Source organism: Pistacia vera, unplaced genomic scaffold (genome assembly GCF_008641045.1).
Source record: "Pistacia vera cultivar Batoury unplaced genomic scaffold, PisVer_v2 Contig820, whole genome shotgun sequence".
Lineage (NCBI taxonomy): Eukaryota > Viridiplantae > Streptophyta > Magnoliopsida > Sapindales > Anacardiaceae > Pistacia > Pistacia vera.
In genome coordinates this window covers 1,067,787-1,208,767 of record NW_022196691.1, presented here as the reverse complement: position 1 = coordinate 1,208,767, position 140,981 = coordinate 1,067,787, and the positions used below count along the sequence as shown (strand labels likewise).

The following is a 140,981-nucleotide window of genomic DNA, read 5'->3' as shown; positions in this document are numbered from 1 at the left end:
TTGCAGATGCATTACAACAGATGCCTAGCTATGCAAAAATTCTCAAGGAAATTTTATCAAACAAAAAGAAGCTGGATAATGAGGAAACAGTGATGCTCACGGAGGAATGCAGTGGCATTTTACAAAAAAAGCTACCTCAGAAACTCAAAGATCTAGGGAGTTTCACCATCCCTTGTGTTATAGGGAATTTTGCATTCAATAGGGTTTTGTGCGATCTGGGCGCAAGCATAAACCTTATGCCTTTTTCTATTTTCAAGAAATTAGGAATTGGTGAAGTGAAGCCGACAACCATATGCTTACAACTTGCAAATAGATCCATAAAGCATTCGAGGGGCATTGTGGAGGACGTATTGGTTAAGGTGGACAAGTTTATCTTTCCTGCAGATTTCTTTGTGTCGAATATGGAAGAAGACAAGGAGATTCCTCTAATCCTGGGACGACCATTTCTAGCTACCGGAAGAGCCTTAATCAACGTAGAAGAAGGGAAGTTGATCATGAGAATGCAAGATGAAGAAGTAACATTTAATGTCCTTAAGTCGATAAAAGTCCCACCAAAGCGAGAGTCATGTTTAAAATCAACTTGGTGGATCAGTCAAAAATTGAAACTTCCCAACTAAACAATCCTAATTTGAAAATTAAGGGATGCATGATCAAACCGAATCAATTCAAGAATGAGGACCATAACATAAAAGGTTACACAACATTCTGAGATGAGCCACACTCGCGATTGTGTCTTCATAAGGAACAGATTTCTTAGCTCAAAAAGGGTGAAAGAAGGTCAAGAAAACGGATTGTGGTTGGTTAGAAGAGTCGAGCCACCAAAGTAATGACCAAGGGATGGAAATGGGTGGCTAAGCTCTCAACAAAGACCCTGTGTGAAATAGATCATCAACAACTAAAGCTCCAGCGCAAGAAAAATTTTCGGGATGTGATGTACTTGGATAATCCAGACTAATGTGAAAATTCGAGAGAGTCGAGCTTTCGACTGTAAACAAGCGCTCCTTGGGAGGCAACCCAAGTGTTTTAATTTATTTATCTTTGCTTATTGTTTTGTAGTTGTTTAGTTTTCTTTTGATTTTTACGAAGTGTAATTGGTGTGTTTTTTGGGTGTTTCAGGTGAAATTTCAAATAAAGGCGAAAAACAGAATTTTCCAATTTTCGCCATGGCGAAGCTTTTTCTTCGCTACGGCGAAGTACATTCAGAAAGCTTTGGAAGGTGAAAAGTCCCAGACCTTGCTGCGGTGAAGATTGTTCTTTGCAGGTTGCCATTCTCTCTGGATTTTTTCGCCGCGGTGACAAATTTGTCTTCGCCGTGGCGAAGGAAGTTAGGCGAATTTTACAAAGGACAATTTGCTGCGGCAAAAATCTTTCTTCGCTATGGCACTGTACTCTCGAAAATTTTTCGCTACTGCAAATAATTTTCTTTGTCACGGCATCGACTGGGTTTTGAAAACTATGTTTTTGAATTTAAGAACTTTGCCGTGGCAAAGTCTGCTTTGTATAAATACTCACCGCGACTCTTCATTTTTCGCGACACATTTCAAATACATTCGAGAGAAAAATTTTCCTGCTTCAATCCAGAGCTTTCCTAGTGATTTTCCAGCAAATTTTCTCACTCCTTAACCTCTCTAAACACCAAAACAACTCGTTCTCATAAAGATCTTTGCACAAAATTGAAGAAAATTGTGGGTTCAAGAATTTGGGGATTTTGCAATCTAGGTGGATTTTGGCTAAATTAGTGGTGAATGCTCCCTAGGTTTGGTAAGATTTCAAGTTCCCTAAGCTTTTAATTGCACAATTTCGAGTTTAGAGTTGTGGATCTGAAAATATTGATTGTTGATTGAGTTGTGGATTTTTAGTGCTCTTGTGCATTGATTTTCTTTGAGAAAGTGTTGATTGTGCATTGTGTGGTAATGAGGAGTGTGGGTTTTGAATTTTGGAGTGTTTTGTTGAAGTTGGAAGAATCAAAGTTTAGGGGTCCAAGTGCAAATTTTTGAAAGTGTTGTCATTTTTTGTAAGATTAATTGTGGTTGTTGTAGGACGCTTAGGGTTGAATTTTCGAGTTGAATTGTTGAGTTGATTGGTAGTTTTAGGAAAATACCGCTCAAGGTACCATTAGAGGGTAAAGGAAAAGGAAAGAAAGTGGACAATCGGTTTGTAAGTGAAAAGGCTCGGAAACGTTATGAAGAGGTAGCCCAAAGGATTTATCCCTAAGCGTGGATTGACTACAAACTAGGCTGATGAATGGAGTCGAGGGAGACGTTGGGAGGATTTTATGAGTGAACCTGCACATGCAGCTGTGGAGCCACTTGTGAGAGAGTTTTATGCCAACCTCCCTGAGTGTGATAAAGGGTTTGTTTTTGTGAGGGGTACTGATATGGCATTTGATGCGAAGGTCATCAATGATTTCTTTAACTTGCCTCACATTGACCGTGATGAGTATAAGGAGTTTAGGAAGACACAGAAAAGGGATGAGGTGATTCTTGGGGCCATAGCAAAACCGGATGCCTCTTGGGATATTTCGAAGAAGGGCAAGAGGAGCATTAAGGGGACTAATTTAACACCAGTGGCTCAGTTGTTGTAGTATTTTATTTATGCTAGGATAATGCCGGAGACGCACTACAGTACAGTGACATATGAGAAAGCATTATTGTTGTATTCTATTGCCACAGGAAAGAGAATGGATGTGGGCAACATTATCCTGACCAGTATCCAGAATGTAGTAAAACTAGGGCGAGGTAGTTTTTCGTTCCCACATCTCATTATAGAGTTATGCACTCGAGAAGGAATCAAGGTAACTGAAGATGAGCCACTTATCCATGCTGCCCCAATTCTTGACACAGCCTACTATCACAAGCATCTTGAACCTCTACCCAATCAAGGACCTAGATCAGGCAACAAGAGAAAGAGAACCACAACAGCTACCACCTCATCTGGTTCAACAGCCACAGTGAAGGAGATGCTGCAGAAGATGATGGGTAAGATGAAACGGATGAAGCGACATCAAGAGTGGCTAGCAGAGTAGACCAAGATGATTTACAATCTGCAACAGAGCTGTTGTGGGAAGCTCCAGATTGATACTTCAAAACACCAGTGGGAAGACTGGGATTCAAATGAATGGATGGGCTCTGACTCAGAAGAGGACGACGCCAAGGAAGAGGAGGAGGCCGAAGAGTGAGCACCTGTTTCTGTTTTTATTTTCTTTGTTTAGTTGTTTTTGTATTTCATTTCGAACATTGAACTAATTTGCTATTTTTTTTGTTTTGGATTGTTTAAATTTTGTTTTAAATTCCTAGTTAATGTAAAGGCGAGATTAGGATTGTAATATTTTCATTTTAGTCAGTGAATTTTTCTAACACAGTGGACACCACAGCTTTTCGATTGTTTTATAGATTTTCGTGATGAAAGAGCCAAGGACTAGGTGTGCACACTGTTGAGCAAAACTTCAACTTCACAGATTAATCAGGGAACTATCTCGTCCCTTCGTCGATTTTGTTTTTCTATTCCTAATTTATGCATAATGTGACATTGGGGACAATGTCATCTTTAGTTTGGGGGTAAGAAAAATTTGAGAAATTTTTCATTTTTGTTTAGTTAATTTTGTGTTTTTGTTGTGTTTGCCAATGATGAATTGCATAAGTCTATGATGAGACTAGGATTGTTGGGTTTTTATTGTTGAAAAATGTTAAGCATTGCTTCAAGTTTTTATTGATTGACTGAATTTAGCTTGAGGTTTGCTGAGTGGTTCAACCACCATTTTCACTATTTTGGCATGCTTAGATTCATTTTATGTGGTTATTGATAATGTTGGTGGACTCTAGAACCTAGTAGAGAAGTGCTTGAGGCGAAATTCTAGGAATAGACATTGTTGAGGAAATGATTTAGGCATTTTTCTGAACGTTTGAACCTTTGCAGCCAACCATGAATGAATTTTTCCCTAGTCACCCATTTTAGCCTTATGAGATTATCATTGCTTTAATTTTTTCCTTGCAAACAAAAAATTGTCCAATCCAATTACCCTAAACACTTTATCATACCCTTTAGGAGAATTTGGACCTAATGCAAACACAAAGAATTTGAAGAGTTGTGTGAATGAACTAAAAGAATAGTTTGGGGGTTATGAGAAGGGCAAGAAGAATAAGAGAGGTATTTAACCTCGATTAATTTGTGTTGTTTTTTTCCAAAAAACAAAAAAAAAAAAATTCTCGAGAACTGCATTACAATAGCAAAAATAAGAATTGTACATGTTGAGGGTTGTAAATTGGGGACATCTTGAGCTATGGTTGAGAAGGAAAGTGAAAGTTGATCTTAGTCTTAGTGTTTGCTTTAAGGAAACCAAGTTCTCTTGTTTGTTTATCTTTTCCTTTCCTTTGGAGCCCACTACCCAAGCCTAACATTACAAGCTTGCAAAGACCTTTTGATTCTTAGCGATGTCTAATCCTCATTAGTGGAGAGTAGTTCAATATTTAAGCTTATGGAGTCTGTCACCATTTGATAAACTTTGCATTTCTGCATAAAATAATCCAGGAAGTCGGAATGTGGATTGAAGTGGGGTCACCTACTCGGGGGACCGATAGAGAAAGATAGTTAATGTAGCTTATAACTTCTTGGAGTGTTGAACATTTTCTGATAATAATTCTTCAACAACCTTTGAGACTTATGTTAATTCTAGGCGATTCATCTATTGAGTTTGAGTCTAATTTTGGTTTATGCATGTTCAGTTTTCTTGTTTTGTATTTTTGGTTGTTTGTTGTTTTTCTTTGTTTGAGTTGTGTACCTGATGCTCGGGGATGAGCATGTCTTTAGTTTGGAGGTATTTGATAATCCAAGGATTATACTGTTTTTATTAGGCTTTTTGGTCGGATTTTAGATACTTCTTAGTTCATTTTTACCTGAATTGCTACTTAATTCTATACATTTTGTGTTTCAGGCCAAAATGGACGTTTTGAGCAAATAATGAGCGAATTGGAGTTTTTGGACCCAGAAGTAAGCAGATCCTATAATTTGGGAGAGTTCTGCAGTAGAGTGGAGCACTAGAAGCTTGTTTCCATGGGAGAGCATCAAAGATTGAAGATTCAAGCAAAGAAGCAAGTGGAGGGCGATTCTGTGAATTTAGAATTCTACCTAAAGGTTTGCCACGGCGAAGGGAGTCATGCACGAGAATGTCCATTTTTACTTCATCGCCGCGGCGAGATTCTTTCTTCACCGCGATGAAGTCTGCAAATTTCAGTTTTCTGTAAAATTCACAGTTTCATTTTAGGCAAAGTCCTAGGTTTTTCGGCGAGTTATAAAAGCAAAACTTTGTCATTTTGAGGGGGTTGGTCGTTTTTTAGTCTAGAGTAGCCCATTTTCATTCTTTGGTTGAGATTGGACGAGTTTTGATTAAGAAGGGAGAAGATTTGGGATTTAACTTGTGGATTCTTCACTTAAGGGAGATCTCTTGTCTTTTCTCATTTTGAATAAGTTGAACATTGGGTTATTCGTTTTTCTTGTTTGTAGTTTTGATTTAGTTATGAACTGTAACACCTACTGAAAAACTAGTACAATGCATGCAATTAACAATGAAAAATTGGGCCCAAAATATTTCTTTTCATTACAAACTCACATGTCTTTTATACACAAAGGTTACTGTTTACAAAAGTGCATTTTNCCCTTTTCGATAATTCATTTACCTATTAAATGAATCATCTGGACAATTCATATACATACTTTATTTTAAATGCATGACTGAATAAAGGAAGCAATTTACATATATGAATTGAAGAACTCTTTCTTCTATTATTTATGATATATATAGATACAAGACAAAATGCTCTGAAACCGACAACACGAATGGTTTCTAGGGCATACACTAATATACACTAACACAAAGTAAAACCAGTATGAGTGATATGTAAAAACTCACCACTTCCGACTTGAAGTTGACTAGTTCCATCATAATCCTAACTGGTACTCAATTGGGACAAATCAGAAGTTACATGATGCGTGGCCTCGGAGTCCATGTACCAGTAGGTCTTGTGGAGTGGATGAGGAAGCTATTATAAGTATCATATTAGGACCACCAGAGGTTAGATTTGAAGCTGGAAAGGATATGTTTATCATACATGAACTATCATTGCTCATGTGACCAGAAAAAGGTATAACTTGAGTAGCAAAATGTGCCTGTTTGAGATCACCAGAACTCTAGGAAAAATTCTAAGATGGTTGAGCTGAAAAACCAGAACTCTAAGATGAACATGAATGATTGATGCCTTTATAATTTTGAGTTGCAGCTGACAGATTAGGACCTTGATAGCCTTGACAGCTAGGCACATGAAAGCCATTAGATCTTGGATCATGACCTTGATAATTTGAACCAGGAGAACTACTATAATTCTGAGAACCACTGTAACTCTGAACTAGACAATTGAAACCTCCATATTGATTTTGATTACCAGTCATTGTAAAACCACCAGTGTAGTTAAAGTTGAAACGATGATAACATTGGATGGCTATATGTCCTGTTTTATTACAAACTTGACATATAGGTCTTCCTTGACCATTTCCTTAGCCATGACCTCTTCCAAATGTGTTATAGGATATAGGTCTATTAGCTCCAGAACTATAACCATACTGCTGAGTAAATGAGGGTTGTGATTGAGGGAAGGATTGTGGCAGAGGGAATTGATTAAAGTGACTAGGAAAAATCATATGACTGGGTTGAGATAGAGGTACAAAATAGGAATCATTCATCTTGTAATGACCAACTATATCAAGAGAGAGTCCAGTGACTTGAGTCATATTATAAGCATTTTTAGTAACAATGTTTGGTTCTATTGAGGTTTTAGCTTTAATTGTGGACATAGTGTGAGCTGAACTATTGTGAAAATCAACAAAATTGAACTTGTTTAGGCGTACTTCATACTTTTGGAGCAAGAATTGTGCTTCCTACAATGACACGGAATCATTTGGTGATTCAATGCATGATGTAAGATTAACAACAATGACATCATATTTTGTCCCCAATCCATCTAAAATATGCTGTAATAAATCATCCTCTGAGACAATTTGACCACTAGTAGAGAGACTTTCTGCAATTCTTTTCATTTTTCTCACATAGTCACTAATGCTAAGGTTCTGCTTAGTTGTGTTCTGAAGTAAGTTCTTTAAATGCAAAGCCCTAGCTTTTGAGTTAGCAATAAACTCTTTTTCAAAAGTAAACCAAATCTCACTTTGAAATTGTTCTAAACATCCCTTCCGAAATCGAAGCAAGAAGCCAGCTAACTAAGAATTTGTCAGTTCTTTTCCACAAAGAATAAGTTGGATTAATTTTCTTAATTATCAAACAATCACTAATTTGATCAGTGTTATTATCTTCGATTGTCTATTTTACAAGAAATTAGAGGAGATGGACATGGAATCAGACCCGTTAAGTGATCTTCCAGCTCATGAGCTCCTACAATGAATAACACTTGGGAACACCATAATCTATAGTTGTCTTTGGTGAGCTTTGGAGTGATGACCTGAAGATGTCAAAGGTGTGTTCCCAACTCAAAATAGTCCTTTAGATGTTAATTTTATGTTAAAAAGCATAAAATCTAGCAAAGGGCAAAATAGTCAATTCATTTGGAACGGTATGAATCAGTCATCCATAAAAGGGTATTAGGGGCAAAATAGTCATTTTTCCTATGGATAAGCATTGCAAAAGTCAAGGATGAGTAGGCTTAATTGCATTTAATGGCATTAATTAAGTAATAATTACGTTTAGTGCCAAATGACCAAAATGCCCTTATATGAAGAATTAAGGACTTATGAGTTATACAATTAAAATAATTGGGCCAATAGCATAATTTTGGAAAATTAATGAAATATTTTCATATAAACGAGGAAATTCATTCAAGCCAAGGGAGATATCATTTCTTCAACCTTTCTTCCATTTTCTCTCAAATCTTCCATGAAACAAGCTTTCTCTCTCTAAGTTTTAAAGGAGTATTGCATAATTTTTCAAGGAGAACAAGATAGGAGTCTTGAATCTTCAAATTGAAAGGTTTAAGGTAAGGATTAAAAACCCTAGTTTTGATGTGATTTGAAGATTTGAGGTAGATGTTGAGGTATAATGTTATATATGTAGGATTAAGGTGTAAAAGAAGATAAAGGCAAAGGATTTGTTAGGGGAATTCTTTAAAAAGGTAAGGAAGAACCTCCCATGACTTTAGGAATTATGCTCGGCATAGAATTAGTTGATGGCACATGTAGTTGAACTCATTAATGTTATTTATTGCCTTGAATTCATTATACATGAAGTTATTGCCATTTATGTTTTATGAGTTGTTATGTTTAATTGAAGAAAATGAAGTATTGTTGTTGATTGTGGCAAAACTTGTAGTATTGGAGGCCACATGGTGTTGAATGGTTGCTATTAGAAGCGTTGATGTGTTGTTTGCATTAACTTACAATGTTATAGCAATGATGGATGATAATGAGAGTGAGGTTTCACCCTTCCTTTAAGATGTTAAAGACTATTAAGGGGAGGTTTAATTGATCCATAAGTTGACATATTTGTTAATTGTCAATAGAAGTTGATATGGCATGGTTTAATATGAAAAATTTGGATTTGACAATTTTAAGGGTTATGTTAAACATGCTTTAGTATTTCAATCATAACTCGACTTATAAAATTGTAACGCCCCACTTGAGGTACGTAGTTATTGTTTCTTCTTTTGCTCTTATTTGAGTTGGTCTCTTGGTAATATTGTTTGGTTGACCTTTGATTGAGTGTTGTGTTGAATACTTGCCCTGAAATTGGTTGAAAATAGAAGAAGTTCACTGTGCCAAGCTTCGCCGGGGCGAAGAAGAATCTTCGCCGCGGCGAAGAGGTGTTGAAGCCATGGGGAAACGTTCTGGACAGTTTCGCCGCAGCGACAGAAGCTTCCTCGTCGCGGTGACAGTCCGACCAAAATGTTTGTTAAGTTTTAGATATTCTCTTCCCTAAGGGCAATTTGACCATTCTACCCCTAATTAGCAGGAAAAGTGGGGAGTAAAATGTAAGGATTTTTCATGGAGAATATGTTGCTATGGGGGTGTGGTTGTAATGAATTAAAGGATATAGATAGAATTCCCAAAGAAGAGTGAGGGCAAAATGGGAATGCTTGTGTATAAATTTCATTAAAAGGAATTAAGACATTGCAAACCCCTCATTCTTCTTCTCCAACACCACTTTCCTCTCTTGCTTCCTCTCAATTTCTCTTTCTTTTGATCAAGGAGTTTTAAAGGGCTTTTGAAGTGATTTGGGGTAGAAAATCAACCTAAGGCATCCTAAGGTAAGGATTCTTACTTTGGTTGTGAAGCTTTGTGAGTCTTTATATATATTTGAGTTTTGAGGGTTTTTGTTCTTTTGTTTAAGAATAGAGAAAAATTCAAGCAAACCAAGTGAAAGGAAGAGTTAGTGAAGTCTCTCCATAACAAGGTAAGTAAACCCCAACCCAAGTTGAGATTTGGGAATTTTCTTGATTAGGGTTTGGATAGCACTTATGTATGTGTGTTATATACATGTTATATGCCATGTTATTGAGGCTTAAATAGAGATTTCTAGTGCTTTGTGATTGTTTATACCTTTCAAATATAAGAAATGAGTTGTGGGTTGGAAAGGTAGTTTGAGATGGAATTGAAGGGGTATTGTGGAACCCTTTTGGAAGTGTCTTTCTTTGGCAGGTTTTGTGGCTATGTGAGGGGGTTTCTCCCCATTTTGGATGGTTAGAGAAAGATTTAGAATCATTGCTATAGTAGAGTTTTATGATGCACTTGAGTTGTTTGATGAAATGCCTAATAGAGGTTTGAGTATGAGTAATGAACCTTAATTCTTGCAACATTGCATGTTGGTATTTCATAAGTGCAATAATGGAGATGAACCATCCATATGCATTATTTATGCAATGAGAAGTGACCAAAGAAAGAGTAGGAAACTTTGTGTATGCACTTACCCCATGAGTAGAGAACTTGGTGGATGCAACTACTCTAAGGGTAGAGAGAATGAGAAGTGCTAGAGTAGAGTGAATGAGAAGAGTAGTAGAAATGGGTTGATGCTTTGTGATCATCACCCGACAGTTATGAGAATTGGGTTGATGCTTTGTGATTACCACCCGAATAGCTATTAGAAATGGGTTGATGCTTTGTGATCATCACCCAACAGTGATTAGAGGCGGGCTAATGCTTGGTGATCGTTACCCGAAAGTCATGAGGAACGGGTAGGTGCTAGGTGGTCTCCACTCGATAGTCACGAAAACCGAGTAGGTGCTTCGTGATCCCCACTCGGTAGTCACTAAGAACGGGTTGGTACTGTGTGAATTCCACCTGATAGTCATGGAGAGTGAGATGGTGCTGTGTGAACGCCATCCAGCCGTACCTCTAGTAAGATGAGGCCATGGCGTTTAGTAGAAACAGAAATAGTATAAGGAAAGAATTAAGAGTAATACATACGGGGACAGACAGATAGAGGGTTTTACTTACTGAGCATTATTTTGTGCTCACCCCGTTATTTTTCCTTTGTGGATGCAGGATCTAGGTGTTGATGCAGTCGGAGGGGCGTCGACAAGCGAGGAGCAATAGCTACACTGTTTCCCCTGTTTTGTCTTTTAAAATGAATTTTTGTAAACAATCCTCTTTGTGTATAAAAGACATATGACTTATAATGAAAAGAAAGTTTTTTGGGCCCAATTTTCTATTGTTATTATGCATGCATTGTATTAGCTTACAGCAGTTGTTACAACAACCATTGGTAAACCTTCTATCAGTCACATCTCCAACCCAATCTACATTTGCAAAGGCTTCCAAAGTAAAAGGTTTATCTTTGATGAAGAGTATGCCATGCTGTAAAGTCCCCTTTACATATCTCAATATTCTTTTACAAGTTCTTCAATGTACTATTGTAGGTTTTTGCTAAAATTGACTTAGTTTGTTGACTAAGAAAGCCAAATCTGGTTTGGACAATGTTAAATACTGTAATCCTCCAATAATACTTCTGTAAAAAGTAGGCTGGTCAAAGATTTCACCATATTCTTTTCCAAATTCTAGGCATGTAACCATAGGTGTCACACAGGGTTTAGACTCTTGCATGCCAACTTTCTTTAGCAGATCCTAAGCATACTTAGAATGAGTTAGTAATAGAGTCGAGGTATTCCTTGTCACTTCAAAACCAAGGAAGTATTGCACTCACCAAGAGTTTTTAGAGCAAACTTGTTATTTAGATCATTCACCACTTGAGCAATAAGCTGAGTATTATTACCGGTCACAAGAATATCATCTACATATACTAAGAGATACATCACTTGAGACTCTTTCTTGTAAAAGAATAGACTAACATTTGAGGTGGAATTAACAAAACCCCACTCAAGGAGAGCACATTTCGGTTTATCAAACCAAGCTCTGAGAGCTTGTTTAAGCCCATACAAAGCTTTGTAAAGTCTACAAACTTGTCTAACCTGAAAGAACTAGAAACAAAAAACCCTTCAAGAGGTAGCATGAATACTTGTCCTATCAAGACTTCGTTCAAGAATGCATTGTTGACATCAAGTTGTTGAATGGGCCAACTATGATAAACTACTAAGGACAACATGATTCTAATAGTAGCAGCCTTGATAACTAGTGAAAAGTGTCAAATTAGTCCAAGCCATGAGTTTGTTGGAAGTTTTGGCCACTAACCTGGCTTTGTACTTTTGCAAAGTGTCATCACAATTTAATTTGGTCTTAAAGACCCATTTACTACCAACCACATTCATTCCTTCTTCTTGGGGAACTAGTTCCCATATTTGATCTCTCAATAAGGCTTGATACCATTATCCATGGCTTGTTTCCACTCAGGAATTTGCAAAGCCTTAGTAACAAATTTAGGTTCTGGAAGAATGGTGGAACTTGACACTAAAGCTTGGTATCTAGAAGCAACAATAGCATTAGTTTTGGACCTAATAAGCATAGGATGATTGTTGAGTGTTAAAGGTGAAGAACAAGGTAATACCACTTCTAGTTGAATAACAAGAAAATCACCTTCTACAGGAGACACTATGACTAGAGCATCAACTTTTGTAGAGGAAAATATGGTTGGATCAAATAAAGAATAGGATGCATCAGAGGTAGGAGGTGTATTCTTAGAAGCAGAAGGAGTACCTTTTGAGAATATAGAAGCTGAAATAGGTGCTGAATTAAGCTGAATCTGAGTAAGCATTAACACAATTATCATCATCAATAGAAACTGGTAATGTAGAATCAACTATAGAGGTGCCCTGTGGAATAATCCAAGATTAGACAAGTCTATTCTCAGGAGATTCATTTGGAGCCATAGATAAGGCAGAATTAAAAGACTTAAAGCCAAACTTAAAGGGAAAGTTTGCTTTATTGAATTTCACTTGCTCAATAATATAGATTCTACTAGTGGATGAGAGACAAATATAGCCTTTATGAGAGAGGCTATAGCCAAGAAAGGCACATTTTTCTATCTGATATGCAAGATCATGCTTCTTGTTGTGAAAAACAAAGAGACAATTCGAAGAATTTGAGAGAGAAAGGAAGTAATTCTATTATTGAATTTTTTGGTTAAAAAATACAAGAAGAAGATTTCTTTGCTTTATATAGTAGCATAGGTAGTAAAGGTAAAGTAGTTCAGCTACTCAATTCAAGCAAATAACATAATTGAAAACGGCAACATTTAGCTTCTTAATCAAAACAACATCATTTTGAGTTTTTTTTCTTTTTTTTTTTTTTGGATAAGGTAAGTATGAATAAAAGACCAAAAATGTACAAATACGAGGGGCATACCCCAAGAGGATGACTGATAACTCTCAGTCAAAAACCTGTGGGAAAACGTTTTGAGTTTCTTGAGCTCAATTGCAATGAAGTCAACAATCTTTTATTCTTGACTCTCTGATCCACATTCCCTCTTAAGCTGAACTAGCTTCATTTCTTGTAACTTTGATCCATATTCCCCCTTAAGTTAAACAAGCTTCATTAGCTTCATTTCTTATCACTCAGATTCACATTCCCCCTTAAGCTTAACCAACCTTCATTAGCTTCATTTCTTGACATTCTGATCCACATTCCCCTTTAATCAAGGCTGAAGGATGTGAAACTTTTACTAAATTCCATGGGTAGATTATGGACTTTTGGAAAAGCATACTAAGTTAGTAGAGGAGCAAGATTCACTACAGTAGGGAATCAAGTTAAAAAAAAAAAAAAAAAACAGAGGGGCAGAACCAAGAGCAAATGCAGAGCCAAAGAGCTAATTCAGAGTGAAATTTTGAGCAGTATTGTTGATGCATGCCAAGTACTGAAACAGAAATCAATTTTTGTCCTACAGAACTAAATGCAACAACATGAAGTTTGATTTGGAAAAGCTGAAACAGAACTTAATGCTGAATAGTACTGAGTGCAACAACATTAAGCTTGGCTTTTAAGTTCTAAAACTAAGTGATGGAGATAGCCTTGGTGAGAATGTCGACAATTTGGAGCTGCAAAGGGACATACTGAACATTCAAGTTTTTAGCAATAACTTGATCTCTAACATAGTGAGTATCCAACTCAATATGCTTGGTTCTAGTATGAAAAATAGGGTTTGATGCCAATGCCCCTGCACTAAGATTGTCACACCAAATAATAGGAGAATTCTACATTTTAAAACCCAATTCAGAGAACATGCTTTGAAGCTAAGCCACTTTAGTTGTTATGTGTGCCAAGGCTTGATATTCAGCTTCTGTGGAAGAGAGAGCAACAACCTTTTGTTTTCGAAAGCTCTATTGTCCCAGATAAACACAATAACCACTTGTTGAATGTTTATCATCCAAGTTGTTGCCCCAATCAGCATCGGAATAACATTCAACACACAATGAGGCTGTTGGTTTGAAAAGAAGACCATGATCTTGTGTTCATTTGAGATATCTCAGTACCCTTTTACAAGCTTGCCACTGGAGCTCAGTTGGTGCTTGAAGAAACTAACTAAGCTTGTTAACAGTGAAGCTTATGTCAAGTCTTGTTAAAGTCAAGTATTGTAAGGCCCCTATGGTGCTCCAATAAAAAGTAGGATCCTGAAAAGTAGCACTATTAGTAGAAAAGAGCTTTGTTCCAATTGTGATAGGTGTGGGACAGGAGTGAGCCTTTGACATTTTAGTATTTGCAAGTAAATCTGCAATGTACTTAGTTTGCTTGAGATGAAGACCTTGAGTTGTTTCAGTAGCCTCAATACCAAGGAAATATCTTATTGTCCCAAAAGCTTTTAAAGAGAACTGCTCATTCAACTCTTGAATCAATTGATGGATACATTGAGTGTGGCTACCCATGATCAATATATAATTAATATAGATGAGAAAATAGATCAGTTTACCATCATGGAGCAGCGTAAACAAGCTAGTATTGGAGATAGAATTTTGAAATCCTTTACTTAGAAGTGCTTGTTTCAATTTATCAAACTAGACCCTTGGTGCTTGTTTGAGGCCATAGAGAGCTTTATTGAGCTTGCAAACAAAATGAAGAGCATGAGGATTGACAAAACCTTCTAGTTGCTTCATAAAAACAGTCTCATTAAGAGTGTTGTTGAGGAAGGCATTGTTGATGTTAATTTGTTGAATGTCTTGGCCATTGAAGATAGAGTAATGATAATCCTGATGGTAAATGGCTTGTGACATGTTTACAAGTCCTAAAACACTTGTAAACATGAGTGGACAAGGAATTGCAAGTCCTAAAACACTTGCTAATTCAGTTGAATTGAAGAATTTCACTCCAAGTCCTAAAACACTTGGATTGTGGAATGTGGAAAGCAATGGAGGATATTCGGCCCAAGCAAGTTCCAAGGAGGGAGAGAGTCCAAACATTTCAGCCCAAGCATAACAAAGGAAGCTCAAGGCCACCAAGAGAGAAGTCCAAGTGTTGGAAAAGTCCAATCCGGCTCTAGTATCATTCCAAAAGGGAAGATCCACATGATCCCTTATTGGATCCATTTGCATGATTCTCAAGGCCCAAATTCTTACATCCTAATTAGTAGACTTAATTAGGATCATTGATTAAGTTTTGATCTAATGGGAAGTAAGCTTATTTCAACTACTGGGGTGGTTAAAGACATAGATCCTAGAATTAGGGAATTATGACTCTTTTGCATTAAATAGGAATGGCCTTGCTTTTTGAATGAATGGCTTATAATATTTAGTTAAGTTTATTTCATTTTATTGTATTTGTCAATTACTTGTTTATCCTTGTATTTGCCTATATAAGGGCAACTATTCCATTATAACATTTAGCTTTTGAAATATATGAAATTGGTTTATCCATTTGAGAGAAATTTTGTGTTCTTGAGTATGAATTATTTATCCAAGTCTTGGCAAGGGATTTGGTGGTGAATTAATTCAAGTTGGTGAAGCAATCCTTCATGCTTGAAGTGCTATTACTTGTCTTGGTCCGAAAATTGCAAGTAAGTGTTTGAATTCTAATTTTTGTGTTGGTCGAATTTGCTTAGATTTGTGGTATGTTGTTGTGTTGTATTGGTTGGATATGGATCATTTGGCATCAGAGCATAGGTTGTGAAGTGGAGTAGAATTGTTTTGGGTTGAATTTGTGTAGTTTGGTCGGAAATTGAGTTGGAGTTGCCGGATTTGGAGTGTTTTTTGCTTGAGTTATTTTCCTCTCATTTGCATGTCATTGAACCTATTTTTTTTTTTTTTCTCTTTCTTCAAACACTATTACCCTAACCAACTCCCTTACATCTTGTTCCCTTCTAACCAAGTCCATTGCCACCTCACCCAATCCTAACCAATTCCCTCCAAATTCAACTAAACCCATTCCTTCCCAACCAAACCAACTTAACCCTTAACCAAACCCTAAACACACTTAATTAGCCTAATCCCTACTATTCATAAACACTATTCACTTTAACCAAAATCACCAAAACTTATACACTTGACCTTTTCCTCCCACTTTTCACTTTTCCCATATTCAAAAGATGTTACTGTTCACAGAACCAAAACTTACCCAAATTTCATGGCAAACAAAACCCCAACCTCGTCACCTTCACCTCCACCTCCACCTCCACCTCCACCCCCATGGGAGTTTGCTAACCTAAAGTTACAAGATGAAATTGACGAGATTAAGCAACAAATAAATACAATGATGGCCATGATGGTTAACATGTCTAAGGACATAGCCAACTTATCTCAACCCAAACCCGTCCATGTAGAAACCCCACACCAACCCCATTGAGAAAGGCAACCACACTACCACCAAAGAACCACCATAGAAACACCACCACGGGTGGAAGAGATAGACGATAGTAGTGCTTCCTCTAGTGAAACCGAGGCACCTAGGAAGAAGAAGAAACTTTGATGATGATAGGGGTATTAAGACAGACTTACCCGAATTCAATGGGAGTCTTGACCCAAATGACTTCATTGATTTGTTGCATGAGATTGAATCGGTATTTGAGTTTAAGAACTACAATGATGAGAAGAGGTGTAAAGTAGCTATAATGAAGTTCAAGGAGTATGCCTCCTTGTGGTGGGAAAATACAAAGTAGAAATGAGAAAGGAAGGGAAGACTAGGATTAGGTCATGGGAGAAGTTGAAGAGTGTTGAAGAAAAGGTTATTGCCGACAATTGTTAGTAAACGGTCCCGTATACGCAACGGAAACAAAAATATATAATATAACAGGATCGTTTACATGAGCCAAGATCAAGGGTATGATTTTAACAATTTATATTAAATAAAATCTGCATAAACATTCAACATGAGTTAAGAGAAACAAACGCACGTTGAAGGCTCCTCCAAATTTGTCGACGAACGTTTTGCTACCGATCCAAGTGTAGGATCGAACCTGCGTAGTCCACACGAAGACAATCTTAAAAGAACCAAAGAGGGATTTGCTAGATCCTCTTTGGCTTCAAGATTAAGAAGAAGACAAAATCAATTGAATTGATTTTAGGCAATGGTGTTACTGCCGTGGGAGAGGCAAAGATTGGGGCTGCTGTGTGTATATTGGTTTTACAAAGAAAAACTCACTCACTAAAAATCACACACATTTTTCCTTTTATATTTAAAAACAATTTGCCCTAATCCCATACGGAATAGGCTTGGGCTCCAACCCAAACGCCCCATGTTGCCAAACACTCCCAATTTGATTTATTTTAATTTCCATCATTATCTCAATTAAAATCAATTAATATATATATTTAAATATATATTAACATTTAACAATAATGATAATATATTTAAATATGTGCGAACACACATTTAAACGTAATTTCACTTATTTAATTTTTCTAACAAATTAAATAAAGGCTACGACCTCAGCAAATTTAATTGCACTGTGAAATTACCAAAATACCCTTTCGCCTTAAAAGACGAAAACGCCCTTCTTTCTTCTTGCATCTTAAATTGTCTTCTATGTGTGTGACCCTTAGGCTCCTCATCATATCGGTAGTGTATAGTATTGCGATTAACACCAATCAATCGTCTCACTAATACACAGACCAACAATCAGGGCATCTACTCTAGTATTGCGATTAATGAACATTATTACAAAGAGTCAATTCTACAATAATTGATTGGCTCTAGGGCATCTACTCTAACAACAATCACAAGCAAGACCTTTATCTTAAGCTCTATAATTTGAAGCAAGGAGATAAAAAAGTTGAAGAGTATATTTGGGATTTTAAAAGGTTGATGTTGATAAGTGATATTCCCGAAGGGAAAGAGCATACAATTGCAAGATTCATTGGTAGTTTGAGTAAGGACATTACATACAAGATTGAGTTGCAAAACTTACCATTCTTTTGAGGATGTTTGCAAGCTGTCCACAAAGATTGAGAAGCAATTAAAGAGCATGAAGTCCTTGGCCCCTAAGAAGCTCTTTAAGGTGAATAACTACCAAAGGGGTTCACCTTCCTACACCAAACCATATGTGGCACCTACGACTTATGAAAAGAACAAAGCTAATGAAGCACAAAAGGAGAAAATAGGTTTTATGAAGAATGATACTCCATGGCCAGATTTGAAGAACAAGAAGTGTTTCAAGTGTTAGGGTTATGGGCACTTCCAAGCCAATTGCCCAAACCGAAGGGTTAGGACCCTTAAAGAGATTAGTGAGATTGATGATGGATGTTAAAAGGATTCTAGTGAAGAAGAGGAAGCAGATGAGAGTGAGAACGAGGTTATTGAGAAAGCCAATAGTGGAGAGATGCTTATGCTCAAGAGGTTGCTGCATACTCAAGTAAACACCAAAGAGAACCAAAGGGAGAACTTGTTTCATACAAGGTGCACCATCAAGAGGAAAGTGTAATCAATGATCATAGATAGTGGGAGTTGTACCAATGTTGCCTCCACCATAGTTGTAGAAAATTGGGGTTGTCGATTGTAGATCATTCTCATCCATACAAGCTACAATGGTTAAGCAATGGAGACACCATTCAAATAGTCGAGCAAATAGTAGTACCATTCTCCATTGGCAAGAACTATTCAGATGAAATGCTTTGTGACATCATCCCCATGAATGTTTGTAATCTTTCACTTGAAAGACCATGATAATATGATCGAGAGGTGATCCATGATGGTGACAAGAACATCTACTCATTCAAGCTCAACAAGAAAACTATTACCATTGCACCATTAGCCCACACCTAGGCCATTGTTCAAGTCCCCACACAAACAACTTCCCAAACACCATCCAAAGAACCAACCCAAAAGACCTTTTTCCTAAATAGCACCTAATTAGAAAAAGCCTTCCAAAAACACAAACCTTTCATTGCACTCTTTATAGCCGAATCAAACCAAGAGAGAAAACAAGTTGAATTTCACCCGAAAATTCATCATCTCTTGGATGAATTTGCAGATGTTTTTCCTCAAGAGTTATCAAGGGGTTTGCCACCACTTAGAGGGATAGAGCACCACATTGATTTGGATCCCAGTGCCCCTCTTCCCAATAGGCTAGCATATTGGTGTAATCCCAAAGAGTCAAAAAAGCTTCAAAGGCAAGTTGAGGAGTTGATTTCCATGGGATTTGTGAGAGAAATCATGAGTCCTTGTTCGGTTCTAGCCTTGCTTGTGCCTAAGAAGGATGGTACTTACAGAATGTTTATTGATAATCAGGCCCATCAACCGAATAACTATCAAATATAGGTATCTCATACCTCGATTAGATGACATGTTAGATGAGTTTCATGGTGCGACCATCTTCTCAAAGATTGATCTAAGAAATGGTTACCATCATATTAGAATGAGAGAAGGAGATGAGTGGAAAACGACATTCAAGACCAAGGGAGGATTGTATGAATGGATGATGATGCCCTTCGGCCTTTCCAATGCACCATGCACCTTCATGAGGTTAATGAATGAGGTATTCAGGCCTTTTGTTGAAAAATTTGTGGTTGTGTATTTTGATGACATATTGATATATAGTACATGTGAGGATAGCCATGTAGAACACCTTAGCTTAGTGCTTGAATTGTTGAGGCAGAAAAAGTTGTATCCTAAGCTTGAAAAATGTGAATTATTTATAAAGCAATTGGTGTTCTTAGGTTATGTGGTTTTGGGAGAAGGCATTAAGGTAGATCAATCCAAGGTAGAATCCAATCATAGTTGGCCTAAACCTGGTTCAATTATGAAAGTTAGGAGTTTTCATGGTTTAGCCTCTTTCTACCAAAGATTTGTACCTAATTTTAGTTCCATCATGGCTCCCACAACCGAATGTTTGAAGAAGGGATCTTTTGAGTGGACTAAGGCAGCAAATGAAGCCTTTGACCTAATTAAGAAGAAGTTGTGTGAAGCTCCCGTCCTTGCCTTGCTGGATTTTAAACAAGTGTTTGACGTAAAGTGTGATGCAAGTGGTGTTGGCATTGGGGCAATTTTTGAATCAATCCAGAAGGACAATAGCATACTTTAGTGAGAAGCTTAGTGATTCAAAGAGAAAATATAACACATATGATAAAGAGTTCTATGTTATAGTGGGGGCACTTACCATTGGAGTCACTACCTCTGGCCAAGACAATTTGTTCTCCATTCAGACCACTAAGCTTTGAGGTTCATCAATGGGTAGACAAACTCAATACAAGACATGCTGAATGGGTTGAGTTCATCCAATCTTTCTCATTTGTGTTGAATGACAAGCAAGGAGCACACAATGTTGTAGCTGATGCATACTCTATAAGGTATGTCTTGCTTTCTTTACTTGATTCTAGAGTTTTAGGCTTTGAATTAATGAAGTTGTGTTATGAGGTAGATTTAGAGATGAAAACATGCATAATTGAATATGGGAAACCTAGTTTTGAAGATTATATTATGCATGATGGGTATTTGTTCAAGGGTAGAAAATTATGTGTCCCTAAGGGTAGTTTTAGAGAATTAATCATGAAGGAAGCACATAGTGGTGGGTTGGCAGGTCACTTTGGGGTTACTAAAACTTTAGGAACCATTAAAGAATATTTATACTGGCCTAAGATGTTAAAGGATGTTCAAGCTCTCATTAGGAGGTGTGGATCATGTTAAAGAGCTAAAAGCCAATTCAAGGCTGTCCCATACTTACCCTTACCCATAGCCGAGCACCCTTGGGAAGACCTTAGCATAGATTTTGTGGTTGCATTGCCTAGGATCCAAAGGGGAAAGGATGCTATCATGGTAGTGGTTAATAGGTTCTAAAAAATGGCCCATTTCATACCATGTCATACCGCACATGATGCCTCCAAAGTTGCCAAATTATTATTTAGAGAAGTGGTGAGATTTCATGGCATTCCGAGAACCATTGTCTCAGATAGGGATACAAAATTTTTTAGTCATTTTTGGAGAATTTTATGGGGTAAATTAGGGACAAAATTGATGTTTAGTACCTCACATCACCCTCAAATTGATGGCCAACCCGAAGTGGTGAATAAGGTTTTATGCAATGTCCTAAGGAGTTTGGTGAGTAAGCATTTAAAAGATTCAGATTTGCAATTCCTACATTAGGAGTCCTAGTTCTACTATAGGTCACATCCATTTGAGGTGTTATATGGAGTAAACCCAATTATACCTTTTGATCTCACTTCCCTACCCCTTGATTTTGAGCCAAGTGTGGATGCTAATGAGAAATTGAAGCAAATGAAGAAACTCCATGAAACCGTGAGAGCTCAAATTGAAAAATCAAATGAAAAGATCAAGAATAAGGTAAATAAGCATAGAAAGCCTAAGCTTTTCCAACCGAGGGATTTAATGTGGATTCACTTGAGAAGGGAGAGGTTTCCAAATAAAAGAAAGAGTAAATTAGCTCCTAGGGAAGATGGATCTTTTGAGGTTGTTGAGAGGGTAAATGATAATACTTATAAGGTGGAGTTGCCTAGTGAGTATGGGGGAGTCTCGGCCACCTTCAATATGGGGGATCTAAGCCCATACTTGGAGGATGATCTAGATTTGAGGGCAAATCCTTCTCAACTCAGGGAGGATGATATGTTTACAAGTCCTAAAACACTTGTAAACATGAGTGGACTAGGAATTGCAAGTCCTAAAACACTTGCTAATTTGGTTGAATTGAAGAATTTCACTCTAAGTCCTAAAACACTTGGATTGTGGAATGTGGAACGCAATGGAGGATATTCAGCCCAAGCCAGTTCCAAGGAGGGGGGAATCCAAACATTTCAGCCCAAGCCACTCCAAGCCCAAGCATAACAAGGGAAGCTCAAGCCCACTAAGAAAGAAGTCCAAGTGTTGAAAAAGTCCAATCCGGCCCAAGTTTCATTCCAAAGGGGAAGATCCACATGATCCCTTATTGGATCCATTTCCATGATTCTCAAGGCCCAAATTCTTACACCCTTATTAGTAGACTTAATTAGGATCTTTGATTAAGTTTTGATCTAATGGAAGTAAGCTTATTTCAACTAATGGGGTGGTTAAAGACATAGATCCTAGAATTAGGGAATTATGTCTCTTTTGCATTAAATAGGCATGGCCTTGCTTTTTGAATGATTGGCTTGTGATATTTAGTTAAGTTTATTTCATTTTATTATATTTGTCAATTACTTGTTTATCCTTGTATTTGCCTATATAAGGGCAACTTCCATTGTAACATTTAGCTTTTGAAATATATGAAATTGGTTTATCCATTTGAGAGAACTTTTGTGTCCTTGAGTATGAATTCTTTATCCAAGTCTTGGCAAGGGATTTGATGGTGAAGTAATTCAAGTTGGTAGAGCAGTCCTTTATGCTTCAAGTGCTATTACTTGTCTTGGTCCGAAAATTGCAAGTAACTGTTTGAATTCTAATTTTTGTGTTGGCCGAATTTGCTTGGATTTGTGGTATGTTGTTGTGTTGTATTGGTTAGATATGGATCAACTTGATTATAGGACTAAAAGTTTCAAAGTAGTCAAGTCTAGGGGTTTGTTGAAACCCTTTTGCCACAAGTCGAGATTTATACTTTTGAAGTGAACCATCAGCATTAAATTTGGTTCGAAAAACCCACTTATTACCAACAATGTTCATATCTGCAGTAGCTGGTACTAATGTCCAAGTATGGTTCTTTTCAAGGCAGCATATTCAGCTTGCATGGCTTCTCTCCGCTCAGCAAAGGCTAAAGCTTCTCAAACTGAATGTGGTTCAGAGTGTACAAATGTTTGGTTAGAAGAAAGTAGGGCAGTTTTTGGTTGAATGGTTACATTGTGTTTTTGAAGTGTTTTAGCTCGAGTCATCATTGGATGAGTGTTTGCAGAAGGTTGGGAAGTGTTTGGTTTATTAAAAAACTGTGATGAAGATAAGCCAACTTCAACATGGCAAGTTGGTGGAGAAGCATTATCAATAGGAGAGGAGGATATAGACACCTGTGGTGTTGTTAAGTCTATTTCAAGGGAGTAATTTATGCTGGGTAATTTGGAAAGGTTTGGACTATTAGAAGGATTAGCAGTTTGACTAAATGAGGAACATGATATTGATGGCATGGTAGATAAAGAGGACTATGAAGAAGAAGAGGAATGAGTAATAGATACAGTAGAGAAATTATGCTTGCCAACTATTGGAGTAGGACTGATTACTGGACAGGGTATTATAGGAGGAGCTTTGCCAAGAGGTGATTCAAACGAAGAGTGAGTATTATGTACAGGTGGTTGTAATTAGTGAGAAAAAGAAATAAAAGGGAATTTGACTTGGTTGGCTGGACTAGGGTTTGAAACGGGAATTGGTTGGGAAGAGGAGCCTTGAGAACTAAAACCACTTGCATAAGGAAACTCAGTTTCATTGAACCTCACATTTGGGGTAATGTAAACCTTACCATTAGAAGATAGACACTTATAGCCCTTATGGATCAAACTATAGCCTATGAACACACACTTGGAGGACTAAAAATTGAACTTGTGATGATTAAAGTCCCTTAAGTAGGGAAAACAAGCACATCCAAATATTTTTAATGAGGGATAAAGAGGAGATCTAGCAAACAACACTTGATAAGGAGAGATAAAATTCAGTACAGAGGATGGCATTCCATTAATTAGGAATACTGTTGTATCAAAAGCACACCACCAAAGATGCATAGGCTTAGAAGCATGAGCTAATAACGTTAGTCCTGTTTCAACAACATGTCTATGTTTTCTCTTACTTCTACCATTTTGTTGATGAACATAAGTACACAAGTGTCAAAATTGTATTCCAACATTAGTTAGATAGCAATGCCAGCTTTATATTCTCCTCCTTGGTCAGATTGTAAACATTTAAGTTTATAATTAATTTGTCTTTCAACCAAGTGATGAAATTTAATAAAAACATAAGCAACTTCAACTTTAGCTCTTAAAGGGAAAAGCCAAGTAAATCGACTAAAGGCATCTATATATGAATTAGACATAGTATCTAAAGCCTTCCAAAGACACTAAAGGTGTTGGGCCCCAAACATCACTGTGAATGAGTTCAAGGGGATTTGTAGCTTGGGAATGTGAAATGGGAAAGGTATTTTTGTGAAGTTTACCAAGTTAACAAGCATCACAAAAGGTTAAAGTTGATTTGAACTTAGACAGTGGGAAATTAGGTATTTGATCTAAAATTTTGTGAAGGACTTCAGCATGGGATGCCTTAATCATTTGTGCCAAGTCATAAGACCATGATCATTATTATGACTAACTTGAGACTCTAGAGTAGAGGAAGGTGTTATAGAGCTAGGATGTGCTCGGGTCAGACTTAAAATAGCTGAAACCGATAACCCTAAGGTTGCTGTATTAGGAATTGATGTAATACTATTGTTCATATTAGAGGTGCCAAATGTAGATGCATTATGATTATTATTATGCAGTGGAGGAAAAGTACCATGAGAACAAATAAAACAAATGCAATTTTTATTCAATGAATGACGAGTATAATCATTAGAGTCAACCTTAGTATTAACACTATTGAAACTATTAATAAGCATCAAAACAACTAGAGTTTGCATCAATATAATCTGAATTATCAACAACTGACTTATTTAAAGTAGTATCTAATAGTTGTGAGCTGATCTGTGGACATTTGGACTCAATTGTATGAACAAAACTTGTATCAATACAATCTGAATTATCAGCAACTGACCTATTTAAAGTAGTATGTACTAATTGTGAACTGGATTGTGGACATTTGGACTCAGTTGTAAGAACATAAGACTTGTGAACAGAGGAAAGAGGTAGCAGAGGAGAGACAGACGATGAGTGAACTGATGATGACTGAGATGGCAGAATAGAGGAAAGGTTCAATTGGTACAACCCAGCTTTAAGCTCTCCCTGTAGTAACACTATATTTGTAACTTTGTCCTTAACCAAGCAATAGTCAGAAGAAAACTCAACCATAACATTATTATCCTTATTAAACTTGGAAATACTAAGAAAATTTTTTGTAATTCTAAGGACACACAAAACATTCTTTAAGTAAAGGCATTAAGACTTAAGTGAACTATGTAAACATGTAAGGCCAACATGAGAAATATGGAGGAACTCACCACTGCCTACTCAAAGTTGCTCAGCTCCATCATAGTTGTGACTGATATTGAGTTGATTAAGGTCTGCAATAACATGGTCAGTTGCTCCTGAATCCATGTACCAAGCAGGGTCTTGTAATGTGGTTGGTGTGACAGTTATGGAGGCTCTATTGTTGGCAGATCCAGGGAATGGTTGATTAGCAACCAAATAAGCTTGATTGGAGCCATTTGGTTGTTGTCTAGGAACTTTAAATCCTGGTGCAAGGTTGTTACCATTCAATGGAGCAAGTAGTGCTAAGGAACAAAATTATTACCTGATGGTAAAATAGTTGGTATAGCAGCATAATGTTGTTGTTGCTGCTAGTGACCATTGCTAAAGTCATGCGGTTGATTAACTCCATAAGAAGAACTGTAATGATGAGGAGCTAAGTATTGAACTTGCTAAGGATGAGACCCTGACTGAGTGAATATAGCAGAGGGAGTAAAAGAAGTATTGGTTTGCTGAAATTGATTAGTAGAGTTGTGTAGCTTAAACTGATTAGCAAAACTATTTGGCTGGACATTTGGACCTCCAAAAGAGGGAGGAATGCAATTGTATGTTGAGTTGTAATGATGATAACACTGTACTGCAATGTGTCCAACCTTGTTGCATACTTGACATATTGGTTTTCCTTTATTATTTTTTCCTCTACCTCTACCTCTTTCAAAAGAGTTAAATACAGGTGAGTAATTAGGTGAAAAAAGAGCTCTATACTGACCAATATGAGCTAAGTAATGATACTTATTAGTATGTACCGAATATGAATTAGTAATTCCTGTATGAGGTACTAGATTTTGTGAGGGATAGTGTTACTGTAAGAGTGGGCTGTTTAAAGAGGTAGTTCTAGAGGGATAAGTGTGTGGTATATTGAGTGGAGATGGTGAATTGGGTGGAGGTGCTGAATTATATGAGGCATTAGGTAAACTCAATTGTTGTCCTGGATTACTGACAGAAGCAACATGAACTTAAATGTTTTTAAAGTCTACCAAATTAAATTTTTCAATCCTCATCTCATATTTTTGAAGAAGGTATTGTGCTTCTTGTAGAGTAACTAAATCAAATTTGGACACGATCCTAGATGTCAAATTAACAACTACAACGTTAAATTCTGCATCGAGACCATCAAGAATGAGTTGAAGTAAATCATCATTAGAAATTAACTAACCACTTGCTGACAAATTTTCAACTTTTCTTTCATCTTCTTAATGTATTCACTAACATTTAAATTTCCTTTTTGAGTATTTTGCAATAAACTTTTCAAATGAAGAGCTCTTGCCTTCGAATCATTCCGAAACTCACTTTCAAGGGTTAACCAAATAACAGTTGAAGATTGACATTTCGACACATTTTCAAACATGCATTCTGAAATGAAAGCTAGTAGCTAGGTAATTAGGAACTTATCATATCATTTCCATGCAACATAATCTGGATTTATTATTTCTTTAATTGAACAATCCTTTGAACTAACTTCTCCTTATTCAGTAACTACGTTGTTTTCAAAATTGATTAAAGAAGCAGAGCAAGGAATCGGACCTATTAGATAGTCTTCCAACTCATGAGCTCCAACAGCTAAAAGAACTTGAGATTTCCAAAAACTGTAGTTATCTCTATAACTGTCTCGAGTCAATTTGGGAGTAATGACTTGCAAACTTCACAGGAAAGCTGAGGCGAAATTGTTGCAGGAGCTATGGAGCATTTTCTCCATATTATTGTTGGATTGATTTAATCCAGAGATTTAGCCATTGACGTGAGTCTAGGGCTTTGATACCATGTGAAAAACAAAGAGAATTCAAAGAATTTGAGAGAGAAAGGAAGTAATTCAGTTATTGAATTTTTTGGTTAAAAAATACGAGAAGAAGAATCCTTTGCTTTATATAGTAGCAGAGGTAGTAAAGGTAAAGTAGTTCAGCTACTCAGCTCAAGCAGATAACATAACTGAAAACAGCAACATTGAACTTCTTAATCAAAATGACATCATTTTGAGTTTCTTGAGCTCAATTGCAAAGAAGTCAACAATCTTTTATTCTTGACACTCTGATCCACAATTGTAGGGTCGAAGATAAAGAAAACAACTACTGGCAAAAATCCTTAACTCATCAAGGTAAGTTCCTCATGAAGTAGTGTGTAATAAGGAGACACAAAATCAAGGACTGAAGTAAGTAATTTGTTAAGCAAGTAATGGTTGTTCTAAAGGCATTTCAGCATGTGCCAAAAGGGACAAGCCGGACAAGCCATAATATGTAATACACCAATGCTTTCTCTCTACTCTCTCATTCTGTTGATGTAAGTATGGACAAGGGTGCCTAAACATAATGCCATTTTGTTGTAAGTAACTAGAAAAAGTCCTAAACCCTCCCCCCCAATTTGTTTGTAAGCACTTTAATTTCTTATTCAGCTATTTTTCCACAAAGGAATGAAACTAAATAAAGGCAGCATAAGCTTCAGATTTCAGCTTTAAAGGGTTTATCCAAGTAAACCTACTAAAGTCATCTACAAAGATAATATAATATCTATAACACTGACTAGATAGAACAGGTTCTGAACTCCACAAATCAAAATGGACCAGTTCTAAAGGAGCCTATCCTCTAGAAGTGGAAACAAGAAAGTGAGATTGTTGTAGTTTCCCATATTAGTAGGCTTCACAAAAAAAAGTTTTATTTTTTCTTAAAGAATGCTTTACATTCAACTTGTCTAATACAGCATGAAGTGATTTCATGTTGTATTAGACAATCAAAATATATATATATATATAACTAATATTTATTCGAGCTTTATCAAGCTCGTGAGCCTCAGAGCTCGAAAGCTTGATGGAGCTCACGAATTGTTTGATGTTCGCAAGCCTCATTTAGTCATAGGTGAAAAAATCCCACCATAATCAACACCCTCAATTTGTAAGAATCCCTTTGCAACGAGCCGAGCCTTATATTTTGTAATTGTTCCATCTGCCTGCAACTTTCTTTTGAACACCCATTTGCATCCAATTGTCTTTCGATCCTTAGGCAATTGACATAGGACCCATGTATTATTTTTGCTCAATGACTGCATCTCCTCATTCATCGCAAGCTCCCACAAATTTGCATCTTCCATGGCTCTTGCTTTACATTCGTAGGTTCATCACCAGTCACATTCAAAGCATGCATTCCACTCTAGATTTGCAGCGGGACTCCTAAATGCATCTGCCTCACCCGTTATTGTTGAAGTGGTCAACAACTCCAACAAATAGAATTATCTGAGTTATACTTAATTCTGAAAACACTTTTGCAGCTAACTATATGCATGGAATCATTTGGAGGAACTAAAGTCCAAGTTTTATTCTTGATCAATGCTTCATATTCAGATTGCATTACTTGAAAGCACTTGGAATTTGACAGAGCTTCTTGAATTGTGGTAGGTTCAGTAGGTCGCAAAGATGTTGATTGCGATACAAGGTTTGAGGATTCAGTAGAAGATGATGGTGAAAGGACAGACACAATAGCGGCATAGGTTTTAAGTGGAATAGCTCATGTTTTGGTTCTAGTTTGCATGCGGTGAATATTAATAGAGGAAGAAAAAGGAGAGTGAGAATTAAGTTGTTTAAATTGTGTAAGATCAATGAACCATTGAACAGAAGAAGACTGATGAGACTGGCATTGTGGTAAATTTAAGAAAATGGCTTTAGTAGGAGAATGATAATATTGTGAATTAGAAGTGGAATCTGTGTAGAGAACCAGATGATGTTGGAATTGAGGTAAGTGAAGAAGAAGAGCGTTTCAAATTAGATTTAAGAACATGTTCAATTAAATCTTGTAAAGGTTCAATAGAACAAGAAGAAGAACGGTTTACATGAGTAGAAGACAGATCAAGACTATTAGCAGGAAAAAAAGATGAAAAAAGGGAGTTCAGATTCATTAAATATTACACTCTAGGTAATATAAGTTTTGCCTGAGGGGCTAAGACATAGGTAACCCTTATGCTGTAAACTATATTCTAGAAAAAGACACTTTTATGAATGAAACCAGCTTGTGCTTAATGTATGGCCTTAAAAAGGGAAAACAAGCACAATCAAATATCCTCAAGGTTTCTAAAGGGAACTTTCTTTTGAACATTACCTCAAATGGAGAAAAGTAATCAAGAAGTTTAGCAAGTAACCTATTTATGAGATAGGCCGCTGTTGAAAAGCATGCCACCAATAAGAAAGTGGCATAGCAGCCTGTGCAAAAAGAATTATTCCTACTTCAACTATGTTTCTATGCTTTTTCTCTACTGCTGCATTCTGTTGATGTATCTATGGACATAGATATATTATAAAAATTCCCTAATGCTCAAGATAGGAAATAAGACTTGAATAGTCTTTGCCATGATCATTCTGCAATACCTTGATATTACTAGGAAACTGTGTTTTAAGAAGTTGATGAAATTTCTCAAAAATAGTCTTAACTTCTTATAAGAAAATATCCATGTTATTAATATAAATAATAATAAAAGAACATAAATGTTCTTGATAAATTAATTTTTATTAATATCTCAATTTTAATTAATTAAAGTACATAATAATTATGTAATTGATTAATTTATGTGGATAATTACTTGTTCAACTAGTCCAGTCTCTAGGGAAAACGATTATTTAAGACAACTAGATAACATCAATTAGAGTTTAGAATGTAAAAACCAAATCAGAATTTTTACTTGATTAATATGATTTTAATTAGAAAAATATAAATTGAAATTCATTTGTAATTAATATATTCTTAAAAAAATGCATAAAGAACTTGAAAAGAATATAAACTATTATCAGCAATCGATATTCTAACTATTAAAAGTTGTTCTACAAAAGTAGTTTCAAATATAAAATCAACGAAATTAATATTGATTATTCTTTGAATTTAAAAACTTTTTTTATGTTTCGACACACTAAAAGTAAATCTTGACCCCATCCTTAGTTTTCAATTTTGATATGCTATTATTAATCAGATATATAAAACAAATTTAGGTCACCTTTCTTAGAAAAGAATAGGTTAATGCTGCTGAAAGTGTATCGGTCATGTTATATCCTTGCCAACTTTTGGCATAAGAGAATCCAGTGCCAACGGGTGCATCTAAAAATATTATGTTGGCAACCTGAATATATACAATAAGATCGATGATAAAAAGAGTTTTATTTGTCAATTTAATAAAAATATATATAGGTAGAAGCGAATTAATTAATCATCCACCTTTGTCCACGAATATGGATTCAACACAAATATTGGTAAGTCCTCCACGGAATTTTTGTAGTCAAAGGACAATGGACCTACAATGAAGAATTTTAAAATAAGTAAAGCCAAATTTCCAATTCCAATAAGGAAATCGCTTTCCAATATGTTTAAAGAGTCAACTACATAATAAATGAAGTTTAAAACGTATTTTGACGACTATAAGAAAAATTAAATACCAATTTCATAGACAAGGCCAGAAAAGCCAGAACAACCAGGGCCTCCGGTGAGCCAAAGCAAAATAGGGTCATCTTCAAGACTCCTTTCGGATTCAATGAAGTAATAGAATAACTGCTCGTTATCCAAATCGCCCACTCCAATATAACTTTCAATTCAAAACACGAGTAAGTTCTTTGCATATTCATCATATCAGATTAATAATGGAAAATATAAAGAAATTATAACTCACCCAGTTTCGAGTTTAAATGGAAGATTACCAGGAAAGCCTGGCAGTGTTTTAATGATTGAGTATGAGTCTGAAGCTACCAGGTCAGTGACAACCAGAAGAAGAAGAAGAAGAATTACATGCGATGTCATGTTTATCAGAAAGCTTATAGAATGGGTGAATTAAAGATATTACTTAAATCCCACTCATCTCTTATAATTCTCAATTAATTAAATTAAATTAAAATCAGTCTCATTCATACCAATCTCATTCAATCGTTTTCAATTTGTCACCGGATAAGAACTAGACAAAGAGCCAATTAATTGCGAAAGAGATATAATTTTGACAGTCTCGGGGCGGCGCCCCTCAGTAGATAGCTCTTACCATTCAAAACTACTCACTAGGCTTCGAATGGTAACCTTAGTTACACCTAACTTTCCAATATATAGAAAACCATTTTCCCAATTCAATAATTTGTACCCAGTACTACAACAAAATGGGAACATTATCCTCCCTTCAGTCCATGTCTTAATAATTGCGCTACTGTTAATACGGTATACACTGTACTACTTCACATTTATTACACATTTCATATTTACAATGTGGAACAATAAGATAATTAAACCCAACAATAAATAATCGAAAATAAGAGTGTTCTTCATCTAAATGTATACTTCTTTTATAATAGGCATTAGGATGTAAGATTAAGGAATTCCTCTTCGTGGAACAAATTAGAGTTAGGTAAGGACTCTTGTAATAATAGCCAAAGGGAGATATTCTTCGTAATGCATTTTGATAAAAGTTAAGACATATTATCTTATTAATACCGCATGTTATTCTCTTTTTTTTTTTTAACTTTGTTTTCCTAATTAATGTAGGATTCCACTGTTAAGAATCTACATTATGCTTAAAAAACGTGTAATGTTTATTCATCTATCCATCCACTTTTTTATTAATACGGAAAACAAAAGAAATGGATAATGCTCAAGTCCAAATAATTAATGCTTAAGTAGAACAAATTAATGAGCAAGTGTTATCCTAAAATTTATATTAAAAATTGATATATGATATATAATAATTAACAAGTAATAGATGAATTGATAAGAGATATCTGAGAGGGTCAAAGTGAGGGATTATAGAATATGAGGACTAGATTGATAATTAGAAAAATTAACAAGTAATAGATGAATTGATAAGAGATACCTGAGAGGGTCAAAGTGAGGGATTATAGAATATGAGGACTAGATTGATATTTAGAAAGTAACTTTTCATCAAGTTTGAAGCTCTCTCTTTTGCAACCGTGTAATTTATCTCTTTTATGCCATATATACAAAGATCTCATCTAATGCCTTTAGGCAATCAAGAGGACAAGAGACAAATAAAAAAAAAAGGTATAAATCAATGAATTGAATCATTTTGTAACACTTGTCAACAACGATTAATGGCAAGCCAAATTCGTGAAAGAGAAACAATTTGGGGACCTCGAGAATTTTGTTAACAACGATTGATGGCAGCCTTGGCGCCCTTCAGTAGATGGCTCTACCACTCAAAGCTAGCCATGCAGCTTTGACTTGTAAAAGTAAATTACATCTAACTTTCCAGTGTATATATCGAAAATCATATTCTCAAAGTCATGATCACTTTTAAAAATTGGTAAGAGAATCGAATTAGGATTCTCAATTCCCTAGTTTACTTATTGTAATTGAGTAAAGAATGAGAATCCTATAAATAATCAATTCCATAAAAACCATGGGTACTAAAAGATTCCTTCAAAATTGTTATGCCTAAAAAATCAAGGTTGATGTAAGCCTACATCAGCTAGCTCCAATCAGAGTTCAGGAAAGATTTGCGCCGTCCAGGAGCTGCCACGTCGCCCTAAGATAGAAAGAATACGGTTGTCACCAACTTGGCAGAACCAAGTTTTGTCTATGAGTGAATGGGAGCCACACACTTGTCCAAGCCCCAAGTAACTTGAGGATATATCCTAAGTTATCAGCCAATGGGAGGCAAGAAAGGACTTGCACAGCACACACCCACTTGCAAATTTGTAATTATTACCTTGAATTCCTCTACTATAAATAGAGGACTCTCCCTTTGATTTTTAGGATTCTGATTAAAAAAAAAAAAAAAAAACCCTCATTCTAATTGTAATCTATATTCTAAGAGTAAAGATAACCTACGAGAAAGATACTGACTTGATATTCTGTTTGAATAATTAGTCATTGTAGCTTTGTTCGCTATTCGCTATACGCGACCTCTTATAATCTCTCATATATAAGATAACAGTGGATACATGATTCGCTTAAAGCATCCAAACCACTTTAAAAATCGTCTTTCATTTGTTATTCAATCTTTGCATTAGATCATCTACAATCATTCACGTGTAACTTCTAAGAGCAGCTTAGCAGTTTGTACATGCGAGTCGTTGGTGTCAAAATCAAGCCTCAACAGTTTGGCACTAAAAGGAGGGCCTAATTTAGTATATACTTTTCATCAGGAATCTCTAATCAACCAGTTCTATCCACGAACAAATGGCTCATAGTCTTGAAGCCGAGCGAGCTAGCACCAGATACGAGGAGATCCCCTAGGCACATGATAATGCTTTTCTTGAAATACCTCCAATTTTGCAGAGTACCGTGGCAGATATTCCTTCGAGTTCACAGCTCGACTCAAATTACATGGAGAGGTTCAATAATACTCTCGAAATAGTCAGTCGAAGGCTAGATCGTTTGGATCATACCACCCAATTCTGATAAAGTAGTGTCGCTGTCGAAGACACCTATTGGTTGCGCTAAAGCGTGGAAGCTGGTGAAAGCCCATGTCGCGCGCATTATGGCGCATAAAGATAAGAGGAAGCAAGTGGCCGATAATGGGTCAAAGGGCTAAAAAGGACCAGCAAATACCAGTCATGAAGCAGGTAGAATACTTGTGGCTTTGCAACTTGGTGGTATGTCGCATCATGAGCCGCCTCACGCCACATCGCATGGGCACCCCTACAAGAGTGCAAGGTAAGGAGATTCCCATTATCGTTGGCATGATGGTTCTAATCATCACCGCGAGGGAAATGTACACCATCTGCTAGTCAGTTCTGACCATTGTGGAGGTCGAGATAGCTCCCCTCACCATTCCATGCCTTCACATGGCTCTAGCTAGTGTGTGTAAAGGTATACCGAAGGATCCGACCAAGGTGAGGAAGAGTCTGACTTGCGGACTTTCCTTAACCATAATCGTGATGGTCGAACTCACGTTGCAAAAAGTGGTCTCCAGGTAGCTCCACTTCCTCAGATTGAGGAGTTATAATGAGCTATGGATCAAATTAGAGCTCAGTAGAATGAGTGAAGGCAAGTCGCTGAGGCGTCTCCCTTTTCTCCAGCAGTATTGACTGCTCCTCTCTTGTCAAGATTTAGAATGCCTAACATGCGAGCATTCGACAAGAATTTTGATCCCCAGAATCATCTCTATGAGTTTAACAACCACATGGAGCTTCACTAAATTTCCAACTTGACTAAATGTCGCTGCTTAGCAGCGACTCTAACTGCCTATGCCAAGTGCTGGTTTAGATCACTCCTACTGGGATTTATTAATTTGTGGCCGTTGATGAGTTCGTTATTTTTTATATACTTCCAGGCTAACAGGAAGTTCTCAATGTCGTTGAGCTATCTAAGCAACATACGGCAAGAGAGGAATGAGTTCCTCCAGTCTTATATTGACATGTTCCACAAGGAGCTATATAAGGTGGCTAATACGCATGAACAGTCAATTCGGACTCTTATTATTATGAGAGTTCGCCTACAAACTGACTTGTGGAAGAAGCTACAGTCTGAGGATGATATTTCCCTCACCTATTTTTACAACCTTACTAAGAAGTATCTTAGGATTGAAAATTCAGTGGCCGCCTTGAATTGCCATGACCTTGGTACTTCGACTAGCGCTTCTAGTCGGAGGGAAGAAAACCAAGGGGGAAGGTAGTAGAAAGCCTTATCGCAAATGGGCTAATAATGATCACAGAAAGGGAAAGAAGCAAAAGTTTGAGCCCAAGAAATCTTATGCCCAGGTTCCTCGTCGCGATCGTGACAAGAACCAGTAGACTCTACTTAATGCATCGGTATCAACTATTCTAGATAAATCAGAAAAAGATAATCTGCTCGGAGAGCCAGTGCCCATGAATAATCCCCTTTTAGTAAGGAACAGCAATAAATATTGCCGTTATCATCAAGATAATGGGCACCATACCGATGAATATCGAGCTCTTAAGTAGGCGATTGAGGACCTCATTTAAAAGGGGCACTTTAAGTAGTATATTGATGGTCCAACTCCCCCTCGGGAGAAAGATCAAGGGGACCAAGGGAAGAAGCATCGTGGTCTCAAAGGCTTCCATCTTGTTGAAATGATATTTAGAAGGTCGCACCTTGCGAGGAATTCTCAAAGTGCTCAAGAGAAGTACGCTCGAGAAGCTCGTCATCACCCTATAAGTGTGATAAGCATGACGCCGCGGCCTACAAAGGTGCACAAAAAGGAAGAGATTACCTTATTAGAAAAAGACATGGTACAACTGCATCACCCCCATGAGGATGCACTTGTTATCACGCCTGAAATAGGTCGATGCAAAGTCCACAAGATATTGGTGGATACTGGTAGTGCCATGAATATCCTATTTCAGAGAGTATTCAAGGAAATGCAATTAGATAAGGCAGATCTGAAGCTTGCCTCTATCCCTCTCTACGGTTTTACAAGGGATCGTCTGATTCCAAAGGGAACAATTGCACTTCCTTTCACTTTGGGTGAGACCCACGAAGTAACTGTAATGACCAAGTTTTTGGTAGTAAACTATCTGTCTGCTTTTAATGGCATATTGGGACAACCTCCACTTCAGAACTTCAAAGCTGTCACTACCATCTATCATCTGAAGATAAAATTTCCCACACCGACAAGGTGTAGGGAAGTTAAAGGATCTTAAAGTGAATCTCGCGACTGCTATGTAAGAGCAATATTGATGACATGCAAAGGGAAAGGGAAAGGGAAAGGGAAGCTAATCGGCATTCCCGAGTAGGCTATGGCGATCGGCAAGATCAAACCACAGCCAGGTCTAGTGGAAGACAGTTTAAAGCCTTAGGTTCATAAGGAGTATTCCTATAGTGGGCCTGTTGAGACTCTATCTGAGGTACTAGTCGACCAGAGCGAGTTGACCCGTGTATTAAGAATTGGAAGTAATCTCAGCCCTCACCTCGTTGCAGATCTGACGAGCTTCCTCAAGCAAAATATTGATGTTTTCGCATGGACTCATGCTGATATGGTTGGGATCAACCTAAATGTAATATGTCATGCACTCAACATCGACAGTGAGATCAAGCCAGTTTGCTAGACAAGGGAAACCCTGGACCCAGAGCGTTATGATGCTCTTAAGGTTGAGGTGGATAAGCTTCGGTCAATCGGGTTCATTCAGGAGTCTCATTACCCGAGTTGGGTTGTCAATCTTGTTTGGTGAAGAAACCTAATGGCAAATGGTGAACTTGCATTGATTTCACCGACCTCAACAAAGCTTGTCCAAAGGATAGATTCCCTTTTGCCCAGAATTGATAAGCTTATTGATGCCACTTTCGGGCAAAAGTTGTTAGATTTTATGGATACCTACTCGGGGTATAATCAGATCTTGATGTACATGCCCGATGAGGAGCATACCTCATTCATTACAGATTGAGGACTGTACTATTATAAAGTTATGTCCTTTGGTCTAAAAACGGTGGGGCAACCTATCAGCATTTGGTTAACCGTATGTTTTTTGAGCAAATTAGGAAGTCAATGGAAGTCTATGTCGATGACATGCTAGTCAAGTTGCATGTCAATTCGGATCACATAGCCATCTCATAGAGATGTTCGGCATACATCGAAGATATAGAATGAAACTTAATCCTCTTAAGTGTTTATTCGGAGTATTCTTAGGGAATTTCCGAGGGTATATGGTTAATCATCAGGTACATGAAGTCAACCTCGAAAAAATCCAAGCTCTCTTAGATATTAAGAGTCCCACCAACCGAAAGTAGGCTCAAAGCTTAAATGGGAGGATAGTAGCTCTCAGTCACTTCATATCAAGAGCAACAGATTGTTGTATGCCGTTCTTTAATATACTTAGGGCCAACAAGAGGTTTGAATGAACTTCGGAATGTGAGCAAGCCTTCCAAAGTATAAAAGAGCATCTCAGAAAGCCACCTCTTCTATCCAAGTCACTTCCCAAGGAAATTTTATTCCTCTACTTGTCCGTCTCTCAGTATGCGGTCAGTGCAGCTCTCATCCAAGAAGAAGGCAGAGTTCAGCGGCCAGTATATTATACGAACAAGCGACTACTAGAAGCCGAGACACAGTATCCAGAGATGGAACAATTAGCTTTTGCCCTGCTGATTGCTTCTAGGGAGTTGTGACCTTATTTCCATGCTCACACCATCCATGTATTAACTAGCTACCCACTCAGACAAGTTCTTCAAAAGCCGAAGGCTTCGAGTAAGTTGCTTAAGTGGGCTATGGAACTGAGTCAATTCAATCTACATTACAAACCAAAAATAGCAATCAAAGGGCAGGCCATTACTAATTTTATTTTAGAGTTCTCGCATCAGCCAGATCGGGAATCCGAACAGCCAATTAGCGAAGTTGTCCAGGAAACTATTCAGAACTTGTCAACCTAAAGTCTCTATGTTGATTGGTCTTCAAATAGCAAAAGATCTAGAGCTAGCCTTCTACTCATCAGTCCCGAAGAGACTCGCATTTATGGAGTCCTTAGGTTTGGGTTCAAAGCTACGAATAATGAAGCTAAGTATGAGGCGATATTTGCTGGTCTATGACTAGCAAGAGAAATAGGGTCATATATGATCGACATTAATAACGACTCCCAACTGGTTGTTAATCAGATTTTGGGAGAATATCAAGCCAAAGAAAAGAATATGATCAGTTATTTTAAGAAAGCTAAGATTTCACTCAAGCCCTTCAAACGCTATACGATCAAGCAAATCCTGAGAGACAATAACTCTATCACGGATGCTTTGACAAAGATAGCCTCATTGCTGGATTCCGATACTCTAAACAATATTCCAATTTGATACATTGAGGTTCTCAGCATCAGCTCACCTAGTCAGGTCGTAGCTATAATCGAATATATTTCCTAGATGACACTGGTTGTTTAGTATCTTTGAGATGGGATTTTGCCCACTAGCAAGACTGAGGCAAGACTCCTGTGAACTAGAGCTGTTCATTACACACTTATTGGGGACAGCTGTATAAGTGAGGGTTTAGCACTTCCCTCCTCCGATATGTAATCGACGATGAAGCAGACTATATCATGAGAGAGATACATGAAAGGATCTGTGGTAATCACACTACCGCACGATCTCTGGCCAATAAAATTACCCGTCAGGGATATTATTGGCCTCTGTTTCACGAAGATGCCTTCAACTTTGTGAAAAACTATGATAAGTGCCAGAGATTTGAGAACATGTCGCTAGCTCCTTCCTACCAGCTAATGACAATGACCAGTCCTTGGCCATTCTCTATGTGGGGAATTGATCTCATCAGAGCCCATGCCCACTGGTAAGGGAGTCATTAAGCATGCAGTGGTCGTAGTGGATTATTTCACTAAATGTGTTGAAGCATAACCTTTGGCCGCAATCACTTCAAAGAAGCTCAAAGACTTCATCTTCAGGAATATAGTGTGTCGCTGTAGGATTCCTCATACACTAATCTCAGATAATAGGAAGCAGTTCGACAATGAGGAATTCAAGTAGTTTTGCAAAAAGATGGGGATTTATAAGAAATTCGCCTCAATGGCAAAACCGCAAGCCAATGGTTAGGTTGAAGTTGTCAACAAGACTATTAAGCACACATTGAAGGCCAAGCTTGGCACAGCCAAGGGCAATTGGGTTGAAGATCTCCTAGAAGATCTATAGGCATATAGAACGACTTCGAGAACCTCTACTTCAAAAACACTCTTCTTGCTAACATATGTGAGGTAATGGTTCTAGTGGAAGTAAGGACTGGTTCACTTCGAAGAGAGTTTTTCAATGAAATAGACAATAAGGCACTCTTACGTGTGAGTCTGGACTTAGTTGAAGAACACCGCAACAAAGCTCAGTTAAGAATAGCTTCCTATAAGCAACAGGCAAAAGGATTATTCGACTCTAAAGTCGGGAGAAGAGACTTTCCGGTTGGTGACCTGGTTTTCAAAGAAGTCTTTCTCGGCACAAGAGAACCAAGTGCAGGGGTATTGGGGCATAACTGGGAAGGTCCATATCATGTTGCTAAGGTAATAAGATCTAGAACGTATCACCTCAAAAGGCTTAATGGTTCTAATGTACCGTGAGCTTTAAATGTTGAGCATCTTCGCCTTTATTATCAGTAATTCCGAACTCGCTTATAGCTTGATCATTTTTTACTTGTAAAGTTTTATTGTTGTAAATATTGTCAATAAGATTGTTCCAATTCTCCTCAATAGAAATACTTGTGTCGTAGTCTCAAGTTTTTAAAAATCTTGTTCTTCATAACATTTTACAATTTCAATGATCGAATATGCTATATTTGTTTTATGAAGTGCTTGAGTTATAAAATTGTTATCACAAATTATCAAAAAATCCTTTTTATATATTCCATAAATGTATACAAAATCGACAAGGAGCTACATTAGCAAAAGATAAGCAAAAAAACACTATATTCCAGCATAAAAGAGAGCAATCACTAGTCTTCATTTTTTGGGCCCCTAGGTGCGACCTCTTGGTCGTTTGGTTGATCGCCAACCTTTGAATCGATTGCGTGATCTTCAAGAATACTTGTTTCCAACTGATCGTCCTCTAGGGGAGGTTCTTATTCCTTTCGGTATTCAATTTCTTTAGCCTCGAGCATAGAAATAAGAATCGCTTGGTAATCATCAGGGAAGTCAAAGATATCCATTTCCAGATTTCTCGGTCGCAAGCTATATATAGCTTGTATTGCCCAGTGAGCAGCCTTCCTCTCAAGCTGAAGATTCTAGCGCCTTATCTGATCATTTAGCGAAGTGACTTGCCCCAGAGCTAGCTTGAGATCCATTTGCAGCACCATTTTCTGCTTTTCCAGTCTTCCTGCAACTCAGCTCGAGTCTTTTCTATTGTTTTTTAGCGCTTTAAGCTTGCTTGCAACTCCTTTTATCTCTGGCTCAACTCCTTAGTGAGCCTGGCTATTGTTTACTGGAACTCTTTATTTTCATCATTTTTCTTCTCAAGTTCGATCTTGTGAAGCTCTAATGCTTGCAAAGTAGAGTTCCTCTCATTCATATATAGATTCACCTGCACTTGGGTAGCTTTTGCCTCTGCATCTAAAGTCACGAGATCTTGCTTTAGTTTGGCATTTTCTTCCTTTAGTTCGTGAAGTTTGCCGGCAAAGTCCATATCCATCTTCTGTTAAGCCATGTTCAAGGCAAGCAAAGACTGCATGAAGAAGGAATGGGAAATTAATTTTTTTAAGTTCTTAAAAAACTAAAGCTTCAACTGGTAAGGAAGAGTTCTCGAAGAGAACGGGTCGCTTTACCTAACTTTGCATTTGGAGTGTAGTGGCCACTAGGTCGACAGGTCGAGAAGCCATGAACCCGTCAAAGGCTATGGCAAGTTGGCATTCGAAGAGGATGTAAACCACTAGTTGTAAATGTTCAGGTAGTTGCCCTAATGAATCCAATACAAACGAGTCTTGCCTCGTGGAGGCAGGTGCTCCTTCGACCCGTTGCTCGCCTGCTCTCCCCTGGGCAATTGTGGTCGCTCCCTCTCCCTTTCCTAAGCTTTTAGGAGCAGCCAAATTCTTGGGACCCTCTCTTGAGGCGCCCCCATAAAAAAGACCTGATAAGCCGAAAGTCGTCTGGCAATACCCTGAAGTCTTTTCATTCGAATTCAATGTCTTCTTCAGCGTGTAATTGCTTTCTTTTCTTGGACTTTTGGCCCATAGTCTTCTTCTTCAAAGCCCAAGCAGTCATAGGCTGGGGAGCTTCTTCATGTCGCTCCATGGGTTGTTGCCTTTTGGCAATAATTCGTATCCCCCTCGTAGGGATGCCGTTGGAGTTTTCTATGGATGGTTCAATCAGGTTAATCCTGGGGAATGTAAATCGCCTCTCCCCCCAAGTTTTCTTTGATGTCTTTGGGACCCTTGGTGGCATGGTCACTGCGTGGCATGAAAATGAATCAGCAAGAAAAGTCTTATCTTATTAGTAAAAGACTTAAAAAAATCTTCTACGAAAAAAGTTACTTACATGCTGGAGCCTCCAAAGACGCCTTGGGGCTAAAAAAAACTATACTTTCATAGATTAGCAGTAGTCACGAGTAGCTTCACATCACGACTCTATTCGAGCAAGCAACCAAATGCCTCAATACGGCAAGAATCAAGTAACGCGGATAACCTGGTCATTTTGTTTTCTACAAGAAAGCAAAAAATTCATTAGTCTTAGTTACCAAATGAGAGTTAAAGATAGAGAATGGGCAGCCTGAGAATTAAAAGGAAAACTTACTTGGTTCCCTAAATTTACAAACTCCATCATACTTGAAAAAGAAATACTTGGTTTCGGAAGCCCCGGCATTGCTAGGGTAACCAAATACCCCTCCTTCGATCGTTGATCACTTAAAGAGGTAGTATGGATCCTTGTCTTTACTCCTCTTTAGATAATAGGCGCAATCGAGTCCCACTGTTGTCAGCATGCAGAGGTTGTTTTCACCAAATGCAATATACATAGCGATTGCTATCATATATGCATTGGGCGTCAACTAGAACGGTGCGACTTGGAAGTGGTCGAGAATCGATCTAATGTAGGGGTGGAAGGGTATCCTCACTCCACATTTAAAAATCAATTAAGAATCGTAGCCATTCCCTTGGGAGGGTTCTGAGTAGTGTGTGACCTATGTTAAAGTCTAAAAATGTGCGACATGTAAGCTAACTCAATCTCCGTACACATTGCCTCGTACGACGACTTAAAAGAGTAAAAGAAACCCTTATTTCTCTTCCATAAACCCTAAAAATTCTTAAGGATGGTTTTTTTTTTTAGAATATGTGCCCTAAGTCTTTATTCTTAAAGATGTTTCTTTTCAAACACTACCTAAGAATGCTCATCATCCAAACCTATCATATGTCTATACCCACCATTACTGTAAAAACTGAGTTTTTTAATAGAGATGAAGAAGAGAAGAAGAGAAAAAGAGAAGAAATTTTCTCTACCTCTGGATTGCTGGGAATGGACATTCTATCGTAACGACGAGTGCACATCAACCGGGAAGAGAATGAACTAATTTCTTGAGTGTAAAAATACTGTTTTTCTCTCTAAAAGTGTAAGTTCTGTGAAAAACTTGGAATGAGCTTAGGGTTTTATAGGGAAGAAGGTGACGTTTGGTTTTCTTTTACAAGCGACGATTGGGTGGGACATGTTTCTAGCCATTGATTACGACCACATTTCATCAATCTATGCAATGACTAACTGTCATGTTTCGTAGAAATCAACTAGCGTTTCCCTTCATTGAAATCACCAAGCGACAGCGTGATTATTTCCTTCACATTAAATGCGCCCTCATCCACATTTAATGCCTTAAAAAAGAATGTTGTTTCAGCATGGCTTGCATTTAATGCTCATGGCTGGCACTTATTGCGCAGAGGCACATTTGTCAGATAAAACTTATTTTATTGACTAAGACAGTTGTCAAGCGCAACAGATAACATCTGAAAGATCATTCAAATAAAACACTCTTCTTCATGTGTCAAGCTTGAAGTGAAATGATTCTCAGTTTTTGATAGCAAAATATCCTTAAGTATTTTCTGATCACAAATGATAGACAAAGTTTGAAACACATCGGTATAGCACTAAATAGGATCCAACATAGGTCACAAAACCTTTGTGGGATGATCACCTTAGGTCACTTGTGTAACACTCAAAGACCATGTGTGACCTCTACTCAATTCGCTGGTCAAGTTAAGCCAACAACCTCATGTCGTTTTAGGTTGTTCTTAACTGTTAGTTCGGGCAAGTACTCCTTGGGAAAATTCAGATCGCAGCATAGTCATGAAGTGCTCAAGATTCAGTTCTTGAACTTTAAGAACTGGAGAGCTTCTGTTATGTCAAAAAAATCAAGGCTGATGTAAGCCTACATCAGCTAGCTACAATCAAAGTTCAAGAAGGCTTTGCGCCGTCCAGGAGCTTCCACATTGCCCCAAGACAGAGAGAATGCGATTGTCACCAACTTGGCAAATTCAGTTTTATTTATGAATGAATAGGAGCTGCACACTTGTCCAAGCCGCATGTAACTTGAGGATATATCCTAAGTTATCAGCCAATGGGAGGCAATAAAGGACTTGCGCGGCACCTACCCACTTGTTGATTTGTAATCATTACGTTGAATTCCTCTACTATAAAAGAGGACTCCCCCTTTCATCTTCGAGATTTTGATTTTAAAAAAAAAAAAAACCCTCATTTTAATTGTAATCTATATTCTCAAAGCAAAGATAACCTACGAGAAAGAGACTGACTTGATATTATGTCTGAATAATCAGTTATTGTACCTCTGCTCGTTGTTCACTATACGCGACCTCTTATAATCTCTCATAAATAAGATAACAGTGGATGTAGGATTCGCTTTAAGCATCCAAACCAATTTAAAAATCGTCTTTCATTTATTATTCAATTTTTGCATTAGATCATCTACAATCATTCACATGTAACTTCTAAGAGCAGCTTAGCACTTTCCAGAGAAAATTTAACTCACCGGACATCCCAAGTTTGCATTTAAGAAAATAACCCTGAAATTCTTTTTGAATTTTTTTTAATTTAGAAAAGCTGACGTGGCATATTTAGGGTGCAGTAAACATGTAAAATGGGTTAAAATGAAAATATTTAAACTTCTGTGGGTAAAAACAATTAACAAAAGTTGTTTAAATCTTGAAAATTGAAAATGACCCCCCACCCTTCAAAATCGCTTAATCGACAATATATGCCCAAAAACGACCGATGAAACTATTCCTTTCTCTGCGATTTTCGGCGATCACAGTACCTAAATTCTAGTAGATTTTAAATCCTAAACCTTCCTTACATAAAACTATGGCTGACATTCATAAAGAGGAGGAAAACCCAACCCCAATCCGAATCATAGACTCCAGCGGCGCGAGCAGTTCAAAGGTTGTCGCAGACGGCGCTTCGGTGGATCATCCGATGAGTGAAGGTGGTCCAAAAGCAGAGGAGACAATTGCGGCTTCAGAATAGGGAGAAGAATCAAAAAACGGTTCTAAAAAGGAGGATGCCAATAAGAAATCAAGCGACGAGAAGGACGCCAGTGAAGAAATGGTACGTTTTGTTACTTTTTTTTTTAATTGGATGAGAAAATGGATTGATTTGTGAGAATGTGGTTAGTTTTTTTGTTATGGTGGTTGTGGCATTTTGTCGAGCAGTTGGCGGGCATTGGTGGAGTGGCTTTGTTTGGGCTCTAAAGGATGGGGAAAGGCAAAGGAGGCCGTAGGGAGGTTTTTTCTAGGATTTTAGTGGGCTGGGGATGGCAAGAGGTGGCAGAATTAGGGGGCTGGAGGGCTGCTCTGCGTGGTGGCAAGGCTGGCCACGCACAGCACGTGTAACGCTGCGGGTGCTGTGCGTGTCCAGCCTTGCCAACACTCTTATATCCTTAATGGGGGTTTGCTTACACAAGGAAAGCTTTAAACCTAGCTTAAGCTTATTAAACTAAAAAAATATAAATGTTTTTCAAATTGCTTGCCCACCAACTAGAAGTTTTTCCCTAGGAAAGAGAGAAGCAACTAGAAATGCCACTCCGCGCACTGTATGCACTGTGCGTGGCCACCATGCCAATACCAGGGCAGCCCTCCAGCCCCCTATTCCGACAAAGAAGTGAAGTTAATATTAAGTCAAGAACGAGATAAAAAAAGATAGTGCTTAGCGACAATTGAAATGTCTTTTTGCTGGCCAAAATGGATGAGAATTTTGTCAACATTAAGCCACAAGAAATAAATACAAAATTTAAGAAAATAGGCAATCAGATTTGAAAATTTGATACAAGAGATGATTGTAACAACTACTGAAAACTAGTACAATGCATGCATAATTGCAATAAAAAATTGGGCCCAAAGTTTCTTTTCATTAATAATACATATGTCTTTTATACACAAATAGTACTGGTTACAAAAATGCATTTTAAAAGACGAATTAGGGGAACAGTGTAGCTATTCCTCTTCGCTTGCCGACGCCTCTCCGACTGCTTCATCACCTAGGACCTGCATCCACAAAGGAAAATAACGGGGTGAGCACANCAAGTATATATAAGTGCAAAAGGTTGCATTTTTGTTCATTATTCACTTGTTCACTCAAACACAAACTAAAAGCTCTCTCTCCCTAGCCAAGGCCACTCTCTAATCCTCTCAAGGTGGTGTTAAAGTGTGGAGGTTTCATCCTTTTGAAGCTAATCTTCATCAATCCAAAGCAAAGGAGTAGGTATAATCTCATATCCAAGCTTTGCATGTAAACCGTTTTTTTAATCCATGCTTTCATGCTTTCATTCTCCATCTCCACCACTCTTCATGCATGCTGAATCTTTCAGACTGGACCGCGCCCTATTGTATCTTTATCTCCGTTAGTCAGAACGGAGTAGTCGAGCGCCAATGCGTTAAGCGGACGCGGCCCTTTACCAAAATCCGAGGGTTGATGCTCTGGTGTGGAGAGGGGTTGCATGGATGGGATAATGGTGCGGAACCGATTGGGGGGTGCTTGGTCGGGCAGAAACTCGAGTTCATAGAATCGACTTACTTTCTCTTTTAGCGACTGGTTCTCGACCCTGATGGATGTATTTTCGGCTTCCAGTGCGGCCACCTTGTCTAAGTTTTGTTGCATGAGGGTGGTCAAAGCCTCCAGTCTGGCCTCGAGGCCTGAGTTAACGCCGTCTGGATTGTCAGCCATGGAATATTCCTCCACGTAGTAAGGTTCGTCACGCCGAATGATTGCTAGAGTCCCCACGGTGGGCGCCAAACTGTAGACGTAAAAATCTACCTGTACGGAAAGAGGAGTCTGATCCCGTGAGGTTGAGGCCACTAGCGATCTGCTGTACCTGCACACGTAGAGAAACACACGCGTGAAGCGAACGGGAAACACCGAGGTGGTGTTTGCCGTAGGCACTCCGACGCTCAAGTCAGCAAGGCTGAAAGAGACTAATATAGTGAGGGCTAGGGAATAAGAGATTACCGGAAGTCTAGTAGGGGACTATGACTACGGTGAATCAGTGAAACTCTCGAGTAAAGAGTCTCGGGTGTGAAGGTGTAATGTCGATGTCCTTTGTGAGAGGGCTGGCCTCTTCTTATATAGTGGTTGTCTGGTCTCCCAATCCTGGTGGGAGCAGGAGTCCTAATGTGACTCCGATGTAAACCCTAGAAGAATTAGGGTCGTGGTGAGTTGTCTTACCAGTGTCCAAATAGGAAGGTAACCCTGTTTAGGAGAATTCGCTAAGTAGGAAAGCGATCAGGAATAGGAAGGCGTCTTAGAATAGGAGGTTGATTAGGAGTAGGAAAGTTCTATGAAAGGGCTATGGGCTCTAGATTCGTCCGTGGACCTAGGGAATGGGCCAGGTTTGAGAGGCTTGTGCTCGCTTGATTTGGGCCGGTTTATACCCCATGTTAAAATAGAACTAACATGGCTTGGGCCTTTGCAGGACTGGGCCTGGTCCATCTTCGCTAATGGCCCTATTTCCCTATTTGGGCCAAGGACGATTTTTGGCCCTAACAATAAGTAGCATAATCTGTTAACTAATAACAAAATTCAATACTTATTTGTTATTAATTAATGAAAAATTAATTAACACGTTTCAAAAATTTTACTATTTTTGTGATAGGTAAAAGTAGGTTTGCTTTATAAACACCAATGGCAGGCCACTCCAAACTCATCACAAAAACATGCAATTAAAGAAGGAATCGCTCTTACTTAATTATCTATAGATGGTTGAATAGTTCGATAATAACTTTTAGATGTATTATTTAAAAGGTCCTAAATTTGAATCCCTCTTCAATTGCTAATAGGATTAACCACCAGAGCTCTTATTCGGTCTATAGTTTTAAGGTTACAAACACCTCGATCATTAAAAAAAAAAAAATCATTCATACCTCTACTAAGTAAACTATATATTCACGTGTCTTGAGCTTAGTACTTTTCAATTTTAATCTTTAATTTTTTTCAATTTTTTTTTTTTTTTTTAAACAACTTAATCTTATCATTGTTAGATTTTGCTAATTTCTTACCTAGCACGAATACATGCTTAATATATTAGATTTACCAATGCTTAATGGCATACCAATCAAGAATGCTTTAAAACAGACAACCAAACAGGTCTTTTATTTAACACACTACATGCTATCCCTCAACACTAAACAGCTTCAAGTTGCGTGTTAGCAACTTAGCATGAACACAGTTTATTCCCAGAAATTATAACAAGAAATCAACAATAATGCTACAGACACCGACTTTTTTACACCGAAATCTTGGACCGACTTACGTGTTCCGTGATTCACACCAACAAACCAGACACATTTCACGTTATTAACTTTTTTTCTAGTGAAAGGCCGTTCATCAACTATAGACGGTCGTTCACTTACTATGGACTCTCATCCATATTATATGGACGGGGATCTATTTACTACGGACGAGCGTCCCCATTTAAAGGACGTCCGTCCATTAGTAAAATGGAATAATTTTTTTTTTATAAAAATTAGGGACAGCCGTCCACAATTTATGGAAGGTTATCCTTAAATATTGGACGAGCGTTCATATTTTAATGGACGTCCGTCTATTAACAATTCTTTTTAAAAAATTAAAAAAACATTTAGGGACGGCCATTCATCAGTTATGGACGGCCATCCCTTAGTTTTGGACGCCCATCCATAAATTATGGACGGGCGTCTCTTAAGTTTGAACAGGCGTCCATAAGGAATGAACGCCCGTCCATTATTGTGGTTTAAACAGAACGCAATACAATCTTGACTCACTTAGGTCCGCTATGGAAATCAGATTCATTCTTCTTTTCCAGAAATTCGATGGCCCTTAAGTTGAAGAATAGAAAGAGAGAACAGGGAGACCTTTCATCCTTATAGGGGCTGCTCCTTAATATGAATGAATGAAAGCTCTCCATAATAACTAACAAGATTCAGTGGGCTACCTATGAAATATATAGAGCTCTGTGACTCAACTCAAATCAATAAGGATGCAGAAAGCAGTTCCTTGTCTACCATCACTCAATAGCTGTGATATTCCTTCTTTTTTACTCCCTTCAGATAAGTACCCTCATGCATTAGAGTCATTTCAGGAGCAAATGGAGGCTCTTCACGAAGAAAGCAACCCGAAAATACTCGTTAACACATTCGATGCATTAGAATCTGAGGCGTTAATAGCTATTGATAAATTCAATATGATAACAGTCGGACCTTTGATTCCATATGTATTTTTGGGTGGAAAAGACCCATCCGATACTTCATTTGGAGTGGATCTATTCCGTGGTTCAAATGATTATATTGAATGGCTAAACTCAAAGCCCAAGTCATCAGTAGTTTATGTGTCGTTTGGAAGTCTGATCGTGTTGGAAAAGCAACAGATGGAGGAGATTGCACGTGGGTTGCTCAGTAGTGCCCACCCATTCTTGTGGGTCATAAGAGAAAATCAAAATGAAGAGGAAGATGGAAAAGACCCATCTGATATCTTGATTGCTTCTTTCTTTCATCTTGCACCCCTTGTAAGTAGTAAAAAAAGGCATCTAGCTCAGGTATAAGCAAATAAAAATAAAGAAGGGAAGACATGATGGCTAAGAAAGAATTCCCTAACTGCATTCATAGAAGTAGAAGTCCCTCTTCCTGATTCCCTTGACCCCGTTCTCACCAAAGGTGTTCTGCATCAGTCCATCCATCATACCTAGTAGCCTGTGTCTCACTCATATTGACCCACGCAGGAGAAGAATTTTGGAGTCTATCATATACTAGCCATGAGTAAGAGTGAGATGAGAGAATGTGCTAAACTGATTGAAGATATTTGGAAGATAGGACGGGCGTCCAATCCAAATGGACGGGCATCCATAATTAAGGGACAACCGTCCATAACTGATGAACGTCGTCCCTAATTTTTATAAAAAAAATTTATTTTATTTTACTGATGGACATCCGTCCGTAGTAAATAGACCCGTCTATATAATATGGACGGGAGTTTATAGTAAGTGAACGACCGTCCATAGTTGATGAACGGCCGTTCACTAGAAAAAAAAAATAATAACATGAAACATGTCTGATTTGTTGGTCTGAATCACAGAACACGTAGGCCGGTACAAGATTTCGGTGTAAAAAAGTCGATACCATTATTGAGAAATCAATGATGTACAACAGTAAACATACACGTGGACGCTTCTCATTGCAAGTACATTGATAAAGGCGTCTGAAAAGTCCATGAATTTCTCTTCTGGCTCCTCACTCCTCTATGTTGATTTCTTTTACGAATAGTAAGAAGTTGCCACGTGGATGCCATCCACCTCGTCCAATTTAAAATAATGCACCTCTTAAGAGCTTAATCTAACGATAATTATAAGCCGTTAACATTACAACAATTGTTCATATAAGGTTAACCAATCTTCTGTATTGTTTAGCAAGAGATTTTCCGAAAATTTCTTATTGAAAATTGAAAAGATGGAAATGGGTTGAAATAAGTATTGGCTTAGTTAATCTATGACAAAATGATGACAATCCATAATTTTTTAATGTTTGAAAAGCAAATCCGAACAGCCTAGAAAATTAGACAGATTGTAAACATACTCGTAATGCAAATATCTAATTCAAATATTAGACTATCTTTCTTTTACGCTTATTCAATTGTTTGTTTAGGTATCCAATTATTTCTTTCAAGGTGGCTCTCTTTCTTTCCTTTGAGTTCCAAATCTCGGCCACAGGAAATCTCCCGCTCGGATTGTAGTCGTTCAGCTCCAACAATGCATTGGTCACAGCCTCATATGCAACTTCCCCATATTCATTTCTTAATGTTTTCAATTTTTCATCGTCATCGTCTATTACTTCCTACATTAGTCAAGAACTCAATCAGAGCAGGGCAAATAAAACTATTATTATGTTTCGAGTAAACGACATATTCCCACCCAAGGTTCAGTGAAATCCCAAGTTGGTACCCCTAATTTCATAAATTTCAGATTCCCACCCTTAAACGGACATTGTTAGTGACAGATGGGTTTTGAGTCTTCTGACACAAGGGCAGCATATTCTTTTACCAAATTGCCCTTGGACTACTCCTCTTCTTCACCGTCATCGGCCTTTTGGCTGCCTCTCGACTGATTTTCTTAACCAATCACGGTAGGAACTCTTCCCCAAATTACCACCACCTAGCCACCATCGTCGAACGACAAATCCAACACTCTGAAAACCAACCAGTCAACTCCAAAAATCCCAAACAAACAAATCCACTCCACCAAACCAAACAACAAATGTCATTCAACTCCTCCCCAATGCAACCCAAAATCCTTCAACTCCTCCCCAACACAATCCTCGCAACACCGTCTCTCAATTTCAAAGAGGTAAATTCTTTCAAAACTCAATTAAACAAAAACACAACTACATAGATTTCACAAACAAAACAACAAAAAAAACCCATTTCAAAGTCGCTCATTGACGCTGGTTCGAATGGCAGTGGTTGGAGGCTTTGAAGGATTTACCTTTGAGAGGAGGCGGTGGCAAATCGACGGTAGATGGAGGATGAGTTCGAGAGGGGTTTTGAAGTGGAATATCAGCTTATTCGAATGGCAATGGTTGGAGGCGTTTCTGGTGAGTGGGCCGGCCGGAAAAAAAAGAAGAAAGTGCGACAAAGTCGCCACCACAACTGTGATTGCGCGAAGCAAAAAGTTGCAGGTGGCCGGCGATTTGTGGGATTCTTTGGGGTGGGGGATAGACGGCTTTGGTGTGGTGGGTTTGAGGGATTAGATGGTGGTGACAAGGGGCCTAAAACAACAGTCGCAAGGGGCTTGAAACGGCAGTCGCAAGGGGGGTTATTTGAGGTGGGGTTTTGAGATGTGGAGGATAGAAAAAAAAAAGATGGGAGGAGGAGGTGGAGATGAGGAAGAAATGGGAAGAGAAGAGAAAATGTCAGTTTTACGCTTATGCTGTTAAAATAAAGGGAACGGAGTTAGTTTAAGGGTGAGAATTTAGAATAAATGACACCAAGGGTATCAACTTGGGATTTCGCTGAACCTCGGGTGGGGATATGTTGTTTACTCTTATGTTTCTAAACAAAATCACAGTTTGAAGATGAACCATTCTGGGAGTCAGTTTTCTAATAAATATTATAATAGTAATAATCATTTGACTCAATTAAGGCAACCGATTTCTGGATCATAGTAGAAGTTATGTAATATTCAAAATACCGAAGGTGAAGTTATATTTGTTGCTCGGGGGCACAAAATGAAGTTTAAAGAGACATGAATGGTGCATAGGTGAATATAAGAGTGGGTTCAACAAAAAAGATTCATCCACATGTCTACCATATAAAACAGCCAGTGATCATCTACTTGTTGATATTTTCAAACAAAACTGAAGTTTCAGAAGGGTATGGATGGATAGGTTTATACACATACCTGCAGGTTGCCTCGGATGCTGACTCTCTTGAAAGGAGACCAGTGAGGATCCCTCAGATGTTCTTCCCATGATGAACATAATTGAGCAGATTTTGCCTGCCAGTCTCCATCAGTGAACTTCAGTGAGCATGCATGTTGAAAAGCTTTTATATCAATTTCACCCATTCTTTTAATAGCAAGTGCTGTTCGGCCATCCAACATATCTTGCAAAACCTGCATTGCCAAAATCAGGAAAACATTCTCTCTGACGCCTTTGTATTTACTTGCATAATTAGAAGATGGACTTCAGTAATGCAAAAGGTGAATGATAATTTAATTTCAATTTTATACTATACGCAAAATATAAGTTAGTAAAATACACTGATCGATTCTTTGCGAGCATCTTGCAGCTCTTGGTTACTGATGGACTCTTTAAGCATCAGTGTTTGATTCAGGCTTTCCGAATGTTGCAGTGCTTCTTTGTTTTCCTCTAACTGGTTCTTTAGTTCAGTGATCTCAGCAGTTAAATCACTATCTCCTTCTGAAGGATTTTGACTTTGCAACTTCACTTTAAGCTGCATCAATAATGACCCAAAAAATGAAGTTAGCTTAACAAAAACTTGTAAACAAAATTTCAAGCGACAGCTTGTTTCCAAAGTCAAATTGAAACAATATAGGAATTAACATAAAGAAAAGAATTTGGTTAAATATACTATAACTAATCAGCAGAAAATCAACATCCTGTAAATTCATAAGTTACGTACAAACATGATTCAAGGCACATACCCAACAAAATTAAAATTTGAAGAGGCTTATAATTTGACATTGCATGTTAAAACTATTAAGTAGCCTAGCATTTACATCAATTCCAGAATGCGGACAGTTCAGATCCAGCCAGAGGATCTTTCAATGGTGGTTTAATTAAGTAACATGTGCAAAACTATTACAACGATGTTCATGGTAAAATATAAAAATGGATACAACCTCTTCAATTTGATCCATTAAGCTTCTTTTCTCTGAATCTTTCTGGGCCAGCAATTGTTCGAATCCTTTGGTATATCAAATTGTCAAAAAAAGGAAAGAAAAAAAAAAAAAGAACATTTTGAGTGAACTATGAAAACTTCAATTTTACAAAACAGATGACAACTTTAGCTTTAATAATAAAAATCAAATCCTTCGTTCATCATTCATAAAAAATACTCATACCTTGGCAGGTCTCCTTGTACTTCCGCTCCATCTCAAGCAATCGTATGTCCCTTGACGAAATCTCTATTTGGTACATCAGCTCCTTCTCCTTGAGGCTTGTGTCGCTTGTAATAAGCTTAGATGTAAGCCCAATGGTAACTTTGCGAAAATTTGCATGCATTTGTTCATACCTATATTCCACTTCATCCAGCCGCCGGTTTTTGTAAGCCGTCTCTTGTTCAAGGCTTTTAACATCACATGCTTTCTTCTTCTCTTAATAACTACATCCCTCCATTTTTAGTCTTGAGACAAAAGCAAGCAAAATATGAGGATCAAATAAATATGTGACCAAACTCAGAAACTAAATATGCACGTTCCAATTTTGGTGGGGATGGCAAGGGGAAGCACCTGGTGGAGAGAAGAGAAGAAGAAACAGAGGAGAAGAAGAGGAGAAGAAGAAGACGAGGAAGAATCTGGCGGAGAGAAGAAAGGAAGAAAGAGAGAAGGAAAAGAAAAGAAGAAAAAGAGGAAGAATCTGGAAGAGAGAAGGAAAAGAGGAAGAATCTGGAAGAGAGAAGGAAAAGAGGAGCAGTAGAAGAAGAGGAAGAATGGGTGAAAAAAGAAAAAAAAAGTGCAAAATGGAGTTCCTATGTTAGAAGAAGAGGAAATATGTGTAAGCTTGCATTTTACAAACAAAATACACAACTTCGTATCTCTTAATTTGTATCGAACCTTTATAGATTGTCTCTGTGTAATCAAAATATCATCTTTCGATGATCAAATTTCAAGTACCCCTTTTAATTTTTTAAATTTTGATCTATTAAAACATACAAATTAAGCATTTGGAAACATGAAAACCTAGAAAAAAAAAAAAAAAAAAAAAAAAAATCAAACAATCAGAAGGCCAATAATAATAAAAAAAGCCCAATAAAACACAAAATGTAATAGCATTACAAATATAAGAATAGGAAACGAATTTACTTCAAAGGCGAGCTTCGCGGTTGTACAGATTGAATGGTTGAACCTTGAACCTTGAACAGCCGAAATGCTGAAGAACACAAACACACAAGAAGTAAGAAGCGTGGTTGCAGAAGACCGGAAAACGCCTTCAGTGTGACTGAAAAAGCCAACTGCCAAGTGGCAGCATATACACGTGGACGCTTCTCATTGCAAGTGCATTTATAGAGGCGTCTGAAAAGTAAAAAGTACTTGGGCTCGTCAGTCATAATTTATCAAATGAGTGAAACTAAATTATAAGTTTGTTTGTTTGTTTATAATTCTTGATGGGTTTATAAACGGACGGGGCTTATAAGCTAAAAGAAATAAGTTAGGAGAAGATATTTTGTTTTTGCCTTATAAACACTTTGTTTAGAAGTTATTTTTGACTAAATATATTAGTAAGTTATTTATTTTTTATTTTAAAATTTTATCTTATATTCTTATTTTTAATAATATAGTATCATTTTTAGTTATTTTAATAATAAAATATACTTATAAACTATATTTTATCAAATTCATCAATTACTTATATGTATTTTAACCAAGCACATAACTATTTAGATTTTAAATGTTTATAAGCTAAGTATTAATTGTTTATAAGTCAATTTTTATAAACTCAATCAAACAGGCTTAAAATATATTATAAACTAATTAATTACATTATATTCAAGTTATAAGTAGAGATTATAGATATAACATTTACCTATTTCTCTATTGTTAATGCCACCAACCTCATAGTCGATGGTCTTTTGAATTTCCTCTCTTTGGACTCCTCAGTCCTCACTCACTCATGTATGTTGATCTCTTTTACGAAGAAAACTACAAGAGTAAGTAGTTGCCACGTGGATGCCATCCACCTCGTCCAATTTAACAAAAGACAAGGATGCTATATCCATTGTTATAAAATCAAAATCATTAATAAAATGTTGGGAGTTAAAAAGGCAATTAGTAGCATAATCATGTTCACTAAGAACAAATTTCAAGACTTATTTTTTATTAATTAACGCGTTTTAAAATTTTTACTATTTTTGTGATAGGTAAAAAGTAGGTTAAGATTGAAAAATATGTCATTCCAAACTCATCACAAAAACATGCAACTAAAGAAAGAATCGTTTTTACCTATCTTTGAATGGTCAAATAATTCAATATAAATTCTTGAGTGTATTACTCAAAAGATCTTGAGTTAAATTCTTCTTCTATTATTAACATGGATAACCATTGAAATTTTATCTAGTAAATAGTTCTAAGGTTACAGACACCCCGATCATTAAGGAAAACAAAATCGTTCGTACCTCTACTAAGTAAACTCCATATTCGCGTGTCTTGAGCTTAGTACTTTTCAATTTTAATCTTTAATTTTTTTTCATTTCTTTTTTTTTTTTAAACAACTTATCATTGTTAGATTTTGCTCATTTCTTACCTAGCACGAATACATGCTTAATATATTAGATTTACCAATGCTTAATGGCATACCAATCCAGAATGCTTTAAAACAAGACCAAATTGGTCTCTTATTTAACAAACTTCATGCTATCCCTCAACAGCTTCAGGCTGCAGAATGGCATAGACACAGTTCATTCCATAAATTCAAACAAGGAATTCAATAGTGTACAACAGTGAATCAAGGCTTGATTCTCGTGAGATCACCCGGCAGCTAACGTGCCATGTGTCTCCCGCTTTTGCGTTAAATAACTCCAAATTGGGTTCTTGGCAATAGATCGTCACTTCCTGTAATAAAAACGAACCAGTGTTTGCATTTAAAAAAAAGATAGAAAAAAAAAAACCGACATGATTTCAACATAGGTATCTTATGAAATTTGATAATTTTAAGAAACAAGAACATTATTCTCCTGAAAACTATTCAAACCTTCATGCTAAAGCTTTTGAAAAAAAGGAAAATACTGTTTTTTCAAGTGAGATGGCAAATATTTAGTTCAAATCTAATAAATGCTAATTACATTGCACATTTACATATACGTGGTTATGGAGTTCTTATGAAACAGTGGTTTAGAAAAATGAAATCAGAAATTAGTTGGTATGAGCTCATACTAAAATAAAGAAATAAGCACATATTCAGTCTATATATGTGTGTGTGTGTGTGTGTGTGTGTGTGTGTGTGTGTGAATTTCCTTATCGGCATTTTATCTATGAGCTCACAATGTTCATTACCTACTTTTGCAGATAGAGAATTTTAAGAAAACAACTTAAGTTGTGATATGCTAACCTTCAAACTGTTCCTCCCGAGCGTTTCACTGCCGCTTTAAAGTATTTTAGTAACAATGTCACTCCTTCTTTCAGTGGTGCCTTCCTTCTTTCCTTATAATTCCATAACTCTGAGGTGATATACCTCCCACTTGGATTGTATTCATTTATCTCCACTAACGCTGATGTCACTGCCTTGTACACATCATCACCCAATTCTTTCTGCAGACCTTCCAATTTTTCGTCTTCCTCATTTATTACTTCCTGAACTCATAGCATAAATCACATAAATTATTTCACGTTAGAAGGGAAGCAAGGTAAACAAGGAGCCTGCAAGTTTGTAATCTAGAAAAGCTAAGTGAGAAACTATAATATATCTCGAACTTTGGAGCAATTAAGTACTTCACCAGTAAGATTTCAGGCTGAGATATCTTCAAAGTACATGTATTCCTAACTAACAGATGCACATGAATACATTACTACAATTAAGAAAAAAAAAATGTGTATCAACCAACATAGATTGCACGGTCAGCCATCCAAGCAAGCAAATTAGGGTCATACATAATGAGTTTGGGAATGTCATTCGACAAATGACTTTTGCAATCATAGAAGTCAGTAATGCATTATAGTAGGCATAATCAGACTAAACATACTAAAAATAAACCTTTTCAAATTTGAATAAGAGACTGGATGATTGACAGCCAGAAGCAGAGAAGTACAACTGAGAAGGCTAAAGGGGTTCTGCCACCCAGATTTAGGATTTATTATTTGCTGGTGATAAATAAGAATCATTAGTGTTACAGGATTATGTTAGTTGTAAAAATGTCGAACTGCTCAATTTTTTGAAATAAACCATATCTTTTAATAATCTTCATTGTGTACAATACATAGAGAATAGAACAGTGCACATAATTTTGTGCAATTTTGTTCGAAATAACATGAAGCAAAGAGATATGATGAATGTACTCTACAACTCACATTTTGTGTCATAATCATGCAAAAGAACGCAGGTGCCAGTGGCACATTAATAAGAGAACTTTCCTAATATGCTATAAAGTTACATTCCAGGATTTCAGAGCTATAATGTGTACGATACCTAAGCAAATAAATGAATAAAAATTTACTTCAAAAGAGGAGATATATCATAATCAGGATTTAGATAAACAGTTAACAGAGCTAAATCTATGAAATTAATGGAAGGCATACCTGATGTTTCTCTCCAACTGTAACAACCCTGAAAGGATGCCAGTCCGGATCCTTAAGAAATTCCTCCCATAGTGAACAAAGTTCCGAAGCTCTGTCCTCTGCTTCTTCATCATTATACTTTCTCTTCATAGCTTCAAGAAATGGTCTATTGTCAAGTTCTCCCATTCTTTTAACACCAATATCAGCACGGGCTGGTATCTCTTTCAAGAACTATAAAGTGAGTAAAAATCAGTACTTTATCCCAGTCTCTAAAAATATGTAGTGAGGGTAAGAAAGCTTAAAGCAGAACAAAAGGAAGTATTACATAAGCCTTAACAATGGTCCACTGAAGAAATGAAATTGGTTGAAATGGGATGTAGTGTAAGTAATAGATATTATTTCTTCAGTATATATATGTCATCTCCAATACTTCAGAACAATTGTTTTAGGTAATATAAAACCAGAAGTGTTAAATACAGGCTAAAAACCTAAATTCATGAATTCTTGAAATTCACATGTTCAAGATGCTGTAACACCGTCAAATGGAAATTATCTTGTCAGTTCAATACAAAGTTAACAGTTGAACTAGGCATCTCAAGCAATAGAAACAAAATTACTCACACTAATTAATTCCTTACGAGCATCCTGCAGCTCATCATTGCTTTTACGCTCTCGAATGATTAGTGTTTGGTTCAATGCTTCTAAATCTTCAAGTTCCCCTTCCTTTTCCCTCATATCTTTAATCAATGTGTCCATATTTTGTAGAACTTCACAATCTTCATCACCTTCCATGTGCTTCATCACATTTAACGTTCCTCTCATTCGTTCAATTTCCAATTCTAGTGCTTGTTTAGCATCCAGTTGTTTCTCCAATTGAATTATCCTATTATGAAGTTCCTCCTTCTGCCTCTGCAACAAATTAATAACCACAACCATTTTCATCAATTTTCAACTTTCAAAAAATTCAATGTGGAAGCATTCTGGTTTTAATCAGAGAATATAAGGAAATAATACCTTCTGATCTTCGGCCAGCTTCATAACTTTTTCATCAGCTTTCTGTTGCTCCAATGCGGCCAATTGAAGCGAACTATTTCTCATGGCATTCTGATTGAACAATAAATTTTGTTGCAACCATAAAAGTAGTGTCAAAAGCAAGAGAAATACAAAAAAATTGAGTACTGCATACAATTACCTTTGCAATCTCTTCAGCAAGAGCTTTTGTATCACTTTCATTTTGTGCCTCACGCTTTTCCAATTCTACCCCACGCAACTCGAGCTCTTTTTTATGAGACTCTACTTGCAACTTCAGTTTTTCATGGTCACTAAAAATCCTCTGAAAGTGATCTCGTGCACTCAGTTGTATTTTCTTTATCTCTTTGATGCAAACAGACATGGCATAAGTAAATGATACCAAGATTGCGACATGTAAGAGAAGACAGTGAAATGTAACAAACTCGAAATAAGGAAATCTAGGATATTCTTCCCTATAGATTAGAGAATATACATCATTAAAATAAAAACAGCAGAAAACATCATTTACTCAACGTTACAGGATTTTCACAGTCCAGTTCTGCTAAGAATAACTAAAACTCTATGAAGAGACACACCTTCATTATATGCTTGAAGAAGCTTATCTTTCTCCACCATTAACTTCTCAACAGAGTTTGAAGTCTCAGTGCATCTTTGCTCCATCTCTTGCAAGTGCTTGTTTTTTTCCTCAATCATGTTTGTAAGATTAGATACGAGATGATCCTGCTTTCGAGCTTCTTCCTCCATCATTTCAGAAATGGTTTTAAGGTCTCCAACTTTGCGTAGGTGCTCCCCAACAATATTGTTTAAATTGTAGTCATCAGAACGGGCAACCCAAGCATAAATGCCAGATTTTTCCTGATTACTAGCATACCAATCCTTTTTCCCATGATGATCTGCCTCATAAGCTATCTCGAACGACATAGCATTATGTAGACCAGGCCAATCTTTTTTAAATTCCACAATAGCAGTTCCTGAATGACCTCGGTAATTCCACAGAGGATGGACTCTTGTAGGGTTAAACCCTCTCTTTATCAGCTCATCTCTATACTTGGATCCACTTGCTCCGACAAACCGCCCATTATCTACCCTTCTAGTCGGAATATTAACCACGACGCCTACCCAAGGCCAGACAAACTTTTCATCATGATTACAACTAATCGGAGGGTCATCTTCCTTCGCACGTTTTGATGAACTTCCTTCATTCTCTAGATCTTTCTCTAAGTATTTTGCCAAAGCTAGGTGGTTTGCCCTTTCTTTTACACTTCTTTTGTCTGAAGTACTTTTGCCCACCCCAGAAGCATGTTGTAGAAGATCCTTATAAAGGAAATCTCTCTTTCTTTTCTTGGGGCAGTAAGGGCAAATAAAATTTTCCTCTGAGATTTTCACATTGCAATTTCCACTCTTCAGTTTTTCATAAGATTTATCTTTGTACTCAACCATTTCGGATTCACTTATATCTGAATCCTCTTCTGAGCTGTGATCCATCGAACTTCCCATTATAAATTTCTCAAATAGTACCTGAAAATACAATCAATCATTAAGTATAGTTTTATTTAATTAAACACTTCAAAAAGTGTGTTCTAAGCAAGCAGAGCTTGAAGGAACACAGTAGATTTCAGCTTTAGATGCTAAACAAAAACAAATTTTCTAGACACTTCGTTCATTAAAATCTAAATATATCATTGCCCACCAACACACATGCACTCATAAAAACTGAAAAGGGAAAAATTGCACTGAAAAAAAAAAGGAAAAAGAAGTCATTCATTCATGGGAGAGAATTACAACATGAAAATTTAACATGGAAGGGATTTCTAGGGGTTACCATCTCATTTCTTATGTTATGCAACCCCCACAAGAAATAAGCAAAAACAAAACATTACTGCTTATGTTATGCGAAGGAATGAAAATGATAAGTTCACAGTATGCCAATCTCGTAAAACAAATCAAGTGTCATCAAGCACTGTAACAAGTAAATTTAGATTTATAAGAAATAAGAGTTGTAAGTAACAAGTAATGGATGATTGGCTGACAATAACAATCATGCTGTCGAAATTACCGTGCCATAGTATTCTGCATCATGAACTGTGCCATATGAATCAAATAATTTTGTATATCATTTAAAGAAACCATGACACAAATCTAAATTAAATAAAGAAATCAACATGCAAACATACATGCATTGACCGAAACTTGGCATTATAGTAGGCATAATCAGACTAAACATACTAAAAATAAACCTTTTCAAATTTGAATAAGAGACTGGATGATTGACAGCCAGAAGCAGAGAAGTACAACTGAGAAGGCTAAAGGGGTTCTGCCACCCAGATTTAGGATTTATTATTTGCTGGTTATAAATAAGAATCATTAGTGTTACAGGATTATGTTAGTTGTAAAAATGTCGAACTGCTCAATTTTTTGAAATAAACCATATCTTTTAATAATCTTCATTGTGTACAATACATAGAGAATAGAACAGTACACATAATTTTGTGCAATTTTGTTCGAAATAACATGGAGCAAAGAGATATGATGAAAGTACTCTACAACTCACATTTTGTGTCACAATCATGCAAAAGAACGCAGGGGCCAGTGGCACATTAATAACAGAACTTTCCTAATATGTTATAAAGTTCCATTCCAGGATTTCAGAGCTATAATGTGTACGATACCTAAGCAAATAAATGAATAAAAATTTACTTCAAAAGAGGAGATATATCATAATCAGGATTTAGATAAACAGTTAACAGAGCTAAATCTATGAAATTAATGGAAGGCATACCTGATGTTTCTCTCCAACTGTAACAACCCTGAAAGGATGCCAGTCCGGATCCTTAAGAAATTCCTCCCATAGTGAACAAAGTTCCGAAGCTCTGTCCTCTGCTTCTTCATCATTATACTTTCTCTTCATAGCTTCAAGAAATGGTCTATTGTCAAGTTCTCCCATTCTTTTAACACCAATATCAGCACGGGCTGGTATCTCTTTCAAGAACTATAAAGTGAGTAAAAATCAGTACTTTATCCCAGTCTCTAAAAATATGTAGTGAGGGTAAGAAAGCTTAAAGCAGAACAAAAGGAAGTATTACATAAGCCTTAACAATGGTCCACTGAAGAAATGAAATTGGTTGAAATGGGATGTAGTGTAAGTAATAGATATTATTTCTTCAGTATATATATGTCATCTCCAATACTTCAGAACAATTGTTTTAGGTAATATAAAACCAGAAGTGTTAAATACAGGCTAAAAACCTAAATTCATGAATTCTTGAAATTCACATGTTCAAGATGCTGTAACACCGTCAAATGGAAATTATCTTGTCAGTTCAATACAAAGTTAACAGTTGAACTAGGCATCTCAAGCAATAGAAACAAAATTACTCACACTAATTAATTCCTTACGAGCATCCTGCAGCTCATCATTGCTTTTACGCTCTCGAATGATTAGTGTTTGGTTCAATGCTTCTAAATCTTCAAGTTCCCCTTCCTTTTCCCTCATATCTTTAATCAATGTGTCCATATTTTGTAGAACTTCACAATCTTCATCACCTTCCATGTGCTTCATCACATTTAACGTTCCTCTCATTCGTTCAATTTCCAATTCTAGTGCTTGTTTAGCATCCAGTTGTTTCTCCAATTGAATTATCCTATTATGAAGTTCCTCCTTCTGCCTCTGCAACAAATTAATAACCACAACCATTTTCATCAATTTTCAACTTTCAAAAAATTCAATGTGGAAGCATTCTGGTTTTAATCAGAGAATATAAGGAAATAATACCTTCTGATCTTCGGCCAGCTTCATAACTTTTTCATCAGCTTTCTGTTGCTCCAATGCGGCCAATTGAAGCGAACTATTTCTCATGGCATTCTGATTGAACAATAAATTTTGTTGCAACCATAAAAGTAGTGTCAAAAGCAAGAGAAATACAAAAAAATTGAGTACTGCATACAATTACCTTTGCAATCTCTTCAGCAAGAGCTTTTGTATCACTTTCATTTTGTGCCTCACGCTTTTCCAATTCTACCCCACGCAACTCGAGCTCTTTTTTATGAGACTCTACTTGCAACTTCAGTTTTTCATGGTCACTAAAAATCCTCTGAAAGTGATCTCGTGCACTCAGTTGTATTTTCTTTATCTCTTTGATGCAAACAGACATGGCATAAGTAAATGATACCAAGATTGCGACATGTAAGAGAAGACAGTGAAATGTAACAAACTCGAAATAAGGAAATCTAGGATATTCTTCCCTATAGATTAGAGAATATACATCATTAAAATAAAAACAGCAGAAAACATCATTTACTCAACGTTACAGGATTTTCACAGTCCAGTTCTGCTAAGAATAACTAAAACTCTATGAAGAGACACACCTTCATTATATGCTTGAAGAAGCTTATCTTTCTCCACCATTAACTTCTCAACAGAGTTTGAAGTCTCAGTGCATCTTTGCTCCATCTCTTGCAAGTGCTTGTTTTTTTCCTCAATCATGTTTGTAAGATTAGATACGAGTTGATCCTGCTTTCGAGCTTCTTCCTCCATCATTTCAGAAATGGTTTTAAGGTCTCCAACTTTGCGCAGGTGCTCCCCAACAATATTGTTTAAATTGTAGTCATCAGAACGGGCAACCCAAGCATAAATGCCAGATTTTTCCTGATTACTAGCATACCAATCCTTTTTCCCATGATGATCTGCCTCATAAGCTATCTCGAACGACATAGCATTATGTAGACCAGGCCAATCTTTTTTAAATTCCACAATAGCAGTTCCTGAATGACCTCGGTAATTCCACAGAGGATGGACTCTTGTAGGGTTAAACCCTCTCTTTATCAGCTCATCTCTATACTTGGATCCACTTGCTCCGACAAACCGCCCATTATCTACCCTTCTAGTCGGAATATTAACCACGACGCCTACCCAAGGCCAGACAAACTTTTCATCATGATTACAACTAATCGGAGGGTCATCTTCCTTCGCACGTTTTGATGAACTTCCTTCATTCTCTAGATCTTTCTCTAAGTATTTTGCCAAAGCTAGGTGGTTTGCCCTTTCTTTTACACTTCTTTTGTCTGAAGTACTTTTGCCCACCCCAGAAGCATGTTGTAGAAGATCCTTATAAAGGAAATCTCTCTTTCTTTTCTTGGGGCAGTAAGGGCAAATAAAATTTTCCTCTGAGATTTTCACATTGCAATTTCCACTCTTCAGTTTTTCATAAGATTTATCTTTGTACTCAACCATTTCGGATTCACTTATATCTGAATCCTCTTCTGAGCTGTGATCCATCGAACTTCCCATTATAAATTTCTCAAATAGTACCTGAAAATACAATCAATCATTAAGTATAGTTTTATTTAATTAAACACTTCAAAAAGTGTGTTCTAAGCAAGCAGAGCTTGAAGGAACACAGTAGATTTCAGCTTTAGATGCTAAACAAAAACAAATTTTCTAGACACTTCGTTCATTAAAATCTAAATATATCATTGCCCACCAACACACATGCACTCATAAAAACTGAAAAGGGAAAAATTGCACTGAAAAAAAAAAGGAAAAAGAAGTCATTCATTCATGGGAGAGAATTACAACATGAAAATTTAACATGGAAGGGATTTCTAGGGGTTACCATCTCATTTCTTATGTTATGCAACCCCCACAAGAAATAAGCAAAAACAAAACATTACTGCTTATGTTATGCGAAGGAATGAAAATGATAAGTTCACAGTATGCCAATCTCGTAAAACAAATCAAGTGTCATCAAGCACTGTAACAAGTAAATTTAGATTTATAAGAAATAAGAGTTGTAAGTAACAAGTAATGAATGATTGGCTGACAATAACAATCATGCTGTCGAAATTACCGTGCCATAGTATTCTGCATCATGAACTGTGCCATATGAATCAAATAATTTTGTATATCATTTAAAGAAACCATGACACAAATCTAAATTAAATAAAGAAATCAACATGCAAACATACATGCATTGACCGAAACTTCATCCTATTAGCCAGTTATGAGCTAAATTAGAAGCGAGAGTAAAATAATAAAAACTAGCGAAAACAACGACCAACAAAGCTTCCAGTATATCAAGCCAAACACTAACAAAATGAGAGTGCATTCCACATGATTAATCATAAACATGCATAATTTATTTAGGAGAAAATATAGAAAAGAAAACTCAAATTACCAGAAATGCTATAAAGTCTCCGGCTCTGAATTGAGAGTGTGATTGTGAAGCAGTGAGCTCTGATTTGAGAGAAATGTTAGGTATGGTGATAGTGAGGATAAATGGTGGAGATGGCTGATGAGTTAGGGTTTGATACTGTGAAGTATGTGAAATCAGGGGAGCAGTAAGGGGTCAATGAACTGTGTTTGGATTTGAGTGCGTTGAGTCGTGTTGAAACTGTGATAGCTATGGTTGTCCACGCGAGTACTGCGCGTATAGTTAGACCCTCCTCCTTCCTGACCTGAAAAAGTGATCTAACTGAAAAATTACATAATATAATAAAATTACTGAATTTACCCAATCTAGAAAAGATCATGTTACTAAAGAATAAAAATAACTGAAAGGCCGAAATACATTTTTCCACCCTAAATATGGTGAACAAACATGGGTACCCTTGGTTTCGGAAACTATCGCCGTGCCGCCCAAAGTTAGTCTCCGTTAAGCCAATTTGAAAGTAGACCAACTTTGACCATCCGAAATACCAATTTTACCCTTGAAAAAATATAATATAAATTTTACAATTACTTAATACCTACCAACATGTATTTCAATCTTGAAACAATACAAACATTATTAAAATATAAATTTTATATAAAAATATTAATTAATAAAATAATTAATATGCTAAATTATCCACCATCATCACCTCTATTTTCATCTCAACCACTATCACCTTCGTCATTTGAGCCGCAATTGGTTGTGTCAGTTGGGTTGCGGTTCGGCCAATCGCAGCCTAGCTGACTTCGCTAGACTATTTCCACCAATTTCGCCTAGGCTTATGGCCTATGGGGTTCAAGTCGTGATCTTACCCCATAGTAGANAAAATAATTAATCTACAAATTATCCACCATCATCACCTCTATTTTCATCTCAACCACTATCACCTTTGTCGTTTGAGCCGCGATTGGTTGTGTGTCAGTTGGGTTGCAGTTCGACCAATCACAACCTGACTGACTTCGCTAGACTATTTCCACCTATTTTGCCTAAGCATATGGCCTATGGGGTTCAAGTCGTGATCTTACCCCATAGTAGAGTTACTTATTTATTTTTTTAATTTTATAGTTTTGAAGTTGGTGTGATTTGATAATGGCATTATTATTATTATATTTTTAACGTTATATATTTTAGATTTATTTTAGGGTTATATGCCGAGAAAGACAAAAGCACCTATTTACCGTTAAGTTTAACAGTAGAATTTGAAAAATGGGAAGGTGTTTATAGTTTTCTAAACCACAGGTACCTAAATTGGTCTCACCATACCTAGGGGCTAGGGTGGGAACATGTATTTCGGCCTAACCAAAATCAAGAAAATTGACCCAAATTTTTAAAATGCCCAACATTACTAAAAATAATCAATCTTCTAAGGTATGAAGAATAACCAAGTTTTGAAGTGTGTGATTTTCCGGCGATTATAAATGCTTCGGAGGGTATGTTTGGATAGGGGCATATAACATAACGGGATAATCTTTGTTTATTTTATAAGATTTCGGTGTTTAATTTACAAATAATAAAATATTATGAGAATCTTTTATTATAGTATTTATTATTGGTTATGTTTGGGTAATTCGATATCCTCTCGCTCAGATTAAAGCATTACCGGGTAATCTTATTTTTATACCTATTTTACCCTTAATTAAATACTATTTTGACACAATTGCTCTCAAATGTCTATCAAATAACAATTATACAGCCTCCCAACATTTGAGAAATTAGCTAAAACACCTCAGCCACAAAAAACTTTAAATGTTAACAAAATATCCCTACTCACCCAAGACTACTCACCACCGTCGGTCGTCGGTGTCAATCACCGTAATAGTGCACGATCGATGGGATATGGCCATAATCTTTTATTTAGAAATAGTGTTTATTGTTGGTAATGTAGGGGGTAATCTTATATCCTCTCCCCTAGATTAAAACATTAACGAGTAATCTTATTTTTATACCTATTTTGCCCTTAATTAAATACCACTCACCACCGCCGATCATCAGTGTCAATCACCATAATGGTGCACGATCGGCAGGATATGGCCATAATCTTTTATTGGAAATAGTGTTTATTGTTGATAGTGTTGGGGGTAATCTGATATCCTCTCTCGTAGATTAAAACATTAACGGGTAATCTTATTTTTATACTTATTTTGCCCTTAATTAAATACCATTTCAGACACAATTGCCTTCAAATGTCAACTAAATAACAATTAGCTCAGCCTCTCTATATTTGAGAAATTAGCTAAAACACTCTAACCACAAAAAAAGTTTAGATGTTAATAAAATAGTCTTAGCCACCCAGGACCACCAGCAACCGTCAGCATCAGTCGCCATAATGGTGCACGATAGATGGGATCTGGCCGGTCGTGACCGAAAACGACTAGACTTGGTGTTTCTATGGCTGTTTCACGGCTAAAGATCTATCATTTTCATGACTACATCTTTAGCAATGAAATGATCATATATATGGCCATGAATCATCCATGAATTTGTGATCCATGGTTGAAAATGGCTTTGCCGGTGTACGACTGACCATATATGGCTAGTCATGAGCCATTCCGTTGGCTACTAGCGGCGGTCAGTGGTGGTGGCTAGCTATCGGCAATGGCTTGGGGTGGGTGGGGGTGATTTTATTACAAATTAAAGTTTTATATAGTTGGGGTGTTTTAGTAAAATTTTAAATATAGAGGGTTAAAAAAGAATATTATATTAATATTAAAAAAAAAAAGATAATTTAATAATCTATAAAACATTCCCATTCATTTATCCTTCCAACTAAATATATTACAGTATTTACTAATTTATTCCAACCAATCAAACATATTTTATAAACATTTCAAATAATCTCTAAATTATCTATTTTTCTATTAATATAATATTTTATAAATATTATATCGTCTAAACGCTCCAAATATATAACGAATCTTGTTACACGATATTATTAAGATGTAGTGACCATTGAAATTGCAGTGGTTAAACTGAGATAGACTGGTCACTCGCAATTCAGAACCAAAGACAGTTGCTTCGTTGGAGTAAATGTGAAGCTTTGTAAGGGGCAGTGAAAAATTTTCTTGGATGATGAGAAAGAGAAAGACCTCGAAAAGACTTTGTTTCATTCAACTTTCAACTGTGAAATTGAAGTAACAGTCTAACAGAGGAAAGAGATGTTTAAATTAAATTATATATACTGTTCTTGAAATCAAGATTCTCACCTATTAATGAAACAGTGAGAAAGTTGATGAATTTAGACAGTTAGGGTAAAATCCAAAGAGGACTGTAGATATTATTTTTCAAAACGATAAATTGATAATGAAAATATGACCACTACATATTAAATGAAAAATGTCCACATTAATTATGGATAAGTACCTAATGACATTTATTCATGAAAAATAAAAATGACGACTTTTTTGAGTTTTAAAATACATACGTTTTAGTTAAATGAATATGTTAAAACTAATCTGGAATGAGATTTTTTCAAACCCGTGCAAAGGTTCAATTCTTTCCCTAACCAAAGCCCGGCTTTCAAGCCTACCAAACACTTCTCATCTCCAGCTTCTGGTGCAAACTTTTCACAGTTCACAATTCAGTCCATCTTCAAGAGAAACCAGCAGACTTCTATCAGCCGATCAGAATTGTAAGATAGAAGTAAATTATTAAACAATGTTTCCTCATTTTGGCGCCACATCAGACACGTTAAGTAAGGCATCGACAATGGTGTTCCGGATCGGTACGGACGCTCACTTGTACGACGATCCGGAAGACGTTAACATCGCGCCTCTACTTGACAGCAGATTTGATTCAGAGAAGTGCGAGGCTCTTAAGCGACTTCTCGCGCTCATTGGTGAATAAAATAATTAATCTACAAATTATCCACCACCATCACCTCTATTTTCATCTCAACCACTATCACCTTTGTCGTTTGAGCCGCGATTGGTTGTGTGTCAGTTGGGTTGCAGTTCGACCAATCACAACCTGACTGACTTCGCTAGACTATTTCCACCAATTTAGCCTAAGCATATGGCCTATGGGGTTAAAGTCGTGATCATACCCCATAGTAGAGTTAATTATTTATTTTTTTAATTTTATAGTTTTGAAGTTGGTGTGATTTGATAATGGCATTATTATTATTATATTTTTAATGTTACATATTTTAGATTTATTTTAGGGTTATATGCCGAGAAAGACAAAAGCACCTATCTACCGTTAAGTTTAACAGTAGAATTTGAAAAATGGGAAGGTGTTTATAGTTTTCTAAACCACAGGTACCTAAAGTGGACTCACCATACCTAGGGGCTAGGGTGGGAACATGTATTTCGTCCTAACCAAAATCAAGAAAATTGACCCAAAATTTTCAAATGCCCAACATTACTAAAAATAATCAATCTTCTAAGGTATGAAAAATAACCAAGTTTTGCAGTGTGTGATTTTCCGGCGATTATAAATGCTTCGAAGGGTGTGTTTGGATCGGAGCATATAACATAACCGGGATAATCTTAGTTTATTTTATAAGATTTTGGTGTTTGGTTTGTAAATAATAAAATATTACGAGAATCTGTTATTGCAAATAGTATTTATTATTGGTAATATTGGGGGTAATTCGACACCCTCTCCCTCAGATTAAAGATTTATACATATTTTGCCCTTAATTAAATACTATTTCAGACACAATTATCCCAAATATCTATCAAATAACAATTACCCAGCCTCCCTACATTTAAGAAATTAGCTAAAACACCCCCACCACAAAAAACTTTAAATGTTAACAAAATATCCTCAGCCATCCAAGACCACTCACCACTGCCGGTCGTCGGCCGTTACTCACCATCGCCGGTCGTTGGTGTCAATCACCATAATGGTGCATGATCGGCAAGATCTGGCCATAATCTTTTATTGCAAATAGTATTTATGGTTGGTAATGTTAAGGATAATCCGATATCCTCTCCCCCAGATTAAAACATTAACGGGTAATCTTATTTTTATACCTATTTTTCCCTTAATTAAATACCATTTCGGACACAATTGCCCTCAAATGTCAACTAAATAATAATTAGCCTAGCCCCTCTTTATTTGAGAAATTAGTTAAAACACGTTAACCACAAAAAAAGTTTAGATGTTAACAAAATACTCCCAGCCACCCAAGACCACCACCAGCCGTCGACATCAGTCGCTATAATGGTGCACAACTGACGAGATCTGACCGATCGTGACCGAAAACGGCCAAACTTGGTGTTTCTATGGCCGTTTCACAGCTAAAGACTTTAGCCGTGAAATAACCATAGATATGGCCATGGATTTGTAATCCATGGCTAGAAATGGCTTTGTCGACGCACGGTCGGCCATATACGGCCAGTCATACGTCATTCCGTTGGTTGCTAGCGACGGTCGACAGTGGTAGCTAACTATCGGCAGTGGCTTGGGGTGGGTGGGGGTGATTTTGTTACAAATTAAAGTTTTATATAACTAGGATGTTTTAGCAAAATTTTAAATGTAGAAGGTTAAAAAAATATTATATTAATATTTAAAAAAAAAAAAATTTAATAATCTATATAATATATCCATCTATTTATCCTCTCAACTAAACATATTATTTACTAATTTTTTCGATCCAATCAAATATATTTTCTTAATATTTTTAATAATCTTTAAATCTATTTTTTCTGTTAATATAACATTCTTTATAATAAAATATTATATCATCTAAACGCTCAAAATATAATGAATCTTGTTAAATGATATTATTAAGATGTAGTGACCATTGAAATTGCAGTGGTTAAACTGAGATAGACTGGTCAATCGCAATTCAGAACCAAAGACAATTGCCTCGTTGGAGTAAATGTGAAGCTTTTTAAGGGACAGTGACAAATTTTCTTGGATGATGAGAAAGAGAAAGACCTCGAAAAGACATTGTTTCAACTTTCAACTGTGAAATTGAAGTAACAGTCTAACAGAGGAATGAGATGTTTAAATTAAATTATATATACTGTTGTTGAAATCAAGATTCTCACCTATTAATGAAAGAGTGAGAAAGTTGATGAATTTAGACAGTTATTGTAAAATCCAAAGAGGACTGTAGATATTATTTTTCAAAATGATAAATTGATAATGAACTACATATTAAATGAAAAATGACCACATTAATTATGGATAAGTACCTAATGGCATTTATTCATGAAAAATAAAAATGACGACTTTTATGAGTTTTAAAATACATACGTTTTAGTTAAATGAATATGTTAAAACTAATCTGGAATGAGATTTTTTCAAACCCGTGCAAAGGTTCAATTCTTTCCCTAACCAAAGCCCGGCTTTCAAGCCTACCAAACACTTCTCATCTCCAGCTTCTGGTGCAAACTTTTCACAGTTCACAATTCAGTCCATCTTCAAGAGAAACCAGCAGACTTCTATCAGCCGATCAGAATTGTAAGATAGAAGTAAATTATTAAACAATGTTTCCTCATTTTGGCGCCACATCAGACACGTTAAGTAAGGCATCGACAATGGTGTTCCGGATCGGTACGGACGCTCACTTGTACGACGATCCGGAAGACGTTAACATCGCGCCTCTACTTGACAGCAGATTTGATTCAGAGAAGTGCGAGGCTCTTAAGCGACTTCTCGCGCTCATTGCTCAGGGCTTCGATGTCTCCAACTTCTTCCCTCAGGTTCCTATTTTTACTATCACTTTTAATTTCGTTTGATTTCCGTTACTGATGACGTTTAAAGAATAATACATAAACAAAGATACTAAGAATTTGAATTCGTAATTGTATCGGAGCTGCTGGAGTTAAATACAAACGATTTCAAGTAGTTTCATGTAGACTCGTTTTGTTTATTTAGATTTTCAATAAGTTTGAGTTTGAATTGTGGTTTATGTCAATTCCTAGATTTAAAACGATACAAAATGTTACTTGCAACCAATTTGAGTTTGTATCTGGATTAATTAGTTGATTGCTATTGTCTTCAAAATTGAATGATAGTTAATTCAGTATGATCGAAATTTAATTTATAATATATGTTTGGTACCGTTTTATCTAACTTTTGGTCAACGGCATTACAGGTTGTTAAAAATGTGGCGTCTCAGTCATTAGAAGTAAAGAAGCTGGTTTACTTGTACCTCTTGCATTATGCTGAAAAGTATGCCACAAAACTTATTTCTTAATATTGCAACAGTTCTTTTTTTTTTTTTTTCCTTCCTTGCATGATTGCACCATGTTAGAACTCTATACTCTTTCACAAGCAATTGCTCGCACGCACATATGTGTGCATATATATGAGTGCTTAACAGCGTTGTTGATTTTGCAATTTAAAATGCTAGTTTTTTACTTTTTATCTCCACTTTTGAACCATGGATTGTGATGTACAAACAGTTGTGAGTTAAAATTTCTAGTTGTAATATCCCAACATTATACATACAGACATACTTTATGCCTGGATGGTTCCTTCGGAGTAATATGTCTAGTACCAAACTGAATGTTTGCTTTTTCAAGGATTTGCCATGTTGGAGGTCATGTCATATCTGACACTGTTTTTGGAGTTCTTGTAACTCAGGATTTTTCAATTATAAATTCAAGCTTGAATCATAGAGTGGCAAGTAGGTGATCAATCTAGTGCAGCTTCTTGCCAATTGACTCTAATTGTTATATCTTTTACATATGTTTTTTTAGAAGTTAGTCAAATAATACTGTATAAGCAATCAGAAACTCAAGCATTTGATAGGATGAGACATTTGGATTTGGCTCCTGAAGATTAAATCCGAGGATTTTGCCTTTCCATTGTGTTTGAGGATAAATGGTGAATTGATTCCATATTTGTTTTTTTCCCATGTAAATGGTGTAATGTGTATATGAATCAATTTCGTCTCCTGTCATTGATTATCTAGGCGTCCAAATGAAGCATTGTTATCTATCAATTGTTTCCAAAAGGATTTGGGGGATCCGAATCCATTAGTAAGGGCATGGGCTCTTCGTACCATGGCTGGAATCCGTTTACATGTAATTGCATCTCTTGTTCTGGTGGCTGTGGGCAAGTGTGCTAGAGATCCATCTGTTTATGTCAGAAAATGTGCTGCCAATGCTCTTCCCAAATTGCATGATTTGCACCTTGAGGAACATACTTCTGCAATTGAAGAGGTATTAATTAACTTAGATTTTGTTGTCTGTGATGTTCTGTAATTACTAGTTGATGACTTATTTTTTATTGCCAACTTTTTTCTATAATTTAAATGACGTCATGGTTGTCTATTTCAATAATTCTTTGAAAAGTAAATCTCTTTACAATTTTCCCCTGTGAAATAGATTGGGAAGTTTTTGTTTATTTTTCATGAAATATACTATTCATTCTTCTTGAATTTTTCAAGCTAACCTGCACGTACTTTTCAGATGTTAATGCTGTTATATCTCATTTTGTGAAGTATTAGGAAGTTGCCATGGAAGCTCATAGACAAGTCTCGAGCATGCATCAAGCCTTACCCCGCTAATGAATTTACTTGTTTAAAAAAAAGATGTAGTAGTTATCTCATAAGCACAAGTACAGATTGTGAGAATTTATAGAAACTCAGTCCAAATGAGTCATTTTTTTTTTTATTATTATTATTTTTTTTTTTTATCATCTCCTAAATATGTTTCATTTCTGCATACTGAAATTTAATTTTGGCATTGAGAATTCGCGATGCTTTTACATAGATTTATTAGAGTCCCCTCAATTAAAATCTTTGGCCTGTGCAGATTATTGGAATTTTATTAAATGATCATTCCCCTGGAGTGGTTGGAGCTGCTGCCTCTGCCTTTGCTTCTGTTTGTCCCGACAATTTTTCTTTGATTGGCAGAAATTATAGAAAATTATGTCATATACTTCCTGATGTGGAAGAGTGGGGTCAAATAATCTTGATTGGGATCCTTCTCCATTATGTAATAGCAAGGCATGGGCTTGTAAAAGAATCAATTATGTTTTCTTTGCATGGTAAGGAGAAATCTCACTCTGAAAAGGATGATTCAGATGGAAACTTTGCATTAGACGATAGTGGTGACATAAGTATGGTAAATGTCTCTGAATTAGCAAATGTGGTCTCAAGGTCATATATTGAAGGACTGGATGAATACATAACAAGGTCAAGTTACAGCAACAGGGTTTCCTCCGATGTGAATGGTACACAATTTACATCTGGCAAGAGTAATGATGATGTGAAGATTCTACTCCAGTGCACATCACCATTGCTATGGAGTCACAATAGTGCTGTGGTGCTCGCAGCAGCTGGCATACACTGGATTATGGCTCCAAGGGAGGATGTCAAAAGAATTGTTAAGCCACTCTTGTTTGTTCTGAGATCATCTAATGCCTCGAAATATGTGGTATTGCCTTATTTATTTGATGAATATATAACTTATGTAGCTTATTTTCTACTTTTTGTGCTGGTATGTGCATATACCTGGTGATGAGATTTTCTGATTCTGATTTGTAATATCTTCTATGTTGTTAATAAATCTATTTCCTGTTTATAACCAAAAAAAAATTCTCCTGTTCTTTGCATGATTAGTTTTGCTTGGTTATCATTTTGAGAAGCAATAAGATACCATTCCCTTTGAAACAAAGTGATGAGAAATTTCTGAAAAAGGAAATGATTCTTTCTGACATATCAGTTTTTGAGATTGTAACGATGAAGCACCAGAAATGGTTGAGATATTGCTTTGCTTTGAGTATGATAGTAAAATAGTTTAAGAATGTGAAATTCTTGCTCATTGAAGTTAGCTCTTAGCTTTAATGTCTCTATCAGCTGATAGTGTTTTGAAATGGCTTTGTCTTTTGTGCAACCATGTCAAATTTCAGATGATTGTTGCACACTTTCTTGCATTATCCAAATCAAATGGGAATTTTAGTCAATCTACTTGGTTATTGTATTCTCACTTCATGGTTGGTTACTATTAAGGATGGTTATGCCAATTCATCTTTGCAGGTCCTCTGTAATATTCAAGTGTTTTCTAAAGCAATGCCTAACCTCTTTGTGCCACACTATGAAGACTTCTTCGTATGTTCTTCTGATTCATATCAAGTTAAGGCGTTGAAACTTGAGATTCTGTCTTCTATTGTTACAGAGTCATCCATTACATCCATTTTTAAAGAGTTTCAGGTACTATTTTCCTTTTTCATGGTTGTTTTTTCACATTACAAGTAATAAATATTTGTATTCTGTTTAGAATTTCTTTGTAAAGTTTCCTAAAAATTCAAAGACTAGTAGAAGCATCCTTCAATTTAAGTAGGGGCAAAGTTAAAAATAGGTTGAATAATGGGATAGGAGTGGAGGGGTGGGCAAGGCGTATGTGTAGGGAATAATTATCCATTTGAAATTGGTTAGGACTGAAGGCAAAGTTGGTTGAACGACTCCTAGAATTGTGTTTATGCACACACAACTTTTGCCTGTGCATGTATGTTTACTTGCAGACACATCCTCACAAATGACATGCACATAAACACATAAATGCTATCAAATATTTCAAATGCATGGATTGATGCTTATCTTTTAGTTGTTGCTAGGATTATATTAGAGATCCAGACAGAAGATTTGCTGCTGATACTGTTGCAGCTATAGGCTTATGTGCACGACGACTTCCAAAAATGGCAAACACATGTGGGGAAAGGCTTTTAGCTCTAACTAGAAAGGGTCTGTCATCAGCCCCTTCTTCTCATTTTGCTCTTCTACTAGATCTGCTTTCCTTGTTTTCCTAAAGCAGCAGTGAACTTTGCAGAATTTTTGTCTAGTGATGGTGGGTCTGCAAATGAAGACGCAAGTGTTTTAATTCAAGCAATCATGTCCATTAAATCAATCATAAAGCAAGATCCAGCCTCTCATGAGACGGTATTCTCATTTTTTCTACACCTCTGAAGCTGTTGTATGCATTTTCAGATTCCTCTTCCCTCTTATTGTATTTGATTCCTTAAATACTCCAAAGTGTTGAAAATACATAACATGTACTGGTTTCACTTTTGGGGAAAATATTTGCTCCATGGATGTAAATTTTCTTGAAATTAAGTATTTACTGAAATAGTGAAATGTGCCTTCTTCTACTTTTGTTAATTTTGTGCCTGTGTCTGAAATTTAAAATTACTATTTAATTGTTCCAATTCATCTGAATGAATACTATATATGTACCTCTGGGGGTATTGATGTCCATTCAAAAATCATATACTTCATTAGATCCTTTAGAAGCCGTGATAAGAGAAAGTTTTGTACAGTGAGATTGGTTTGGTCTTTACGTTGGATATTTAAGTTAAATATAAGTGTGATAATATCAGTCTTCTTTGTGATATTTTAATGTTTTTTTAATGCATTATATAAATGATTCTTTCTATTTTTATAGGTTATTATTCAGTTGGTCCATAGATTGGATTCAATCAAGGTTCCTGCAGCACGTGCTATGGTTATTTGGATGGTGGGAGAGTACAGTTCTCTAGGGGAGATAATTCCAAAGATGGTAGCCACAGTCTTTAAGTATCTTGCTTGGTGCTTTACAAGAGAGGCACTGGAAACAAAGCTTCAGATTCTCAATACTTCTATTAAGGTACTCTAGCAACCCAGGAATCTGATTAATCAGAGAAGTTTTACTTAAAAATTTTGGTTGAAATACTAGAGAGTTTTGATTATTTGGTTACAGTTTGTACCTTTAAAAGTCAGTTAGAAGTGCAAAGCAGAAAAATTGATTTATTCTGTGAGGACAGCTGTGGACTTCATGATTTGACCTCTATGGTTCTGCTAAGAAAGTAAAATAGCATCGGTGGCTTCTGGTTCAGGGCAGACTCTTCCTGCAGCTAGAAATTATTTTCTTGATCAGTTCTGAAGTTGCATTCATATAATGGAGTATTTACATGAAAAAAAACCATCCTTCTCCAAACAGCAGAATATATGATGACAAATTTATGTTTAATTAAGGATGTGGGATTGAAATTATGGTTACAAGATATATTCATATAACCATCAATAGTCTCATCAGCTTTATTGCACGTGAATAAATTCTTTTACTACTTCCTCTTAGTTCTGGAGAGAAATCATGTCTTCAATCAGCTTTTTCTATTTTAACAGGTCCTATCATGTGCTAAAGGTGAAGATTTGTGGACATTTAAAAGACTTTCCAGCTATCTGATTGAATTGGCTGAGTGTGACCTGAACTATGATGTTCGTGACCGAGCTCGTTTCTTTAAGAAAATTTTTTCACACAATTTTGGCTCTCAAGGGCTGGAGGAGGAAACAAATTCTCTTCCCCAAATGAAAGACCTTTCACATGTACTCGCTGAATGCTTTTTTAGGAAACAAACAAAAGCAGCAGCATCTGAACCAATTAATGACCGATTTTATCTCCCTGGATCTCTTTCCCAAATAGTTCTTCATGCAGCTCCAGGGTATGAACCTCTTCCAAAACCCTGTAGTTTGCCCGGTGATGAGCTCATTCACTTCTCAAACTCAAATAAGGGGACAACTGCATTAGGGGAGGAACTCACTTACAGCAACTCCAGTGGGACTGATGATCCTGACACATCTGGATCTTTGGATGAGGAAAGTGCTTCAAATTATGATTCTCAGCAATCTGTTACTGGCTCAAGTGATAGTGGTGGCAATGATGATTCTGCTAGTGAAGGCAATTTCAACATTGATCCGTTAATTCAGATTTCAGATGTAGGGAATGCTAGTAATAATCAGAATGGAGCTTCTCAGTCTGACTCTACTGACTTGGGAGACTTGATGTCGAAGAGAGTTCTGGAATCATGGTTGGATGAGCAACCTGGTTCATCAAATCCAAGCACATCTGTACAAAGTCAAGTTCGCAGATCATCTGCAAGAATCTCTATTGGAAATATTGGGCGTCAAGTTAAAGCTAAAAGCCATACTCTCTTAGACCCAGCAAATGGAAATGGCTTGAAGGTGGATTATTCATTTTCATCTGAAATTTCAACCATATCCCCTTTACTTGTATGTCTAGAAGTTTTCTTCCAGAATTGTTCTTCTGAGTCCATGTTGGACATAACGTTAGTGGGCGACGAATCTAACAAAGCCTTTGATTCTGCTGACCAAGCATTGGCTATGGCTGAAAGGTGATTTAAATCTATGCTTACCTATGAAAGTTGTCTTTTACTCATCTGTGTGTTCTTGGTCCAACTTTGTTGTTAAAGAAGCTGTCTATACGCAGGTCCCATAGATATTTTTCACGTTATCTATGATATTCATTTAGCATTAGTGATGAGCATTTTTCTTCTTTTGGGTGGGATTTTGCAGCCTATGCCCAAAAACATGTGGAGATCAGGAAAGTCTGAGTACAGTCTTCTAAATGTAAAGCATATTAGTAGTTCAAGAAAAGTGAAGCAACATCATGCCTTTATTTGTGGTTTACATTTTGATGACAGTAGTGAGTGAATCAAATTATTTTGGATGCATTTGTTAAAGTCTGAGGTTAGATATATTTTTGAGCTCTTCTAATATATATCTTCAAAGTGGGGGGGTCTATTTGACTGAATTTAAGTGATGCATTCAAGTTCAGTAACAAGTTTACTTTTATATCTTGCCTACTTAGAACCGATTTTAAATTCTTAATTCTCTATACTTCTCTTGAATGTACTGAGTTTATGGTGCTTCTATGATCTTAACTAGTTTCTTGTATTGTGCTCCTTTACATCTCACAGTGATGTGCCAACGTTAGTTCCTATGGAGAAGATTACCTCTCTGGAACCTGGTCAGATAAGAAACAGGATTCTCCAGGTTCGCTTCCATCATCATCTATTGCCTCTGAAGCTGACATTAAGTTGTAATGGCAAGAAGCTTCCTGTTAAGTTGTGGCCTGACATCGGATATTTCATAAAACCCCTACCAATGGATATGGAAACCTCCATAGACAAGGAATCTCGTCTCCCAGGGATGTTTGAGTACACTAGGAGGTTAGTCACTCTTGTTACCAAGATGTTGTCGTTGTTCTTCTTAAAAAATATCTAAAGAGGAAATTGTTCCAGAAAAACAATTGTTGTTTTCCTTTTCTATGGATCTTTCTATGGGAATTATTTTGCAAACTTGATATTACTTCTCCTTGAATCCGGTTGTCACTTGTGTTATTTAGTCATGGTTTTACTTTTCATTTATGGGCAATTGATAAGTAGTTGATGAAATTTACGTTAAGTTGTAATATTTTACTTGATATAAGCCATCTAACCGGTTAATTTGTAATATTTTGCTTGATATAAGCCATCTAATCTGTTAGATTTTGTTTGGATAGCATCTTTATGGTGGTACCTAATTGCTAGATGTTGATTTGGTAAATCAAAAGTTTTATTGGTCACATTACTAGAAAGGTGATATGTTGGGCAATGTTATCCTCAGTATAGGTCCTCATGGTTGATCTCTGCTATGAAATGTGCTATAAGATTAATGAAAATAACTCTTTGTTTTGCGAAGGAAACAACCTTTTAGTTGTTCCTGTCATATATAGGCTTTTAAATTGTGTTTTCTTATTTTAGTTTTTTTTTTTTTTTTGGCTAACTAAATTGCATTTCTTGTATTTGTACAACAGCTGCACCTTCACTGACCACATCGGAGAGCTGAGCAAGGACAAGAGTGAGAGTTTATTAGTGAAAGATAAATTTCTTGTAATATGTGAGAGCCTCGCATTAAAGATGCTCAGCAATGCAAATGTTGTTCTTGTATCTGTCGATATGCCAGTTGCTGCCGACCTGGACGATGCATCAGGTTTGCGCTTGCGGTTTAGCAGTGAGATCTTGAGCACTTCAATTACTTGCTTAATTACCATTACTGTTGAAGGAAAATGTTCTGAACCACTGAATGTATCTGTTAAAGTCAACTGTGAAGAAACCGTATTTGGCTTAAATCTCTTGAACAGAATTGTGAATTTCTTAGCTGAGCCCTCTTCAAATCATTTGTAACTGGCAATAAGTGTGAGCACTGGGGGATTATCAATCATCCTGATTGAAAGCAAACAAATCAAAACTTGAATGTATTATTGGTGTCATGATTTTAAAAGCTCGATTGCGTCTGTTAATTTGTGGCAGCTGTTCTGACCATTCCAGATGTTTTTAATGTGTTTAACGCACATGATCTTAGCAGCACTGTAATTGTAATGTTATTCGGAATTTCTCAAAGCATCGTTGTTTTTCGGTGGTGTAAGTGTTTTCCAATTCTTGTCGACTCTTCTTCTTTGTTTAATATCTTGGTGTCATTTTTTATTTTTCTGTGCCTAAAATGCAGGGTAGCCATTGATGTGAACGAGCTACTTTTCTTTATACAAGGGATTTGTGTATCAATCAAATAATTTCATTTAAATCAAAACATATACAAAATACCAACTTGTGGAACTTACTAAAAATTTTATCGAAGTAGTAAATTGTCTTGATAAAGTCGGCAATTGCCTGGCGACGAACAAAGGTAATGGATAATGATCAAGGTAAAGCTACACTTCATTTGCAGTATCATGATTATGCCATTTTTTGGGTTGTTTTTCATCTCATTTACAGGGGCAGTAGGTAACGGAACTCGAATTCATAAGGTTGAGTTTCCACCATTTTTGTTGAAGGATTTTTAACTTCTCCATTTAGGCATTCCATCATCAATCTTTTCAGTGACCCAGAACGTGGCAATTGACTGTAAATCCATTCCAGTAGTGAGTCCATGTCGTCCGCAAAGTCTTTCATGTGCCACTGCAGAAGCTTTGGAACCACAATCTTTCTCTTGTTTGTAACTCCCACTGAAGCTTCCAGATACTCCACTTTTGCCGTTTCCAATTCATTCACTACTTCGTCTGGAGTATACACTCTCAACTGCATACCAAATTACAAATACATAGGAGTTATTGGATCAAGTTTTCCATTTTTCTCGTTTTTTGGGAGTTTTTTGACTGTATTGCTAGAAAAGCACTTAATAGAAACTTCTTCAAAAAACACTTCTGAATGTTAAATTAATACATATGAGTGTGAAGTGCTTACTGCTGGTGAGGACCAACTGCCTCTGCAAAGGGCAAATGTCACATTTGGCTCTGGATACCCCAAACCATATGCATGCCTTAGAAGCGTTTCTTTCTGGTATGTGGGTTCCTGAAAGTAAGAATAAAATCCAATTTTATCAGATGCAAATCCAATTTTATCAGATGCTTTTCAAAGAAGACTACATGGTTAAAAATTCTGAATATGATGTATTAGAAGTAGCTAACATTTAAATTTTTTACTTACAGATGCTGCTTCACAGGGATGTCGAAGGATAAAGTGTTCAATTGCCAGCGAGTTCAGTACTATACCACCCACATTCAGTGCAGCCTGGATCAAAACAATGTCATGTTAATCAGCAAATGATTTGGCAATAATTGATGCAAATTCATAAGTTTGATTAATCAGCAAATGTACCTTGTTCATGAGTGCGAGTAATTTCTCCTGTGTAGAGGGCAACCCATGTTCTAGAAATGCCTGAATCGGAGAAATTAAGAGCTTAAGTTTTTGGATGAAGTAGTTATGTTGTTTCACTTAATGAGGCTTAAGATGTCTTACAGTACATGCATTATGCAGGCATTGTAGATGTTGATCCAAAATGCTAGCTTCTGCTTGTAAGTCAAGAATGTCAAGTCTACATTGGATAGTTTATGCATCAAAACCCTGAAAGAGATCAAACAGAAGGAAACATAAGGTAACTCGATGTAACTATTGATGTTTTAAATTATCATATTGCATCAGAGAACCTGGAAGCAACCTCAATTTTCTGACTGCTGATAAACATTCTGCGAGACGATTGATGTCTACTGAGCTTCTGGTGATTTGGATGAGGTTCTTGTATGGACCTATGTCTCTGATGCTGCCATCTAAATCTGGCAATATGCCATAAGGATCAAGACTTGATGCATTCTTTGATATGAAGCCTTTTGAATTCATGCAGGAGAGGCTAAGCTTCGGAACAATGGCTGATCCTTCTCGATCTTGAGCCGACTGGTTCATGTCTAGAAATATGCCTATTAGGCATTTGATGAGTTCTTCTGAGAGTAAATTTGGTTTCTCACAGGCAGTTTCTTTATCAACAGCAGAAGAATGTTTTGGGATTCTACTTGTATGCCTCCTTGATTTCTCATAAATTTCTTCTATTCATCACATCCAAAGCCACAAGCAAATAACCAAAATTATAATCAATTTTCTTTCTGATTCTTATTCTAAGAAACTAGATATTCTTTCAAGTCAGAAGATCAAACTTACCAGGGAACCCTGTAGAAGACATGCTTAAGATCTCTATTTCAGAACCCACAGAAGCTCTTCTACTACTTCTCATTCTTCTTTTTCTGAATTCATCATAATTTTGAGACCTGGTTCGAACTTGGAGATCCTTATTGAGCATCGATGGATTTTCAGGTCCACATAACAAGTGATTAGCCCGCCGCAGCCTCCTCTGTTGCTTCTCTGTCTGTGACTTCTGCATTTGCCATTCCTTGGTCTGTTTCTTTTCATGATACAATCTCATTTTCAGCTCTTCAACTTTCCTCTCAAGCCACACTATTTCTTCCTCCACCATTGCCAGCTCTGAAAGAAGCTCATGAACCTGCATAATTTGCATAGTCAATTCACTCATTCTTTGCATGATTATCACCATAGTAGACCTCATAATTTTCAGTTACCTGAGGTGGAAGAAAAGAGGAAAGAAGAGGATGTGAAATAACAGGGCCACCAAGTGCACATTGCAAAACTTTGTTGAGTGTCAATTCTCCATCTAATTCTGCCTGCAATTTCTCAACCTCCTCCTCAAGCTCACTTCTTTTCTGCTTCTCATCACTTTGCTGCATCAAGAAGTCTTCAAATTTCGTCATTTAAAAAAAAAACAAAATCTAAAAAAGACAACAGCAACGACCTTTAAGCATGACAATGAAAACTACAGGGACGACAAAGATACAAATATTGAACTAAAAGATATTGTAAAGTGGGAGATGTTAATGTGATGTATCGTGGGTGCCACTAAAGGTAGTTAAAACAGGAAGAGTTGAATAAAATGGAAAGCAGAAGTTGAGAAAATGCATGAGAAAAAGTGGTTTTTTTAGCGGTGGAAGAATTGGAAGGTGTGAGTTGGAGGTGGGTGGTGGAAATGAGAGTTAGTGCATGGCCATCACATGAAGTTGATTGAAGAGGAAGAGAGGCACATTTATTTGAAAGAGTGAGGAGGTGAGAGGACGTGAAGCCCATGAACAGTTGTACGATAACTTACCCACTTTTTTGCAAGACGCCAAACAAGGCTTTATGAAATTCAGGAATTTTTGTTGGTCATTTTCAGCAATGTTTGACATTTTTTTAACGGAATTTTTTTTTTCCTCTAAAATCTTGTAAGATTTGTCAAAAGTCTTTTTTGCAACGATGTCATCAAAGAAATTTAATTATCCCAAAAACCTAATCATGTCAACAAATTAATATTAGAATATAATCAAATAAAAAAATTAGATTATATTATAAGAATAAAAAAAAGGGAAAAACCTAGATAATAATGATAAAACGCCGTCTGTGGGGATCGAACCCACGACCACGTGGTTAAAAGCCACGCGCTCTACCGCTGAGCTAAGACGGCTGTTGATTTATTAGCTTTGTTTTTTTATTTATATACCATTATTTATTGAAAACTGACTTTGCATTTTAAATCAAAAAATATTTATATTTCTACAATGTCACTCGTTTTACTCTCTCAAAATTAAAAATATTTGCACTATCCTGTTCTCTTTAAAATTAAAAATAGTCTCTTCAAAAAAACACTTCTGAATGTTAAATTAATACATATGAGTGTGAAGTGCTTACTGCTGGTGAGGACCAACTGCCTCTGCAAAGGGCAAATGTCACATTTGGCTCTGGATACCCCAAACCATATGCATGCCTTAGAAGCGTTTCTTTCTGGTATGTGGGTTCCTGAAAGTAAGAATAAAATCCAATTTTATCAGATGCAAATCCAATTTTATCAGATGCTTTTCAAAGAAGACTACATGGTTAAAAATTCTGAATATGATGTATTAGAAGTAGCTAACATTTAAATTTTTTACTTACAGATGCTGCTTCACAGGGATGTCGAAGGATAAAGTGTTCAATTGCCAGCGAGTTCAGTACTATACCACCCACATTCAGTGCAGCCTGGATCAAAACAATGTCATGTTAATCAGCAAATGATTTGGCAATAATTGATGCAAATTCATAAGTTTGATTAATCAGCAAATGTACCTTGTTCATGAGTGCGAGTAATTTCTCCTGTGTAGAGGGCAACCCATGTTCTAGAAATGCCTGAATCGGAGAAATTAAGAGCTTAAGTTTTTGGATGAAGTAGTTATGTTGTTTCACTTAATGAGGCTTAAGATGTCTTACAGTACATGCATTATGCAGGCATTGTAGATGTTGATCCAAAATGCTAGCTTCTGCTTGTAAGTCAAGAATGTCAAGTCTACATTGGATAGTTTATGCATCAAAACCCTGAAAGAGATCAAACAGAAGGAAACATAAGGTAACTCGATGTAACTATTGATGTTTTAAATTATCATATTGCATCAGAGAACCTGGAAGCAACCTCAATTTTCTGACTGCTGATAGACATTCTGCGAAACGATTGATGTCTAAGAAGCTTCTTGTGATGTGGATGAGGTTCTTGTATGGACCTATGTCTCTGATGCTGCCATCTAAATCTGGCAATATGCCATAAGGATCAAGACTTGATGCATTCTTTGATATGAAGCCTTTTGAATTCATGCAGGAGAGACTAAGCTTCGGAACAATGGCTGATCCTTCTCGATCTTGAGCCGACTGGTTCATGTCTAGAAATATGCCTATTAGGCATTTGATGAGTTCTTCTGAGAGTAAATTTGGTTTCTCACAGGCAGTTTCTTTATCAACAGCAGAAGAATGTTTTGGGATTCTACTTGTATGCCTCCTTGATTTCTCATAAATTTCTTCTATTCATCACATCCAAAGCCACAAGCAAATAACCAAAATTATAATCAATTTTCTTTCTGATTCTTATTCTAAGAAACTAGATATTCTTTCAAGTCAGAAGATCAAACTTACCAGGGAACCCTGTAGAAGACATGCTTAAGATCTCTATTTCAGAACCCACAGAAGCTCTTCTACTACTTCTCATTCTTCTTTTTCTGAATTCATCATAATTTTGAGACCTGGTTCGAACTTGGAGATCCTTATTGAGCATCGATGGATTTTCAGGTCCACATAACAAGTGATTAGCCCGCCGCAGCCTCCTCTGTTGCTTCTCTGTCTGTGACTTCTGCATTTGCCATTCCTTGGTCTGTTTCTTTTCATGATACAATCTCATTTTCAGCTCTTCAACTTTCCTCTCAAGCCACACTATTTCTTCCTCCACCATTGCCAGCTCTGAAAGAAGCACATGAACCTGCATAATTTGCATAGTCAATTCACTCATTCTTTGCATGATTATCACCATAGTAGACCTCATAATTTTCAGTTACCTGAGGTGGAAGAAAAGAGGAAAGAAGAGGATGTGAAATAACAGGGCCACCAAGTGCACATTGCAAAACTTTGTTGAGTGTCAATTCTCCATCTAATTCTGCCTGCAATTTCTCAACCTCCTCCTCAAGCTCACTTCTTTTCTGCTTCTCATCACTTTGCTGCATCAAGAAGTCTTCAAATTTCGTCATTTAAAAAAAAAACAAAATCTAAAAAAGACAACAGCAACGACCTTTAAGCATGACAATGAAAACTACAGGGACGACAAAGATACAAATATTGAACTAAAAGATATTGTAAAGTGGGAGATGTTAATGTGATGTATCGTGGGTGCCACTAAAGGTAGTTAAAACAGGAAGAGTTGAATAAAATGGAAAGCAGAAGTTGAGAAAATGCATGAGAAAAAGTGGTTTTTTTAGCGGTGGAAGAATTGGAAGGTGTGAGTTGGAGGTGGGTGGTGGAAATGAGAGTTAGTGCATGGCCATCACATGAAGTTAATTGAAGAGGAAGAGAGGTACATTTATTTGAAAGAGTGAGGAGGTGAGAGGACGTGAAGCCCATGAACAGTTGTATGATAACTTACCCACTTTTTTGCAAGACGCCAAACAAGGCTTTATGAAATTCAGGAATTTTTGTTGGTCATTTTCAGCAATGTTTGACATTTTTTTAACGGAATTTTTTTTTTCCTCTAAAATCTTGTAAGATTTGTCAAAAGTCTTTTTTACAACGATGTCATCAAAGAAATTTAATTATCCAAAAAACCTAATCATGTCAACAAATTAATATTAGAATATAATCAAATAAAAAAAATTAGATTATATCAATAAATTAAAAATATATTATAAGAATAAAAAAATGGAAAAAACCTAGATAATAATAATAAAACGCCGTCTGTGGGGATCGAACCCACGACCACGTGGTTAAAAGCCACGCGCTCTACCGCTGAGCTAAGACGGCAGTTGATTTAATAGCTTAGTTTTTTTATTTATATACCATTATTTATTGAAAACTAACTTTGCATTTTAAATCAAAAAATATTTATATTTCTACAATGTCACTCGTTTTACTCTCTCAAAATTAAAAATATTTGCACTATCCTGTTCTCTTTAAAATTAAAAATAGTCTGGGGGTTTAAACCATGCAAAGAAATCTAATTATTAAATAAAATAATTTAACTTTGTACCATCTATTGGATTATAAAAAGTGATAATAAAACTAATACGCTTGTTATATAATTTATTTAGCGAATTTAATTGAATACAATATTTAATTTTGTAAAGTTGTATTATAAGAAGAGATAATAAGTTTAATATTCACTTTATATAATTTATTTAACGAAGTGAATTTATCATTTATTTAGTTAATTAATCCTATTATTTCCTAACTGATTTTTTTTTTTTTTTTTTTTTAATGAGATTTGGCTACTGAAATAACACCAATAAGAAATTCAGGAAATTTCATAACACATCATATAATAAGCAAATGATTAATTCTGGAATCTTTGCAAGAGTTGCACATCCTTCTTCAAATTTTACACATTACAAATATTTCATTCATTGGAGCAATCAAGCTTACTACACATCACTTTCCTTCCAGCCTCCATAGCTGCTTTCAGTTGTCTGCTCAAACTGTTCAATAAGCAAGAACTATATCAACCCAAAGAAAAATGGGGGAATAATAAAAAACCTAACAGCTAAACAATGTTATTGTTTATTTCAATTTCCGGATGCATCTATCAGAAACGAAGAAAAATCCCAAGACCTGAATGACTCCGAGTTTCAAGTCATCTTAATAAAAAATGTCACGGGTGATTTTGTCGCGGTCTAATTTAGAAACACCATTAACATTGGTTACAAAGAAGAGAACTTGGGTGACTTCTAACTCAAGGTATTATGGCTCCAATAACCATTTGAAGTGTAAAAAGAGGCATCCTATCTTTTTATGGCTACACTAAGTTATAGAATTCGAGCTAGTATATGTGAATGCATCATGCATGCCAGACCAACCGCTTGATATATTGAGAGGGAAAGATCATGCAAAATTTAAAGCTACCTTGCGGGTCAAAGTGAGACCAACTTGAATCTCTCCACGATAAGTTCCATCAGCTTGAGTTACACTATATTTGCGAGGATGTAATTCAGCAGTTCCATTGTCCATTCCTAGTAACAAAAAATCCTCCACATAGATTCTGCAAGTGGAAAAGCAATCCAACACCACCATTGAGTATACCAAAAGAGAGAAATATGACTTTTGCTCAGGCATGTCTAGAGGTAGTAGTCTTTTTCTGTCAGGATGTCTATCATAGTGGTTCTAAATCGTTCTACTTAGTTTCAATATTGTATCCTTAAATTTAAGCTTCTATTACAGTGGCTTCAAGCAAATTCAATGACAATTCATATGAATTGACAAGGACCAATGCTGATGACTGATGAAAATCTCTTATTTTTTTGGGCAAAAAACTTACTTTCGCCAAGTGTATTTAGGAAAAGATTAGAATGACTTTTCAAAAAGTATATACATTATGCAAACTCTTATCTAAACAATCATGTAAATATACAGAGAGTAAATTTTGGAAATCTTAAGATATAGGAATTTAAGAAGTCATCCTGATCATAAAACTTTAGTAAACATTAACAGATGCTAATGAATTACATCTTTACTCATTCATCATACCCAACAATCTCAATATAAAAAGTTTACCTCTAACTGTGACATAAAAAGAAACAGGTTAATCAGATATGTTACCATGATATTAATCTCAAATGGAAAATGGTGTGCAAGTTACGACAAGAAGTTATTTATGAATTTGTTGGTCAAGAATGTTCATGTAAAGGGTAATAATTACTATAAGATGGTCTTACGTGGCTTCGCCAAGGAAGTCATCATGAGTGAAGGTATCCTTGTCCATGATTTTAAGAACGAGCTTGTACTGGCCACCACATCCTGGATACTCCACCCTGAAGGTAAATTTTTCATTCCAGGAAGGATTCCCGCCCTGTCCTGCACATATTATAACAGTATGCTTTCATTGATGAGTTTCATGCCAAACTTAGCTAGCAATTCAATTATGAACTCTCGTTTGTACTAACATTCTGCATGCACTGAAATTATGTACAACCATCAGAACAATTAACGGCGAAAGAAAACGTTATGGTAAACTAAGAAATATTGAATGGACAACACTAATAAAGAGATCGATTTTAGTAGGTCATCAACTGGGTGTCATTCTAATTAGCAAAGAAGAACTTCAATTGCCTCGCAGACCACCCAAAAATGCTTTTCTCTATTCCTGCTAAACAGTACCACATATTTTTTTTTAAAAGCACTTCTGGCTATCTGGAAGCACTTTTGACTTCGCACAAACACATTCAAACACACCCTCTTTATATCAGATACATCTAGAAAATTAAAGAGTATTTGTGTGAATTGAACTAACCTTGGGCCACGCTGCTTTTACGCTCTTGGCCTTTGTATTGCATCACAACATAAGGATCAACATCACCTACCAAAAACAAAAACATCAATATTCTGTTTCCACGAGTTGACTTAGAATGTTACAATAGAACAGCACCACATAATGAAGAATAAGTATTCACCAGAATCACAACTTAATATCATCATTTTAATTCTTCAAACTTTGAATTTCTGATCTTGAATGAATAATGGGTGTTTATGATCCATCATGCATAGCTTACAAACTAAAACTATTGACATAAAATTACATAACAAGGAATCCAGAGTTCCTATCTTCAAACTATATGAAGTAATAGAAATAATAATACGGAAACAGAAGAAGAAAAGCACCCCATTTGATCAAATGAAATGGATAAGAAGCTACAAACAGATTACAAATCAAAGGAACCCATTAAAAAGTACCTAAGAAATCGGTGTCAGCAAGGCCTTTTGCATTAACAAGCAGAACCTCCATTAACCCAATAGCCATGTCTCTGTATCTCTCTAAGCTTTGAAGTTCAAAATAAAATGATAATTACTTTTTTTAAGCTTGAATTGTTTCCAGCATGAGTTCAATATGGTTTATATTCTAACGCTCATGTGGATAAAGTGATACAACGACGGGCAGTCAAATTCAAGAAAGAACAGCAGCAGCCAGCAGGCTTTTAGCTAACACATGGGTGAATTCCAAATTGAGAATATTTTTTAGATCGGAATGCAAACATAATGATGTGAACGAGCTGTAATTTGGTTGTTGCAACTTGCAAGTTGTCAGTACATGACCAATTCAGCTTCACAGCAAATTGGGTTATCATATTATATGACAAGTGGTGGAATGGATGAAATTGAATTGAGTGATAGATATTACGTTACAATATGAGTGACAACTTCTTATTAGTCCATTCCTAATTAATTAATGGAACCCATATGAACTCCGTTATAAATTGATTAATTAATTAACGGAACTTATGTAGGATCCATTATAAACTGATTAATTAATTAACGAAACTCATATGGAACTCATTATAAACTGATCAATTAATTAGCGAAACTCATGTAGGATCCGTTATAAACTGATCAATTAATTAGCGAAACCCATGTGGGACATATTATGAACTGATCAATTAATTAGTGGAACTGATGTGATACCCGTTATAAATTGATCAATTACGAACTGTTATATTAGGATTGTGAGAGAAAGTTTATAAGAGAGTGTTGTTAACATAATATTATTCAATTGAACTTGCTGAAGGCCATCTTTAGTCAAATTGGATTATTTAAAACGTTATTTACAATTGGGATCCCTTTCCTTTGTCCTTAAGTCTTGTTTGCTTTTTACATTTTTCTAATTTGTTTAAATTTTTCCAAGTGATTATAGAACACATTTGAACATGCTACAAACAAATTGGGTTTGACAGAGTTCTTTGTTCTCATGGTCCATCTACTTCTCTGGATTGAATTCATTCTCTTCAGCATTAATTTGAGATCAAACTACTTTAGCTCATAGTTTCCTTTACATTCCTCTAAATAGTTTCAAATCAACGACCACAACTAAGGAGAAATTTTATGAGATCCCATATGGGACTCGTTGTGAATTGATCAATTACGAACTGTCATATCAAGATTGTGAAATAAAGTTTATGAGAGATGATTGTTGGTGTAGTAAAATAAACATTTCTTTCTTTCCCATATTAACTAGCACATCACATGAAAATGCTCAAACCACTGTTTTAAAAACCGACCCATTGAGAAACTTGATATGTTGCCTGGGTCTCGGGTTGACCAGTCCAACCGGTTGGGCCGGTCAACATTAATATCTTGGTCTGACACCCTAAGCTTCTAAATAATGATGTTACAAAGACAAAAGAGGTCAATCCCATTAAAATGAACTTGACCATCTTTAGTCAAATTGGATTATTTAAAACGTTATTTACAATTGGGATCTCTTTTCCTTTGTCCTTAGTCTTGTTTGCTTTTTACATTTTTCTAATTTGTTTAAATTTTTCCAAGTGATTATAGAACACTCTTTCCTTTGTCCTTAGTCTTGTTTGCTTTTTACATTTTTCTAATTTGTTTAAATTTTTCCAAGTGATTATAGAACACGTTTGAACATGGTTGTAACAAATTGGGTTTGACAGAGTTCTTTGTTCTCATGATTTATCTACTTCTCTGGATTGAATTCATTCTCTTTATTATTTATTTGAGATCAAACTGCTTTAGCTCATAGTTGCCTCTACATTCCTCTAAATAGTTTCAAATCAACTACCACAACTAAGGAGAAATTTGGAAAGCCTATGCGTTAGCTTGTAGCCATTGTTTTCAAAACCGGACCATTAGTTGACCCGGTCAAGGAGCCAATTTGCGGGTTGACCTGTCCAATCGATTGGACCAGGCGATCTGACCGATATATAACAATCACATCTTTAAACAATTCCATTAATGGTTTAAGTTTAAAAACTAACAAATACATCCTTAAAATTTACCTATAAACTCCTATAAGCTTAAAATAAAGTAAATACACTCTCAAATTTTATTATTGATTATTTTTTCTCTCTCCCCATCAGCTCTGTCTTTCACTTTTCTTTCCCTCTCCCCACCAGGCCATCACTCTCCATCAATTTCTTTCTTTTTCCTTTCTTTTTTCTCTCCCTCCCCATCACTTTCCGTCACTTTCCCCTTTCTCTTTCTTCTTCCTCTACTGTAATTTTTCTTCACTTTCTTCTTCCTTCTCTTTCTCTTCATCTCCTTTTTTCTTTTTTCTAATCTTCTTCCTTACTCTTTCTCGTGTCTCCTCTTCTCTTTCTTCTTCCTACCCCTCCCCTTACTTCTTATTCTTTACAATTGAAGATGAAAATATAAGATAATGAAACGGTACTGAAATTAATTTAGGAATATGAATTTTTTTTAAATTAGATGAACCGTTTTAAGCCTCGGACTGGTCAGATCGACGATTTTATACTGTTCCGTTGATCCATTACCGGTCCAAAACAGATTTATTGATATTTCCGATTTTATGTAAACCCAAACCAAAGTAAAAGACGATTCCTAGTCGAATCAACCGGTCCAGGTTTTAAAACAAGGCTTGTAGCTAGACGAAAATAACAAGATTTTAATCATATAGGTGAGTTATCCATAAGACTTGTGTTCAAGTCATATGGATGAGTTATTCAAAAGTTTTGTATTCGACTCATGTAGGTAAATTGTTCAAAAATCTTATGTTCGACACTTCAACTGCCACAAAAAAACCATCTATCACATTTATAACTTAACTGATCTATTGAACTTGTAGGATATTTAATAAATCTCGCAGATTAATTGAAATACCTATAAATTAGTCTTAACACGCGGGTTATCAAAAATGATAAAAAAAAAATTAATAGAACAAACATTTCTTTCTTTCCCATATTAACTAGCACATCACATGAAAAGGCTCAAACCCCATTACTACAAAATTCTTTGCAGGTCTGCTTTTCGAATTAAATTAAGGGAAACCACTCCTAACTTAAAAAAGGATTTTGGAAACATCCATAAATTCCCCTGGGAAGTAGTCTAGACCATGTGGTACTATTCTGAGAACACAAATTGAAGGCAAACCTTTGATAAAATATACAAGCACAGAATATGCAAAAGCCATAGAAATCTAGGGTTAATATTAAGGTTGGAACTGATGACTATTAATCAATAAAGATGTCATCTAAACGAAAATCAAAGACTTCGGCGATACTGGTGCAATTGGTTACAGTTTCTTCCACACAAATATAATCAAGCCTATTACTGCGGCTTTCACTGTCTGCAAGAGGCATAAATTTGGGGGAGAAAATGCTACAAACTGCTTCTTGACAACCTGAAAAGAGCTAAAATATCAGAACTAAAATCTAAAAGCCAGTCTCCAAATATGTCTTCGTCTTAATGCCTTATATTATCTACTGCGTCTAGGCGACAAATCAGCAGATCTAGATCTAGAACCAGAGGGTGACCTTGATGCTCCGCCACCTGGTGGAGCCCTCCAATGAGCCCTGGACCCCTCCTCATAGGCAGATTTCCTGCAACAAATTATTTGAGTGAGAGAATGTAATAAACAGAAGCATAACATCAACCTTTGCAAGTGCAGGCCAGTAGATGGCATGTAAAACAAAATCAAAACCTGACATCTCTATCTAAGAACAGTGGTTCATCCCCCTTGCCAGTGGCATGCACCATAAAATATGTAAATCAACAGTAATCTGACAGAGAAATCTATAACAACCATGGCTTTAATTCCATATCCAAAATAGTGAAACAATCATATATATTGATGGTAGTATTGCACTGCATTGTAAAGCTACAACATTAAATCAGTGAGGCAGAGTCTTCCACTTACTCGACATAATCATTGCCATGGTTCCGATCAGCAGCATCGTCATAAGCAGGAGAATATGACCTGCGAGTGTATTCAACAACTCGCTCTTGTGGAGGACCTCTAGGTGACCTTGGGTGTTCAGCGTGTCTTCTCCTTGGGGAAACAGAGTAATGTTCATGTTGTCTTGGGACAGGAGAGTAGGACCTAACAAAATTATTATACCCAAATGTATTCACCCACATCAGCAGGCATAAGGAGGAGATAGTGGGCAGATGAGAATAATTTGATCAATTACCTTGAGCGATATCGACCTCTAGAACCTTGAGGATGTCGAGGGGAGCGTGAACGGGATACTGAACGTGACCGAGAACGTCCTGAAACATATTATATACAGAACAGAGACCAATTAAGAAAGATTTCTATATATATGTACCACAATAAGAAAAGGAAGGGCATACATACAAAATCAATGTTGAGACCATAATAATAATTAAGTATATCACTAAATAAAAATTGCGAGCAAAGTTATTATACTGCATCCACCAAGAGCTTCAAAACCCAGAGAACCCAACTTTAAGTTTCCTAACTCCCATACCATCTTAATTTGGAGCAAAAATGTGCCAGTAAAAGACACATACCATAATAAGATGATCTTGGTCCATCATAGCTTGATCCTCCACTACAGAATTTAAAACGAATAAAAAAAATTAAAAAAAGTAACACACTTAAGCATAAAGGAAGAGGATGGTAGAAGGTAGAGAGATTACCTGACCCTAGCTCTGTGGCGCATCTCCTCTGGCCTTTTCCTTGTCTCTGCAGCAACAACAACAGATATTTCCCTCCCAGCAAAGCGCTTCCCATTCATGTGATGCTGAGCTTCTGCGGCATCATAAGGATCCACAAATTGCACAAAAGCAAACCCTCGAGGTTCACTGCAAACGAGGCAAAGCATGGCTTCATTTAAAACAAGTCTAAATCTGTGGTAACAACATTGTTTGAGGAGAGTTACTTGGCCAGATTTCAATGTTAAGTTACTGCCAAGGTTTCATCACATAATTACCTTTTTCTACATATCTAAATATCAATCCTGAATCGCACTACCTTATGTGTGGGCACCGAATTTACATAAAGCAAGCTAAGTGGCTGACCTTTTCTTTAACAACCAAGTATGAAAGGCAACTTGAAAAGAGGGAAGTGACTTCAAAATTCTTCACATGCTTGTAAATATAAGAAGCACTTGACTTCATCGTTTCCCCCAAAGTTAAAAACTCCTCAAGTACTCTTCAACTGAGCAAGATTCAATCTTCTTCCTCATCAGACTTCTATTGATTGTGAAATTATAAAGTTCCTCTTCAAAAAAAGGAACAATCTTCATTTGAACATTAATCTTTATACCCTTTGAGACCACTATGTTAGGCATGATAAACTGTAGGCCTTGAAATGTGATAACTCTTCATTTGAACATTACTCTTAACACCCTTGACACCAATAAGTTAGGCATGATAAACAGTAGGTCTTCATCAAATGTGGGGCTTCGGCTTGTTTTAACTTAACTTCAAACCAACATACCCCCTGACAAACCAGTTCAAACTTTAATTTGCTATGAAAAAAAGAAACAAACGCCTGGATAATTTCATAATTTTTATTCAGTGGACATATCTTTCCAGGCCTCATTGCATAATGTAACTGAGGATGGTACAGTGAAATTAGGAAATAAGTAGCATGTGAAAATTTAAAAGAACTATGGACTCTAACTAATTGTTGATTCCAAATTTCTGCTTCAAAGCTCTAACAACATATTAAAAATAATAGAATTGACAGCAACTTTATCAAACAGTAAATTAACCAAGAGAGGCTCACATTCGGTTCTGACTGTTGACTCAATTTGATTATTGATATATAAAAATTTTAGGATGTTGTATTAAATCATACTTGAAAGAAATTTAATCACGGAAAACTTCTTTAAGATATAAAGTGATAAGTAACATAAAAGCTATAGTGGAATATATTAACAAGAAAGACTTTTCAAGTTAGGTGTTGAATAGTGAAATGTCAAATTAGTCAAGCAAATTAACTTGAGGTTAACCCTGTCTACGTAAACTGAGTTCTGGAGAGCTGACCTCGAGGATGAAGCTAATTGTCAATCTAAAGACAAACACAACTAAAACTAATTCTTATAACGATAATAGCATATCAACATAGGTTGGAATTTAGTGGGAGAAAACCAGATAAACCAGATATTTTGCTGCTCGTTGGGCATCTATTGCAAAAGATTTCCAAGACACCTCATTTTTTCTCCATGTGGTCTGCTTTTTTGTGGCTTTATGGGCTTCTGTAATCTTTCTCTGTTTTTGGTGTTCATATTGCAAAGATTACACATGATTTTCGAGTTTTTTGTAAACATTTAGCTGTCCAACAGGAGACACCTGGACCACCTTGTAAACTTTTATTTTCATTTTCAATTAAAAGATTAAAGGCAATAACAATATAGGTGTATCATACTCTCACGCGGTAAACTCACCCAGTGTAATAATCCTTGGGAATGTAAACATCCCTAACAAGCCCGAATCTCTCAAATGGAATTCGAAGTTCTTCTGGCCTGAAATAGCAATAAACATACTTCAAGCCACTTAACTGTATCAACCCTGGGTTCCAAGTTACAACCTTCAATGTAATAAGTTACCTGCAATCAAGAGGAATATTTCGAACCAAAAGGCTTCCATGGTTCTGCTCCTTGCGTCTTCCATAACCTCCGCCACCACCACCATATCCCCTTCTTGGAGGGCTTCTTCCTCTACCTCCGTATCCTCTCCTGGGAGGGCTATAGTATGGTGGGCTGTACCTTCTCATGATACTGCAGTAAATGAATTCATATTTCACATCAATTAGCAATTAAAGTCAGCCCTAAGCAGATGAAGTTTTGAAAAAAGTAGTAAAACAAAATTGATCTGATATTTACCATTAATAAGTTTTCACCTCTAAATTAGATTCATCTTTACATTTTTGAAAGCAGTCAAGGTCAAGAAAGAACAATCTATAAATGAATCCATTTAAAGTGTGAAAAAAAAAAACTAATAAAATAATGTCAATCAACCAAACAAAATCCATGCCATAATAATAATAATAATAATAATAATCTATTTCTGAAAAACACCCAAATTACTCAACAATCCCTAAATACAATATTTTTGACTTATTTGACCAAATTCACCTTTTTCATATAATGAACAAGAGATAATATACAAAAATCCCCAAGCTGAGAAGTCCGAAGAATTTACAAAAAGAAGAAAAAAAAATAGAGAGAATTAAGCGAAAAAAAAAAAAAAAAGTGCTTTCTCTTCGGTTTCCGGCGATTTCTCATCAGGCAAACAAAGAAAAAAAAAATTCTCTTGGATCATGAATGATATGAAGAGAAAATACAAAGGTGTAAGCTTACCTACACGAGTACGACGGCAGGGGTGAGCGATTTGGAGAGAAAGTTTTACTTAGATCTGAAGTCTACCGTCAACTGGGATGGTTGCTCTCTGCTTTTATGCATAACTTTTTCATTTTTTAAGCCCTAGAAATCGGGCCCCTAATTTGTGCGGCCCGGCCCGGACCGACAATTATTTTTTCTTTTAAATAAAAAAAAAAATATAGTTTGTCGCAGTTGTAGCAAGTATTTTACTATTTTTTTTCTTTTAAAAACATCGTAGATAATTGTCCAACTCCAAATAGTAAATTAGCTAGAAATTTGTTCTGATTATTTGAAAATGTTATTCATAGTGCAATTATCTTGATTACATTGGAGGGCAATAATAACTCGGGGCTAATTTGACAACCTTTCTACTGTTAAATTACCAACAAAAATTTTACTGGTACAAGCAAGAGAGAGTCACAATTGTTAATCAGAAGGCTACAATGAATTTGCTCTCATTTGATAATGAAACCCCAAATACAAGGGCTTGCTAATCCTCACTTGCGTCTTTGCAAGCCCTCTAATTATTCAGCATCTCCAGCAAGAAAGGGAAGCGAGAATGTTTACTTGGAGATCTTAACAGCATTTCTGATGTACAAAGGAAACTCTATTCTTGCAGCTTTCACAACGATTACTGTTTGCGATTAGCAGAGCTTCAATGAGCCTTGTCAATCAGCAGTTTCTCATCAAGCGTCTTGAAGCAGAGCCGCAGAGTAGCAAAGAATGCATGTTTGGCATCAATCAACAAGCAACTGCAATGTTGTCTGTTTCAGATTCTGAGCTCTTGGAGTCAGAGAGCAAAGGACTCTTCTGAAACTCATTTCTTAGCTGACCACAAGCTGCACTAGCATCCAGTCCCCTGGTTTGACGTACACTAGCAGTTATTTTACGAGACTCCAAAGCAGCCGAAAATGCTTGGACCTGCCAAATGGAACGATCTTAAGAAATTGACAAAAAAAAAAAACGAGGGTTATTGTCAAAAATGGAGAAAATGATATATGGTTATCAACAAACCACTTTTCTATACGGGCGTTTATAATCAGAGCCATCTATTGGATTGAAAGGTATCAGGTTCACATGGTGACCACGTCCCCACTCGTGAAGTAGCTCAGCAAGTTCTACAGCATGCTCTACTGAATCATTGACTCCAGCTACAGATCACCAATAATTAATAATATTAAAGAAAAGGGCTATTTATATTACTTTCATATTTTCATTTAGGAGCACAAAAGAACAAGAAGGGGAAGTAAATTTATGCCAAGTGAAACTTCAGTACCTAATAGTGCATACTCAAAGGAAACCCGTCGACTGGTTTCAACAAAGTAATCCCTGCAATCCTTCATAATTGCTTCCAGAGGGTAGGATTTCGCACTTGGCACAATTGATTCTCTAAGTTCCTGGTTAGGAGCATGCAAACTAGTGCACAAGGGAAAATATGAAAAGTAAGTATACATCCTTCAAACTGGAAGAAACATTTACATCACAGAAGCATTGACCAATATGCTCTGCTTCAAAAGCTCAACAATTAAAGGGTAAAGTAGGGTTAAAACCCAAAAGCAGAGCAAAGAGGGGAGATTACCCTGGAAAACCAATATTTGGTCACACCCGAACGTACATCATTACACTTGGTGAAGAAGAAAAAATAATATGAATAATTTAGAAACGAAAAGCACCATATATTCTTATTTTCTAAATACAGTACCACACCTGACTGCCAGTGTCGACTGAAGTTTGTGAGAAGCCAGCTTTTTAATTGTGTTTGGAACCCCCACAGTGGAAATTGTGATCATTCTTTGTCCAATTTCCACATCCTTTAAAATAAAGAACAGTCCATTGCAAATGAGTTTACACTGAAAACCCACATATTGAAAGTTGTTGCACAGTTTAATAGTAAACATGAGGCAGACATGTTAAATGAGATAAACTGAATTCTTATAACAACTCTCCCCGCAATTATCAAGTTACAATTGTTTTCTATCTTTCTTGTCTCTCATTTTCTTTTCTGCTCATAAAGTAAAACAAGACATAAACATTATTTGACCAGCATAGTACATGGCATGTGATGCATGTTTTACTCATTAGACAAGAGATATGCATCTCTTAAATGTGAAGAATTCCAATGGACAGTTAGAACAACAGAATTTCTCAGATAAAACCTTATTTGATTGCATCCTATCAATTAGAACACAGATCAACTAACAGCTAATTGAGTCTAAAGAAACCTATTGATCCATAACAGCAGTATTAACCAAGTTAAATGAGAAGATAGGGACAAACACTTATTTAGGAAAAATAAATGAAATGAAAAACCTAGATGACCTGCACAAATAGTTGTAAAAGCACCTTATTTAAACATCGATGTGCTTCAAGTACTGATTTAAGATTCAACATTGGCTCACCCATTCCCATGAACACTACATTTGTCACCCTATGCTTGAAGATCTCTTCAATAGCCAAAACCTGCATAAACATTAACAACAGTAAATCATGGTGAATGAACTGATTCTGCTTGGATCCAATTACTTTTTCATGATAAATTGATAAAAGCCAACTTTTTTTCACACTAAAGCTTGATTTTTACTTTGTTCTCAGAATGATGTAGCCGCTGAAATACCAGAAAAAGGACTTTGATGATCAAACAAGAAGAGACAAAAAAAAAAAAAAAAAAAAAACCGCACCTGCCCTATAATTTCATGTCTTTTAAGATTTCTTGAAAACCCTCCCTTCCCTGTGGCACAGAATGAGCAACGCAATGGGCAGCCTACCTGAATAACCAAAGAAAACACATTAAGTTAGCCAGGCTATTATAAAAGTATTCATGCTTAGGTAAATAAATCCTCATAGGCTAAAAAATTATGTGAAAAAACCACCTGTGACGACACACACGCAGTAAGACGCATCAAACCTTTCTTGTCTTCAACCGGTATGCCAACAGTTTCAACCAATCTGTTGTCCTCTAGTTGTACCAATAACTGCATGATCAGCAACACATAAAAATTATCAATAAAAATATAAACAACATCAACAAGAAAAGAAAATTCGAAAGCTAAGAACATTTATTAAACAAATTCTGCAACTGAATTTCATAAGATAATAAAATCAAATGATAACATCAATTCAAAACACAACAAACTGTGAAAATTAAAAAGAAATTAAAAACACTAAGCAAATGCAATAACCATACTTTAATAGTTCCATCAGCTGCAGTGACCGTGCGGTAAATTGGTGAGCAGCCAACCGTCCATCCGGCTTCCTGAAGGTCATTTCTAAACGCCTGCGGCACTTCATTGTAGCAAAATATAAAGCAACAAAAAAAGGTCACAAGTACAAACAATAAGCAAAATATAGAAATTTATACTAAAAAGCAACAAAAAATTATACTCACGTTGACTAAAATCCTCGATTTTGTTGATCTTTCTCTTGTAAATAAGATGGTGAAGTTGCTTCCCTCTATAGCTTTGCTAAATTATAAATTCCAAAAGAAAAAAAAAAGTGATTTTTATTTCGTGGAACATTTGAATTTGAAGGAGAATTTGTTTTAATTTTGGTTAGCTACCTGGCCGAAGTCGACGGCGAGTTGTTGAAGCTCCTGCTCGGACATGCCGAGGAGGACGTGGGGGTCCACGTGAGGAGCACGTGAGGGAAGAGAAACAGATAGGTTGCGCCGCGAAGATGTGGAAACGGTGAGGCTACAGCGAGGGCGCAACGCTGCACGTGCCAAAGGAACGGAGAACACGTGCTGAAGCAGAGCCATTGAAACGGCCATCATCTTTATCTTCCTCAATTCTCTTTAAAACCTCTGGTTTCGATATCTCATGTCCGTTTCGGCTAAAACCCCAACCCTCGGCTGTAAAGACAAAAATACCCTTATATATCTCACTAATCAACATCCGAATATTGGTACACACAAATATTAATTATTGACAATTGGGTTTATTTATATATCAAAATCAACGTATTTTTCAGACGTGCCTATTCTTCAATGTCGCGTAACCCCTTATAAATCCATGGACTAAAATAATTACGTAAATATAGTAGATATCTCCCCATAACTAAAATGCAAGACGCATATAATGAACTCCATGCTTAAAAGGGTTAGTAATAATAACAAGATTATTAAAATAAGGAATGAAGATTAAAAGGAAACAAAAAAAAATCACTGTAAAATATAAATAATACTATACATATAATATTTTTCATACAATATTATATAGCAAAATATGATTGATTAATTTTAAATTAAAATTAAACTTCCACTAAATCATCTTTTTACCACATAATGTTGTACGAGAATGTTATATATAGAGTATTATTCTTAAAATATATATAACCAAAATTTCTCACAACTTTTTTTCTTATAGAAACTTTTTTCATACAACCTTACTGTCATCACTCTTTAATTGACACATCATTCATCTAATTTATTAAGTATTTAATTTTATATGTATTCATCCGTTTATTTTATGACATATAAGGTTGTAGAAAAAGTTTTTACAAATTTATACAAATGGTATTATTCTTTTTTTTCTTTCAATTATTTTGAAGTAAAGCCAAGAGTGTTCCAGGTAGGAGAAATTATAACGAGAAGGGATGTGGTATTGGGAAGATCAGTTTATGGGGTTCTCTGACTTCTTAATAATTCAGTTTTTATTTTATACATTGATTTATTAAATCTTGATGTCCAATTCAGTTGTGACGATATTATTTGACGAATAATAATGCTACTTCTTCGTTGGAGATTGAAGTTTTTGGATTATTTGGCATCTTCGCAAAGCATTTAAGAAGATGTATGTTACTGGACTTGGAGCCTCATTTACATTCAAATTGGACCGTAGTTACATGGATAATTGCACTGGCTGTTTCATCAGGTACACAATAGTTCCATCAAGTTTTCTGCTAACACAAATTTCTGCTATTGATAATATGCAGGCAGGCTGTTAATCAAGTGCCAGAAGCATGTCAAAAACACTTTGAAATTCCAATAAAAAAGGAAAAGGAAAAGCAATGACAATCAAGATATTAGAGAAGGCTGTACACGGACCGACTATTTGTTTGTACATGCACATTTTCAAGGTATTACATTCATCTAAATAGCACCACCATTTTCCTTTGAATCCGCTGAAAACAATAAAGCATGAATCAAGTTTCTCTTCTTTTTTATGTACCGAAGGGAGAAGTTGTTTGTGGCCTACCGCGAGGGAGCTTTTCCATTGAGATTTTCATCACTAAGCCTCTTTCTGTTATTTCTGGGATCATTTTTTGAATTGCGATCAAAATTTTTAAGGGGGTCATTTCCAGAGGCCCCTGTTTCATTGGAGTCTTGAAGTTGCTCCAATGCTTTTACTACCTCATCCATAGTTGGCCTGAACTTGGCTTCTGATGACAGGCATTTGACTGTGAGCGTAACTGCTTTTAATGCTCCACTGCGTGGATACTGGCCTTCAATACGAGCATCCATAACTTGGAAAAATCTGCGCTTGTTTTGGAGGTAGGGCTTAGCCCATTCGACTAAATTTTGTTCTCTAGATGGCCTGTTCTTGTCAATTGCTCGTTTGCCAGATAACATTTCAAGGAGAACAACCCCAAAACTATATACGTCACTTTTGGCAGTCAAATGACCTTCATAAGAAAGAAGAAAAAAAAAAAAGAATTTCAGGTTAGTAAGAAGTCCTGCTTAATCGCCAACCGGGCAAAAAAATAAATGCAGAATAAGAACTAGACTTGCGAACAGACCAAGAGCAGCATCTTAGGGACTGGACACAGGGTAGTAGTCAGCTGAGAAAGCTAACTCCAAAATAAAATACACGGTTACACATGAGTATTAACGAAAATCAGGTGAAGTTCCAAAAGATGCAAAGTTGAAGCTTAAAAATTTTAAATCATGCAATGCTGTTACATTAGAGAAGCATTCAGTTTATATCAATTATGTCATTTTTCCAAATGGATAGGCTAGAATTTTGTGTCATATAAGGGACTATATCAACTAGGGCACAACCACTTGGTGATTGATGGAAAAAGTTTATAGTCTGCAAGATATGAAATATACTCAAATGTTGAGACGAACAAAGTGTAAGTTGAGAAGAAGAAGAAAAGATACCTGTGGCCATATATTCTGGAGCTGCATACCCGTAGGTACCCATAACCCTTGTGGAGACATGGCTAGCATTACCTGTTGGCCCATCCTTGGCCAACCCAAAATCAGAGAGCTTAGCATTGTAGTTCTGTCCAATTATAAGGAGAAAGGATGTCAGAGATCGAAGCTAAGATAATTTAAATTCATGTAAGAACCATAACATCAAACTGTTGGATATGCTGTACATACTGAATCAAGTAAGATATTAGAAGTTTTGAAGTCTCGATATATCACTTTTGCCTCATCGCTATGCAGGAACGCTAGACCCTTAGCAGCACCCAGAGCAACCTTCATCCGGAGGTTCCATGACAGTGGTTGAAAGTAAGAGCCTCCTGTTCCAACAAAACTTTCATTTAGTGGTCCTGGATAGATTTTATAAAGGTTTAAGTATTTAAAGAGAAGAGGACATCAACAACTCACTTCTGAACAGATGATTCTCTAAGCTCCCCTTGGGCATAAACTCATACACCAGAAGCCGGTGGTCATCCTCTAAGCAGTAGCCAATCAGTCTCACAAGATTAGGATGAGACAGCTGCCCCAAGTGTTTGATTTCAGTCTACAGACCAAGAGCCGCAAAGGAATTAATCAGTCATGCTACTATCCGTAAATGATATTTAGTTCTAGTGAGCTTGCTTTAACAAATAAGGGAAAATGCAAAGTCTCAACACAAAGAGAAATATAATGAAACAAGGAGGGCAAAAGAATTGATACTAACCAGCCATTCCTGGTGACCCTGGAAACCCTCTTGATTAAGCCTCTTCACAGCAATAACAATGCCCGTCCCGGGCTTGGTGGCCGCGAAAGTATGCTCATCAATCCACCCCTTAAAGACACTACCAAATCCACCTTCACCCAAAACACTATCTGGACGGAAGTTCCTAGTGGCCGTTCTCAGTTCATTGAAACTGAAACTCTTCAAATTAGAGGACTGCAAGATCTCACCCTCAGTCCGAGGCACTGAAACCGATGAGACCTTGCTGCTTGACCCACTTAAACCATTCCCATCTCTGTTACGGTATTTCGAAGTTGTTCCTACAAAAAAACATCATATCGTCTAAATTCATTGCAAATTGAAGCAAAACAAACAGGAACAACGACAAATTCACAAATAAATTATTCAGTAAGAGTTGAGACCATATTATGATAATCAAAGTTCTAGTTTTATATGTTTTCCTATCATTTCTCTGAAACCAAACAAAGCATCAATCATCATAGTAAAAGAATCAAAGAACCGTTCAAACATGCATCAAAGGAAGCCGAAATGTAATCATATATCATACCAGCGTGAAGAGTACTCTCAGTTTTGACTCCAAAACTCCAGCAACACCCCATGAACAAAAGGCTCAAACTTTCTTCACCCTTTCACCAGAGCCAAAAATGAAGAAGCAAATAAACAAAGCTACAAAAGGAACTATGATACAAAGTACAAACAAGGTTGGCCCGTGAAACAGAGAAGAGTTGAAGTGTGAAAGCAAAACTTTTATACGTAAAGGTTAGCTGTCAGCCACGACCAGAAACGTCCAATTGCAAAATTTGACTGATTAAAAAAATACGAAAAAAAAAAAAAACCCCAAAAAGAGTAAGGGTTGAGAATTAGAAAGGTGGGTAGAGACTAGAGAGGAGTTGTGTTGTAATTTGGGTTGTTTGGCTTCTGAGAAAGTTCTTTTTTCCTGAGCTTCGAGAAGGACAAAAGCGTATAGTTGACTCGGCCTATTGTTTACTTTACGTTGGCAAGCGGATAGTAATAAAGATAAAGAGACAGATAAAAATATGAACGAAATTAGACAGAGCAAGAGTTAATATATATATAGTTCATTTAAATTGATCAAAGGTTGGACCATTTTTAATGCGAGAATCTTATAATAAAAAATATAATATATACTTTATTTAGTAAATTTCCTCAATAACTATACTTTTAAATTGTCGGTTACATATCTAATTTTGTCTGGGAAATAGGGTAGGCGTGATTATGTTTGGTTCTTAATGGGAAATGGAAGCAAATTATGAGTATGCAAATTAAGAGACATTACTAATAATTATAATCATAACTAATTAATTGAGAAAAAATTGTAATTATATACTCAAAAAGGAGGGGGTGGTGGTGGGATGGCTGGTCAAGGGAACATGGGCCCCACAAATGAGCCACACAGCTGCCACGGTTTCATATGGACCCTACGATGGGAATCAATAGTGTGAAAGTTTGTAACTCGGTTTGACTTCTGTTCAAGAATTGGAAAAGTAAACCGTAGGTGACAACGCCTCCTTCCCCTTCCCCCAACCAGAGTTGGTATAATCAATTAATTAATATTTAATTTGAGTAAATGAAGAATATTAAGCTTCCATTAATTTTGTAATTAATTCTTAAACTTGGACGGCACCCAAAACCACCGTTTTATTTAAGGATATTTGTCTGAGCTTATAAAAATTAGCTTATAAACAACAAGTACTTTAGCTTATAAGAATTTGAAATTTTAAGCAATTACGTGTCTGGTTAAAATACTTATAAGTGACTGATAAATAGTTGACGTTTTTGGTAAAATATGGTTTATAAGTATATTTTATTATAAAATAACTAAAAAATGTACTAAATTAAATAATAGTATACTATAGAATTTTAAAATTAAACAAGGATAATGTGGTAATATACTTGGTCAAACTAACTTATAAGCAGAGTGCTTTTAAGCAAAAAAAAAAAAAAGTACCTCCTCCCAACTTTTTTGTTTTTGTTTATAAGCTCAACTTATAAGCTCAAAAAAGTTATAAGCAAATATGTTAGCTTAATTTTAGAGCTTATAAGCTTAGCCAAACACTCCCTTAATAATCCATCAAATACTTTATCCAAGGAAGAGGAGAGATTTTATTTGTAAATTAGGAGCACGCTTCCTCCTTAGAAAAAGTCTCCTAAGAAAAAGTCTCCTAAGAAAAAGTCTTACGTTCAGAGTGTGTGATTTAATGTTTATAAAGAATTAATTATATTATATAATATTTTAGCATCTCCAAAAGATTTTTTATATGACTCAAATTCTTTAATATAAAGAATTTATCTATAAAAACAAGAATCTAACAGAGTTTTTATTCTTTAAATATAAATTAAAGAGTGAGTTTGACTCTCCACATCTAAAGAGTCAAATTTCACTCTCTATTTTAATTTTAAATAATAAATTACAAGTTTTCATGCATTTAGTTTATTATTTATCATTTACCTCTCATATTAAATTTTTTTTTTTTTATAAAATACATTTTCTTTCTTAAAATTTAAAGAGATCATTGAATTTAAAAAAAAAAATATTGCTCTTTATATTTAGAAATGGACAAAAATACTCTTTATTTATATGAAATATATTCTTTAAAATGAAGAACATTATTGGAGATATTCTTAATATGTGACTTAAGGAAACATGGTAATATTAAAAATGGATTTTTTCAGTTATGTCTATATAATCTATTATCAAAAGATAATATATATATGTAATTTTCAATTATATTAAATTAATTCTTTCTATATAATAGAATATCTGACTTCTTAAAGCAATTATTAGAATTTCAATAAAAATGATCCAATATTGGATAAAATTATTATAAATCTCTTGTCAAAATTTTAAAATTTCTTACAAAATATTCCCCTAAAAATGTCTTAGAATTTGTAATTTAAGGAAGGGTTTATTTTATAAGAAATTAAATATTAATGAAATGTACGGGAAATGATGTATGTAATGACGAGAAAGTTGCACCGAATTTAACTACTTTTCTAACCAAACATAAAAATTTGGTTATGACTAAAAAAACCACACACCACTTCTTTTCTTTGACTGTTATTACTGAATAATTCACGTACGCGTCTCCTTTCTTCGGTTCTCTTTTGACTCAGCAGTCTGCCCCTCATTTATTACTACTTTTATTCCAATTGGCCTCTCCAAATTATTGACAAAGCCCACACGCACAACTCAAATTTATTACCACGTGTCCTTTTGTGATTGGGTTAGAATATATAATAAAAGTATTTAGATAAAACNAGATATTCTTAATATGTGACTTAAGGAAACATGGTAATATTAAAAATGGATTTTTTTCAGTTATATCTATTTAATTTATTATCAAAAGATAATATATATATGTAATTTTCAATTATATTAAATTAATTCTTTCTATATAATAGAATATCTGACTTCTTAAAGTAATTATAAGAATTTCAATAAAAATGATCCAATATTGGATAAAATTATTATAAATCTCTTGTCAAAATTTTAAAATTTCTTACAAAATATTCCCTTAAAAATGTCTTAGAATTTGTAATTTAAGGAAGGGTTTATTTTATAAGAAATTAAATATTAATGAAATGTACAGGAAATGATGTATGTAATGACGAGAAAGTTGCACCGAATTTAACCACTTTTCTAACCAAACATAAAAATTTGGTTATGACTTTAAAAACCACACAGCACTTCTTTTCTTTGACTGTTACTACTGAATAATTCACGTACGACGGTACGCGTCTCCTTTCTTCGGTACCCTTTTGACTCCGCAGTCTGCCCCTCATTTATTACTACTCTTAATCCAATCGGCCTCTCCAAATTATTGACAAAGCCCACACGCCCAACTCAAATTTATTGCCACGTGTCATTTTATGATTGGGCTAAAATCATATAATAAAAGTATTTAAATATAGTTATACTTACCACTCAACCTTATACACTTTTTCTCATAATTTTGATGTGATAATTCGTAATTGGTAAACTCACAATTAAAAAAGTTTTCATATTAAACCCATATGTGTTTGGCCTGTTTTGTAGTAAACAATCGTTAGTTAATCCCGAAAATATTATCCTAATCACCATGTGTTTCGTCTTTTTTTTCAATAAATACCTATTGGTATTAGAAATACGACATTCTCTACCATTTTCTTTAGACCATTAGATTATTTTGCTGAAGATGGAAGGAAATGATATTTTTTATTATCCATTCATATTCAATCAATCTAACATCCAAAATATGTTATTAATGTTGGGACGTTAATGTAATCTTGGAGGTTAAGTTGATGAAAATATTGATAAACATGAAGGTTAAATTAATAACATTTTCAAATCTAAAATAAAGGTTTATTATAAAAACCCCTAATTAACATGTATATTAATGAGTTTAAGACAGAAAAATATAGGTGTAGTTATAAGAATTTTATTAAAAGAAAGTATAGATAACGTGAGAGTGAAATAAAAAAGAATGAGCGCACGAGAATCCTATCTTGAAAGCAGAGACATTGAACTTATTTAATTATACCGAACAACCACTAAAACAAAGATATTGAAAATGAAGCAAATATTTTAGAGTTTAATGATAAGATTTGGTTAGGTGCAGGTGCAGCAACCTAAGACTTTTTATTTAATTACATTTTCCTATTTCATATTGTAATAACATCACCTCCTTTCTATTATTGGGTTTAAGAATCTAATATATCTATTGGGTTGCCATGTTTAATGCCTTACAGAATAATGGTTTTGTCAAACATATATTTAGTTAGTTTCGCTAATTATTATTACCAAACAAACTTTCAATTGACTTTTGTGATCAATTTGATTACTATTATCAATTTATCATCTAGCTTCTTTTTTTTTTTTTGTCTTTTCCCTTTTTTCCATAAATCTATTGACTTTCTCTATAGGCTGTCCGTGTACTTGATAAACCATCACTAGTCTGAAATTAGAATTAGTGAGTTGGGTTGATGGCACCAGCCAAGTACAATCTTTTAATAAGGGATACAAAAATTGACTCAAGATTTTGTTACGTTACAACTTACAATATTATATTATCCATTTGAAATATAAAAAGGTTAAAAAGAGCCAAGGCCTCACAGGGGATTCTATACTTCATATTCCCACAGTTAATTCTACACTCAACTTTCATAATCATTGCTGGAGTGAAATAATAGACCCAAAATCAACTTTATGGCTTGTTTCTAGGTTGAAGAAATGTATGATTTTAGCCTAATTATATCTGAAGAATACAAACAATATACTTCCAACATCTCACGACAATGATAACCATCAGTTGTAATATCGATGAATCCAGGAGATAATATAAACAAAGAGAGAGAAGCACAGGCAGCCAAGAATAAACTACACATGGTGAGGGAAATAGAATGATTTATTGACAGATAAAATCCAGTTCGAAGTGCTTATGGAAATACAAAAGCATTAACTTATTCCCTCAAAAAAGTATTTCCAAAATCAGAGGCTCAGGAACTATGTCCGAAACAAGCTCAGGCACTTTTCCTCTGCTGAAAACCAGAGTCTTATAAACCATGTCAAATAGAACAAAAGTTTGCCACACTCAGCAAGCTTCAGGCACTTTTCTTCACCTCGGCAGACTTGATAATGTCAATGAACTCCGGCTGGAATGCAGTAAATGAAAGGAGCACCGAATATAAGTAGAAGAAACTTCAGTATATGTGAAGCAAAAGGAGAAAAAGGAAACATCATTATTACCTTAAGAGAAGCTCCACCCACCAAAAATCCATCAACATCAGGCTGAGCTGCCAATTCCTTGCAGTTTGCACCATTTACAGATCCTGAAACAGGTATTCCAAAAGCAATGAGAAATAAATACATACATAAAAACATGCCTGTGTGAGCGCAGAGAGTAGTTAAACACTTTCAGAAACTAGCATATTTAGTTTTCATTATCACCATCCTCTAGTACTCGTGAATCCTCCAGAAAGGAAGCTGTAATACTTTTGCTAACACTACACAAGATGCTCATTTTTAAGATACATGAAAATGAAATATCTGCAATCTCGTATTTGCAGTGTTTGCCACAACTGTCACCATCAGCAGCTTTAGGAATGTACATATAATGTATTATGTTGATTTTTATACGCGCAGCCATTACTGCCCCGTATCCAAGAACACAACTGTTAACATTAGCAAAAAAGGATCTCAGAGAGTTCCTTTTATTATAGAGCACAAAAAACCATGACACTTTAAGTGTAGCTTCTTTATACTCAAGCTTCAACTTGGCACGAACAGATTACTCAGTTAATGGGATGTCAACATCAAAATTTTACAAAAATCTCACCATTTCTACAAATAATTTCTTGTTCTATCAGCTTTACTTTCAATCTTTAAAAATCTTACTTTCCTTTAGAAGATTGAACATTCATTAGAAAAGAAAGTTGAAGACCTAAAAGCCAAAACATAACTTATATTGCACATTGTAAGAACAACTTAAATTCAGTATAAAGAGAAGTAGCACAAAGGACAAATAAAAAGAGATACCTCCATAGATTATCCGGGTTGTTTCAGCAACCTCAGGACTGGTGTTTGCATGGAGCCATTTCCTAAGTTCAGAATGAACCTATCATACAGAAAATAAGACAGGAATGAAAAACTATTCCTTAAGAAACTGAAAGCTTTATACAACAAAATCCACTTTATCACTAAAAATTAGCACACAGAATATAACTGAAGGACTCCTGTCATATACATCAGATGCAATAAAAAAGGGACGATATGACCACAGTTATCATCACCATCAAGTGGTTTACAAATGGGACACTTCAAGAATAAAACCCCAAATTCACTACATGTTGCATATAGCTTTTTTATTTTGTTATGTAAATTCAATCGGAAGCAATATTTTCTTTTCTCGAGTATCTTTTTTACCTAACCAAACCCACAATCGTAGTATAAGAAATGTTACGCATATCAATTTAGCAATAGAAAACGGTTGCTACATTCCATTCTGCCATCTAAATTTCCTGAAACAAAAGCTCTAATGGTTTTCTTTCAAATTGTTTCCCTACAACAACTCCAAGAAATTCTCTAGATTACATCCAGACAAAAAAGGCAAGAGAAACAGTACTACATCCAAAGTAAAGCAAAGAAAGTGAGAATGTAATTAATTTTAAAAAATATTATAACTACAACAAATATGGAAAAGGTCTCTCTGACTCACTTCCTGAGCTTGNTTTTTTCCATAAATCTATTGACTTTCTCTATAGGCTGTCCGTGTACTTGATAAACCATCACTAGTCTGAAATTAGAATTAGTGAGTTGGGTTGATGGCACCAGCCAAGTACAATCTTTTAATAAGGGATACAAAAATTGACTCAAGATTTTGTTACGTTACAACTTACAATATTATATTATCCATTTGAAATATAAAAAGGTTAAAAAGAGCCAAGGCCTCACAGGGGATTCTATACTTTATGACTATATTCCCACAATTAATTCTACACTCAACTTTCATAATCATTGTTGGAGTGAAATAAAAGACCCAAAATCAACTTTATGGCTTATTTCTAGGTTGAAGAAATGTATGATTTTAGCCTAATTATATCTGAAGAATACAAACAATATACTTCCAACATCTCACGACAATGATAACCATCAGTTGTAATATCGATGAATCCAGGAGATAATATAAACAAAGAGAGAGAAGCACAGGCAGCCAAGAATAAACTACACATGGTGAGGGAAATAGAATGATTTATTGACAGATAAAATCCAGTTCGAAGTGCTTATGGAAATACAAAAGCATTAACTTATTCCCTCAAAAAAGTATTTCCAAAATCAGAGGCTCAGGAACTATGTCCGAAACAAGCTCAGGCACTTTTCCTCTGCTGAAAACCAGAGTCTTATAAACCATGTCAAATAGAACAAAAGTTTGCCACACTCAGCAAGCTTCAGGCACTTTTCTTCACCTCGGCAGACTTGATAATGTCAATGAACTCCGGCTGGAATGCAGTAAATGAAAGGAGCACCGAATATAAGTAGAAGAAACTTCAGTATATGTGAAGCAAAAGGAGAAAAAGGAAACATCATTATTACCTTAAGAGAAGCTCCACCCACCAAAAATCCATCAACATCAGGCTGAGCTGCCAATTCCTTGCAGTTTGCACCATTTACAGATCCTGAAACAGGTATTCCAAAAGCAATGAGAAATAAATACATACATAAAAACATGCCTGTGTGAGCGCAGAGAGTAGTTAAACACTTTCAGAAACTAGCATATTTAGTTTTCATTATCACCATCCTCTAGTACTCGTGAATCCTCCAGAAAGGAAGCTGTAATACTTTTGCTAACACTACACAAGATGCTCATTTTTAAGATACATGAAAATGAAATATCTGCAATCTCGTATTTGCAGTGTTTGCCACAACTGTCACCATCAGCAGCTTTAGGAATGTACATATAATGTATTATGTTGATTTTTATACGCGCAGCCATTACTGCCCCGTATCCAAGAACACAACTGTTAACATTAGCAAAAAAGGATCTCAGAGAGTTCCTTTTATTATAGAGCACAAAAAACCATGACACTTTAAGTGTAGCTTCTTTATACTCAAGCTTCAACTTGGCACGAACAGATTAATCAGTTAATGGGATGTCAACATCAAAATTTTACAAAAATCTCACCATTTCTACAAATAATTTCTTGTTCTATCAGCTTTACTTTCAATCTTTAAAAATCTTACTTTTCTTTAGAAGATTGAACATTCATTAGAAAAGAAAGTTGAAGACCTAAAAGCCAAAACATAACTTATATTGCACATTGTAAGAACAACTTAAATTCAGTATAAAGAGAAGTAGCACAAAGGACAAATAAAAAGAGATACCTCCATAGATTATCCGGGTTGTTTCAGCAACCTCAGGACTGGTGTTTGCATGGAGCCATTTCCTAAGTTCAGAATGAACCTATCATACAGAAAATAAGACAGGAATGAAAAACTATTCCTTAAGAAACTGAAAGCTTTATACAACAAAATCCACTTTATCACTAAAAATTAGCACACAGAATATAACTGAAGGACTCCTGTCATATACATCAGATGCAATAAAAAAGGGACGATATGACCACAGTTATCATCACCATCAAGTGGTTTACAAATGGGACACTTCAAGAATAAAACCCCAAATTCACTACATGTTGCATATAGCTTTTTTATTTTGTTATGTAAATTCAATCGGAAGCAATATTTTCTTTTCTCGAGTATCTTTTTTACCTAACCAAACCCACAATCGTAGTATAAGAAATGTTACGCATATCAATTTAGCAATAGAAAACGGTTGCTACATTCCATTCTGCCATCTAAATTTCCTGAAACAAAAGATCTAATGGTTTTCTTTCAAATTGTTTCCCTACAACAACTCCAAGAAATTCTCTAGATTACATCCAGACAAAAAAGGCAAGAGAAACAGTACTACATCCAAAGTAAAGCAAAGAAAGTGAGAATGTAATTAATTTTAAAAAATATTATAACTACAACAAATATGGAAAAGGTCTCTCTGACTCACTTCCTGAGCCTGAGCTGGAGTAGCAACTTTTCCAGTTCCAATAGCCCACACAGGTTCATAGGCCAAAACAATATTTGACCAATCTGAGACTCGTTCTGCCATCAGGAAAAAAAAAAAAAAAAAAGATCAAGGGATGACAGACAAATTCGTGAAAAAAAAATTTAGTACCACACACAATATCGTGAAATAATAATATAACCACATGCGGGACACACAATGTAATTAAGAACGAATTTAAGAATAAGTTATTAACAATTACAGAACACCAATAGAGTCCATAGTTCTTTCTAACTAAAACATAGGAAATCAATAGCATTAATACACAACACCTCCAAAACTGCACAAGTTTTCAGCACAGTGGCAATTATGTACCTGAAATTGCTTTAGTTTGTGCAGCAACAACATCCACAGTAGATCCTGACTCACGCTGCTCAAGAGTCTCACCAACACAAGCGATCACCTTTATGCCTTGAGAAAGTGCATACTTAACTTTATCCCCTACAAACTGAATGAAATATACAGAGGATGCAAAGTTAATTGCAGTACATGCTAAGAAGAAAAAGATGAGTAAATGTGAAGCACCAGCTGTAGACATATCAAAACAACAAGAGAATTCTAAAATTCTGAATAAACGCTGCTTACCTCATTTGATTCATTTAAGATAAGTCTCCTTTCAGAATGACCAAGTATAACCCAAGGGATACCCAAATTGACAAGCATCTCCGCACTGCACAAACAAGATACGTCAAATTTGAATTTTGAATGAAAAAGGCTCCATATGCAAATAGTGTCTTAGTAATCAGTGCATCAATGCAAAACATGTTACAATGAAAGAAAACATAAGATTCAACAAAATAGATAATTGCCCGATTCGCAATATGTACTGTGTCAAACTGAGTTTAATTGACGATTCATGCCGTAATTTGACCGATAATGAATCAAATCACATAAGAACCACCTTGAAATGGTTGATTTTTTGAGCCACTACTTACAGTTTGGTGGTCCAATAAAATTTTGTTATCACCAGTCTCTAGTTTTAATTAGACAAGCGCAAGTCAAATTAGAAATTACTGATAGCAACTTGCACATACCTAACCTCACCGGTGAAAGCACCTCCCTTCTTAACCCAACAATTTTGGGCTGCAACGTGAAAATCAGGCTTCAACAAACTCTTCACCAGAGGAAGAAACACAAACGGTGGGCTAATCACAACCTCTGCAATAAAATCAAATGATCACACACTTTAACACTTCTAATCGACCACACAAAAACAATTAAAGAAGTTCATCAGTTCTACAGCAAATTATATCTAAATTTTTCATAAAGCTCCTAATCAAATTTAACCCAAAAAAACTTGTAGCAAGTAGACTTATCCAATATTTCAACTTATCTAATTCAGATCTCTTGTATTAATCCCAGATTTGGCAAACTGTTTATAATAAGCAAATAAATACTAAGAGGCAAACACATACCAACGACATCTTGAGATGGCACTTGACCTTCGTTGAGTACATTAACTATCTTCTTCACTTCTTCAGTGGTTCCATTCTACACGCAAATTCAAAGCAAACAAAATTAAATAAATAAATAACCAATACACCGTACTGAACCAAAATGAACAGAACTCGTGATCTGATCAAACAAATTCAGTGCAGAGTAATCAACGGCTACAATAAGCCGAATCAAGAACTCACGCATTTCCAGTTACCGCCGACGAAGAACTTCCTGCCCATTTTGTTCGACAGAGATCTTTTGTTTGGTATTGGCCTTCGCTTTGTTGAACAACTGTATTTATCGGTGTTCAAGCCTTCAAGGCTCTTGCTGTGTAATATAAAGTCAGAAACTTTATTGGAAACTACTATTACAGCCTAGCATTAGGGAATATGCTTTTGGGTACGTGAAGAGGGGTGAAGGGTAGTTTTGTCAAGTGAATAAAACTTTAGGAACGTGTGAGTGTGAGAGTAAATGGTTTTCTTGACTCAGTGGGCGGAGACGTACCTGGTTGTGACTCAGTGGGTTTTTGTGGCCCACGGGTTCATGAGTCACAGAAAAGAGTGGGTGGTGAGTAACAAGATTGGGTGATTGATAGGCTTGCTAATCGGAAAGCCACGTCATCATATTTTGATATGCGCTACTCGTGAGTCGCATGACCCACTCGTGAGTCGTGCGGTCATGCATCATGGGTCATGCGCATTGGCGGTTCATATCAGATCTATAATGTTAGTTTCCTTTTTTTAAAGCGAATTTTAAAAGGTTTTAACTGTGGAAATTGAAGTCCATGAATAAATGATTTTCATATAGAAAATGTACTATAAAAATCAAGATATTTTTATCATTTCAAGGGTTTCAATCCAAAAGGTCGAAATCTGTCCTTTATATCTCCTGAGATGGCAAAGGTTGAACCACTTGTGAAGTTATGTGATATTTAATTCAACAAGATATTCATGGTTCCATGTTCATCGCTTTATATATAGATTTTTTTTTTTTAACAAATTTTATATGTAAAATATTATTTTAAAAATGTACTAATATTTTATTTTTAGAAATGTATATGTATAATTTGCATATGAAGTCATATGTACAAAATAAGTGATACAAAATAAATGGAAAATGAAGATAGAAGTCAACTAGCTAGACAATAGTGCATATATATGTCAATTAATAAGTAATGTCAGTCACGGTATATATTTAATTTTTTATGCGCATAATATTCTTATTTTTTTTCATATATACAATTTAATTTATTAAATTATACGTATAGTATTATATCTTTAGTTAATATACAACCCTACATAAATATATGAATAAAATAAGTGGATAAACATTTTTCACAACTTTTTCTCACAAACATAACGTGACAGTTCGCATTTGATTAAGTGAAACTCATTGCGAGCTGACATGCTGTAAGAGAAAGTTAATGAGAATAGTTTGTTAGTGTAATATTACTTTAAATATATATTACAGATTTGATATTATCTCTTTACAAGTTTCATGTTAAGAATTACAGATTTTAAATTGATGTGTTGCAATAGCATTATATTGTACCAAATCCTAAAATAACTGAACCACTAGTCTTATCTCTTATGATTAAACGGCAAAACTTTAGTTATTTTAGTTGGTTATCCAAAGATCTTGTGTTTGAGTCTTATAAGGTGACGACTTATTCATAAAATAAACCTAGTCATGACTGTGTTGTCTTTACAAATATATTCTCATTTAAATTAGTTAAATTTATCAATATGGGGATATTTTTGCCAATCAATTGAAATATTTAAACAAATAAAGGATTGAAACATCTCTCGTCTCTCTTCTCATTCCCACAACTCCTCTCTCTCTAGTCTCTTCTCCTCTTATTTCTATGAAATTGCCTTTAACTCAAACTTTAAGGTGAAAGCTAACTTTTCTAAAACTGGATGTTGAGAGAAAATTATGGCCTTTAAATATGGGGATGAATATGATCATAAAAATTTATACTTGGTTATCAGGTCGCCTACCCAAACGGACCAAACCTCAAGGGGAAACTGTAGGGGTGAGCGGTTCTGGGTACCCTCCATTTTTCAGGAGAACCGGAATCGGAACCGCACAGTGCAGGTTCCCAAAAAAAGGAACCAGAATCGGAACCGCCACAGTGTAGATGTTCCGATTCCTTTCGGGGTACCCTGTAAAAAATTATTACCCCTCTATTAGTTTAAAAAATGACAAAAATATCTTAAAAGTTTACAAATACACCCCTAACAAATATACTATTTGGGTTTAGGGTTAATTATAATGTAATATTATAATTAATTAGATTGTTAATATTTAATTAAATATTGTAATATTGTTATAATATAGTTATAATTAATTAAGTAATCATACCATAAATTAATGTATGTTTATAATAAAAAATTCTATCATTTAATTAGTATTATGTAATTAGTAAATAATTACTAATGTTATAAATAATGTCATATCATTAAGTATAATTTAATATGTAATGTTATATAATTATATGATCATACTATAATAGTATAATGTAATGTTATAATGAATTAAATAATCATACTATAAATCTATATTTAATATTATAATAATTAAATTTCAAATCATTTAATTAATATACTAATGTTTATAATGGAATGTTATAATTGATTAAGTAATCATATTATAAATATATAAGGTAATGTTATAATTAATTAAGTTTAATGTTAATTAAATAAGTAATAATATAGAAATTACTAGTTTTACATATATGTTATAATTCTGACTAATTATGTAATCATTTAACTATGTAATGCTATAATTAAGTAAGTGATCATAATATAATGTGATATAATAATGTTATAATTTAATTGAGTAATTATTTAATTATAATATAATGCTTAATTAATGTTTATAATGAAATGTTATAAGTTAATATTATAATTAAAAATTTATAATCACTTTAATTAAGTATTGTGCTAATGTTTATGTAGTAATAATAATTACTAATGTCTAAAACATAATATAAAACTCATAATCAATTAAGTAATATTTAATTATGTAATATTATAATAATTGTGATCATACTATAATGTAATGTTATAGTGAATAAGTAATCAGATTATAGATCTTTAATGTTATTATAATTAATTAAAATTTAATCATTAATTAAGTAATGTAATAAATAATAAGTAGTAAATTACTAATATTTATAATGTGATGTATAAATTTATAACAATAAGTAATCATTTAACTATGTAATACTATAATTAATTAAATGATCATAATATAATTAATGTAATAATGTTATATTTAATTAAGTAATTATTTGACTATAATGATATTAATTAATTAAATTTTTAATTATTTAATAAGTAATAATTTTTATAATGTAATGTTATAATTAAGTTTATAATAATGTCATAATCAATTAAATAATCATCTAATTATGTAATGTTATAATTAATTATGTAATCAACTAATCTAATATAATGAAATGTGAAATTACAATGAATTAAGTAATCTACTATAAGTATTTAATAATATTTATAATTAATTTGTTTTAAAGAATTTATAATTATTAAGTAATCAATAATTATAAATATATGTTACAAATAATCATAATCGTACATAAATTTATAATGTAATGTTATAATTAATTAAATTTCTAATCATTTAATAAGATTTGCTAATGTTTATGTAGTAAATTACTAATATTTATAATATAAGTCATAATCAATCAAGTAATCATTTAATTATGTAATGTTATAATTAATATATAATCATACTTAATGTAAGTTTTAGGGAATTAACTATTAAGTAATCATCCTATAAATTTTTAATGTAATATTATAATTAATTAAATTTTAATCATTTAATTAAATTTGTATTATTTATAATAAAATGTTATAATTGACTAAGTAATTATACTAAATCTATAATGTAATGTTATAATTAATTAAATTTCAATTATTTAATTAAGTAATATACTAAATGTTATAAATTATAAGTTAACTATAATGTATGTATAATGATTAAGTATGATATTAACTAGTAATTAAATTTATTAATGTTTATCAATTTATTATATATTATTAATAATACTAATTTATTATAGATATACTTAGAACTTGATAATTGAGAGTAAATAACTAAATATATTATACTTAATCAAATATACTATTTTATTAAAAAAAAAATTTTAATAACATTAAAAATGTAAAATACTTTTAATTGGATCATAATTCAATTTATTCACTTAATTAATCAAAACTTTAATATTAATGTATTATTATATAATAAAACTTTTAATATGGGGTAATTATATGTAATAGTATAATATTATATTTAATTAGATTATTCTGAAAATTTAACTTTTCTATTTAATTTTTTTTTATAAAACAATAGAAACCCTCAATTATCACATTTCACAAATATTCATTGTAGTCCAGGTTCCAAAACAGGTTTAAAAAATCGATTCCAAACCGGGTACCCCCTACAGTTTCAAACAGGGTACCCTTTTTACAGGTTCTTGTTCGTTCTGGTTCCTCCAACAACAAGAAACGGAACCGGAACCGGAACCGCACAGTATCGATTCCAAAAAATTGGAACCGGAACCTACCCGCACAGTACGGTTCCGGGTAGGTTCCGGTTCAGGTTTCGGTTCTATCTCCGATTCCAGTTCACCGCTACCTGTGCTCACTCCTAGGGGAAAGTGCCTTAAACCACGGTCATTTAAAGAATAGAATTGTACTTTAACCTCTTCTAAGATTTAAAGAAATATCAGCAAAGCCTATAAGGAATGAGAAACCATCAATAATCTTTTTGAAATTTGAAAAAAAACCATTCGCTACTTCCTTTTGACCATGAAACTAACTATCAAAATTGCTATAATCAGGAGAGGTAAACGATAGTTTTATGAAATATTAGGGGAGATAAATGATGGTTTTATTAAATATAGAGAAAATTTAGCTGCCCGGTCGCCCCAAGTAGCATTTAAGAAAATGGCCTTGAAACTGTTCATCAAATATTTATAATTTAGAGAAGATGACGTGGCATAGTTAGGATTAATTAAACACGTAAAAGGGTTAAAATGAAAAGATTAAAACATATGTGGTCCGAATCAGAAATAATGAAAGTTTTCAAAATTTGAAATTTCGCAAAACAAGCCCACACTCTATTCACGTCGCTTAATCGAAATTCATCAGTTGAAACGCGATTTCTTGAACGAAAGGAGGGACGCGATTTTTTCCGATCCAACACCAATTGATTTGCACCCTAAATCAATTTCTGAACCCTAAACCGAATACAGTCGCGATTTCGGCGATATAGTCGCGATTTTCGATCGATTTGTTGAACCCTAAGATCGATTTCTTCACTATAAACGGAATCTGCGCGTATTTCGGCGATACAGCCCATATTTCCAATCCAAACTACAAATTTTCACACCAAATTCAATCCAAAACATGGCTGACACTCACAATGACGACGACAACCCAACGCCACTTCGAATTCTCGATTCGGTGGCGCCAGACGTTAATGGCTGCTCCGGTCGATCATCGACCATTGAAGGTGGTCCACACGTAGAGGAGACGCGGCGGCACAAGAACAGAGGGAAGAACCAGCAAAGGGTCTGAAGACGAGGAGTCAGGCGAGACTTCAGGCCAGAAGAGGATTCCGGAGAGAATGCAGGCCAGGGGGGGATTCCGGCGATAATTCAGGGCAGGAGGAGTCGCCGGAGGATCCAGGCGACGAGGAGAAGGCCGGCGAAGATAGGGTACGTAGTTTGGGATGTTGCTTGTAATTTCGCTTAAGCGATCATTATATCGCTTAAGCGATTATTCTGTTTTACTCGTGATCGCAGCAATGATCGCTTAAGAGATCATGAGTGTTTACTCTTGGTGGCTTAAGCGATCTTAGGTCTGGGCAGAATCACAGATTAAGAGATCTCAGTTAACTTTGGTCGCTTAAGCGATTTAAAATCGCTTAAGCGATCTGCATGAGGCAATAAAGATCTCTTAAGCGATCCATGATCGCTTAAGCGACACAGGGTTTTGGTTTATTTTTGTTGATGACATTTTTTATATCATTGTGCAGATTGTGCGGGACCGTAAGCTGTAGAGAGTACGAGTTGGAGCCTAAAGTGAGAAGGTACCCTACTTCCCTGCAAGGGTGACGGTGGTCGAGCGGGGGGAGTTTTGACAGAATAAGGGCCATTTTAGCTAGAATGAGGCATGGTGAAAGAGATTTGGTGAACATTGTTTCGGTCAGTTTTTAAGAATTGGAAAAAAGTGGAAAAAGTCATTTTGGGGGCAGGGAGTGCATTACATGTTGATGCACTCAGTAAAATGCAAGAAAAAAAAGAAATGTGGTTCGTGGGGGAGGGAAAGCCAATCGGTTTGGTATGATGGAGTATGCGTTGGTGACGGGCTTAGGATGCGGGAAAGTGCCAACTAAGGCGGAGGCAGACGCAGTAAGGAAGAGTGCGGGAGCCATAAACTTTTGTAAAAAGGTTTTGAAAGGGGCAAAGTCTATTACAGGAAAGTTTTGAGAGAGGCTATCTACAGTTCGGTTTAGTGAGGCAGAGAGATAAAGTGTGCTTGATATTGTTTTTACATTCTATCTATTGGCTGGTGACTCAACAAAAGCTATTGAGAAAGATTGGTTGCTGTTTGTAAGCGACTTGGAGTTCTTTAATTCTTATCCGTGGGGAGGGTATCATTTGAGCGAACCACAGAGCCTGAAAAAACCAGACATGGCGTTAAAGCATGGAATGGGGCGGGAGGCTAAACCAAGCACATATAATTTGTTTGGCTTCCATGGGCAATGCAGGTAAATATTAATAGCTCTAGTTATATTTTTTATATATGTGTGTTGAATAATGACATGGACTGTTTTTTTACAATGTAGGCTTGGATGTACGAGGCCATCCCTGTCTTCGCTAAGGGGGGGGGGGGGGGGGGGAGGAGCAACAATGTGAATGTGCAACAGCAATTTCCTAGGATGTTGCGGTGGCATGTCGGGAGCTGTAACCATTGGGATTAGGCAATTAGAGATTGAGATTCAAGCAGCTGGGGTAAGATTGAAGGATTAAGCTTTTGATATGCAGTTGCTTTTTTATTTTGCTTCATCTGATTGATTTTTTTCCTTATTGCAGGGAGTCGTCCGTCCCTTTTTGACCCCTATTGGGGATGAAGCGGAAGAGGACTATGTCACATCTTTCAAAGCAATGGAGGATGAAAGGGATGAACAGATAGACCGCCTGATGCGGGACTAAAAGGGGTCACGCATGTGATGGCAGTTGCAGGGCCATTACTTGACAATGTCGTTGATGATGATAATGAAGCTCGGGGGGCCGAGGATGAGGAGGAGAAGAGGGAGGAAGAGGTTCGATGCCTCAGCAAACGTAAAACAAAGTACCGCTTTGCCGAGACTCGGCGTAGGGAGAATGAGGTTGTTGACCTCATCAACGGCCTGTTTGAGAGTTTTACAACAGCCGTTTATGCAAAGCTTGAGCAGATGGAAGAAACAATGAAAAGGGTGGAGAAGAAAGTGGAAGGTGGGAGGGAAAGTAGCTAGAATGGAGGGCGAAGTTGGTACAATGGAGGAGAAGTTGGTGGAGAATTAAAGGCGGTTGAAGTGGCAAACTGGCTTGAAAAGAGAGAGAGCCGAAAGAGCAAGTTTGTGAAATCGCCTACATGGTAGTGACCAGGTAAAGAAGAAGAAAATGAAGAACAAATGGAGGAACAACCAGAAAGGGAAGAGGTTGAGGAGGTTTGTTGGAAGTGGGGCTGGTGATAATGGAGGGGGGGAGTTGGGGGCGAAGGAAGCGGGGATGTAAAATTGGGGAAGGGGGGAGGAAGTGGGGAAGGGAAATTGGACTCAAATGTCGATTTGTATAGGCCAATGAGGAAAGGGAAAAACTCTTTATGCTATACAATGGATCGGGAATTGATGGCCATATAAAGTGTAAGACACGGGGATTATCCCGCGGAATGGTTTCAGAAGTTGTTGACGATGGGGACGTGGCGATGGACTCGGTGAGTTATGTTCACTTAATTTTCCTTATTTTTTCTGTGTTTTCCATACTGATCTTGTTGTTTTTATTTGATGTAGCACATCGATGAGATATTGGCACTGATGAGGCTACGACGACTAGTGATGGTGAGCTGTTGTATCCTGACTGTGCTATCACCGATGTGGCGTTTGGGCAAACGCTTGTTTCGGCTATCGGTCTTTAATTAAAAATGCCGTTGCTAGTGGTGTAGCAAAAGGACCGAAGCGGGAAAACGATTGGCTGCACAGGTCGGATTGCATCCCTGGTGATTTCCGGTTTGATGATACGATTATGCAGTACGTAAGGGGGGATCGGCCCAAATATGGCCACGGTTGGGCCTTTGTTAAAAGAGTGTACTGCATCATCCTGTCAAACAGATGCACTGGATAGCAGTCGCTGCGCATCTAGAGGAGGGGTGTCTGAAGATCCTTGACTGCAACCCAACCATTTGTCGAGCGACAGCAGTTGGGAGTCGAGTTGGAGCCACTGTCCAGGTTGTTCCGCGGGGCTGTTGCGTGACAGCGGGATGTTTGGGCAGTTGGGTGATCAGGTACTAACCGGAAATGGCGAATCAGCGCTACTGCCCCAATAAATGAGTCAAGGTAAATTTTGTTTAAAATAACTTACAAAATACAATTGTTCTATAAGTTTATTATAATGCTAATGTCTTCTTCCTATTGTAGCGCTGAATGTGGGGCATATGCCCTGAAATTTATTAGTTCGACATGACCAACAGCCCGATGGACAGCTTGAATGACGAAACAATGATAGATGTCGGGAGCGCTGGGCTGTCGACTGCTTCCATGGGAGATGGATCGTTTGAGTTTTATGTGATGTTGATGTTCATACTTGGGTTTTTTGAGTTGAGTTTATGTGATAACTGTTATAATTATCAATAAGGGTGGATATACATGTTCATTTTCAATGGTGTTTGTGTGTACTTCAGACTGCTTATTTAATTTGTTCCATTGGCTTGGCTATTTCTATTCATGCCTTTCTCATATTATGGTGTTTACACTGCAGGTCACTAAGATGGAATGGTCAACTCCACAGAAAGTCAACCGAGGCACCATATAGCCGCATTGGATATCATCTTGAATTGTTTGGATGCTAGTGCAGAGCCAGAAAGCATCGGGAAGAATGATGTCGTGGGCATCTTTTTAAGCATGGACTGCCCTGATACCATTCATGGGACTTAAACTGTTTGGCATAAAAAACTAAATATAAAATTTACTATGTATGTGTGTGATCATTGTAAAGAATTGGATCTGATATTTGGGATATATTTTTGTTTGTCCATATAAGATAATCATCAGCAGTTTCAATTTACTATGCATGGTTTGTCCATAAGATCATGTGTCTTTTAGTAATAATCGCTTAAGCGATACGAGAGGTCGCTTAAGCAATCATTCGTATTTTAGTAATAATCGCTTAAGCGATACGAGAGGTCGCTTAGCGATCATTGTCTGGGCAGATGTCATTCTGCCTCGGAAAGATCGCTTAGCGATTTAAATCGTTAAGCGATCATGGGTCTTTTAGTAATTATCGCTTAAGCGATAGGAAAGATCGCTTAAGCGATCACAGTCTGGGCAGATGTCATTCTGCCTCGGAAAAGATCGCTACTCTTATCGATCGCTAAGCGATAATGGGTCTTTATTAATTATCGCTTAAGCGATAGGAAGATCGCTTAAGCGTCATAGTCTGGGCAGATGTCATTCTGCCTGGAAAAGATGCTTAAGCGATCATAAATCGCTTAAGCGATAATGGGTCTTTTATTAATTATCGCTTAAGCGATAGGAAAGATCGCTTAAGCGATCATAGTCTGGGCAGATGTAATTCTGCTCGGAAAAGATCGCTTAAGCGATCATAAATCGCTCAAGCGATCATGGCGTTTTTATTAATAATCGCTAAGCGATACGGTTGGTCGCTTAAGCGATTCGTTCAGAGCACTTGTTCGGTTTATTACATTTATATCAAAATATAGTTCCTTTACACGTCAGTATGAAACCTAAGGGTTTACGATTCGTTCAGAGCACTTGTTCGGTTATTACATTTATATAAACATATAGTTCCTTTACACGTCAGTATAAAAACTATAAGGGTTTACGATTCGTTCAGAGCACTTGTTCGGTTATTACATTTATATCAAACATATAGTTCCTTTACACGTCAGTATGAACACTATAAGGGTTTACGATCGTTCAGAGCATTGTTCGGTTATTACATTTATATCAAACATATAGTTTTACACGTCAGTATGAAACCTATAAGGGTTTACGATTCGTTCAGAGCACTTGTCGGTTATTACATTTATATCAAACATATAGTTCCTTTACACGTCAGTATGAAACCTATAAGGGTTTACGATTCGTTCAGAGCACTTGTTCCGTTATTACATTTATATCAACTATAGTTCCTTACACGTCGTATGAAACCTTAAGGGTTTACGATCGTTCAGAGCACTGTTCAGTTATTACATTTATATCAAACATATAGTTCCTTTACACGTTAGTATGAAACCTATAAGGGTTTACGATTCGTTCAGAGCACTTGTTCCGTTATTACATTTATATCAAACATATATTTCCTTTACACGTCAGTTCAGTATATTTTTATATGTTTGTTAATTATTTAGGAAATATCAGTATATTTTTATTAATTTCGACCCATTAAGTGAATTAATTTCATTAATACCAACAAAAAGTTCAAAAATTAACAAAAACACCCCCCCCACCCAACTTCCCAGATTCTGGTACCGCCGACAGCAACGAACGACCGGAAATGGCCGGTAATGGCCAGTTGTGACCTTTTCCGGCCATATCCACCGTCGATGTGGCCGGAAAAGGCCCAATCTTCCCGTCATGGATTTCAATGAAATGTCCGACTTTGACGGTCAACGACGGCCAAATGTTGGCCATCGTTGACCGACAACGACGGCCATATATTTGGCTGTCACAGACGGCAACTCTGGATTTTTCCGTTCGTCTACGGCCAGTTCTGGGGATCGTGGGCCCTTTTCGGCCACATGTGGTCGATCTGGCCGGAAAAGGATATAGAGGCCCTATCGGCCAGATCCGACCACTGTGCATCGAAACGCCTTCCCGGTCAGATTCCGGCTCCGGTGGCAAGAATCTGTCACCGTGGGTGGTGGGGTGGGTGTACTGTTAAATTTTAAAACCATTTGCAGAAGAATCGGTTAAGCGATACAATGGATCGCTTAAGCGATCATGCGATTGGCAGAAGCAAATCTGCCCAGGTCCAGATCGCTTAAGCGAATATTGCTTTTTCCCCTGGTCGATTAAGCGATTGTAGATCGCTTAAGCGATCATGCACCTGGGCAGAATCAATCAGTCCAGGTGCACGATCGCTTAAGCGATCCTTTATCGCTTAAGCGATCCGTCTGCGAAAACACTTTGTCGCTTAAGCGATACACTAATCGCTTAAGCGATCGTGGGCAATATAACATTTGCATCTTTTATCTCTGAATTTTGAGAAACTAAAATTACCAACACGTATAATCCATACTTTTTCCTCAATTTGACAGCCTAATTCCAAACTAAAATCACCAACAAATATTTAGACCATGTAATAAGAATACACAATATAAAGGATATTATTAAAGGTAACAATAAAATTTAAAACATCAAAATTTCATCTTCTTCGAATCGACCCTAATTACTTCTGGCAACTGCTTCTCTTGTGACCAGGTTGCTTGCAAATTGAGCACTTATTCATCTTCCGGGGAACCTCAAAGGCTGATGGAATACGCTTAACCCTTTTTCTCCCTTTGGTGTCTTCTTCAATGGCGGCTGGAGGATAATGTCAGACCCCTCTGGCGGCACTACCCACTGCTCTTCTGGAGGCACCGGATATATCGTTTTGAATATGCTAGCAGTAGTGATCTGTCATATAGAAAGGGGAGCAAAGTTCCATGTAAATTCTTGAACCAAAATCCGGCTTCCGTTGGTGTTTCAGTGCTGTGCTAGTGCATGAGGACAAGGTAAATGTTGAATGTCAAGACTTTACAGCTGCAAGTTTTTGTAACAAGGTTAACTAGGGCATCGGACCATAGCGGACAGTAAACTCTTGAGCATTAGAGGATAGGCAAACGTGCATTTGACAGTTCCATATGTCTCGCAATAATTTTTCAGCTGACGGAACAAGGGTTGTAGTAAAATTATCTGAATCCATACGACGCTCATGGAACCACCGCGACAGTGTCCTTGGATTGCATCAAAAAGTGCAACTATTGGAAACTCTCTTTCTATTAACAACTTCGAATTTATGGACTCAGCTATGTTCGTGGTCATGACATCAAACCTTCTTCCAGGAAAGTAAGCTCTACTCCATCTCTCGAAACCAACATCATGCTCAAGATACTTAGCAACTCTAACTCCTTGATTCGGATTTGTGGAAGTGTTCCGAACTCATCAACCGATAAGCTTTTGCTGCCATGTAGTATGTCTGAAGGAGGCCAGCACACTTAAACTTTTGTTTTATGTTCTCACCAAGGTGCCTCATACAGAATCCGTGATGTGCTTGACGGTAAATAGTGGCAATCCCTTCTTTATAGAGTTGTGCCTATTGATATTATGCACAACTCGTCACTGTCAGGCACTATCGTACGTAACTGCTGAAAAAACCAAGTCCACGACTCGTCATTCTCAGAGTCAACCACACACATGCAACAGGATATGTGTGATTCTCGCTGTCCTGTGCAGTGGCCACCAAAAATGTACCTCCATACTTTCCCGTTAGAAAGCAACCATCAACAGCCAACACCTTTCTCATGTTTACAAAACCCCTTATAGCAGCACCATAAGCAACAAAAAAATATTTAAACATCATATTCCTGTCCCACTTCAAAGCCGTCTTGCTACCTTGGTTTGTCAACTCAAGCATATAACGGTACGCTTCTAATACTGCGTACCGTGCTCCGGCGGGCCCTCACAAAATCTTGTGCATGCTGTCTACCTTTCAGCATTTCCAGTAAAAAAACACATCCCAACTCTGTGCGCACAAGTCTCTGAATGTCTTTAGGAGATGGACCTTTCCCTTCGACGAACCGACTTTTGACAAATTGTCCAATAACATCAGCGGACGCTTGTCGATGCTCACCTGAAATATGTCCCAAACACATGTGTGCTCAGGGTATATGTGCTAAGAATAAACTTTTCCGACTCCGCCAACCTTCTACATAAACCCGCACTTGCAGTCGGTCACGACATGCAAACCGTCACAGCCATGAAATTTGACTTTTTGGTGATGAACTCAAAATTACTTTCACAGCAACAAGTTTTAGCTTCCTCACCACTTCCTCTTTGTTGTCAAATAAATACCCTAGCGCAAGTCGATCCATCCGTAAAGACATGAGATGATCCACTACTACCTCCAATTGCCCCTTTAACCTGCATAAACGACCATAGTGTTCTCTTCTCCACAATCTACGCCTTGCATAATCGTATTTAAAGGAATCTCTACATCTGTGGGAAACATCTACGGGGTCCTCCTCACTCACATTTTATTCTGCCCCCCATCACCAACCTCTTCTATAGTGTCCTCCTCACCACCCAATTGACCGTCTACTCTTGATTTTTCAGCTAACAAATCAATGGCCTCGTAGTTCAAATTACACCAGGCAAATCTCCGCCTACATCCTCGTTATCCCCTTCCTTGGAACCAACTTCAACGGTTTTTCTACATAAGAAACCCTTAAAATCGGCCTCGAACCACTATCGGCCATATCAATCATAAATAAGTTCACACTTTCATCCGACTTTAATACAGCAGGAGGGTACCTATAATTTTCAGGAGCTCTGCTTAAAACATACTTCACAACTACTATCACCGCGAGCAACTCAAATTACCTCTTCTAATTATTTCATCATCAACTCATCAAAACTAACCTCTGTGCTCACAGCAATTGGTGAACTTCTTGTCTCCCAATCACTTCCCACCTACTTTTCTCCTCACCCACTCACCAAAATATTCAACACCCAAAACAATTTTTCCCAGTATAATAATAGCCAACTACCTGTAATGCAAGAAAAACAATATTCTTAAATGCTGTACTAAGGGTTCAAATAGTTTAAAAAGAATCTGCACATTCGCATATTTGGTCTGATGTATCGCTTGAACGATCATGGTTATTTATACTGGATCGCTTAAGCGATACACCTGATCGCTTAAGCGATTAAGATAATAACCTTGAACGCTTAAGCGATCTTATGCCATTTACTGATCGCGTAAGCGATCTGCTCCCATACAATAGACTTAACCGATCGCTTAAGCGATCTTATGCCACATACCTGATCGCTTAAGCGATATACTGCTGCATTACCAGACCTACCGGATCGCTAAGCGATACACCAGATCGCTTAAGCGATCCATCGTGCCCAGAACACATTTTCAGTCATCTCCACCTACAATCGATCCATCATACCCAGAATAAATACCCGAAACAATTTTCAACAAATTTCACTCCTTTCAACTACATTACATAAACAACCCAACAACCTAAACAACTAAATCAAAATCATAACCCAAACCCCATCCATTAAAATCTTTGTAAATCTAAATATAAAATTTAAAAAGGAGATACACATACTTAGGCGAAAGTCAGGAGGAGGAGGAGGGGATCTTTGCGGAGAAGATGTTAATGGTGGAGGAAGAAGAAAGTGTTAATGGCGGTAGAGATGCGGAAGAAGAAGATGTAGAGGAATGAGGAAGAAGAAGATGTACAGGAAGGAGGAAGAGAGAAGATGCAGAGAAGAGAAGATGTTTGACGCGCCAGAAGAAGAGAAGAAGATGCAGGTAGAGATGCTAATGGCGGGGAGGAGAAGAAGGTTTTGGGTTTATTTGCAACAATTTCGGATTTGTGGAAATATAGATAATTTGAAAAGATTACATAATCCTAATTAAGCACTAATTACCCTTAATCAATAATATGGCTATTTAGTTAACATTTCAAAACTTGTAGCCTTTTAATTAAATGTAAACTTCAAATGTCTTTTTAAAACTTACCCTAAATGGGGGAGTCAGATTGAGGGGAGGTTATTTCTTTAAATTTCGGGGGAGGTACATATTTAGAAAATTTTAAATTTGTGGTACCGCTTTAAAATTTGGGTACAAGGGTTTTTAAGGGAAAAATAATCACAGTTAATTTTAAAGGGTAATACTAGCCTTACAAAGAGGCATACAAAGACTCATACAAAGAATCAAATCTAGCCTTTAAAATTCACGATGGCCTCTTTCTCTCTCTCTTTTTCTCTTCTTTCAAAAGTTGAATTTAACTCTTTGTATGGATCTTTGTAACGCTAGTATTACTCAATTTTAAAACCAGTTTAGCGCCCTAAGGGCAAAAATGGAATACAAAAAAACCTTCATCGTCACTCGCTTCATTTCCCGCCACGATATACACAGTAGGGTTTCTACTTTCAGTCAGATTCACGCATTCAAAGTCGTCTACTGACCAAAATCTCTCATTCGATTTTAACTAAAGCTTCAGATCCGATCCGATTATACTTACAACGATGGCTGGTCAATCTGATTCTCCTATCTCTCTGTTTTCTCCAGAAGAGGTTTCGATTTCTATATTAATTTAACTTTTTTTTTTTTTTTTAAGTTATATGTTTTTTACTCGAAATCAGTGTTTCAATTGTTGTTGACCAGGTTGAGTTTATTGCGGAAGATGAATTAATGGAGATTGTGCCTAACATGAGAATGGATCCTCTCAATTTCATCTGTGTATTTTCTGAATTTGCCTTTCTCTGTGAAATTGAAGTTCAGATGTTGTTTTTGTTAATATTAGTTTGTGATAATTTTAAATTATGGTTGAGTTGTTTCAAATGGCAGGGCGATTTTGGTCCATTCTTTCCTCAAATACCCGTTAAAGTGCCGCTGTGGCTCGCCGTGGCTTTGAAGAAGAGAGGAAAATGCACAATTCGGCCTCCGCAGTGGATGACAGTTGGTGTGTATTTATTTATTTGTTTATTTATTTTTATGCGAACTTCCTTAATGTAATTTTGTTTTCCGGTATATAGTTCTGAGTTGTCTATGATTATTTAAGGGCAGTCTAAAAAATAAGAAATTAAAATGAACTATATATTCAATTTGTCTCTAATTTCTTATATTCTTTGCTATGTGGTGTAGAAAATTTAACACAGCTTTTGGAGGGAGAACGAGAAGATCAAGGGACATTTCAGGCTGTACCATTCCATTATATTGAGATCTCCAGACTTCTTTTTGACCAGTAAGCATTAGTGCATTTATATTTTGTTTTTGGTTTAAAATCATCTATTATATGAAACTATATTGATGTGGAACGTAACTTTGTGGATAGTAGTGCACGTGAAGACATTCCTGACATATATATGGTGAGTTTGAAGGCTATTTATTCTTGTTAATTAGACGTTTTGATTTCTTGGAAGTCCTTGACATAAATCTTTTTTCATAGGTGAGGTCTCTAATTGAAGACATCAGGGATGTACGGCTGCATAAAGTTGAAACTAATTTGGAGAAATTTAGTGCTACATCGGCAGTGAAGGTAGACTTTGCATCTCTCTTCTCTTTTGTCTTGATCATCAGGACTGATATTTCTATGAAGAAGGGAAAAGTTTGGATATTTTAATATCTAAATGTAATGCATTGAAAAGGTAGAATATCTCTCCTTTTAGTAGCCCCTGTATATAGAACTTCTTAATTCATTTTAGATACAGGATTAAACCACGGGATCTAACTACAATAGTAAGCAAATACAGAGACTATCACATGACAAAATTTATGCAGTTTGGCCGTGCGGGTATGCCCATAGAGGGAGATACCTCTATACAAGAAACTTGGGGCATTGAAAATCTTATGTATCTTCTCAATAAATAACTTGATGTCTTGTTATCTCCTTAGATTGAATATGTTGTCATTGTGTTTGTGACTTTGGTGGAGGTAGCTTTACTCTTATTAGTAGCATCCACCAATTGAGAAGCTGGATATGCTATTTGGGATTGTTTTGTTTAATACATACTTTTTAGGAGCAATGGTTGACTGTTTGTGAGACATCAGTGCCAAAATATCAAAATTAATACTTGGGTTGTATAAATGATCGCTTTGTTGTGGCTCATTAAATGTCTGTGAGAAACATGATTGCATTATTTGTAGGATGGATTTTGGAACTACAATCGTAATTTTTTAATCTGTTGGTTTGCATGCTCCTGATCTTGTCAATATGCTATTGCAGATTGCACATCTGTCTGCAATGGAAGTGAATGTTGTTCGTCCATTTGTTGTGAGATCCCTACAGGCATTCTACAAGCATGATAATCCAGTAGTGACGGCAGATTTAGACAGTATGTCTAACAGGCAACCACAAGTAAGACAGCCACAAGTACCTAATAATGCAAGAAGGGTAAGTTCTTGCTTATACCAACTTGGTTTCTTTATATATTCTCACTCAAATTTGATTTTTCATGAATTTTATTGGTTAACAGTTTGAATAAAATTATGAAGATTGTTGCCCAGGATTGTCCTCTAACTATTCTTTTTGTTTTACAGCAACCTCTGAAGCGACGGTAAATGGTTCCTTATCTTTTCTAATCTCCTTCTACCTTGATTGGGAACTTAGTTTCAGTTAGCTAGCTCAGAAGGCATTTCTGCTCTAAAACCTTTCCAATATACCTTTCTCTTTCTATCACCCAGTGCCTTACTCACGTGGTTGCGATTATTGAAGCCTCATGTAGTAATCTTATTGTACTAACACTTATTTGTAATTATTATTTCTTTATAAAATAAATTGTGAAATTTCCAAGTCACATGTTATTGTTGAGTTTGTATCTCTTTTATCAACAAATCCTCGGNTCCTCTCAATTTCATCTGTGTATTTTCTGAATTTGCCTTTCTCTGTGAAATTGAAGTTCAGATGTTGTTTTTGTTAATATTAGTTTGTGATAATTTTAAATTATGGTTGATTTGTTTCAAATGGCAGGGCGATTTTGGTCCATTCTTTCCTCAAATACCCGTTAAAGTGCCGCTGTGGCTCGCCGTGGCTTTGAAGAAGAGAGGAAAATGCACAATTCGGCCTCCGCAGTGGATATCAGTTGGTGTGTATTTATTTATTTGTTTATTTATTTTTATGCGAACTTCCTTAATGTAATTTTGTTTTCCGGTATATAGTTCTGAGTTGTCTATGATTATTTAAGGGCAGTCTAAAAAATAAGAAATTAAAATGAACTATATATTCAATTTGTCTCTAATTTCTTATATTCTTTGCTATGTGGTGTAGAAAATTTAACACAGCTTTTGGAGGGAGAACGAGAAGATCAAGGGACATTTCAGGCTGTACCATTCCATTATATTGAGATCTCCAGACTTCTTTTTGACCAGTAAGCATTAGTGCATTTATATTTTGTTTTTGGTTTAAAATCATCTATTATATGAAACTATATTGATGTGGAACGTAACTTTGTGGATAGTAGTGCACGTGAAGACATTCCTGACATATATATGGTGAGTTTGAAGGCTATTTATTCTTGTTAATTAGACGTTTTGATTTCTTGGAAGTCCTTGACATAAATCTTTTTTCATAGGTGAGGTCTCTAATTGAAGACATCAGGGATGTACGGCTGCATAAAGTTGAAACTAATTTGGAGAAATTTAGTGCTACATCGGCAGTGAAGGTAGACTTTGCATCTCTCTTCTCTTTTGTCTTGATCATCAGGACTGATATTTCTATGAAGAAGGGAAAAGTTTGGATATTTTAATATCTAAATGTAATGCATTGAAAAGGTAGAATATCTCTCCTTTTAGTAGCCCCTGTATATAGAACTTCTTAATTCATTTTAGATACAGGATTAAACCACGGGATCTAACTACAATAGTAAGCAAATACAGAGACTATCACATGACAAAATTTATGCAGTTTGGCCGTGCGGGTATGCCCATAGAGGGAGATACCTCTATACAAGAAACTTGGGGCATTGAAAATCTTATGTATCTTCTCAATAAATAACTTGATGTCTTGTTATCTCCTTAGATTGAATATGTTGTCATTGTGTTTGTGACTTTGGTGGAGGTAGCTTTACTCTTATTAGTAGCATCCACCAATTGAGAAGCTGGATATGCTATTTGGGATTGTTTTGTTTAATACATACTTTTTAGGAGCAATGGTTGACTGTTTGTGAGACATCAGTGCCAAAATATCAAAATTAATACTTGGGTTGTATAAATGATCGCTTTGTTGTGGCTCATTAAATGTCTGTGAGAAACATGATTGCATTATTTGTAGGATGGATTTTGGAACTACAATCGTAATTTTTTAATCTGTTGGTTTGCATGCTCCTGATCTTGTCAATATGCTATTGCAGATTGCACATCTGTCTGCAATGGAAGTGAATGTTGTTCGTCCATTTGTTGTGAGATCCCTACAGGCATTCTACAAGCATGATAATCCAGTAGTGACGGCAGATTTAGACAGTATGTCTAACAGGCAACCACAAGTAAGACAGCCACAAGTACCTAATAATGCAAGAAGGGTAAGTTCTTGCTTATACCAACTTGGTTTCTTTATATATTCTCACTCAAATTTGATTTTTCATGAATTTTATTGGTTAACAGTTTGAATAAAATTATGAAGATTGTTGCCCAGGATTGTCCTCTAACTATTCTTTTTGTTTTACAGCAACCTCTGAAGCGACGGTAAATGGTTCCTTATCTTTTCTAATCTCCTTCTACCTTGATTGGTAACTTAGTTTCAGTTAGCTGGCTCAGAAGGCATTTCTGCTCTAAAACCTTTCCAATATACCTTTCTCTTTCTATCACCCAGTGCCTTACTCACGTGGTTGCGATTATTGAAGCCTCATCTAGTAATCTTATTGTACTAACACTTATTTGTAATTATTATTTCTTTATAAAATAAATTGTGAAATTTCCAAGTCACATGTTATTGTTGAGTTTGTATCTCTTTTATCAACAAATCCTCGGTCTCTCTGAAGACTGACGTAAAATTATGTGAGACTATTCGGGATTTTGTTCTATTTAGGTTATTGAATGGCCATTGGGCCTAAAATTACCGGCTTAAAGACAAGTATCGGGCTTAGACTTTTATGGAAGGGAAAGGCCTGCAGATCTAATTTTGATTACCGTCAACATTGTCCTTGGTCATATCTATTTTCTTTCATATCGTATCGCGGAACTTAATGTGAGATGATGTCAAAAGCTTCTTATGGATCGGAAAAAACAATATCCATTGTTGAACTACATCTGGTAGTCAAGAACAATGCATTTTATTTCGAGTCTTCACCAACACTGATAGAGGTGATCATTGGCGTTCTTACTTGATTGATAGTTTCAGGATTTTTGAAGATTAGTTGAGATGTGCGTAAATTGGTTTGAACATTTCCAATGATAAAAAAAATGCATTTTATTACATAATGCAAATCTTTGTTCCTACCCTAATTTTCTTTGACTTTTTAGATTTATATTCAAGACTTTCTTTATGTCTTTTAATTTTTACAGTGTTTTTTTTATAATAAAACCTTGGTTAATTGATATTGACCCATTAAAATTTCTCACACATTTCTTTTTATTTCAAAACGTTTTTCCTATTTTACATGATTTCATCCTCTCTGTTCAAGTATGGTACTAATTCTTCTATCATTATGGCATCATAGTGCATTGCTTGTCCAATTTAGTTAAGAATATTTTTTGTCAGACAGGAATTGTACTTTGCATTCATACATGCCTTAAACTATTCCCTCTTTAAGACCCTCCATTACAAGAAACAAGGGACAAGCAATTAGAAAATAAACGTTTCCCCTGTTTTTTAATACCCTCCATTCAATTTGATTTTATTGAAAAGAGTTAAACCCTAAACCTCCAAAAGGAAGAAGAAAAGTGGTCCAAACAGCATCTTCTTTGTCTCTGGTCACATTACTTTGTGCCAAATGTCCTCTGTGAGGACCAGAAAATCATTGAAGAGAATCCATCTTGTCTTAGAAAATTATAGAGGACTCTGGAATCTGGCTAGGTTGCCAGGTCGATAACATGCCTCATGTTCCATTCTCTTTAGTTATGGGAATATTAAATTAGTGCTTGTTTTGCACATGCCGTGGGTCCTTTTATGACTCTTACGTTCATCTGTTCACCTCAATTTCAACTTAAATAAAGTGAAAATGATACATAATATGCATATCTTACAAAGCATATTCTAAACTATTGTATGCATCTTTTGAATAATGATGCATAAATGGTTTCTGGGTTTTTTTTTTTTTTTACTTCCTCTGAGTAATTTTGTTCTATTGTTTGTTTGTTTTTGCATACATTATTTTCATACAACATTTCACATACAACATTATGTGACAAGATATGATTGGCTAATTTAAAGTTAAAATTAAACTTTCACCCAATCATATCTTGTCACATAATGTTGTATGGAAAATGTTGTATAAAAATGATGTTTGTGTAGTATTATTCTTTGTTAAATTGGAACAGAAAATTAAAATTTTAATTCTCATTATTAGATTCCTCTATCTGTTTTCTGGGCCATACTGGATTTGGATTCCCTTTAATGTCTACTTTATCCATATTATTAATAGATTTTCTTCTGAATAGATAACATAACATCCCAAATTATTTGTTGCCAGCTTTAAACCAACACCAGAGAAATCTATTTGTTTTATTTTTTTATGGACTTGTGTAACTGATTGTTTTAAAAAAATTTGAGTTGAGATTCGAGGTTGGGCATTTTCTGAATTGGATATGCTTGAGCTTGAAAATGATACTTTACTTGTCAGGCAGATTTAAATATAACAAATAAACAAAATATTATTTAGAAAATATATGTTTTAGTGGTCCATTCCATTGTCTTTTTCCTGTAGAAATGGTCCAGTTTGGAGGCCACAGCCTGGCGGAGAGCCACTAGACCAGATCAGCTTCAATCTGTTTTTAATTAATTGATTAAGATGAAAAAAATGTGTTTCTTATTGCTTTGCCCTTCAATCAATGGCTTCTGCCTTGACAATAACTGATAAAGATAGGAATTTTTCATTTTTTGTTTTGCTAAATTTTAGGCTCAAACCGAACCTAAAAGTCTAAAACATCGGACGGCATTTGGAATCAAATCAACAGCCTCTAAATTATATTGATATTTTATTAGGTATTAATAATTTAATGCATTATTATGTGATAACAGAGATGAAATTGAGTTTGGTATGTAAGATTTTTATTTGACAGTATATTCTTCAAACTGAAACCATTCAAATTTAGTTGAGCCTCTATGGGTTTGACTTTTTATTTAAAAAAAAATGTGCATGTGCAATTTGAATTATTGTTTGAGTTGTTGATCTAAGTTTTGGTTTCCATTTTTCAATATCCTCAGCTGAGTTCAGCATCTACGTTCTAGCTCAACGACTAAACTTGATGAATGAATCCAAACTTACTCAACAACTTCAAGTAACCACCTTTTGGTGATCGAGTGAGGCGATATAAACTTTTAGGTGTATTATTCAAAAGATCTTGAGTTCGATTTCCCTTGTTTACTAATAGAGTTGAACATTGGAGGGTTTACCCAATTGTTAACTTCAAGATCCCAAAAGATTAGTTGAAGTACACGCAAACTGGTTCGGACAACCATGATAAAAAAAAAAAAAAAAAAAAAAAAAAAAAAAAAAAAAAAAACTTCAAAAGCAATATAACTTCATTTTGAATTTTAAACAAACATATTATTTGTATTGACATGATGCTAGTCTTGAATTATAAACATAAATTAATAATACTACCATAGTGGAAATGTCGCCCTGGTTAATTTAATGGTTTCGAATTCAATGACCTAACACAACCCATTTCAAAAACACTTATCCTAAACTAATATTTTAGTAATATTAGTGCATGGTGGAAAATCAACCCATGGTGGGATAACTTTCTTTCGATTTTTATAAGACAAGTTGAGTCTAAGATTCAATTTAGTTCTACATTTAACTAATATATTCTTTATTAAGGTTAATTTCATTCGTCTTCAAAGATAATTAAGTTTTAAATGTTACAACGGGTATTCAAAAATCATTAAATTCGACTATACTTTATGTGTTTTTTCTTGCCATATCATAAATGGTAAGATTTGTGTGGTTTTATATATATTTGTGTGAGTTGAATTGGAAAAATTTCCATCTTTAAATTGTGACATTTATTTCATATGATTCAATTGTAGGATGCACGTTAATTGAATGAATTTCAACCACCTTCTTAAACAAGTTGAGCTCCATTAATTTGTTTGCACCAAGTGGTCAATAAAGAAGAAAGACTCACTAGAAGGAAGAAAAAAAAAAAAAGTTGTTGGTTTCCTTATCTTCTTACGCTAAAAGAAGGCACCAATAATTCATAATTAGTTGTCCATATTAATCTATTCAATTCTACTACCTTAACCTTATCCCCTTAACCTCCAAAAGTTTGTCGTATCTCCTCCATGAGTTGGCGCGTAGTGCCACGTGATTCATAATGAGAGTAGGTCCCCCGAAGCTGCTCCATTGGAGTCTTTCTCAGCCCCAACTGGCCGACCGCGCCTTTTAAAACAAGAGCTGGGTTGGTCAATTTTTGACCTATATCGATTTTGTAAGTACTGTTTGTCCTTATCTCTTTTCCCTGATTTCTCTTTCCTCCCTTGGGCTTTAAATGACAAATTACCCCGTATTGTTAGTATTTTGTTAGGGTTTAATATTTAATTTAATTAAAGTAAAATATGTTAATCTAATAACGAAAATCCTAAAAAATAAAAAAAAAGTGATGAAAGAGGGTAAAATATTATTTCTGATGCCTATGGGGGGGTTTTTTTTAGGAAATCAAGGTAAAAATTTATCAGGTTAATGACAATAATACTCTTTTGTTGGAGATCCCATATCGACTAAGCACACTCAAGCCAATGGATTTATAAGAGTGGACAATCCTTCCACTCAATAAGGCCTTTTGGGTGAGGAGTTAGGCCCAACTCAAATTCTAACATGGTATCAGAGCCAGCCCCATCTAAGCTGAGTGATTGACCAACGGTGGGCTGCCAAACTACCTCCATTCATAGGCAAGTGAACCATATAGGTTTGATCGTGAGGGGGAGTGTTGGAGATCCCATATCGACTAGACACACTCAAGCCAATGGATTTATAAGAGTGGACAATCCTCCCACTCAATAAGGCTTTTTGGGTGAGGAGTTAGGCCCAACTCAAATTCTAACACCTTTAAATGCAATCAAATAACAAAAGTCTCTTTATTGTTAATTTTTTGATGTTAAATAAACAAAAGAGGGGCAATTAAGTAAATATATATTCTTTTATCACGTTATACACCAACATAAGAAACTTTTTGTAATTTTAAAAATTTTAAGGGGGACTTTATAAGTTAATTAAACCTGGGGCGGTAGAGAAGTTTTCCATGTATAGTCCCCACTCCTCAGAAGAAAGTTAGAAACACTCCCGGAAAAAGCGTGTGACCCCACCATTCTCGCGTGGCGCGTATATGCGCCTTTCATATAGAGATATTTTATTTTGTTAAATTAATAATTTAGGTAAACTACGAAAATAAAAACTAAAAAACCATTTCAGTCTTGATTTTTTTCATTATATAAACCTTATTTTAATGCTACATTATCATAACGTGGCAAAACTTAAAATTTATTAATTCGAATTAATTTAATAATATTAGGTCACTATTATTAATTTAATAATTTAATGACGCATCAAATTTCAAAATAAATAATAATTTTGATGGAGTTTTTTCTTAAGGTTTTACATGTATAATGAATAATTGCCAATATGTCTACCATTATCATGATTAAGTTAAATCATGAAACCATGATGGTTTTAAATGTATGATTAACCTTCCTGCACAAACGGTGGCCGTTGGATTGTCTCATGATCTCTTGGTGGTGTCCGGATAATTAAAAACTGAAGTATTTGAACCGTGAGAATTAAATTCAATTGAGCGGTCAATTAATGAGTGACGTAAGATCGAACGGTCCCGTGTAGCTCACGTCAGCTTCCAATAGTACCTATGACCGTTACTCTTATTTTCAATTCCAAGTTGCATGGTGACTTGGTCACCAAGTCACACCAATCTTATTTCTCCTCGTGAAATTCTTATTTTGCCCTTGTCAACGTCACACATTATTTTTTTGTTAAATTTTTTTATTAGGTTTAATCTTTAATTACAGTTATTAATTACACCTATATTGAAATATTAAAACTGAAAATTATTGTAACTGTTCTTTTATCATATTGACATAAATTGATAATTTAAGATATACTATTTTGGTAATTTACTAATTATAGGTTATAAAAAAATCACCTTAGAAAATAAATTCATAAAATGTACTTTTTCTTCAGTCTTATTATTTTTTTCCCCTTGACTGTACACTTTATAAAGCCAAAAAATAAATTGAACATAAAAAAGACCGATGATTACTCTACCAGTTTCCGTCTGAATACATTTTCTCCTGCCTTATCCACTTCCACCTAATTTTTTGCATTAAAATTAAAAACAAAACCGAACCTATTGAAATATTCGAGGGCATTTTAGTCATTTCAATCGCTCCCAATTCTTATATCAGCTCGCCTTTCGTGTTACTTTCGCCTTTCATCCTTTGGGTTTCGTAGCAAGAAAATCACAACCTTTGTTCTTTCCCTTTGGATCACAATACGAACACCAGAAAAAAGAAAAAAAAAACACAAACAAAAAAATATCGAAAACGTTCTCGCAAAAACAAAAGATCATTTCAAGTTCCGAGCGGAAATGAAATCTGCACAAATTTTTTTCTGAAAATTCCCACAAAATTCAACAACTTAGTAACGAGCATTTTGTTTCGTTTGACGCTTGTACCGAATCAAGCGGAGGAGGTTATGTTATTGTTGTTGTGATCAGACGGTGGGGGAGAGAGGCTGGGGAATTGGCGAGGAGGAAACGGCATCGGATTGGCCATGGAATTGCTGTGCGCGACGAGGACCACGGGCGACCTTTGGGCTCGGGGAATCGGAGGAGGTTTCAGCCATGAGAGCGAGCATGATTTGGCTCTCATGGTCAGTGATTTTCTCGAAAACGGAAGCGGCGGCACCGATTCTCGCTGTAGCAGCGACTCCGATTCCGGTTTCTCCGATCTCGCACACCTCGCAGATAAAATCTCCGTAAGTTAAATTTAATTCACGAAATTTAAATTTCGACATTTAAAATTTAAAAGTTGCCGATTTTAATTTGATTTTTGTATTTATTTATTCAACCTTGTAAAAAGAAGATTAAGAATTAGGACGCATAAAAATTGAATTCACGTTGAACAAAATTTTGTATATTAAATTACAGTTTTACAAGCATTCTGTGCCGCGGTATGAGATGGACTTGATGTCGGTGGTTAATTCCCTCATATTGTCCATTAAAGAGACAGACCTTCACGTTGTCAAGTCAGGCCAATGTAACGGTAGCTGCATTAGGTTTTCTCTGGTAAAGCTCTTGAGACTTTCTGGTTATGATGCTGCTGTGTGCTCCACGAGGTGGCAGGGTAGTGGGAAGGTGCCAGGAGGTATGCTTCTGCATTTCTTTGTTACAATTTTGTTTGGTTGAACCATATGTTGGAATGAATTTGAATTTTGAATTGAACATTTTTTTGATTGTAAATTTATGGATATGCTGTGTAGGGGATCATGAATATATTGATGTGCTAAATTACAGTAGTACCGGGAGTTCTGAGCGTTTGATCATTGATATTGACTTTCGAAGCCACTTTGAAATAGCTAGAGCTGTTGATTCTTATGATAGAATATTGAAATCGCTTCCAGTTGTGTATGTGGGGTCCTTGGTAAGGTTGAAACAGTTCCTTCAGGTTATGGTTGAAGCCGCAAGATCTTCTTTGAATCAAAATTCAATGCCTCTTCCTCCCTGGAGATCTCTTGCTTATTTGCAAGCGAAGTGGCAGTCCCCCAACCAGAGACTTTTTGAACCGGATGAACAGAATATCAATTGCACCTGTTCTTTTGATCATAAACAGTGCAGAGGACACTTAAAAAGGCTGCAGTCTTCTCTGCATTCTGAAATTGAATCAGAGCGATTTTTGAAGCCGATAAACAGTGATAATAACCGGAGGTTGAAAATTGAGAGGCATCGGCATTCCTTGTTGAGACCTTTTTGAGAGGTACAAATTTTGACCTTGGAGATTCAAGTTCCTTCTGAGAGTGTAATTCTATTGCGGCCTTCTTTTCAGTGATATTTATTTTCCACATGTTAAATAAGTGATAACCAGCAGGCACTGCTAACAGTAATAAACAGTAATATGGCGAGACATCTTCCTTCTTTACATCTCAAGTTGATGAGCGATACAATTATCTTTCATTTTCTTTTTGCGTTTGTATCAAGTTTTCGGAGCTGCATGTCC

At 35.9% G+C, this 140,981-nt stretch overlaps 15 protein-coding genes, 1 long non-coding RNA gene and 2 other non-coding genes across 23 annotated transcripts in view; 5 read left to right on the top strand and 13 right to left on the bottom strand.

Moving 5' to 3' along the window:
• Positions 1-29,938: 29,938 nt before the first annotated feature.
• Positions 29,939-30,704, bottom strand: LOC116117675 (serine carboxypeptidase-like 15). The gene is made up of 3 exons (XM_031403691.1): positions 30,570-30,704; positions 30,340-30,485; positions 29,939-30,198 (listed from the first exon to the last, which is right to left on the bottom strand). Exons 1-3 carry the CDS (start codon positions 30,695-30,697, stop codon positions 30,110-30,112), a joined length of 363 nt encoding a protein of 120 aa, XP_031259551.1. The 5' UTR covers positions 30,698-30,704; the 3' UTR covers positions 29,939-30,109.
• Positions 30,705-47,761: 17,057 nt separating this feature from the next.
• Positions 47,762-48,322, top strand: LOC116117712 (crocetin glucosyltransferase, chloroplastic-like). The gene has a single exon (XM_031403721.1). The coding sequence runs from the start codon at positions 47,762-47,764 to the stop codon at positions 48,320-48,322; it is 561 nt and encodes a 186-aa protein (XP_031259581.1).
• Positions 48,323-49,230: 908 nt separating this feature from the next.
• LOC116117770 (factor of DNA methylation 2-like) lies at positions 49,231-53,451 on the bottom strand. Its single transcript, XM_031403795.1, has 6 exons — positions 53,315-53,451; positions 52,355-52,635; positions 52,133-52,197; positions 51,529-51,723; positions 51,170-51,382; positions 49,231-49,607 (listed from the first exon to the last, which is right to left on the bottom strand). Exons 2-6 carry the CDS (start codon positions 52,512-52,514, stop codon positions 49,377-49,379), a joined length of 864 nt encoding a protein of 287 aa, XP_031259655.1. The 5' UTR covers positions 52,515-52,635; positions 53,315-53,451; the 3' UTR covers positions 49,231-49,376.
• A 1,360-nt stretch (positions 53,452-54,811) lies between these two features.
• LOC116117711 (protein INVOLVED IN DE NOVO 2-like) lies at positions 54,812-64,188 on the bottom strand. Its single transcript, XM_031403720.1, has 13 exons — positions 63,925-64,188; positions 62,117-63,059; positions 61,702-61,883; positions 61,524-61,613; positions 61,131-61,418; positions 60,531-60,740; positions 58,327-59,275; positions 57,912-58,093; positions 57,734-57,823; positions 57,341-57,628; positions 56,741-56,950; positions 55,557-55,798; positions 54,812-55,060 (listed from the first exon to the last, which is right to left on the bottom strand). Exons 2-12 carry the CDS (start codon positions 63,036-63,038, stop codon positions 55,559-55,561), a joined length of 3,651 nt encoding a protein of 1,216 aa, XP_031259580.1. The 5' UTR covers positions 63,039-63,059; positions 63,925-64,188; the 3' UTR covers positions 54,812-55,060; positions 55,557-55,558.
• Positions 64,189-67,446: 3,258 nt separating this feature from the next.
• LOC116117678 (AP3-complex subunit beta-A) lies at positions 67,447-79,098 on the top strand. Its single transcript, XM_031403693.1, has 12 exons — positions 67,447-67,795; positions 70,582-70,616; positions 71,012-71,088; positions 71,834-72,083; positions 72,678-73,301; positions 73,904-74,077; positions 74,482-74,608; positions 74,694-74,803; positions 75,306-75,506; positions 76,025-77,031; positions 77,617-77,868; positions 78,495-79,098. Exons 1-12 carry the CDS (start codon positions 67,615-67,617, stop codon positions 78,862-78,864), a joined length of 3,408 nt encoding a protein of 1,135 aa, XP_031259553.1. The 5' UTR covers positions 67,447-67,614; the 3' UTR covers positions 78,865-79,098.
• A 197-nt stretch (positions 79,099-79,295) lies between these two features.
• Positions 79,296-81,957, bottom strand: LOC116117679. The gene is made up of 8 exons (XM_031403694.1): positions 81,585-81,957; positions 81,169-81,508; positions 80,675-81,056; positions 80,481-80,580; positions 80,335-80,394; positions 80,164-80,247; positions 79,921-80,028; positions 79,296-79,755 (listed from the first exon to the last, which is right to left on the bottom strand). Exons 1-8 carry the CDS (start codon positions 81,771-81,773, stop codon positions 79,447-79,449), a joined length of 1,572 nt encoding a protein of 523 aa, XP_031259554.1. The 5' UTR covers positions 81,774-81,957; the 3' UTR covers positions 79,296-79,446.
• Positions 81,958-82,447: 490 nt separating this feature from the next.
• On the bottom strand, positions 82,448-82,519 carry TRNAK-UUU. Its single transcript has one exon. It is a non-coding gene; the product is annotated as a tRNA-Lys (tRNA).
• A 191-nt stretch (positions 82,520-82,710) lies between these two features.
• LOC116117710 lies at positions 82,711-84,780 on the bottom strand. Its single transcript, XM_031403719.1, has 7 exons — positions 84,408-84,780; positions 83,992-84,331; positions 83,498-83,879; positions 83,304-83,403; positions 83,158-83,217; positions 82,987-83,070; positions 82,711-82,851 (listed from the first exon to the last, which is right to left on the bottom strand). The coding sequence occupies exons 1-7, from the start codon at positions 84,594-84,596 to the stop codon at positions 82,711-82,713; spliced, it is 1,296 nt and encodes a 431-aa protein (XP_031259579.1). The 5' UTR covers positions 84,597-84,780.
• A 510-nt stretch (positions 84,781-85,290) lies between these two features.
• TRNAK-UUU lies at positions 85,291-85,362 on the bottom strand. The gene has a single exon. It is a non-coding gene; the product is annotated as a tRNA-Lys (tRNA).
• Positions 85,363-85,851: 489 nt separating this feature from the next.
• Positions 85,852-88,589, bottom strand: LOC116117752 (16 kDa phloem protein 1). The gene is made up of 5 exons (XM_031403772.1): positions 88,282-88,589; positions 87,842-87,907; positions 87,267-87,405; positions 86,458-86,593; positions 85,852-86,033 (listed from the first exon to the last, which is right to left on the bottom strand). The coding sequence occupies exons 1-5, from the start codon at positions 88,346-88,348 to the stop codon at positions 85,980-85,982; spliced, it is 462 nt and encodes a 153-aa protein (XP_031259632.1). The 5' UTR covers positions 88,349-88,589; the 3' UTR covers positions 85,852-85,979.
• A 2,964-nt stretch (positions 88,590-91,553) lies between these two features.
• Positions 91,554-95,735, bottom strand: LOC116117720 (serine/arginine-rich SC35-like splicing factor SCL30). 3 transcript variants are annotated; one of them, XM_031403733.1, is made up of 9 exons: positions 95,634-95,735; positions 94,881-95,051; positions 94,719-94,796; positions 92,965-93,129; positions 92,836-92,876; positions 92,493-92,571; positions 92,219-92,401; positions 91,836-91,901; positions 91,554-91,702 (listed from the first exon to the last, which is right to left on the bottom strand). In XM_031403733.1, exons 2-9 carry the CDS (start codon positions 95,045-95,047, stop codon positions 91,681-91,683), a joined length of 801 nt encoding a protein of 266 aa, XP_031259593.1. In that variant the 5' UTR covers positions 95,048-95,051; positions 95,634-95,735; the 3' UTR covers positions 91,554-91,680. The 3 variants fall into 3 exon arrangements, with proteins under 3 accessions (XP_031259593.1, XP_031259591.1, XP_031259592.1); XM_031403731.1 differs by having other exon boundaries at positions 91,563-91,901; XM_031403732.1 differs by having other exon boundaries at positions 91,563-91,901; positions 95,638-95,721.
• A 224-nt stretch (positions 95,736-95,959) lies between these two features.
• LOC116117723 (probable dual-specificity RNA methyltransferase RlmN) lies at positions 95,960-99,483 on the bottom strand. Of its 3 annotated transcripts, none has more exons than XM_031403734.1 (10): positions 99,211-99,483; positions 99,040-99,115; positions 98,839-98,936; positions 98,525-98,626; positions 98,333-98,419; positions 97,974-98,114; positions 97,362-97,504; positions 96,931-97,070; positions 96,669-96,805; positions 95,960-96,575 (listed from the first exon to the last, which is right to left on the bottom strand). In XM_031403734.1, the coding sequence occupies exons 1-10, from the start codon at positions 99,421-99,423 to the stop codon at positions 96,396-96,398; spliced, it is 1,317 nt and encodes a 438-aa protein (XP_031259594.1). In that variant the 5' UTR covers positions 99,424-99,483; the 3' UTR covers positions 95,960-96,395. The 3 variants fall into 3 exon arrangements, with proteins under 3 accessions (XP_031259594.1, XP_031259596.1, XP_031259597.1); XM_031403736.1 differs by having other exon boundaries at positions 97,998-98,114; XM_031403737.1 differs by having other exon boundaries at positions 97,362-97,465; positions 97,998-98,114; positions 99,211-99,481.
• A 1,060-nt stretch (positions 99,484-100,543) lies between these two features.
• Positions 100,544-103,261, bottom strand: LOC116117677 (receptor-like cytoplasmic kinase 176). Its single transcript, XM_031403692.1, has 6 exons — positions 103,068-103,261; positions 102,503-102,819; positions 102,208-102,343; positions 101,977-102,119; positions 101,752-101,875; positions 100,544-101,273 (listed from the first exon to the last, which is right to left on the bottom strand). Exons 1-6 carry the CDS (start codon positions 103,117-103,119, stop codon positions 100,843-100,845), a joined length of 1,203 nt encoding a protein of 400 aa, XP_031259552.1. The 5' UTR covers positions 103,120-103,261; the 3' UTR covers positions 100,544-100,842.
• Positions 103,262-107,837: 4,576 nt separating this feature from the next.
• Positions 107,838-109,746, bottom strand: LOC116117735. Its single transcript, XR_004126001.1, has 4 exons — positions 109,735-109,746; positions 109,056-109,134; positions 108,267-108,349; positions 107,838-108,172 (listed from the first exon to the last, which is right to left on the bottom strand). It is a non-coding gene; the product is annotated as an uncharacterized LOC116117735 (long non-coding RNA).
• A 434-nt stretch (positions 109,747-110,180) lies between these two features.
• Positions 110,181-113,950, bottom strand: LOC116117743 (triosephosphate isomerase, cytosolic). Its single transcript, XM_031403757.1, has 9 exons — positions 113,772-113,950; positions 113,550-113,625; positions 113,169-113,292; positions 112,720-112,804; positions 112,450-112,582; positions 112,078-112,172; positions 111,399-111,477; positions 110,610-110,692; positions 110,181-110,515 (listed from the first exon to the last, which is right to left on the bottom strand). Exons 1-9 carry the CDS (start codon positions 113,808-113,810, stop codon positions 110,465-110,467), a joined length of 765 nt encoding a protein of 254 aa, XP_031259617.1. The 5' UTR covers positions 113,811-113,950; the 3' UTR covers positions 110,181-110,464.
• A 15,029-nt stretch (positions 113,951-128,979) lies between these two features.
• Positions 128,980-131,349, top strand: LOC116117762 (DNA replication complex GINS protein PSF2-like). 2 transcript variants are annotated; one of them, XM_031403779.1, is made up of 8 exons: positions 128,980-129,174; positions 129,266-129,340; positions 129,449-129,563; positions 129,746-129,845; positions 129,939-129,969; positions 130,050-130,139; positions 130,827-130,994; positions 131,141-131,349. In XM_031403779.1, exons 1-8 carry the CDS (start codon positions 129,127-129,129, stop codon positions 131,159-131,161), a joined length of 648 nt encoding a protein of 215 aa, XP_031259639.1. In that variant the 5' UTR covers positions 128,980-129,126; the 3' UTR covers positions 131,162-131,349. The 2 variants fall into 2 exon arrangements, with proteins under 2 accessions (XP_031259639.1, XP_031259638.1); XM_031403778.1 differs by having other exon boundaries at positions 129,936-129,969.
• An 89-nt stretch (positions 131,350-131,438) lies between these two features.
• Positions 131,439-133,323, top strand: LOC116117709 (DNA replication complex GINS protein PSF2-like; the record flags this gene model as incomplete). The annotated part of the gene is made up of 7 exons (XM_031403718.1): positions 131,439-131,462; positions 131,571-131,685; positions 131,868-131,967; positions 132,061-132,091; positions 132,172-132,261; positions 132,949-133,116; positions 133,263-133,323. Coding segments are annotated over 7 exons (549 nt in total), but the record flags the coding sequence as incomplete, so codon positions are not given.
• A 5,866-nt stretch (positions 133,324-139,189) lies between these two features.
• LOC116117733 overlaps positions 139,190-140,981 on the top strand; it is a 1,987-nt gene continuing 195 nt past the window's right edge. The window contains exons 1-3 of the mRNA XM_031403748.1: positions 139,190-139,743; positions 139,916-140,132; positions 140,248-140,981. The exon at positions 140,248-140,981 is cut by the window's right edge and continues 195 nt beyond it. Coding sequence (XP_031259608.1) covers positions 139,540-139,743; positions 139,916-140,132; positions 140,248-140,738 — 912 coding nt within the window. The 5' untranslated portion in view covers positions 139,190-139,539 and the 3' untranslated portion in view covers positions 140,739-140,981. The remainder of the gene's footprint in view (positions 139,744-139,915; positions 140,133-140,247) is intronic.

Coding starts and splice junctions, on each gene's coding strand:
- LOC116117723 (XM_031403734.1), bottom strand. CDS start 99,423: ATGATGGCCGTTTCAATGGCTCTGCTTCAGCACGTGTTCTCCGTTCCT. Junction 99,116..99,210: donor TCGCCGTCGACTTCGGCCAG/GTAGCTAACCAA, acceptor TTTATAATTTAG/CAAAGCTATAGAGGGAAGCA. Junction 98,627..98,838: donor CAGCTGATGGAACTATTAAA/GTATGGTTATTG, acceptor CTGATCATGCAG/TTATTGGTACAACTAGAGGA.
- LOC116117743 (XM_031403757.1), bottom strand. CDS start 113,810: ATGGGCAGGAAGTTCTTCGTCGGCGGTAACTGGAAATGC. Junction 113,293..113,549: donor GCCATCTCAAGATGTCGTTG/GTATGTGTTTGC, acceptor ATTTTATTGCAG/AGGTTGTGATTAGCCCACCG. Junction 112,583..112,719: donor TCTTAAATGAATCAAATGAG/GTAAGCAGCGTT, acceptor TATTTCATTCAG/TTTGTAGGGGATAAAGTTAA.
- LOC116117677 (XM_031403692.1), bottom strand. CDS start 103,119: ATGGGGTGTTGCTGGAGTTTTGGAGTCAAAACTGAGAGTACTCTTCAC. Junction 102,820..103,067: donor TGAGAGTACTCTTCACGCTG/GTATGATATATG, acceptor GTTTTTTTGTAG/GAACAACTTCGAAATACCGT. Junction 101,274..101,751: donor TCCAGAATATATGGCCACAG/GTATCTTTTCTT, acceptor TTTCTTATGAAG/GTCATTTGACTGCCAAAAGT.
- LOC116117678 (XM_031403693.1), top strand. CDS start 67,615: ATGTTTCCTCATTTTGGCGCCACATCAGACACGTTAAGTAAGGCATCG. Junction 70,617..71,011: donor TCTCCAACTTCTTCCCTCAG/GTTCCTATTTTT, acceptor ACGGCATTACAG/GTTGTTAAAAATGTGGCGTC. Junction 77,032..77,616: donor GCATTGGCTATGGCTGAAAG/GTGATTTAAATC, acceptor TACATCTCACAG/TGATGTGCCAACGTTAGTTC.
- LOC116117720 (XM_031403731.1), bottom strand. CDS start 95,047: ATGAGAAGGTACAGCCCACCATACTATAGCCCTCCCAGGAGAGGATAC. Junction 94,797..94,880: donor AATATTCCTCTTGATTGCAG/GTAACTTATTAC, acceptor TTGCTATTTCAG/GCCAGAAGAACTTCGAATTC. Junction 92,572..92,835: donor ACCAAGATCATCTTATTATG/GTATGTGTCTTT, acceptor AATATGTTTCAG/GACGTTCTCGGTCACGTTCA.
- LOC116117712 (XM_031403721.1), top strand. CDS start 47,762: ATGCAGAAAGCAGTTCCTTGTCTACCATCACTCAATAGCTGTGATATT.
- LOC116117752 (XM_031403772.1), bottom strand. CDS start 88,348: ATGGCTATTGGGTTAATGGAGGTTCTGCTTGTTAATGCAAAAGGCCTT. Junction 87,908..88,281: donor TGCTGACACCGATTTCTTAG/GTACTTTTTAAT, acceptor TGTTTTTGGTAG/GTGATGTTGATCCTTATGTT. Junction 86,034..86,457: donor GTCTCACTTTGACCCGCAAG/GTAGCTTTAAAT, acceptor CTTATTGAACAG/TTTGAGCAGACAACTGAAAG.
- LOC116117675 (XM_031403691.1), bottom strand. CDS start 30,697: ATGACATCGCATGTAATTCTTCTTCTTCTTCTTCTGGTTGTCACTGAC. Junction 30,486..30,569: donor CCATTTAAACTCGAAACTGG/GTGAGTTATAAT, acceptor TTGAATTGAAAG/TTATATTGGAGTGGGCGATT. Junction 30,199..30,339: donor TGGCCTTGTCTATGAAATTG/GTATTTAATTTT, acceptor TCTTCATTGTAG/GTCCATTGTCCTTTGACTAC.
- LOC116117710 (XM_031403719.1), bottom strand. CDS start 84,596: ATGACGAAATTTGAAGACTTCTTGATGCAGCAAAGTGATGAGAAGCAG. Junction 83,404..83,497: donor TCAGCAGTCAGAAAATTGAG/GTTGCTTCCAGG, acceptor GATCTCTTTCAG/GGTTTTGATGCATAAACTAT. Junction 83,071..83,157: donor TACTCGCACTCATGAACAAG/GTACATTTGCTG, acceptor GTTTTGATCCAG/GCTGCACTGAATGTGGGTGG.
- LOC116117711 (XM_031403720.1), bottom strand. CDS start 63,038: ATGGGAAGTTCGATGGATCACAGCTCAGAAGAGGATTCAGATATAAGT. Junction 58,094..58,326: donor TCTTCAAGCATATAATGAAG/GTGTGTCTCTTC, acceptor TTTGCATCAAAG/AGATAAAGAAAATACAACTG. Junction 55,799..56,740: donor CAGTTGGAGAGAAACATCAG/GTATGCCTTCCA, acceptor CTATGAGTTCAG/GAAGTAATAAATGAGGAAGA.
- LOC116117762 (XM_031403778.1), top strand. CDS start 129,127: ATGGCTGGTCAATCTGATTCTCCTATCTCTCTGTTTTCTCCAGAAGAG. Junction 129,970..130,049: donor ACATTCCTGACATATATATG/GTGAGTTTGAAG, acceptor CTTTTTTCATAG/GTGAGGTCTCTAATTGAAGA. Junction 130,140..130,826: donor GTGCTACATCGGCAGTGAAG/GTAGACTTTGCA, acceptor ATGCTATTGCAG/ATTGCACATCTGTCTGCAAT.
- LOC116117770 (XM_031403795.1), bottom strand. CDS start 52,514: ATGCATGCAAATTTTCGCAAAGTTACCATTGGGCTTACATCTAAGCTT. Junction 51,383..51,528: donor CTCGCAAAGAATCGATCAGT/GTATTTTACTAA, acceptor TTGGCAATGCAG/GTTTTGCAAGATATGTTGGA. Junction 49,608..51,169: donor GCATCCGAGGCAACCTGCAG/GTATGTGTATAA, acceptor TGACTAATGTAG/GAAGTAATAGACGATGACGA.
- LOC116117679 (XM_031403694.1), bottom strand. CDS start 81,773: ATGACGAAATTTGAAGACTTCTTGATGCAGCAAAGTGATGAGAAGCAG. Junction 81,057..81,168: donor GTCTTCTACAGGGTTCCCTG/GTAAGTTTGATC, acceptor TGTGATGAATAG/AAGAAATTTATGAGAAATCA. Junction 79,756..79,920: donor GCAGTTGGTCCTCACCAGCA/GTAAGCACTTCA, acceptor TTTGGTATGCAG/TTGAGAGTGTATACTCCAGA.